The sequence below is a fragment of the Bufo bufo genome, chromosome 5 (assembly GCF_905171765.1).
Source record: "Bufo bufo chromosome 5, aBufBuf1.1, whole genome shotgun sequence".
Lineage (NCBI taxonomy): Eukaryota > Metazoa > Chordata > Amphibia > Anura > Bufonidae > Bufo > Bufo bufo.
Window position 1 is genome coordinate 90,685,840 of NC_053393.1, and position 144,179 is coordinate 90,830,018.

A 144,179-nucleotide genomic window follows, 5' to 3' on the forward strand; every position below is an offset into this window, starting at 1 on the left:
CTAAGGGTATATCTTTTTTTTGTTCTTGCGGCATAGACTGTGCTTTCATATCGTACCAAAACACAGTAAATTTCAATTTTTACAGAAAAAAGTTTTGTAGAATTTTCCCATTTCTAGTTTTAAGTAATACATTTGACAAAAATTAAAAGAACTCCCCTAGTCCGATTCTCCTGCAGTGACAGGGAAAGGGCAGACCCGTTCTCTGCATACAATATTTTCAACTTACAGTGGTCTTTTCTAGACCATATACAACGCCTCAAATCCAATCAGCATGGACATTTCTCTAGTAAGTCACCTGTACTGGTTGTCTATGTAGTATCTCCGCTGTACAGTACAGTGCGGTACTACATGTCCTGTACTGCCCTGTCTGGGCCTGGATGAGCTGCTCATTCAGAGTACAGCTCCATGTTATATTTCTGGTATAGTGCACTTTAGGCATGCACGATATATCGCCAAAGCAATCGTATTGCGATAATCGATTGCAATTTGGCCGACCTAAAAATGCTGCGATTACCTACAATGATACACGGCTGCCACACAGCGCGGTCAGCGGGTGTATCAACAGAGGGAGAAGGGGGTGGGGGCCGGCGTCTGGATTAGGAATGACAGCGGGGACTGGTGCAGTCCCTGTATTCTAATGCACCGGCCCTGCTCACTGTTGTATAATCTTATCTAACCTGTAGGCATTGTTAAAATATAATAATCATGTGTAATCCAGCTGTATTACTTAGAACGAGGTTCCGTAGCAGAGAGGAGGGAGGAGGCAGGCCGGGAGGGCGGGCAGCGCCCCGTCCACTTTATGAATGAAGCCGGCGGCACGGGCGTGTGACGCGTCGCCATCCCCAGTTATAAGAGGGTGTGCACACTTAGGCAACCACATTATTATTATTTTTTGTTTTCTTCCCTCCACCTAAAAAAGTGGTACAGTTTATAAGTTAGATTAAAGAGGACCTTTGACCTGAAAATGCAAGTTAAACTAAAGATATACCCTTACTTGCCGGCCCCTGGTGGTGCTTATTCAGTTCTTCATTTTGCACTCAGTGCCCCCGTTTGTCCGTGGTGCCCCCCGTAATATTTCCCGCCTTCTATGCTAATGAGCCATTCGGCTCAACTGGGCGGGCCTGCAAAAGTTCTCCCGGGCGTGTCTTTCTTCTCCCTGGCACGGAGCGCATCCAATCAGCGCGCTCGGCTCTTAGCCAGGGAGAAGAAGCTCCAGTTCTTGCGATTTCATCCATCCTGAGACGGCGCCTCCGACGCTGCTCCAATGCTCGCCGTGGGAATCCAAGATGGCGTCGGCTCAGGATGGATGAAATCGCTCCAGTTCTCGCAAATCTCGCAAGAACTGGAACTTCTTCTCCCTGGCTAAGAGCGGAGCGTGGTGATTGGATGCGCTCCGTGCCAGGAAGAAGAAAGACACGCCCGGGAGAACTTTGATAGGCCCGCCCAGTTCGCGGAAAAACGGGGGCACTGAGTGCAAAATGAAGAACTGAATAAGCACCACCGGGGGCCGGCAAGTAAGGGTATATCTTTAGTTTAACTTGCATTTTCAGGTCAAAGGTCCTCTTTAAAAGGTGGAAAAAGTTCTGAAATGATTTATCTTTGTCTCATTTTTTTACAGCACAGAAACCTGACATTTTAACAGGGGTGTGTAGACTTTTTACATCCACTGTATGTATATATGTGAAGAGGTTTAGAATTCCCCTGCAGGTACAGAGAAGTTAAGTTACTTTCACACTTGCGTTTTTTCCTGATCCGTCATGGATCAGCAAAAACGCTTCAGTTTCTGATAATACAACCATCTGCATCCGGTTGTATCATCTTTAAAATAGCAATGACGGATCAGTCATGAACAACACTGAAAATCAATGGGGGCGGATCTGTTTTCTATTGACTTGCATTGTGTGTCATGCCGGATCCGATTTGCTCTGCATGCTGCGGTTTGCTCTCCGCAATGGGGACACAACCAAACAGAATGGAATGCATTTTGGAGCATTCCGTTCTGTTCCATTTTTTTCCTCTGCCGGATCTCAATACCAGAAAAGTAAAACGCAAGTGTGAAAGTAGCCTTAATCAACTTCAACACAAATAGCGTGAACCAAAGGAACAAAAAAACAACGAAACACGTATTATTTTTTTTTGTTTGTTTTTTTTAAACATTTTATTTCTGAGTATGCTTATAAGTAGGGATGAGCGAATGGACTTCGGATGAAACATGCAAAGTCAATTTGCATAAAACGTTGTTTTAATACCATACGGAGCAGGAGCTCAGTACAGTATTAGAATGTATTGGCTCCAATGAGCCGAAGTTATTTAATCAGTTTCTATGAGGTAAGTTCTAGACTTGACAGCGGCGAATCAATGGATGTCGTATATCTGGACTTCTCCAAAGCATTTGACACTGTACCACATAAAAGGTTAGTATATAAAATGAGAATGCTCGGACTGGGAGAAAACGTCTGTATGTGGGTAAGTAACTGGCTCAGTGATAGAAAACAGAGGGTGGTTATTAACGGTACACACTCAGATTGGGTCACTGTCACTAGCGGAGTACCTCAGGGGTCAGTATTGGGCCCTATTCTCTTCAATATATTTATTAATGATCTTGTAGAAGGCTTGCATAGTAAAATATCAATTTTCGCAGATGACACTAAACTGTGTAAAGTAATTAACACTGAAGAGGACAGTATACTACTACAGAGGGATCTGGATAGATTGCAGGCTTGGGCAGATAAGTGGCAGATGAGGTTTAACACTGAGAAATGTAAAGTTATGCACATGGGAAGGAATAATGCAAGTCACCCGTACATACTAAATGGTAAAACACTCGGTAACACTGACATGGAAAATGATCTAGGAATTTTAATAAACAGCAAACTAAGCTGCAAAAACCAGTGTCAGGCAGCTGCTGCCAAGGCCAATAAGATTATAGGTTGCATCAAAAGGGGCATAGATGCCCGTGATAAGAACATAGTCCTACCACTTTACAAATCGCTAGTGAGACCACACATGGAGTACTGTGTACAGTTCTGGGCTCCTGTGAACAAGGCAGACATAGCAGAGCTGGAGAAGGTCCAGAGGAGGGCAACTAAAGTAATAACTGGAATGGGGCAACTACAGTACCCTGAAAGATTATCAACATAAGGGTCCATTCACACGTCCGCAAAATGGGTCCGCATGCGTTCCGCAATTTTGCGGAACGGGTGCAGACCCATTCATTTTCAATGGGGCCGGAATGTGCTGTCCGGATCCGCACTTCCGCATCCGTGCTTCCTTTTCCGCAAAAAAATAGAACATGTCCTATTCTTGTCCGCAATTGCGGACAAGATTAGGGATTTTCTATTATAGTGCTGGTGATGTGCGGTCCGCAAATTGCGGAATGCACATTGCCAGTGTCCGTGTTTTGCGGATCCGCAAAACACTTACGGACGTGTGAATGGACCCTTAGGGTTATTCACTTTAGAAAAAAGACGACTGAGGGGAGATCTAATTACTATGTATAAATATATCAGGGGTCAGTACAAAGATCTATCCCATACACACACCCAGGACTGTGACTGTGACGAGGGGACATCCTCTGCGTCTGGAGCAAAGAAGGTTTGTACACAAACATAGAAGAGGATTCTTTACGGTAAGAGCAGTGAGACTATGGAGCTCTCTGCCTGAGGAGGTGGTGATGGTGAGTACAATAAAGGAATTCAAGAGGGGCCTGGATGTATTTCTGGAGTGTAATAATATTACAGGCTATAGCTACTAGAGAGGGGTCGTTGATCCAGGGAGTTATTCTGATTGCCTGATTGGAGTCGGGAAGGAATTTATTTCCCCTAAAGTGGGGAAAATTGGCTTCTACCACAGTTTTTTTTTGCTTTCCTCTGGATCAACTTGCAGGATAACAGGCTGAACTGGATGGACAAATGTCTTTTTTCGGCCTTATATACTATGTTACTATTACTTTGCGAAGTCTCGCTAGACTTCGCATAATAACTTCAGAAATTGATTTATACTGTAAAAAAAAAACTATTTCCCGAACTCGGGTTCGGTTCCAAGTGGTACCTTAGAACCGAACCAGAGTTCGGGAAATGTTTTTTTTTTACAGTATAAATCAATTTCTGAAGTTATTATGCGAAGTCTAGCGAGACTTCGCAAAATAATACCTTCGGCTCATTGGAGCCAATACATTCTAATACTGTATGGAGCTCTCGCTCCGTACAGTATTGAAACTAAGTTTTATGCGAATTGACTTCAGATGTTTCATCCGAAGTCGATTCGCTCATTCCTACTTTTAAGCTATTAACATTGTAGTTCAATACACTTTCCACAAATTTAGGAATTCACATTTGCGATATTGTGAAGCAAGCAATTATGAGAGAGACATATGACAGTAGTGAGGGCTCATGCACACGAACTTGTGCCAAGTATTGGGGACCGCAAATTGCGGTTGCCAATGCACAGGCACCATCTGTGTGGCCTGCGCTGGTGGATGCAGACTCATTCAACTGGAATGGGTCCGTGATCCGTCCACTCCGCAAAAAATAAAACATGAATAAATTAGCAGTGGGGCGGTGCTGGGCTCCAACTGCCGGAGGGACGTCCCCTTGGGCTCCTTATTGAGGTACTTTACATATTAACAAAACCGATTTTATAGACACAGGGCAGTAATACTAGTATATTTTAATGTAAATCGTGGAGACTGATGTGGTGATGTTATGAGCTCAGTAAGTAAAATCCAGGGGACACTGGGTTATCCTGGAAAAGATAATAATGACTTATCTTCAGGACAGGTCATCATAATCACATCTGCGGGGATCCGAGTCCCAGCAACCTCACCGATCAGCTGTTTCAGGAAGCCGCTGCGCTGCGCTCAGTGGAGCTCCGGTGGGCGACTCAGGCTCCCAGCAAGCACAGCGCCATACATCGTATAGGGGGTGTGCTTGGTATTCCAGGGCAGCCTCATTGATTTGAATGGCACTGAGTTGCAGATAGGCCATGTGACTGATGTACAGCAACTTCACTAGACTAGGAAGAGGCCACGGGGCTCACGGAGCGTCCGGCCTCTTCTAACAGCTGATTGGTGGGGATTTTGAAGGACAGAGATATATTGTATCTCTGTTGGGTGAATGAAGCTCTGCCCAAAGTACAATGTCAGACTTACAGGCACGTCACTAATGCTGCATGAATAACAAGGGGCCGGGAGGGAGGGAGGGAGGGAGGAGGTACAAAGTATTTTTTGAGTTTGGGACATAGGGTGGAGCATGACTGTTTATGCCAAGAGAAGAGCGGTGAGATTAATCGTGACACAGGGCTTTATAGTTCCCTATTACTAGCACTACCTACCAATTAAAAAGTGTCAGGATTAGTGTGAATATGAACTTTTATTCTGCCACATGCTGATCTCTGCACCGAGCTGCTTCCTAACACCTCCCCTCTGCTCTGAGTGACAGCTGACAGCCTCCTGTCTCTCAGACCACAGGGGAGGGGCTGTGGGACAGTGAAGCTCCACCTCCTGGGCACTTACAGGAACAGAACTGGCAAAATATAGGTTCACATTCACACTGATCCTGATAATAAAAGCTCCTCTTTTCAGCCCCTACCCAGTGCTGTCAGCAGTTTAGCATGGTCAAAACTGCTGGCAGATTCCTTTTGAACGACACTGCTATACCTATGGAGGCTGACCAGTTCCAGACCAGTTTTGTGCTTGCTGCACTGTGCATGTGCCGGCACCATTCGGTGATATGCACAGTGCAAAGAAACTTGGCACTGGCATAAATATAGGGGTTGCAGCAGTTATGACAAGGCACTATAGTACAGGGAGCCGACAGGACCCCCTGCCCCTACCGCCCGAACACGTCGGGTTTGCTCATCCCTAGTCCTGACACTGGCTAGCATCTGAACCAGTGTGTAGGGCCCTGGAGAGAAGCTGAGAGTGAGAAGAGGGAAGTATAGAACTTATTTTGTCCTATGTGGCATATGAAATAGCAGTCTGGTGTGAAGTCTGACTTGGGTGTCCGAGTTAAAGGGGTTATCCAATCCGTATAATGACCCCCAGAATGCCTGGGCCCCTCGTCTAGAGCATACTTACCTGCTCGCTGAAACCCGCGTCCTTCCGGATCCCTGCACAGCCGCCACTGCATCTCCCTGTGGCGCGGATAAAAACACCCAGCAATCAGGGGAGCAGCCAATAGCAGCCCACGACAGTGACCAGCCTCCCTAGCATCGCGGGTGACGCAAGGGAGGCTGGTCACCATCGCAGCCTGCTATTGGCTGCTCCTCCCGTCGCCAGATGTTTTGATCCACTCGATGGGGAGATGCAGTGGCGGCTGTGCAGGGATCCGGAGGGGTGCAGGTGCTGGGGAGCAGGTAAGTATGCTCTAGAGGAGGGGCCTGGGCATTCGGGAGGTCATTATAGGGATTAGATTACCCCTTTAGTTTGTGGTTTGAACAAATTCTAGGGTCTGAATTAATTCAGGGTCTGGAGTCAATTTAGGTGTTTGAAGTCATTTTGCCGTCTAGTGTGGACTCGGAATTGATTTTGCTGTATGGGGTCATAAAAATGGTTAGGATACACCCTGGATTAGGGAATGGTACATAAAGCAATTCCCTAACTTTATATTTATTAATTCCCTGCTTTATATTCTGGCAAAATCAAACAAGTGTTTTTTCCTCTGTGCAAATGATAACCTACTCTAGTCATCATGCCTCATCTAAAAATACATGGAAAAATATTAACAAACTAAAGTTATAATTTAGAAACACAACAAGGACACTAGTTAAAGGAGAACTCTTCAATGAGTTAAATGTCACCTAAGTTACCAACACACCTATGAACAGATGTAAACGTAATTCAGTGCAACGCTTAATCAGAAGCTAAAGATCTTGTTGAATGTCACATAAAGCACTGGTGAGACGCTTGATCTTCTCTTCCATGGCCCTCTTACTGTTTGCAGTTTCTCGGAGTAGCTGGCGCATTTCTTCTTCTACTTGATAAACCTACAATGGTAAGGTAGGAAAAGCGTGAGTACGGCACAGACATGGAAATGAAGGCAGTATGTATAAAATCAGATGCAGCAGAGATAACAGTCATAGTCTTAACACGTTAACTCACCAAGTGTGACCGTTCACTCTGCTACATCTGTATCTTCTTTGTAAGGTAGCTACAGACACCAGATGGCAGTAGAGAGTCCTGTCGCCTTCTCTCTCTCTATGAAATACATATAGGAGCGGACAGATCCTAAAAATCTAAAATTACGCCAGCATGTACCTCCTGTTGGACTCCCTTCTGAATGGGACGGGACTATTTCAAGCATAATTTAAATTGGCAGTAAGAGATTTGGGGGCTCTGATCTCCCTATACTGGAGAGGTAAAACAGCATGGTCTAAGAGACCAGTGCACTGCTCAAGGTTTATTTCAAAGGGGGAAAAGCAGTGACAATCAAAATTTGTGGCCTATCCTAAGGACAGAATAGGCCATCAATAAATATTCCTGGGAAATCCCTTAAAGGGGCATCTGTCACCACATACCACTATGTCAAACGGTTGGTAGCTGTCTATCCGCCATTGTCTCTGGCATCTATATATGTTCCGTTGAACCTCTGAAAAAAAGACTGCCCATCTACCCGGCAGTCTCCATCCCTTTACTGCGCATGTGCAGAACGCGATCCTGCGAGACTTCAACGACTGCCTGACCTGTCCATCACAGAGGTAAGGACGTGGCACAGAAGCCTCTGGGTTCAACAGCGCCACCCTTGTTGCACTTAGGGGGTTATTTGCATGATAAAAACCCTATATTTTGTAGGATTGACGGAACATATGGAGATGCCGGAGACATCAAGTATAGCCACTGAGTTATTCACTTGATTTGTCCTGCTCACTGAGATGGAAGCACGTGCTCAGTTCCATCCTTCAACTGCCACCAGCTGCAGCAGAAAGGACCTCCCTCCCCCGAGAAAGGGTACGCCCCTGAGATGCCAGCCTGAAACACTGTAAATCTAGAAGAGAAATTCGAGCAACGAATGAGATCTGTGGACCCATGTGAGATACAGGGCCTGTTCTAGGTTTATTAGAAAGGGACGGTCATGTTCCGATTTTCATTTTTTACATTATTCATGGGATAACCCCTTTAAGGCTACGCAGAATGAAGCAAGACGGCTACAGCTACATCTTAGGGTCCATTCACACGTCTGCATTTTGCTGACCGCACATCGCCGACACTCTCAAAGAAAATGCCTTTTCTTGTCTGCAATTGCGGACAAAAATAGGACATGTTCTATTTTTTGGCGGAACGGAAGTGCGGATCCGCAAATGCGGATGCAGACAGCACATTCCAGCCCCATTGAAAATGAATGGGTCCGCACCTGTTCCGCAAAATTGCGGAACAGATGCGGACCCATTTTGCGTTCTGTGAATGGACCCTTATATTGGTGCAATCAATAGCGATAACCTGAAGGAAGTTCAGCTGACTGCATTTCCCCTCAAGATCAGTCTGCTTTGGTTGCTCAATCAGGGTAACATCGGCAGGATCTAAAGGTGGATTTAGGCAAACCAATAATCGTCCAGATTATCGTGAACGACCGCTCCTGCGAACACTCGTTCCCGATAATCTGAGCATCTAAATGTGGCGCAAATCTGAACAAGCAAAACGCTGGTTCATCAGGTGATTTTGTCGCTCGTCCAGGCAGTCCAATCATCTTTCCTTGGCAGCAGATCGTGCGGTCTCAGCAGTGATCTGCTGCCCAGAAACAATGCTTCTATAGCTAGAGCCATCCCTTGTCCTCATATTGTGAAGGAGATTGCGCCATGTAAATACAGCAGTCTCCTTCACCGAACGAGCAGCTGAATGACGGGAAGGAATGCTTCCTTCCCGACCATTGGCTGTAACATCGTGCTTTCAGTGCTGCAAAGAGAAAAATAGGCTGAGGCTCTCGGTGTGATCAGTAGGAAAGTAGTCACACCCAATCAACATGCAAGATAACACAACACTGTAGTTGTTAAAGTGCTTGTCCGATCCCTCAAAAAAGAGACCTAACAATTCAAAGCCCCTGCATTCCAGCACTGAGGGTCCAGTCCTCTCTGCTTATAAAACCCATAGGGCCAGTGCTAATCTCTCGCCCATGGTCCAACAATGAATTGGCCTCATCAGTGACGTGCTACAGAGCAGTACGTGACCATAGGAGCCAGGGGAGGGGGGTGGAAGTCAGATTTTTAAAAAAAAAATTTTTTCCCCATTTTCCAGTTAGCTATTTGATTTTTACATCATATCCCCATAAATATAAAAAGTTTAGAAACTTCAGAAGTAGACAAACATAACATCTTGCCTGTTTCACGCATATAAAATGTAATTGCTACGACTGCACTTACATTGCATTTTCCTGTCTGACTTCAAAGGCCTTCCTTTGAACCACCAGGAAGGTTTGCTCACAGCAGGAGGGCAGAGGTGCAAATTAAGAATGGCAGTGTAAAAAGAGGATACCTCCAGTCCAGACTGTGGCACTCCTTCTCATTTACTGATATGAGAACAATGAAAGAATAAAGTATAAGATGGCCCGAGAACCAACAATACATGCAGCTGTGGTAATAATAAAGTCAGCTCCATCAGTCAGAATACAACCATCATTAGGTAAATGTCAGCTGAACATGTACGGGGGTCTCCCAGCAGCTGAGGCTCTCATGCAGCAGCGTTCTTCCTGCTCCCCGTTTAGTAGACATGCAAGCTCAACTGAGCTAAGCAGGCATGTGTATGAAGGGGTGAGGAGCAATAGTCTCCTGCCCAACAGCTACCCTATGACTGTGTACGATTGCTACCACCTTACTTCTTCGGTCAGTTTTAATGTGCCGTCCGTATTACAAGCACAATAATCAGACAGCATGCTCCACCCGAAAGTGATCCAAGTTCAGTTGAGTAGAGACTAGTGTTGAGCGACCCTGTTTTTTTAAGTTCCGCGTCCAAAGTTCAGGTTCGGGTTATTGAAGAATCCCGTTATGGATTCCAAATTCCGTTATGGTCCGTGGTAGCAGAATCCATATCGGGATTCTTCGATAACCCGAACCTTGGACGCAGAACTTAAAAAAAAAAACAAGTTCGCTCAACACTAGTAGAGACGCAGGAGGTGTGAGTATTGTGGTCCTTGTCCAGATTCTAAAACGCACATGCAGTGCAGCTATCTGAGAAGGTGAACAGTTTCTGCAGAGTGTCTCCTATTGGCGGTCTTGCCTACTGATAAAGCGTAAAGCCGACAACATTAACTTTATACACAGCGGCAATTTTTACCAACACGATCACGTTGCTAAAACACCAGAGCGCAGCTGCTGAGAAACCGCTATATGCTAATAAGGGGGTCCCAGGTATGTGCAGCTTTATCCAAGACCAGTGCCCCTTATTGACAGAGTCAAGGACTGTGGAGACTCTCCATTTTCTATTGTTTAGAAACTGAAACGCTGATTGGTTTCTGGGCGCACTTAGGCCTCCTGCACGCGACCGTATTCGTTTGGCGGCCTGTAAACGGCATAGCTGCAAAATACGGATGCAGTCCGTGTGCATTCAGAACTTTTAGCGGGCCCCATTGAAGAAATGACTATTCTTGTCTGCAAAACGGACAAGAATAGGACACGTTCTATAATTTGCGCCACAACTGCACAGATGCAGACAGGACACGGATGACATCCGTGTGCTTGTATGCATTTTCTGCAGCCCCATAGAAATGAATGGGTGCGCATTTGATCCGCAAAAAATGCGGATCGGACGCGGACTGAAGATACGGTCGTGTGCATGAGGCCTTTACATTAGACAGTTCAGCTGCATTTTATAAAATAGGAGGAGTCGTCCACAGCAACCACTCGGATCAATTATGGGTTAATAACTTGCACTAATAAGTAATATCCGCAGTATTTGAGGCCAAATAAGAAAGTCATCTGATGATCGTGGACTTTTTTTTTTTACTGTAAAATTTCTAAAAAAGGAACATAAATCATCATGGAGCCCACAGCAAAAGTGGCTGCAGACTGGCTAGGTAACACAATACACAAATATTTCCTGCCTTTGTTGCCGCTGTGATTAGCAGAGCAAAGGCAGATGCCCAGCTTCAGAGCTGCCACTGTGCAGGCGCCGTTCCTGGCAGCACCTGCACAGTCAAGCAGAACCTCCGCCTTTACTCTGCTAATTGAAGCAGCGGCTAAGGCAGGAAATTGCCGGGGCCGTGCGAAATGTCCGGCCCTGTCAATCTAGCAGCAGGTGGGGCTTCTTCACCTGTGGGAACAGCCCCTCAGAGGTAAAGAAGTCCTGTTGATGAGACAAATCGATTTGCTTGTCTCTAATACAAACACTTACTTACTTTTTCATTGGCTACATCAATTTCCTTTTGCTTCTCATTTGCTACTTTGACAAGCTCCGCCTGATGAGCAGCCAGCATGGACTCCAACTGTCTCCGAAATGCGTCATCCACGGAATGAAGCTTCTCCATCACTACCCTGTGCACACAGAGATCAGTGGTCAAAAGGGAAACGGGGCGAATGGGAAATATTTGTGAGACTATTCAACAGGACGTTCTTCACTAGTGACAAGTGGCGAACGTATTACTATCTCTGCAGATTGTGAGCTCTTGGGATCCCCTTCATTTGAATGGGGCTTGGAGAAAATCATGCACCTGCTGCAGACACAACGCCATTCAGATGTACGGACTGGCGACTCTAAATTTTGTGGCATCTTTCGTCACCCTGTGTCACCATTTTGCTGTAGCCATCTTGACTTACAGTCATTTAACCACCACATAAGGTTACCTACCATTTAGATAAAAAGGTGGGTTTCACTGCCTCGCTACAGTTTCTTTAAACTGAAATAGCACTTTACTTACTTATGGTTTTGAAGGCTTTTGTCTCTATCTTCAATCAGTTTCTTTTCCTTGGCATCAAAATGGTCTTTCATCTGCCTGACTTGCGTTTCCAGCTGGCTTAGTAATTCTGCTTTATCCTGCCACTTCGTATTCATTGCACTGTGAACAGAAAGAGCAAATGCCTGAAATGAGCCCAGATTCCACATCAAACAGCACAAGCTGCATTTAGTAAAACCTCTGCTCTGGCGGCTGCCTAATCACCTGTAAGCTTTCTTCACATCCAGCAGCTCGGCCTCCTTTTCTTCTAGATGAAGCTTGATTTCCTCCTTTCTCTCCGTTTGCCTTTCCAGCTTCTCCTTCACCTCCTGTAAGTGTTTCTCTCTTTCATCGTTTTGTTCTCTTAAGGTCTTCTCCATCTCCAAATTTTCTGCACGTAATTTTCTTATGCGTTCATCTCTTTCCTGCAATCCCTGACAACAGAAAGCAGAGAATGTGTCAAACCATGTTAAAGGGAACCTGTCACATTGAACATGGTGTCTGAGCTGAAGGCAGCATGTTATAGAGCAGGAAGAGCTGAGCAGAAATATATGTCGTTTTATGGGAAAAGATTCAGTAAAACTTGTAATTTATCCATTTAAATTCCTGCTCATTCTGGGCTTCGAAGTCCAAGAGGCGGTCCTATCAGTGACTAAAGTCAAGGAGGCGGTCCTATCAATGACTAAAGTCAAGGAGGCGGCCCTATCAATGACTAAAGTCAAGGAGGCGGTCCTATCAGTGACTGACAGCCTTCCCTCTATGACTGTGTATACACAGATAGCTGTCAATCACTCATAGGACCGCCCCCTTGACTTCAATCACTCATAGGACCGCCCCATTGACTTCAATCACTCATAGGACCGCCCCATTGACTTCAATCACTCATAGGACCGCCCCATTGACTTCAATCACTCATAGGACCGCCCCCTTGACTTCAATCACTCATAGGACCACCCCCTTGACTTCAATCACTCATAGGACCACCCCCTTGACTTCAATCACTCATAGGACCGCCCCCATGACTTGAAAGCGCAGAATAAGCAGGAATATAAATCTATAAATTATAAGTTTTACTGGATCTTTTCCCATAAAACTATATATCAATTGGATCTGCTCAGCTCCTCCAGCTTTATAACACCATGTTTAACGTAACAGGTTCTCTTCAAACTTCGGGCTGGGTGATTGATCAAATTTATTTGATTGTTATTTCACTGACTATCGATTCTGATTTTATAACAATTGTGAAACTGATATTAGGTGAATCCCTGAAGGTTGGGCTAACATCTGACCTCATGAGCACCGCAGGAGCACAGCACTGATTAATAGCATGCTGCATGAATACCACTGCAATGGGCTGGATCACAGATAACACCAATCATGGATGTTTAAACCCCTAGCTGCCACATTCAATGGCAACCGTGGCACCTAGGCAGTTAGACAAAGGGGAACGCAATCTCAGGGCGCCAATGCACTGCCATGGCAGCTGTGGGTCTAACAAAGTCCCCCAGGCCTGTCATGACTGTATGCCACAGGTATAACCTAGTAGACAGCCTGTCAGTCTTAAAGCGATAGGCTAGCATGCATTACAGGGTATACCAATGCATTATAAAAGCAATTAAAAGCACTGTGAGGCCCCCTAGTGGGACTAAAAATATTATCCATAAAAGTTAATAAAGTTTGTAAAAAACAACACACACACCAATATATGGTATCGCTGCATTTGTCAAAAACTGCATAATATAACATTATTTAAATTAAACCTTTCCTATGAACAACATAAATGAAAAAATTGCAAAAAATATTAAAATAACACCCCCTTTTTACCCCCACCAAGCGTTAATCAATAAAACACACGTACCCCAAAATGATAGCAATGAAAACTACAGTGCATCTCATTCCACAAAAAACAGGCCACATACAGCTATATAAAAAGGAAAAATAAATAGCAAATAAAAATAGAATAAAGAAAAACAGAATAAAAGTAACATAGCTATGCTGCAAGATTAATTATGTAAATGTAAACTGCAGAAAAACAATGGCAGAATTGCATTTCTTTTCCATTACTGACCAAAAAAATTGTTAAATTCCTGATGATCTATCCTTTGGATAGATCCTCAGCGTCTGATCGGCGGGGTCCGACACCTGGGACCCCCACCGATCATCTGTTTGTAAAGGCTGCTTCGCTCGCAGCCTTCTCGCTGTTTCCCAAAGGGCCAGTGGCCTGGGCATGGCTCTGCCCTATTGAAGTGAACAGGACTCAGCCGCGGCCAGGCCAGTGATACTAGTCATGACGTCACTCGCGCTACTGTGAGTGCCGCTGCTTTCTCAAACAGCTGATCGACACCCGGGACCCCGCCAATCAGATGCACCCCAAAATACTGTCAATGAAAAAATACAATTCATCATCCCCAAAAAGTCCCCATACAGCTATGTCAATCAATGTGCCCTTCTATTTACGGGACTGCTAGAAAGAAAAGAAAAACAAGATTAAAATAACCAAATAATCCTCAAGTTGAAAAAAAAAAAAAAGTTTTAATGTCAGGTACCATCGCCCAGCCCTAGTTAAAAGGCAGGGAGATTTACTAAGCTAAATGTGCCAAAAGTTTGGCTTTATATGCAACAAAAAAAATTGACGTACATGCTTCACGGCACATTTATTATTAGACATTATTTGCGCCTCTCGTCGAGGGCCTGGCTTAATCTATTCCTGTGTGTTCAATACGATAAACTACATTACAGCCAGACATGTGTAAGGAGGAGACAGACTGGGAATGCCTGAATTAAGGGGTACTTCAAACCTGTACATTCGAGCAATACTGATAAGTAAAGGTATTTGACTTTTATTTTTCATATGCACCAGTGATACGCCATCATCCTATGTAGTCACGTCAAAACGTAAGAATCTTGATCCACCACTAATGACCCCATCCATGTACAGCCCCTGGCTCCTCGTCACTAGGAGTTGTGCACATTGTAACGGAACGCCGGGTACCTCCGTTGATAGTTGCTCCTAGTGCTTTCCGAGGACTCCAAGCACTCCACTTGACACCGTACGCACTGCAGACCCCACGAACCGCCGAATCTTGGTTGAGTTCTCACCGTCTCCTACCCACCCTGGACCTACGACAAGGCTCCAGGCTCCAGTGGGTGAACCTCTCCTAAATCCAGAGAGCAGGAACAGCTCTTAAAAGAGCTAGTAGTTATAGCCAGGGGAGTATAGCAAATCTCCCAGCGTATAGCAATCCCCCAGTGTTGATCAGTTACCCAAACACCAGCCTCAACATGATGAAGGATAAAACAGGCACACTTTATTGAGGGCTACCCGCCCGTATTTATGCAGGTCCCCATCTGGTGGACACGCCCCTAGGGGACCAGAAGGAAGACTGTGACACAGGACAGATACGTAGCAACTCAGGATACACAGACACAACACATCCCCACAATGCATCATGGTTTCCTCCTCTCTGCCCTGGAGACCCCCGAGGAGCAATTCAATTATCTCTCAGGACAAAGGGAAATCGCCAATACACATGTGGAGACAACAGGACAGAAATCACCACCCAAACACACAATGTCACACCCCCACAGCAAACACAGACATTTAACATATTCCCAGATAGCTCAAGTCTGAGTGCATATCATTAGGTGAATGGCACTCAGAATACACAAATACAATACAATTAGCTATCTGGGTACCCTCACATAACATAAAATACAATTCCAAAGACAGATTTAAGCTGTGCGGCCGGTCTGTCTGCTCCTTTAAAGTTAGTATGGGCCATAATCCTGAGGCAAGAGGCTGGTAAACAGGCCTCTCCAAAACCCAGTGGCGAGGTTGGTTTCGCCACACACATATATAAAATTACGTAAAGGGAATGTGTCATCAGTAAATGACAAACTGTTTAAATCAAGCTTTTATGTTAAAAATACGATTAAAGAATTTTTTGTGATATTTTTAATGTTCCATGTCACTTTCTCTATTTTTTTTATTTTTTTTTAAATCCTAAAATCCTGTGGTTTTCGCACTGGCCTCTAGACCTAACATTAGGTGTCACTTCTTGGTCAGTACAGATTGCTTTTCAGCAGGCATCTCATTATCATTACAGGCAGGATTACAATGACAGATATCACCTATATATAGATAACACAGGATCCACCATTCACAAAAGGTGATTTCACAGCTGCCTTACTCCCTCCTGACCTCTGCACTTGTCAGAGAGCATGCCTAGAAAAAAATTCTCATAGAAGTTAATGGAGTCCCCTCCAGTCACTATGCTATCGCCTGTGTCTGCTCTAAAGCATATAACAAAAAATAAATAAATCTATAATCAGAAAACAAAAACAGATTAGAAAAAGGGTATGTGGCACCATCTGGTTTTAACTGGCAGAAACAATTATAGGTGGCACATTCCCTTTAAATAGCAATCCGGCCAGCACTCGACCCTCAGTGCACCCTGCAGAGGGAAGGAGCGGACTCCACGTATGTAGTAAAAAGATCCCAGCAGCCGTGTCTTGTATTGAAGAATATCTGCTTTATTTCACAATTGATAAGTCACATCAAATAAACCAGGACGCGTTTCGGCAATCTGCCTTTCTCAAAAGTCTTGGCAAACCCCTTTAAAGGGAACCTGTCACCGGGATTTTGTGTATAGAGCTGAGGACATGGGCTGCTAGATGGCCGCTAGCACATCCGCAATACCCAGTCCCCATAGCTCTGTGTGCTTTTATTGTGGATAAAAAACGATTTGATACATATGCAAATTAACCTGAGATGAGTCCTGTCCCTGACTCATCTCATGTACAGGACTCATCTCAGGTAATTTGCATATGTATCGAATCGTTTTTTATCCACAATAAAAGCACACAGAGCTATGGGGACTGGGTATTGCGGATGTGCTAGCGGCCATCTAGCAACCCATGTCCTCAGCTCTATACACAAAATCCAGGTGACAGGTTCCCTTTAACTCTATGGGTCAGTATGAATACGTGTTAACAAATTCATATCGTTTTTTCCTGTTTTACAACTTTTGCACAATAAAAATGCTTTTTAAAAATGTTTTTGCGTCACCATATTGTGAGAGCCATAACTTTGACTTTTCCATTGACGAAGCTGTGTGAGGGCTTTTTCCTAGCGAGAGGAGTTGATGTTTCCCACTTTTTGATTGCGTCCGATTCCATTTTTAGGTGGCACTTTATTATTCTTGTGACATCATAAATACTTTTTACCGGGGAAAAGTATATTTTTTTTGTAAGTGTATGTAAACTAAGTTTTAACTAAACTGTATTAAATTCTATTCTAAATGTACTAAAATAATTTTTGTAATACACATTATTATTATTATTTTTCTAGGCATCCGAAGTTCAGGTGCCTGTCGCGCTTCAGAATCCATACTCCCATACAGCGCTGAGTATAAGAATACACATCCCCCTGGGGCTGAGCGTTGTACAGGGTAGATAGACATCGCTCCTCCTACCTGTACTGGTGCTGCTCCGCTAAATATTGGCAAACATGGGCAACTGTAAGTCAGACTTTAGCAGAGCGGATGTCTTATGTGAGCTCCTGTCTGCACCTATCTCCAGAATAGCTCAGCTATTTCCGGAACTCCAATAGAAGTGAATGGAGAGGTGGCCGTGCTTATGTGGTGCGCTCTCCATTCACTTCTATGGGAGTTCTGTGCATGCGCAAGGCTCTCTCCTTCACTTTGGGGGTCCTGTTCTAGAGATAGGCGCGTGTCCCAGAGGTATCTGACATTGGTGTGTGTGCGATCGGCCAACCCCTTTAAGCCATGTATTGTCCCATGTGTGGAAAAGGAATGGCATTTGTTCGGACCAGATAAAATGGGCTAATGGGGATCCTCAACAGAAGCCACATCCATGAAAAATAACCACTGATAATGGCAGAAAGTACAGGAAAAGTCCGCTGTGACCGATAAACACTAAAATACCAATGGACTCACTTCTTTCAGTTTCCGGATGGTTTCGGTTTGATCATCCACCATTTTACTTTTGATTCTCAGGGCATCGTTGTCTCGTTCGTTTTGCTTTTTCAACGTCTCTATCTCAGTGGAAAGGACTTCAACTTTTGCTTCAAGCCTTCCTCTGTCCTGGGCCAATGCAACACCTACAAAAATAGTTTATTCAATGTAAGGGATTGTTCCTTAATGGGTTCTACACCTTTTGAACACATTTTTGCCTCCACTCCAGGCTGGACCTATAGAGGGAAGCATACTTACCTAGTCCCAGCTCTTTCCGTTCATGGAGCTCCTTTACCAGCTTGGTATGTTTTGGCATGATTGAGGGCCACGTGTCCCGCTGCAGCCGTGACATGTCCCTTAAGCAGAACGTGACCCAGTGCCATGAATGGAACATACTTGTACCTAGTTGGGGGAGGCAGAGGAGTGTGCTTCCCTCCAAAGGTCCAGTGGGGAATGGGGGTTTCAGGAAAAGGGCCCATTCATATAGTAGAATTTCCCAGCATAACTGCAGCATGGACACCGCGCCAAGTCGCCTCTGATTCCCATGGGGAGCCAGCGCTACTGTTCACCGGCTGGCTGTTTAAAGCTGTAACCACGCCAAGAAGGGACATGTCCCTTCTTGGTGTAGTGTGAAGACAGCCGCCGATGGTGTCTGTTCGCGGTTTAGCAACTTTCAATGGAGCCAAGCTGTGAGCGGGTCCGCTGCATCCAAAGTGAACCAACCATGGTGGTTTCTGCCACGTGTGAACGGGCCCAAAAAGTGAATTTATTGTATAATGAGAACTTTCTAATACACTTTGAGAACCAATTTTTCACAGATTCATGCTACAATTTAATGGGAACCTTCAATAAAAGTAGGTTTATGGTCATGTGATGGACACACAAGACCCGGCACCGATAACTGCACAGCTGCAGGTTCATATCACATTTTTAACATAAGGCTCCATTCACACGTCCGCAAATGGGTCCACATTCGTTCCGCAATTTTTCGGAACGGGTACGGACCCATTCATTTTCTATGGGGACGGAATGGATGCGGACAGCACACAGTGTGCTGTCAGCATCCGCATTTGTGGAGCAGGGCCCCGATCTTCAGGTCCGCAGCTCCGCAAAAGATAGAACATGTCCTATTCTTGTCCGCAGCTTGCGGACAAGAATAGGAATTTCTATAGGGGTGCCGGGCGGGTGTGTTGCGGATCCGCAACACACCACGGACGTGTGAATGGAGCCTAAAGCTGAGGTTCTATTCATATCTCACTCCTTGCTTCTGGCAGAGGCATATGCTGGGCATATTTCCAAACCTATACCTCGAGTGGAGGGCTGTGACGCATGCCACTGTGTTTGGCATATGGCCTCCATGTGATGCTAAATGTCTCCTGCAGTAAACACAAAATGTATGGGCAGTTATGGCATTCCTCAGTGATGATAACTGATCATTGAAGGTTAAAGCTGAACCTGCGACGATTAGCTGATTCTTAGAAAAGCTTCTATTTAAAGGGCATCTGTCAGCAGTTTTGTATCTATGAAACTGGCTGGCCTGTTACATGTGTCCTTGATAGCTGAAGGCATCTGTGTTGGTTCCATGTTCATATGTGTCCACATTGCTAAGAAAAAATGATGTTTTAATATATGCAAATGAGCCTCTAGGAGCAACGGGGGCGTTACCGTTACACCTAGATGCTCAGCTCTCTCTGCAACTGCTGTGCCCTCTGTACTTTGATTGACAGGACCAGACAGTGTAAATGCCATCACACCTGGCCATGTCAATCAAAGTGGAGAGGGTGCAGAAGTTGCAGAGAGAGCAGAGCCTCTAGGTGTAACGGTTTCAGGTACAAATCTGCTGACAGATGCCCTTTAACATTAGAGGAGCCACTAAAGAGCTCCCGATTCCTCCTGCGTTGTGGCTTCAGTTTATAAAGAACATGTCAGGACCTCAGTGGAACCAAACGGGTCTCACTGGAAGTGAATGGGGTTTGTTGGGCGATGTCTGCTGGTGACAGATCTGGCGCTATTACCAACCAAGAGCCAGAGATGAACAGGGCTCTGCACCTTGATTGACAGAGCCAGGAAGTGAAAACGTCATCACGCTTGACCCTAGCAAAGTAGAGAAGGGTCGCAGATGCAGAGAAAGCGGAGCCTCTAGGTGTAATGGCAACGCCCCCATTGCTCCTAGAGACTCATTTGCATATATTATAGCTTCATTTTTCTCAGTAATGTGGACACATATGAACATGGGACCAACACAGATGTCTTTGGCTGTGAAGCGCACATGTAACAGGTCAGCCAGTGTCATAGGGACAAGTCTGCTGACAGATGCCTTTAAGAACAAAGTATTTTAAGTTCTGTCACACTAAGTAAAGGACTTAATGCGTTCACCTTGCTGAGATAGCTCTTGTCCCCAGATTTTCCTTTCGGCCTTTAATCCATCGATCAAGGACTCTTGAGCTGTGAGTTGTGAAATAAGTTTGGATTTCTCTTGCTTCAGTAGCTCAATCTGAACAGTTTTCCGTTTTTCTTCTTCCGCCACCATTTCCAGGTGGCGTATTTTGCTCTACAGAAATAGTAGGATTAGTGCTGACAACTGTTCACTGAATAATATGTAACGTTAACCAATTTTACAAGCATTGAATAAATAACATTATTGAAAAGATTATGGGCCACAAATATCTGTGATGAGGCAGCATGGTAACCTACATCTCCTGTACAGTTGTTGACATAGCATGGAAACCTACCCAGATCTGATCATGAAAAAAGTCCTGTAATGGATCCCAAGCACCTGTGTCATCAATAAGCCATCCATTTCATCGTATGTTCTTAATATGTAAGGTGGGAATTGCCCAGTATCCACTGCAGCACAGCGTCCGGTCCCAGAATACTGAGCGGAATGGGCTGCTGACAGTAATAAGTTAAGGTTGTATTACACGGCCCGATTCTGTCGGCGATTGCCGGGAAGGAAGCGTTCCTTCCCGGCAATCGGCGGCTCGTTATTACATGCAGCGATCTCCTCCACAGATCGTTATGCCATCACTCGTCTCCATGCTGCCTAGTTGTTTGCCGGCAGCAGATCGTGATTAGACGCCACCATCTGCCGCCGACAAATGAAGATTTTTTTTTAAAAACATGCTGAAAGATCCCAATTATCCGATGAAAGATAATTGGATCAGTGGGAGCTGGATCATAACTAACGAGCATTCCTATGAACGGCCCGACCATCGCCTGGTGTAATACTGGCTTTACTGCTTAGCCGACTATATTATGCAGTGCATCCTGGTAGTGACTTCACCTGATGTAGCATTTACCATTCGTGAGGTCTGGGTCACCAGGTGAAGCTTGAGGAGGAAAAAGAACCCATCCGCCTGATCAAGATTTGTAGTTTTTAGTTTTTTTTTAGAACTGCTGTGATGAATTTCCTGACCAATATCTGAAATACTGATGAGACCGGCTACTCCACAAGTTAAATGTGGATAATATTAAAAGAAAAGCTTACTTTTAGAGAACTTATGGTTTCTTGCTTTGCTTTAGTGATGTCCGCTATCCTGGTCTTCTGTTCTTTTACCATGGTAGTGAGCTCCTGAATTAAACTCGCTGATTGCTTCTCTTTCAGACGGCTATGGGAGAGCGCTTCTTTATGTTCTGCTAGCTCTGCCGTCACAGTGTCAAAGGCTTCTTTAACCTACAATATAGAGAACATTTATGTATGAAAACTGATCTAGAAATACTAGGATTGTTAGACAACTAAAGCTGCGTTCACATCGCGTTTTTGTTTCACTTTTAAAGTTGAGAAAAACAGGATGGTGAAGGGTAGTAAACTGCAATTTCCATTCCGTAAAGTCCAGTAACAAAAATAAATAAATATATATATACTTTAAATGGTTACATGGTAACGGATGTACCTGTATGGCAGTCTGAGGCATGCGTATAACGTAAAGGGATTTTCCGGGATTACTATGGTCTTTAACAGATAAGCTACTTACCTCATGTACATCTTCCCCATATATATATATATATATATATTTTTTTTTTCCAATTTGCACTCTCCTGACCCGTTTTCTCCACATATACCATTCACTTTGATTTGTTTCCATCCTGTATGTAGCACTTTCTGTTGCTGTATCCAACCAAACCCATGATGCACTTCTTCTCTCTGCCAAAGCTCCAGCACTGCCCCTAACACCCGGCTAATAGCTCCTCCCACCAGCTAGCTACTTAGACACTCCCCTATCACTGCCCCTAACACCCGGCTACTTTATAGCTCCTCCCACCAGCTAGCTACTTAGACACTCCCCTATCACTGCCCCTAACAACACCCAGCTAGTTACATAGACATTCTCCTATCAGTGCCCCTATTGCTGCTTTGACACACCCATGGATATAATATCACAGGAAATAGGAAAGAGTTGCATGTTACCATAGTACCCCCCAAAAAAGGAGATTTTTGTATAACTTACCAGTAAAATCTCTTTCTCGCTCTTCATTGGGGGACACAGGAACCGTGGGTATAGCTATGTCCTCTAGGAGGCGCTGACACTAGTAAAAGCTGTTAGCTCCTCCCCTGGCAGCTATACCCCCTCCAGCCTGGAGAGAGAGCTTCAGTTTGTGTACAAGCAGTAGGAGAAGCAAGCCAACCAAGAAAAACACGTGGAACACCAACCATGTCAAAAGACCCAACAGGGTTCTAACCAGCAACAGCCACAACTGTGGCCGGAAAACAATACTGGGTGGGTGCTATGTCCCCCAAAGAAGAGCGAGAAAGAGATTTTACTGGTAAGTTATACAAAAATCTCCTTTTCTCGCCTATATTCATTGGGGACACAGGAACCGTGGGACGTCCAAAAGCAGCCCAAAGGGAGGGAAAAAAACCACAGACCCATGGAAGCAAGCGTCCCTGCAGGCATCAAGAACTGTCGCCTGCAAGACCACACGGCCCAAGGCAGGGACCGCCGATGCAGTATGCACCTGGTAATTTAATGTGAACATGTGTAAGGAGGACCGGTAGCCGCCTTACACAACTGTGCAGCCGAAGCGCGATTCCTCCGAGCCCAAGAAAACGCCCACCACTGTGGTGGAGTGAGCCGTGACACCTAAGGGCGGAACCCTGCTCCGGCGAGGTATGCTTCAGCACTTGCAGACCGAATCCAATGTACAATCGCCACCTTGGAGGCCGCCAATCCCTAGCAAGGACCCTCCGGAAGACAAAAGGGGATCAGTACACCGGAAGGGACTGGAGGCTGCCAATAATAATTAGAGCTCTGACAACGTCCAAAATGCAACTCCCTTCCGTAGGGTGTGAAGGAGAGGGACAGAGAAGGAAGGACAATGTCGTCATTAATATGGAAGTCAGAGACCACTTTCGGGAGAAGAAGGAATGGGCCTGGGACCGCCTTATCCTTGTAAAAGAACCAGGGAGGGATTTGCAAGAGAGCACCCCCAACTTAGACACCAGTCTAATGGATGTGATAGCCACAAGAAAAAAAAACTACCTACTAGGACAGGAGCTGGAGTGAGAACTCTCGCAAGGGCTCAAGGGGAGAAGACTGGAACGCTGAGAGAACCATATACCAATCCCAAGGCGGTAAGGACGGTACGGAGGAACCGTATGTGCCACTCTCAGAAGGAAGGTTTCCATGGGCACCAGGGAAACCAGAGGACACTGGAAGCTGCCCCAGGACAGAAGCGCCAACACCTGACCCAGCAAGGAACTAAGGGCTAAACCAAGGTCCAACCCTGATTGTAGAAAGGATAGGACCGTGGGGAGAGAAAAAACGGAGTGAGGGGATGTCCCGGCTTTCACAGAAGTTCAGAAAGGACCTCCAGGTCCCATAATAGATCCTGGGCGATGCAGGCTTCCTGGCCTGAATCATAGTGCGGATGACATCCGCCAAAACCCCTCTTCACGTCAGAATGGCGGCGTCAATAGCCACGCCGTCATCTAAATGCTGATTTAAGACCGGACCCTGTGAAGAAGGTCGACTCTGAGTGGCACGAGGTCGACTCCTAGAAGGAGAACGAGGTTGGCGTACCACGTGCGACGGGGTCAATCCGGAGCGACTAGGATTTGTCGGAATGTCCTCCATCCTGATCCTCCGTAGAACCCTGGGAAGGAGGGGAAGAAACACGTAGGGAGGGAGAACTCCCGCCAAGGAGAAATTAGGGCGTCCACGTCGCACGCTTCCGGAACACTGGTTCTGGAGAGAAAGGCGGGAAGCTTTCGTGTAGATACCGTTAGCACACCCGGACCAATGGAAGACTGCCTGTAGAAGGAGGGATGTGGAGGGCACCACAGCCCACCAGTCGGGACCGGAGCGTGCCTGGAATGGAAGGCCACCAAACGAATACCCCGTGCAATGCAGATGAGGGAAGGTAGTAACGTAGGAACTACCAAGGCATGCGGGGTGGCTATGAACCATGAGCCAAAGAGGAAAAGACAGGAGAAGAATAGGCTAGGTCTAAGCTAATTCCCCGTCTGAGACCGGCGCTATACAGAAGTAGTCAAGGATTAAGTGGCTGTGCAAAAAACTTCGCCTGAGGAGGAAGCCAGGCAAGGGGAGTCACACTGTATTGCTAGCCCCATACCCCAGCAGAGGAGGGGGCCACCCGCAGAGGCCATCGAATTTAGTGGTAAAAAGAGTCCACCACCTGACGAAAGAGCTGTGCAGTAAGAACCAAAGTATGTAGTGGTAACGCGAAGGACCTTGGGCAGGAGTGGGATGGGAGGGAATATGTATGGACGCGCGAAGCCTCGCCAAGGAAGAACGAGGGCGTCGGCTCCGCAAGCTCCCGGATCCCTGGACAGATAGGCGGGGACCTTGTGATTGAATTTGGAGGCCATGAGGTCCACGTCCGGTATGCCCCAACGAAGGCAAATGGCCTCGAACACCTTCGGGTGAAGAGACCACTCGCCGGGGTCGACGGTGGTGCGACTGAGGAAGTCCGCCGCCCAATTGTCCACCCCTGGAATAAAAATTGCAGATAGAGCCGGGACGTGGGCTTCCGCCCAACGGAGAATGCTGGTGACCTCCCGCATTGCTGCAGCGCTGCGAGTGCCCCCCTGGTGGTTTATGTACGCCACGGCCGTGGCGTTGTCCGATTGCACACGAACTGGATGACCCTTCAGCAGATGAGTCCAGTGTCGCAGAGACAGAAGGGCCGCTCTCAGCTCCAGAACATTGATCGAGAGTTTGGACTCCGATGGAGACCAAATGCCCTGGACGGATCGGGGAGGAAACACGCCTCCCCAGCCCAAGAGACTGGCATCGGTTGTAACCACCAACCAGTTGAGCGGCAGAAAGGACCTGCCCAGAAGAGGGGACTGTAACCACCAGCGGAGAGATGACCGCACCGGAGGCGATAGATGGAAGGGATGATCCAGAGACTCCGGCGATTTGTCCCAGGAGGAGAGGATCGCCCGTTGGAGAGGACGGGAGTGAAACTGCGCAAATGGGATCGCCTCGAAGCAGGCAACCATCTGCCCCAAGACCCGCATGCAGAAGCGGAAGGACGGTCGACGGTGGAGAAGGAGACCCCGAATCGCCCGACGGAGGGTCAGTCGTTTTTCCGAGGGAAGACGTACCTCCGCCGCTCCCGTGTCTAAAAGCATTCCCAGGAAGACCAGTTGTCTGGAGGGGGGAAGGGAGGACTTGGGGAAGTTGATGACCCAACCGAACCTCGCCAGAGTCTCTAGAGTGAGATCCACACTGGCAACCGCTTGAGAAAGGGACGGAGCCTTGATGAGGATATCGGTAGCAGAAAAACACCCCTGGAACGGAGTAAGGCCAAAACCGGGGCCAGGACCTTGGTGAACACCCGGGGGGCTGTTGCCAGCCCAAAGGGAAGGGCGACAAATTGGAAGTGGAGGTCCCCCACGGCGAATCGGAGGAAGCGATGGTGACACCGGGCTACCGGAACATGGAGGTAGGCATCCTGTATATCGATGGAAGACATGAAATCTCCCCGCTCCAGGGAAGCCACCGCGGAACGGAGGGACTCCATCCGAAACCGTCGAAGGAGGAGAAAACGGTTGAGCTTTTTGAGGTCCAAAATGGGCCGCACCGAACCTCTCTTCTTGGGAACTACGAAGAGGCTTGAATAGAACCCTTGGAACCTTTCCTCTAGAGGAACGGGGGTAATCACCCCCCTGTCCAGTAAGGTTTGAACAGCCGCGGAGAACGCAGCCGCGCTTTTCGGGTCCCGCGGCGGGCGGGAGCGAAAGAACCGATCTGGAGGGAAGGACGCGAATTCGATTTTGTATCTGGAGGACACAATTTCGAGAGCCCAGGCGTCGGAGACGTGAGCCATCCAGACGTCCCTGAAAAGGAGGAGCCGGCCCCCCACCCGGGTGGGTGGGGGCGCGCCTTCAGGCAGAGGACTGCTTTGCTGCGGGTGTGTGGGCAGGCTGCGGCCTGCGCCCGAAAAAACGGCTTCCTACGCTTATCCTGGGGAGGGGCCGAAGCGGCAGCTGTGGGGGGAGCCCCAGAGGTCCTGCGGGAGGACCGAAAACGAGACGCACCAGGGCGTCCGCGGGGGGCGCCCCTGGCTTGGGGTTGAGGAAGATGGGTGCTTTTACCACCCGTGGCCTCCGAAATAAGCTCGTCTAGGCGGACCCCGAAAAGGCGGGAACCCGCAAACGGTAGCCCCGCCAAGGAACGTTTGGAGGCAGCGTCCGCTTTCCAAACCTTCAGCCAGAGTTCCCTCCTGACGGAAACTGCCAGGGCGGAGGAGCGTGCTATAAGGGCTCCCGCATCAAGGGAGGCCTCACAAACAAAATTCCCGGCCCGAATAATAAGCTGGGCCAAGGAACGTAGGTCCTGGATGGGGACGTCCGAGTCCAACTCCTGTTCCAGCTGCGCACCCCAAGCAGAGATTGCTTTACCTGCCCAAGCAGAGGCAAAAACCGGTCTGAGGGCAGAACCGGAGGCAGCAAAAATGCCCTTGGAAAGGGTCTCCATGCGACGGTCCTCCGCTGACTGAAGAGAGGACCCGTCAGGAACAGGGATGGCCGTGTTCTTTGACAGACGGGCCACAGGGGGGTCCACCTTGGGTGGGGACGACCAGGTGGCCACGACATCGGCTGGAAAAGGATAGCAAATGTCCAGCTTCTTGGGGTTGACAAAACGGGCGTCCGGGCGAGCCCAAGCCTTAGACACCACGGAGGAGAAATCAGAGTGGATTGGAAAGACTTTTGAGGCCAGCCTGGGTCTGATAAAGGAGACGCTAGCTGCGTCAGAGCTAGGGGGGGTCATCTTGCACCTTAAAGGTGTCACGAATATCAGAGATGAGTTGACCCATCGCTGAGGCTAGCTTGGACGGCAGGGCCGAGTCCATTTCCAAATCTGAAACCGCCAATTCACCTTCAGAGGGCGAATCCTTTGGAGAGGAGAGGCCCGTCTGAGTGCGCACGCGTGGCGGGGAGAGGGAGGCATCCGAGGAGGAGGCTCGCTCTACTCTAAAACGCTTCTGAGAGTGCCTAGCTCGGGAGGGGTCACTAAGAGAGGGAGAACCCGCTGCAGCGGCAGAAGCGGTGGACCCGGAGGGCGCGACAGTAAGAGTGGCGTCCTGCGGGGTAGGCGGCCTGTCTATTAGGCGGCCCACGACATGAGTGAGGCTTTCCACGGCCTGGGACAGGGATCTAGCCCAGTCAGGCGGGTCAGAAGAAGCAGGGAGCGACACAGCGGGCGACTGAGGCTGCGGTGGGGCTCGGCATGCAGGACAGTGCGGATCAGACTGCCCCCGGGGAAAGGGTTCCCTACAAGCGGTACAGGCATGGTACCAAGGCTTGGCAGCTGCAGAAGGGTCTGACATTGTGGAAAAAAGTTGCGCTTAAAGTGGGAGACCCCAGAGAAAAAACGGAACGGGGATTACACCCAAGCAACAGTACTGGTGGCACGGAGGGGGTTAACAGTCCTACCAGACCCGGATGATGCAAGCGGCAGCAGACTGAAGGAGGCTGTGGAGGAGAGGCAGCAGGCACGGAGATGAATAGCTTCAGGATCGGACGGCAGAGAGGATTCCACGCAGCACTAGAGATGTGGAGCCCGACGGAACAGGAAGTAGCGGAGCGCATGTAGGAAGCTCCGCCCCCCCTTGCCGCGCTGAAGGAGAAGCAGAGCCGCGCGCGCGCGGCAAAATGATTTAACCCCCGAGGTAGATGAAGTGCCGGCCAAGATGAAATGGCGCCGTTCGCGTCGAGTAAGCGGCCCCCGCCGCGCCTGTATGTGGCAGACGGCCTCCTGCCTACGGCCGTCCCTCCTGATGCCGCTAAAGAAGACGAAGTCCCCCCCAAATGATGCCCGGTAAAGTTGCCGGCCCCGATATGCCCATGTGGGGGAGGAGGGGGGGGGGGGGTTTGATGATGGAAAAAACGCTTTCAAGCGTAGATGTAGCAGCGGTGGGAGGGAGGGAAGGGGAGGCTGGAGCAGCCACTCTCACCATACGCTGTCTTCGCCCTCAATCCATCCAGCAGGGTCGCCCCTTCAGCTACTGGCACCACAGTGGCAGGAAGCCGGGGGAGGGACTTGGCGTGCGGGCGACCCTTCAGCTGGCGGGACGCAGGGGAGCGAGGCTGCCCTGGTCCACCTTGTCTTCTGTGGGGGAGGCGGCAGTGCGGATTACCGGTACTGGCGCAACTCAACCCCGGGAGAAACAGAGGGGTCTAGTGCGCCTCTGTTGTCCCTGTAAGTAGAAAAAAACCGAATTAAAAACAACAAATAACGCAAAAAAATAAAAAAATTATAGGAAAAACAACCCTGCCTAAGCAGGGAGTGTCTTGCCTCCTTGGACACTAAGCAAAAACTGGCAGTCTCTTCTCCAGGCTGAAGGGTATAGCTGATGGAGGAGGGGCTTACAGCTTTCACTTAGTGTCACGCCTCCTAGGGAGCAGAGCTATACCCATGGTTTCCTGTGTCCCCCAAGGAATATGGGCGAGAAAGAAGGATACAATGAGGAATAGCCAACGTATCCACTGGCGGCACCCATATACCACTAGAGAAAGAGTAGTGGGCACCCGCGGGTACTTACCGTTGCCACGCCCCCTTGTGAACTAAGCGAAGGCACCTAGAGCCTTGGCGCAGGTGAATTGCAGCATCTGAAGACGCTTAGTATTATTCCCCTGCTAGTGGATCACTTTGGAAGGGTAAATGCAACAGGAAGCACGGTGATGTGCAACACTCCGCCTATGGAAGGATAGCGCAACAGTCGGACCGTATCCAATGGTGGTGCAATTACCCTACCTATGGAAGGTGGAATGCATACGGCAAGTACCTAAGCCAGTGGTAGGGAAAATATTACACCTATGAAGTGGGTTAATGCCAACGGCGAGAACTAGTGCATGTGGCGAGTCCTGTACCCCGTGGGAGTGCAATTAATGCACCTAAGTAAGGGGGTTGTGTATACAGCATACATTGTAGCCAGTGATAATGTCATTGCGCCACCTAAGGAAGGGGCTAATGCATACGGCAGGTACTGAACCCAATGAAGATGCAATTCCGCCACCTACAGAAGGGGGAAATCCTACGTCCGGCACTGAAACCAGTGTTACCATACTTAGTCCACCTGTGGCAGGGAACAATGTATAAGACAAGTACTGCATCCTGAAGTAGTGCAAGTACTCCGCCTATAGAAGGGCGACAAGTACCGCTGGCCACCGTAGATGCAATCTTGGGAGATTGCTTCAGATTCATGTCAGGGTCTGAATCAGTAATTCTCTCCCCCCCCCCCCGACGGACCCTCTCCTGTGAGGGAGGGTGTGTCTGAGTGTGACCCAGGGAGGAAGGGTGGGGTTGAGAGGAGAAGATGTGCCGTGGTTCACACACGCGTAGGTCTACTAGGGATCGACCGATATAGATTTTTTAGGGCCAACACCGATACCGATAATCTGTGAACTTTCAGGCCGATAGCCGATAATTTATACCGATATTTAGTGAATTTTCATTTTTCATTTATAATTAATATTTTGGTGTGTTTTATTTTTTACTATTAGCCCCCTTAGATCTCGATCAGGGTGAATAGGACCTCACACTGTCCCTGCTGCTCTGTGCTTTGTGCACACAGCAGCAAGGGAGCTGACCATGGCAGCCAGGGCTTCAATAGCGTCCTGGCTGCCATGGTAACAGATCGGAGCCCCAGGCTTACACTGCTGGGGCTCCGATCAGAACTGCCATTGAGGAGGAGAGGAGAGGGGACCCTGTGGCCACTGCCATCAATGATTAATACTGGGGGGCTTGGGTGGCGGGGCGCACTGCGCCACCAATGATTTATACTGGGTTGGGGGGGGTGCACTGCGCCACCAATGAAGATAACTCATTAATTCATATACAGGAGGCGGGAGCTGGCTGCAGAATCACATAGCCGGCTCCCGACCTCTATTAGCTGTAGCTGCGATCCGCGGCAGTTAACACCTCAGGTGTGGCACCTGAGGGGTTAATTATCGCAGATCGCAGCTACTTGTCATAGAGGTGCCGGATATGTGATTCTGCAGCCAGCTCCCGCCTCCTGTATATGAATTAATGAGTTATCTTTATTGGTGGCGCAGTGGCCACAGCCCCTCCCCTCCTATTGTCTTCTCTCCTCTCATTGGCGGCAGCAGCAGCACAGGGGGAGGGAGACACTGCTTCCTTCTCCCCTGTGCTGCTGAGGGAACACAGAGAGCACTGTCAGCAGCGCGATCCGTGTTCCCAATACGTTATAAGAATATAGGCAAAATAGATGCCGATACCGATAACGTTCAAAATCCTGAATATCAGCCGATAATATCGGTAAAACCGATAATCGGTCGATCCCTAAGGTCTACCCCTCAGAATCTCGCCCCTGGCAGTTGCGGACTGCGCAGGTGGGGACTTATCAACCAAACGACCCAAGGGGTGGAATGGGAATTCTAGAGGTCTGTCCACTGGATCGCGCAGGCGGTGCATTATCAATCCAACGACTCCGGAGGGTGGATTGCACAGGTGGAGAATTATCAACCAAACAACCCGGGAGGGTGGATTGGGAGGACAGAGGTCCTTAATTGAACGGCGGAGAATTATCAACCAAACGACCCCAGAGGGTGGACTGGGAAGTTCCAGCGGGCCCCCACTAGATTGCGTAGGTGGGGAATTATCAAACAAACGACCCAGGGGGGTGGATTGGGAATGTCAGAGGTCCCTTATTGAATGCGCTGGTGGAGAAGTATCAACCAAACGACCCAGGAGGGTGGATTGGGAATTCCAGGGGCTCTCCACTGTATTGCAGAGGTGGGGAATTATCAAACGGCCCCAGAGGACGGATTGGAATCCTTCAGAGGTCCTTCACTGAATTGCGCAGGTGGATATTATCAACCAAACGACTCAGAGGGTGGATTAGGAATACTTCAGCTGTCCTTCACGGCATCTGCGAAGGTGGAGAATTATTAACCAAACTGCCCCGGAGGGCGGATTGGAAACTATGAGAGGTCCTCCTTGTCCGATATGACACAGGCCCAGCGCGATACCACCAGACAGGGTGGTCCTGCGGTAGTGAGGGCAGAGGAGGGGGATCCGTATAGCGCACATCTTTTTATTTTATTTTTTTTAAACTAAGATGCCGGCCTCAAGCGCACAAGAGGGGTTAAGTTTTTTCCCCATTACAAAACCTGCACTAGAGTAGATCCCCAGATGTGCCGGCCTAAGAGGTGCCGGGAGCGGAGCTCAGCATGTTTCTGGGGAGGGGGAAATAGGGTGAGAATAATTTGGCGCCAGATCCCCCCCCCTTCCAGGGGACAAGTTTGCGGCCTAGCAGGCCGCAAAATGGCAAACCAAGCCCCTGCACACAGACGGCCGGCCACATGAACAGAGCAGCGGGCAAATGCTGTATGTAAGGCTGGCGGGCGCATGCGCTGTAGCGAGACTGAAGCCGGCAGAGTGTACGAGCCGGAGCCGGGATCGCGCTACAGCAGCCCTTTACTGTGCATGCGGGCTGAGAGCGCGGTCCCGGCACTGAGATGCGGCGTGTCAATCAAGGCGGCGGAGGCGGGGAGAACAGGATTGGAGAAGCCTAGGCCGCTGCCCCCCTTGACTCCAAGCCTGACTCGGAGACAGCGCCAACCGACATTAAAAAATCGTTTTTAACAAGTATGAAGAAACACAAAGAGGCAAGAAAAGCATGATTAGCAACACACTGGGGGATACTGTAAGGTACTGTGGTCGGTTTAATATGCGTTTTTCAAATGACAGGTTCCCTTTAAGTCCTTTTCCTTTTGAATGTTCATGAACTATCAGGAAAAATCGCTAAAAATGTCGCTAGGATATGCCACATGTCAGATAGGTGCAATTGCCTATTCTCCAGAATGGGGACCTCAAATTGAAGGAGGACAACGGACGTGCGCAATATCCTTTCCATTCACAGCATGCTCAGCTTTTTTCGGCAATCCCATAGCAGTGAGTGGAAAGCAAGCCAGGCAAGCATGGTCACCTCTCCATTCATTGCAAAGGGACTGCTGGAAATAGCCGAGCCAGCGTTCACCTATTTTGAGAACTCCCATAGTGGTGAAGTGTGCGGCCTCACATGTGTGTCTTCTCCTCCTTCACTTGGGGGGCCCTGTTCTTGAGAAAGGAGCGGGTCCCACAGGGTACCCACACCTATCTGATATTTCTGGCAATCTGCACCGTATTCATCAAAATGGCCCATACGACATGATAAATCTGGTGCATTTTCTGACTTCTTGCCAAGTCCCTTTTATAGACTTTTCAAAGCGGTCTAGCGATATGTAATATACAGTTGCAAGAAAAAGTATGTGAACCCTTTCGAATTATATGGATTTCTGCACAAATTGGTCACAAAATGTGATCTGATCTTCATCTAAGTCACAACAATAGACAATCACAGTTTGCTTAAACTAATAACACACAAATAATTAAATGTTACCATGTTTTTTTTTTAACACACCATGTAAGCATTCACAGTGCAGGTGGAAAAAGTATGTGAACCCATAGACCAGTCATGCTCAACCTGCGGCCCTCCAGCTGTTGCAAAACTACAACTCCCAGCATGCCCGAACAGCCTACAGCTATCAGCCTACAGCAGAGCATTGTGGGAGTTGTAGTTTTACAACAGCTGGAGGGCCGCAGGTTGAGCATGCCTGCCATAGACTAATGACATCTCCAAGAGCTAATTGGAGTGAGGTGTCTCGCACAAAAGAGCTCTCAGAAGACCTATGATTAAGAATTGTTGACTTGCATAAAGCTGGAAAGGGTTATAAAAGTATCTCCAAAAGCCTTGCTGTTCATCAGTCCAAGTAAGACAAATTGTCTATAAATGGAGAAAGTTCAGCACTGCTGCTACTCTTCCTAGGAGTGGCCGTCCTGTAAAGAAGAATCCTAAAGTGTCAGCTAAAGACTTACAAAAGTCTCTGGCATATGCTAACATCCCTGTTCGCGAATCTACGATACGTAAAACACTAAACAAGAATGGATTTCATGGGAGGATACCACAGAAGAAGCCACTGCTGTCCAAAAAAAACATTGCTGCACGTTTACAGTTTGCACAAGAGCACCTGGATGTTCCACAGCAGTACTGGCAAAATATTCTGTGTACAGATGAAACCAAAGTAGAGTTGTTTGGAAGAAGATGGCTGTTGCAACAGGACAACGACCCAAAGCATAGAAGTAAAATCAACAGAATGGCTTAGGCTACTTTCACACCTGCGTTTAGGTGCGGGTCCGTCTGGTATCTGCACAGACGGATCCGCACCTGTAATGTAAACGATTGTATCCGTTCAGAACGGATCCGTTTGCATTACCATGAACAAAAAAAATAAAAAAAAAATAAAAAAAATATAATATATATATATATATATATATATATATATATATTTTATTTATTTATTTTTTATATTTTTTTTGTTCATGATAATGCAAACGGATCCGTTTTGACTTACATTAAAAGTCAATGGGAGGCGGATCAGTTTTCAATTGCACCATATTGTGTAAGTCAGGACGGAGCCGTTTGGCTAAGTTTCGTCAGATGGACATCAAAACGCTGCAAGCATCGTTTTGGTGTCCGCCTCCAGAGCGGAATGGAGGCTGAACGGAGCCAAACTGATGCATTCTGAACGGATCCTTATCCATTCAGAATGCATTGGGGCTAAACTGATCCGTTTTGGGCCGCTTTTGAGAGCCTTGAAACGGATCTCACAGGCAGACCCAGAAACGGCAGTGTGAAAGTAGCCTTAAACAGAAGAAAATACGCCTTCTGGAGTGGCCCAGTCAGAGTCCTGACCTCAACCCGATTGAGATGTTGTGGCATGACCTCAAGAAAGCGATTCACACCAGACATCCCAAGAATATTGCTGAACTGAAACAGTTCTGTAAAGAGGAATGGTCAAGAATTACTCCTGACCGTTGTGCACGTCTGATCTGCAACTACAGGAAACGTTTGGTTGAAGTTATTGCTGCCAAAGGAGGTTCAACCAGTTATTAAATCCAAGGGTTCACATACTTTTTCCACCTGCACTGTGAATGTTTACATGGTGTGTTCAATAAAAACATGGTAACATTTAATTCTTTGTGTGTTATTAGTTTAAGCAGACTGTGATTGTCTATTGTTGTGACTTAGATGAAGATCAGATCACATTTTATGACCAATTTGTGCAGAAATCCATATCATTCCAAAGGGTTCACATACTTTTTCTTGCAACTGTATGTCGAAAACACATACATTTGGCACATGCAATCAATGTACTCCAGTTTGCAGCACAACCCGTGACTGAATTCTGCTGCATTTTGCGCAGTAAATCTCTCTCCATATACCTTTTCTTTACAGTGAAGTGATGACCTACGTATATTTGCCTTTATGTGAGTGGCAGAGTTATTTTCCAGGCTGATAAGCAGGCCATTACCACAGAGGGTGCAGTCAATTACACTTGCTGCGTGGCACCATTCACAAATCCTTTACAAGTTCTACTTTAGTATTTTAGAAAATCACAGTATTCATGTCAAGACCTGCTTAATTTAAGCCAAGTATTCTGAAAAACAGCAGCAACTTCCAACGCTGAAGTGAAAGGCATGATGGCATCAATAGGAAAAAGTATGAAAGGGATAATGGCCGGAAAAACATTTCACCAGATTTTTTTGACTGTTGTGAAATATGTCCATTGTAAAGATCGACAGAATGGCATTACAAGAGGTTGTCTGGGTTCTACATAATTAAAGGGCATCTGCAACAACAGCGGTCCGCAAGGGGTCCCTTTAAGATGAGATAAGTGTTTTGTGATGCCAGTTGCAATGAAGCAACAAAGGGACGGAATCCCTTTAAGAAATGGTGTTGGTACCCAGGTGTAGGAATGGCCGAGTGATATAGGGTGGCCTATAATGTCCCTTAATGTTTTGTGCACGTGTCACGCTGCTCCTACCTGGATATGCTGGAACCCCGGGAGTTGGCTCTGAAGCAAATAGGGTGAACAATTGAGGAATTTGAAGAAATATTTGAGTCCAGACCTTGTGATGAAGTTTAATGGCAGCTTTACTTTGCATAAACGTTTCTCCAAACGGTTTACAGACTTTATCTTGGTTTCAGCAGGCTTTAGCATTAACTCTGGCAGGCAAACAATCTCAACTCTGCTACATCAATTGCTCTCTGGCTCTGCTGTGCTTACAGGCTGATTGAATAAATTTGCTTTAACAGTCTGCTGCAACTTCTCTCTTTGTAGTCTGACTCTGGATTATGCCAGGGAATAGGTTAGAATCCTGGCGGCTCCTACATGGAGTCTCAACTAGAACACACCAGAACTCCCTACCTCCTTCTGATAGCAAACAGGACTGGCCCACTTCTGACCAAGAAAGGAGCGGAGAATGGAATGGTGAGTTCCATTCTCTCTAAGTGTAGCTCTGCCATAGTTGCTGCCACCTGCTGGTGAACCAGGCACATTACACGAACAATTACATAAAATTATTATAAATGCACAGTGTCTAGGGACCTGGAAGTAAATGCATTAGATAACATTATATTAGCATTCACAGATAGAAGCAGGGCGTAGGAGTGGTAATGCCACTCGGGGGTGTTACACATCTGTCAGCAGTTTTGTACCTATGACACTGGCTGATCTGTTACATGTGCGCTTGGCAGCTGAAGGCATCTGTGTTGGTCCCATGTTCATATGTTTCTACTTTGCTGAGAAATATCATGTTTTAATATATGCAAATGAGCCTGTAGGAGCAACGGGGGTGTTGCCGTTACACCTAGAGGCTCTGTTTTCTCTGCAACTGCCGCGCCCTCTCCACTTTGATTGACAGGGCCATGTAGGGGAGATGACATTTACACTGCCTGCCCCTGTCAAAGTGCAGAAGGCATGGGAGTTGCAGAGACCGCAGAGCTTCTAGGTGTAAGAGCAACGCCCCCATTGCTACTAGAGGCTCATTTGCATAGATCATGGGTATCCACCAGCAGGCGTCGCTATACAGAGGTATCCGAAACCTCCCCGCTTCCTCTCAGCGGTCTTCTGAGTCTCTGTTTCTAGGGACAGATCTTGCCTGACAACAGGCAGTGGACTGCAATTTAGGTGGAAGTGAGACCTCTAGTGGCCATGACTTTACAGGGTTTTTTTTCAGGTGGATGCAGACAGATTTTTTTTTAAATGAAGCGATTTAGAAATGTTCTAGTTACACCATTCTCTATTAAATGAAATTGTGTGAAAGTACAGTGACTCTTTAACAAGATTTCCACTGTTCTGCTGCTCCTTGGTTCCTCACCTAAGATAATATCAACTTCCTATTAGGATATATCCACATTCATCGCACAGCCTTACCTCTTTAAATCTTCCTGATTCAATGACGAGAGCAGCACGAAATTCATCTTCCAGATCGGTGTATTGCTGTGACAGCGCATTCATTTTCTCCTGAAACTCCTTTATCTGCTGATTATGGAGGCGTTCTGCTCTGGACACCTCCTTAGCCACAGCTTCTTGGAACTCGGGTCCATTGTAGGACACTCTTGTATCCAGCTCCTTTCTACAAGTCAAGAACACACATTGCGATGCAACATTTTGCCCCCAGAAACTGGTCAGGTATGCAAGGATTCTTGATCTCAAAAAACACAGATCTGATTGACTTAAAGGGGTTGTCCCACAAAAATATTCAAAACCAGCACCTGGATCTGAATACGTTTGTAATTGCATGTAATTAAAATTTTTAAGGACTTTTCCAGGATTTTAATATAGATGACCTGTCCTATAGGATTGATATATCAGATCGGCGGGGGTCTGACACCCAGCACCACCGCCAATCAGCTGTATTAAGAGAGCTCGCTGCTGCAATGTCTATGGCAAGCAGGAAGAGAGACAGGAGACGGCACGCACGCACGCACGCCGTGTGCCTTGTGTCGGACCCCCGCCAATCTGATATTGATAACCTATCCTGAGGATAGGTCATCTACAGTATATTAAAAGCCTGGAAAACCCCATTAATATAGCCACTGAGTTATTCAACTAAATTATCTGTACAGCGCCATCTGCTGTTTGCTCTCTTTCTAATTTCTCTGTCCTGATCACTTAGGTGGACGCACATGCTCAGTTCCATCCTTCAACTGCCACCAGCTGCAGTAGAAAGGACTTATATATCTTATTAGGGGAAGTGGCATCTTCTCCACTTTTGATCAGCATTTTCTTTTCCCTGAATGATCGTGAATTAACACAGTCCTTGAAAACAGTCTAGTGTACAACAGTAAAGAAAAGATTGGGAGGAGGAGGGGGATGAAGCTGCAGATTCTTTCCCTCCTGAGACTGCATGCTGTAAGAGGGGATAGGTGTAGGGATGTCAACTCAACAGGGAGTGAAGGCTGGAAAAAAGGAGGCCAAAACACGCTGGCCCAGATCTACTAATGTGTCTGCATATAGAATCTCTCTAAAAAAGTGATGCTGATTGGTGGACTTTTCGCAGACTTGCTCAAGAGAGGGTGGGGCTTTGCGTGAAGGGGAAGTGGTTTAAGAGGCTTTATTTTTTTTTTCAACAGTAATTTTTATTGGTTTTTGATACATTTCAAAGTTATAGTTATTTTCATTCATATTAAAAATATATATTAATACACAAAACTTTTACAAGTTTCATTGGTTTGTTAGATGCTACATTTAGCATCAAAATTGCTATACAATTCTGGCTTTAAAATTCTTTCTCAAAGTAAGCTAATCAATAATTGGTATAGACCAGGGATGGCCAACCAGCTATCAGCCATCAGCAGGGCATGGTGGGAGTTGTAGTTTTACAACAGCTGGAAAGCAGGTTGGCCATGCCTGGTATAGAGTTAGACAAAAGTGTCCCTCCCTGCACCAGATCAATCATCCAGCCTGAGCCCCTGTGATAAGTCTGGGGCAGGTCTAAACCTACGCCATCTACAGGACGAGGAAATGTAGACACTGAATTTCTAGCCACATAGAAATATATAATAAATATCTAGAGTTGACTAAGATGGGAATGTGTGTGGTAATAGAAATACATGGAAAGTCACTTTTAGGCCTCCTGCACACGACCGTAGGTGTCCCGTTGCCGTATTGCGGACCGCATTTGCGGATCCGCAATACACGGGCACCGTTTCGTGGGCATTCCGAATCATGGATGTAGACCCATTCACTTCAATGGGTCCGCAAATCCGAAGAGGCGGAACGGAAGCACGGAACGGAATCCCTACGGAGTGTTTCCGTGGGGTTTCGTCCCGTACTTCCGTTCCGCAAAAAGATAGAACATGTCCTATTTTTTTTCGCGGAACGGGCAGATCGCAGACCCATTAAAGTGAATGGGTCCGCGATCCGCTGCCCCGCGGTCGGTGTTCGTGCATTGCGACCCGCAGCACGGCCACGGGGTTCACACGTTCGTGCAGCTCCTGTTACTTTTCAACAAGTTTCTCACAGCAAGAGCTAAAACTGACAAAATCAAATGTGGTGTAAGCACAGTAATTAGTAATTACCCGCTTTCAGGTATTTATAGTCACCGGTACCTGTGCGCTTGCTCTCTTGAAGTAAGCAGTTCGTGGAGCTGCTGGACTTTATCTTTGTGCTGGCGTACGGATGCCCGAAGCAACTCGTTTTCCCTGTGGGCGGCGGACACTTTACGTTCAGCTTCCTGCATGTGTTTCATCTGTGATCAGAAGAAATGTATATGTAGAATGAAAAAAAATAAAGAAATAAAACCAGTATAATAGTGCATCACATTTTATGGAAATCAAAGGAGTCCTTCCCAGAGGAAAATGGCATTACTAATGTAAAATGTGATAACTGTTTTTAGATATATTTTACGCTGGACTTCAATCTCTTAAAGTTACAGATCTAAAGCCGGAGGCTGCACTACTGAAAGATTATGATCAAAACATCCACCTTCTGTTTTCCATCAGGTGCAGCGTTTTCATGGAGACCTTGTGTGGAACCGAATTGCCAAATACAACATTTACTACCTACCTACCGGGATCAATAGAGGCAGTTACATGTTCGGCACTGTAACCGACATTAGAATAGGAGGCATCAGCAGTGCAGCCTCATGTTTTCAGCCTGTAATTTTAAGGGATTATACTCTATTTTAATATAGAAGCAAGAGAAAAAAAAAAAACTGCTTGCACATGTTAATGCACATTACAGGCTCTTTGGTTCAGGGTTTTGAAGCAAAGGTCCTTTGCACTGCAATCTGCGACTTCTCCCCGCTCACGCCAGGTCTAAAAAAGTGTGCGCGGCGTGGAAGGGGCGCCAGGCCAGTGTCATTTACCATTTTCTACGCCTGTTTCAGGCATAGAAAAAGGCCTAAATGTAAGATAGCACGGACGCTGTCTTACATTTAGAAGTGGCAGAGGATCTGCCGTGGTTATGGAGAGGCCGGCGCCTCTTCATATCTTCGGCGGATCCACCACCAGGTATAGGGGTTATTAAGACTCGTCTAAAACTCCAGTCTTAATAAATGTGCCCCTTTGTTTTCTTTATATGTGTATCTATCACCTATACATTCAGCAGCTAACAAAAACTGCCAGCATCGGCAAATGAAGCAGTGAGTATTCGGGTCCTAATATTTTAGAAACGTTTTTAAAGGGGTTGTCTCAATTGTCTCAATTCAGCAAATTGCATTTATCATGTAGAGAAAGTTACTACAAGGCACTTACTAATGTATTGGGATTGTCCATATTGTCTCCTTTGCTGGCTGGATTCATTTTACCATCACATTATACACAGCTCGCTTCCATGGTCATGACCACCCTGTAATCCAGCAGCGGTGGTCGTGCTTGCACACTATAGGAAAAGGCGCAGGGCTCTCTGATGTCCAGGACTGTGGGAGCGCACATAGGCACGCATGCGCAGCAGCTCCCCTCCTGGTGACCTCATATCTGCGCTGCAGCGGTGGTCGTAACCCCTGGAAGCGAGCAGTGTATAATGCAATGGAAAAATAAATCCAGCCAGCAAAGGAGACAATACGGACAATCACAATACATTAGTAAATGCCTTGTATTAACTCTCTCTACATGATAAATGCCATTTTCTGAAGCGACACAACCCCTCTTGGACAACATATGAGAGAGTATATTGGGCAGACTAGATGGGCCAAATGGTTCTTATCCGTCGACACATTCTATGTTTCTAAGACGTCTTCTTTAAAACTTTTGTAATCCAATTATACAATTAAGGCTCCATTCACACGTCCGCAAATGGGTCCGCAAAACACCCGCCCGGCACCCCTATAGAAATGCCTATTCTTGTCCGCAAGCTGTGGACAAGAATAGGACATGTTCTGTCTTTTGCGGAGCTGCGGACCCAAAGATCGGGACCGCGCTCCGCAAATGCGGACAGCACACTGTGTGCTGTCCGCATCCATTCCGTCCCCATAGAAAATGAATGGGTCCGCACCCGTTCCGTAAAATTGCGGAACGGATGCGGACGTGTGAATGGAGCCTAAATGTAAAAAGGATGAAATACTTTCTATAGGCCGTCTAAGTACTACATATTGTAGAAAACAATGGTCATAGAAGGATGCTGCTAACACCATGCAGCAAGTGTCATACCTTCTAAGTTCAGAATGACACCTAAATAATAGGGGAAATTGATCAACCCCTGTGAGCCAGAATAGTGGCGCCAAAAACTTGTCACCTGCAAAAAAAAATTGTGCCACACTTGCCCATTTTCCGAAAAGAGGGCATAGAATGTGTGGGGCCTGGCAAATTTACTAGAATTTACTCCAATAACTGGTGTAAATTACAGCTCCAGTCTACACTGAATTTCACTTTCTGCCACACGAAGGGCCAGAAATTTGCCCGATTTATTTAGAGGTCTGCGACTCCAGAGCAAACTTGATCAAGACTGGCAGGTGAAATACCAGCCTTGATAAATACCTCCCTACCCACTAGAGTGGCCAGCAATGTAAGGTTGCAGTGTAGAAGACCTTTTACAGGTCCTTCACTTTCAGTAGTGGATGGTTCTGCCATTACAGGACGTTCCCCACCTCCAGAGCTTCTTGCTGTATTCTCTGAGTCTCCAGTCTGGACACTGCATCTTCCAGCTTTCTGAGGGTTCTTTGATGGTCGTCTTCTCCACTAGCAAATTGCTTTATTTCATTCGCCAGCCTTCCGTTTTCCTCTCTTAACTGGTGCACTAGCGCTTGCAGTGCAGTTTTAGCGTTTTTCTCCTTTAAAAGCAATTCTTTAATCCTGAAAAATAAAGCATGACCAGAACAGAAGAAAAAAAAGAAGGTTTAATTATCTTCTCTGCTTGCAGCTTTGGAAAGCCATCGTAATCCAACGATTCAGCTTCGATCTCTCTAACGGTTCTATAAAGAGAGCTCCACGGAGAAGGGCATTCAGAAAAGACTAGGAAACGCTGACATTATTCTTTGAGGATTTTATTCCCTTTGTTTATCCAAATGAAAAATCCCTTTCATGTCCACAAGAAAATGTGGGTAGATTTAGGCAGAAAAGTGCAGAGTGTGGGAGAAGAACCGTCAAGAGAGAAAGGAACCAGCCCAGGTGATGTCTGACACCACAACGTGAAAGCAAAGTTTATTGTTTAATTGTTGTCTGGTCGACATAAAGAACAAAAATGTTACAATATAAAACTGAAAAATAGGTTTCATGCCGGCAGGTGGCACAACAGAGGGTACATGTCACTTCACTGAAAAGTTATGTTCAGTCTCGCCCTTCTGGAGAAACTTTGCAGAAATAATATAAAGACTCATTTCTGAAAAGAAGCGCAGTGAAGATGCGGAGGTGGCTCCGGCAGTTTAGCTCGTCATTTTTTTGCAGGTTTGAAAGTAAAAGCAGTGATCTGGTGGCTGTAAGCATCTGCCCCAAAAGTGGCCCTATATGACCAGTAACCAGATAAGTCTAGCATCTCAGGCACGGAGATTGTCTGCGGCAATATAAATGGAGACAAAAAATAAACTAGCCTTTCATTGGCGATTGTACTTAGAACTGGTGTTAGTTCATTTGCAAAGCACAACAGACTCACTGAAAAGGTTATCTAGAGGTGCAAAACTGGTGGCCTATGACTAAGCATTTTGCAGGACGGAATTGCGGACCCATACATTTCTATGGGGCCGCACGATGTGCGGCCCGATCGGAATTACGGACCCGCACTTCCGGGTCCACAATTCCGACCCTGAAAAAAATAGAACATGTCATATTCTCTTAGTGCCGGCGATGTGCAGTCCGCAAAATGTGGAACGCACATTGCTGCTGTCCGTGTTTTGCGGATCTGTGGATCCGCAAAACACACACAGATGTGTGAATGGACCCTAAGGGGCATTTACAAGCGCCGACTGAGTCGAATGTGGTCCCTTCCCGATAACAGCTTGTGCAGTGGCCGGGTTTGGGGTGGCCCTAATGTTACGCTGGGTCCCCCAAACACAGTCGAGGTGTCACCATGTGGTGCTGCTCTCCGGAAGGGATGGTAAGGCATGGTGCACCCCAATGGGAAATAAGTCCAGAGAGTCAGGGTCTGCACTAAACCAGTGTGATTCTTTACTGGAGAAATTCAGGTACAAAACAGTACAGGCAAGGCATAGGGCTGGCTTCCCCAGTCTCCTCCCTGGCAGAAGAAGGGTTTGATGCTGAGAAAAGGCCTGAGCTAGCCGTCCCTCTCTCAGAAGGCTGGTACCGTGGCCAAAAGCTGGAGGCCCATGGTCTGTTGATCTGTAGTGCAGGTGGCTCCTTGGTCATAGGGCTAGTGACCCATGGTCTATGGCTCAGCGTCCCCATCTCAGTGTCTTCTTCTGGTCACTCATGCAGACTTACATTAGTCTCCCCTCCAAGCACTGGTCCATAAGGCTCCATTCATTTTTTATGGGGCCGCACGATGTGCAGCCCGGATCCGGAATTGCGGATCTGCACTTTCGGGCCCGCAATTCCGATCCCGAAAAAAATAGAACATGTCCTGTTCTTGTCCGCAATTGCGGACAAGATTAGTCATTTTCTATTAAGTGTCGGCGATGTGCGGTCCGCAAAATGCGGAATGCACATTGCCGGTGTCAGTTTTTTCCGGATCCGCAAAACACACACGGACATGTGAATGGACCCTAACTGCAGAACACTAGGGGCTCTGACTGCCCTCCTTATATACCGTTTCTAGCTGAACTAGACCCTTCTAGTGGGAGGGGTGGAGTGGAGAAACTCAGCACAAACAATTACAAAGTTACCACTCCAGTCTGTCATAGACTTCCATTAGAGCTTCAATAATACTCAATGGCAATGACAGCAGTTTTTCCAGACACAAACAAGTTTTCAGTTATAACAACAGAGCCAAACCAGACATTAAAAAGGCCAGTCTGTCTGGTTTTGGTAGAAAACATGTCTGGCTTTTTCCCTCCAAAACATGCTCTTCTTTAAAACTCTATAGCAGCTGTGGAAAATTACCAGCTTCTTATTCAAAGTCCTAGCAGTCTCTCAATGTCCATTAACCCTTTCCACACAGCCTCACAAATACAGTGAAGGTGAACAGGCTTTATATAACAGAATATAAAATGCAGATACACAATATTAAACAGTGCAAGTTAACCCTTTAAAGTGAAATAAAGTAAGAAGTTTATAACTTTGCATTGGAGTAATAGGCAAATGTCCACAAATGCCCAGACTTCAAAGTACACCTGCTCCAGGGCACTAGACCTGCTCTTCAGTGGAGGAAAGAGCTGCATTTCCAAGCATCAGTCATCAACTCTGTTGTATGGCGGGAACCATCGATAGTCTTTATACAGATTCACCGTTTCTGGGCAGCAGATCGCCGTTCACACAGCAGGATATGAAGCCGGAAGGATGTTTTAATGTGCTGCAGATCATTCACCTAATGAACCAGCGTTGTGCTAGGTGATCAGCAACCTCCGGCACTCCAGGTGTTGTGAAACTACATCTCCCATCATGCACACTTGCTTGGCTGTTCTCTGAACTCCCACAGAAGTGAAAGGAGCATGCTGGGAGTTGTAGTTTCACAACAGCTGGAGTGCCAAAGGTTGCTGATCCCTGTGCTAGGTGGTTAGCAGCGGATTTACACAGGCCTATTATGGAGAATGAGCATTCGTAGTAACATTCATATCCGATAATGGGCTTGACAATTGTGCGGTGTAAACCCACCTTTACAATAGGCCATCAATATCAGAACAGTGGGGTCTGACACCAGACACCCCTGCTGATTAGCTGATTGAAGGGGCACTGGCAGTTTAGAGATTGCAGCCTCCCCTTCACTGGGTACCAGGCACAATTCCCCTGTGTCTGCGAGGCCCTTTCAATCAACTGATTGGTGGAGATGCCAAGTGCCTGACCCTCACCAATCTAATACTGATAGGTCTTGAATTTTAAAGTCATTGATAACCTTTCAAAAGCTATTTATGAATTTGATCAAAAAAAATTTGCACTACATCAATTATAGCATACAATACATTTTCCAAATTTTTATTTAATTAAAAAGTAAAGTATGTGGCTTCTTTTACTAATCCTGCTTGTATTCCAATACATAGCAAGCTGAAAATGCTCATAACTGATGTGATTTTAAGGAGGGACAGAAGTGCAGCCTCACTTGGCATATTTAGCCCAGTTCTGGGGTGGAAGTAATAAAAAGGATCTCAACAAAATGGATAAGCTGAAAAACTAAAAAGTTTTAGTGATTTATTGAGGGACTGACCTGCTTCTTCTACTGCCAAGAGTTTACCCACCTGTCAGTTGTGTACATGGCCATGCTGTTGATGTCTTTCTCTTCCTTTGCCTGGCTTTGTAACCCTTTGATATTCTCCGTTAATTTCACCACAAGTTGTTCAGCTTTCCACCTTCGCTCTCGCTCTTGATCCAATTCCTGAACCAGTGCCTGCAGAAATATATGTAAGCCATTAGAAGGCCTCAGGGACATGACTGTTTTGCATTCCACAAATCCCGGATTTGCAAAATATGGATACTGGTCGTGTGCATCCCGCATTTTCCTGTTTTGCACGTGTCATCCTTTGTTAAAAATACTCATTCTTGTCCATTTTGCGAACATGTTCTGTCTTTTTTTGCGGAATGACAGAATGGACATATGGATTCTTTTTTTTGGCCCTATTGAAATGAATGGGTCCACATCTGATGTGCAAAAAAAATGCAGACTAAAAATACAGTGGTGTGCATGAGGCCTAATACTGCTTTTCTTTCTTGGCAGATAAAATATACAGGACAGCCACTTACCCTGTATGTGGATTCTTCGACTGCTTGGGGACGGGATGCTGCCAGGTCCGTGACCCTTACTGGAGATCTCAGAGTTCCTGAAAGTTTGTTCTTGCTGCGTTCTGTGCCATCTACTCTGTCTGAAGACAAGCTGCTTGGACTCTCTTTTCTCCTAAGGGAACTGGGACTTTTCTCTTTCCTTTCTGTGCTTTGCTTTGGTACACTGCAAAACCGTAAACTACCATTATTCAGCCTGCCTACCAGGGCAACCTTCAGTGTACTTTGGCTGCATGCAAAACCTAAAACCTATCCATAGGTACCCATTCACCTAAAGGTGACCAAAAGAGTGTCCTTTTCGCCTGCAATTTATTTATTTTTTTACACAAGAGTCCATGGCTGGCGGATGCCAATGTATGCCTATCCATCAGACATTTATGTCAGGAAATCCTCTCAATGTATACCTTTGACAGACTGCAAAAAATGGTGTGAAGGAAGCCTAGAGTCTCTTCTGATCACTAATTGGTTCAGAAGTGTAGCGGGGACAACAAATGATCATAGGCATATACCGTGGACCATATTATAGGGCTGTGAAGCTCTGAAGTAGACTATACGGAAAAAGTATGGGACGCACCTCTTAGGCTGGGTTCACACGAGCGGATGCCGTGCGTGGCATCCGCTCCGTGAAAGAGTGCCAAGACCCGATGCAGACTGCAGAGGCACGGAGCATTAACATGACTGATAATGCTCTTTGCCTCTCTGTGACCTCTTTACTACGAAATCACAGTGACAACTTTATCTCACTGTGATTTCGTAGTAAAGAGGTCACAGAGAGGCATGGAGCATTATCAGTCATGTTAATGCTCCGTGCCTCTGCAGTCTGCATCGGGTCTTGGCACTCTTTCACGGAGCGGATGCCACGCACGGCATCCGCTCGTGTGAACCCAGCCTTAATCATTTAATTCTGGCGTTTCATTCAGTCACATTGCCACAGGTGTATAAAATCCAGCATCTAGCCATGCAGTCTGCCTCTACCAACATTTGTGAAAGAATTGCTCGTTCTAAAGAGGTCAGTGAATGCCAGCAGGGTCCTGTAATAGGAAACCTCTGCTGCACCAGGTCAGTTTGTGAAATTTCTTCCCTCCTAGATATTCCAAAATCAACTTTGAGTGGTTTTACTGCAAAGTGAAAGCATTTAGGGGCCACAGCAACTAAGCCATAAAGTGCAGACAGACAGGCTCAGTAACAGCACTTAGTAATTATTACAGTGAGTACTGGTGTCCTGAGCTTACAGGCTTTCTACACCTTCGGAGGCAATTTTTTTTATGATTGCATTTTACTTTTTTTTGGCTAAAAATAATTTTTTCAATTGACCTTTATTAAAAATATTGAGCCGTTCTGTCACAAAGAGTTTACTGTTTTTTCTAGCCGTGTGACTGGCATTTTCACTCTGTGCCAGTCTTCTAATAAACCTCATCTCTAAACTACTGAGAGGTCATAAACACTTATTTAAGCCACATTCTTATCAGTAAGATAAGAGCTGAGCTACAATGAGTTTTTAGAAGGTCAGAGAGGAGAGATAAGGAGTCAGCACCTGGTCTGATGGAAAAGACAGAAAATTCAAAGCATGCTACTAGAGCATCTCAGCTCTGTACAGAAAAAAGGACGCCATATTTTAAATAAAGACCACTTAAAAAAATATTTTTAGCTCAAAATGAGTACAATGCAATAATTTAAAAAAATGCTCCCAAAAGGTATACATAGCCTTTAGAAACAACCAGTGCCTGAAGTTTGTATGCCTCCCATGAGGTTTCCACTAGGTACTTTGGGATCTTTATACACCCAAAACATTGGCCATATTGTGTCAGGTAGTGAGCCCTGGGGACAAGAGCTGAATATTCTCTGTCCAGTGCAACAGAAAATACTTGTCCTGCAAGACTGGAAAAATCCCACACAATTCCAGAACCATCAGAAAAACTATACAAAACTATAGGGATACCTGCTTAGAGATTTTGTCCTGTTTTTTTGAAGACTGTGGCATTTTGGACTCTGGCTGTTCTTTCGAGAGTTAGGGATTTTGCTCCTCTTTGTTACAGAGGTCTTCACATTTTCTTTGCTGCTTTCACAGTCACTTTCTGTTGTCAGGTCAGTGTCTCTCTTGGGTTTCAAAATGTTTTCTTCCCGATCTGTTTGGGAATTGTAAGCCTGCAATACATATATATTTTCAACCTTGAAATATGAAGAAATGAAAGGACTAGGTGTCGTGCGGCATAATAAATTCTACTTTCAAACCTTCTTCAGAAGTTCCGATATCTGATCTTCTAACTTCTTAATCCTCATTTCTCGCAGCATGTTGTTGGCATCTTGAATTTTCATGAAGTCTTGCTCAGAGGAAGAAGTAACATCTGTACAGCTTTTGTATTCCGAGCCAGAAGTAACAGGTCGTTTTCGGTATTGAGATAAAACCTTGTCTATTTGGGGTGTTACAACTGGAACACTTGTAGAATCCTAATGACAGGAATGAAATGTATTAAAGGAAATGTCTCACCAAATGTTTTTATCTGGCAGTTAAAACCAGATAGCGACATCTTTTTTCTAATCTGTTTTTATTTTCTGATTGCAGATTTATTTATTCTATTTTCTGAACATGATTATGGGGGCGGCCATCTTGCCTGAGCTGTTATTAACGGCATTTAGAAAGCATTAAGAAAACTGCATTACGGCAGCCCCATGGTCCTTAGACACAATGGTCAGGAGGAGACCTTATTGACTTCTATGGCAGAGTTTTCTGGGCATGCTTTGTGACCTGTGCAGAGGTCATTGTACAAGGAAAGAATAGAGAAGCTTTGACAATCACTTGTTGTGAATGATGGATCCTGTCTTATCTATTCATAGAGGTGATATTATTACTGGCAGGATTAGAATGCCAGATAAGCAGATAACTGCAGTAAAGTGCTCTCTACAGACGTGGCAGCTATGATTAGGCTTAGTGGTCGGTGTGAAATCTGCAGGATTTTATGGTTTTTGTTTAAATATAAATCGACATTGAGAATTAAAAAGATCATAAAAAATTCTTAAAAAATATGTTAAACATAAAAACATGATTTAAACCAGGGGTGCACAACCTTTTTTGGTCTGAGAGCTGCATTGTTACATCGCTCTATTTCAAGGGGCCACAAATGAATAAAAAAAATGTTGAATGGCGCTCATTTGCATCGGCCTATTACGCAGGCCAATGTAAAGTGACTGGGGAGGAATTATCGCAGTCATTCCTCCTTCATTTAGTTCAGAGGTCAGCAACCTTTGGCACTCCAGCTGTTGTGAAACTACAATTCCCAGCATGCTCCACCCATTTCTATGGGAGTTCTGAGAACAGTAGTGCAAGTATGCATGCTGGGAGTTGAAGTTTTACTGATTTTTGGTAGCACATCCCTGATTACACAGTGAGATGTGCTGCTGATTATCGTACATCTGTCATCCTGATAAAATATGCAAATCAGCCGACAAACAAGGGATTCCTTGTTTACCGTGGCACGATTATACAGGCCAGTTATCATGAATGAGCGCTCCTATGAGCACTGGTTCCCAGTAATTGACCTGAATATCTCACAGTGTATTAGGGGCTTAAAGGGTTTTCCCAGTAAAAACGAATTTTTTAACATGTTCCTGCAGCATGGCCCCTGGAAACCGAAGAGTTAAACTTACCTGCTCCCCGGCACTTCGGTCCTCCCCACTGCCTCCATCTTCCGGTCCCTGCGCTGTTTTCACCTGGCAGTGCATGGCCATGGTCCCATGCATCTCTCAAGCCAATGACTGGCTTCAGCGGTAATGTGGCCACAAGGGGCACGTCACCACTGAAGCGGTGTATGTGACCATGTCCGTGCACTGCCAGGTGTAAACAGCGCGGGAAGTGGAAGATGCAGGCAGTACCAAGGACCAGGGCGGCATGGAGCAGGTGAGTACAGTGGGGCAAAAAAGGATTTAGTCAGCCACCAATTGTGCAAGTTCTCTCACTTAAAAAGATGAGAGGTCTGTAATTTTCATCATAGGTACACTTCAACTATGAGAGACAGAATGGAAAGAATACAGGAAATCACATTGTAGGATTTCTAATTAATTAATTGGTAAATTCCTCAGTAAAATAAGTATTTGGTCACCTACAAACAAGCAAGATTTCTGGCTCTCACAGACTTCTTCTTTAAGAGGCTCCTCTGTCCTCCACTCGTTACCCGTATTAATGGCACCTGTTTGAACTTGTCATCAGTATAAGAGACTCCTGTCCACAACCTCAAACTGTCACACTCCAAACTCCACTATGGCCAAGACCAAAGAGCTGTCGAAGGACACCAGAAACAAAATTGTAGACCTGCACCAGGCTGGGAAGACTAAATCTGCAATAGGCAAGCAGCTTGGTGTGAAGAAATCAACTGTGGGAGCAATTATTAGAAAATGGAAGACCACTAAAAATCTCCCTCGATCTGGGGCTCCACGCAAGTTCTCACCCCGTGGGGTCAAAATGATCACAAGATCTGTGAGCCAAAATCCCAGAACCACACGGGGGACCTAATGAATGACCTGCAGAGAGCTGGGACCAAAGTAACAAAGGCTACCATCAGTAACACACTACGCCGCCAGGGACTCAAATCCTGCAGTGCCAGACGTGTCCCCCTGCTTGAGCCAGTACATGTCCGGGCGCGTCTGAAGTTTGCTAGAGAGCATTTGGATGTTCCAGAAGAGGATTGGGAGAATGTCATATGGTCAGATGAAAACAAAGTAGAACTTTTTGGTAAAAACTCAACTCGTCGTGTTTGGAGGAGAAAGAATGCCGAGTTGCATCCAAAGAGCACCATACCTACTGTGAAGCATCGGGGTGAAAACATTATGCTTTGGGGCTGTTTTTCTGCAAAGGGACCAGGACGACTGATCCGTGTAAAAGGAAAGAATGAATGGGGCCATGTATCGTGAGATTTTGAGTGAAAACCTCCTTCCATCAGCAAGGACATTGAAGATGAAATGTGGCTGGGTCTTTCAGCATGACAATGATCCCAAACACACCGCCTGGGCAGCGAAGGAGTGGCTTTGTAAGAAGCATTTCAAGGTCCTGGAGTGGCCTAACCAGTCTCCAGATCTCAACCCCATAGAAAACCTTTGGAGGGAGTTGAAAGTCTATGCTGCCCAGCGACAACCTCAAAACATCACTGCTCTAGAGGAGATCTGCATGGAGGAATGAGCCAAAATACCAGCAACATAAATTCTTTAAGAATCAGACCATGTGATTTTCTGGATTTTTTTTTTCATTCCGTCTCTCATAGTTGAGGTGTACCTATGATAAAAATTACAGGCCTCTCATCTTTTAAAGTGGGAGAACTTGCACAACTGGTGGCTGACTAAAAACTTTTTTGCCCCATTGTATAAATCTTCAGTTTCAGGGGCCATGCTGCAGGAACTTGTTAAAAAAATCATTTTTACAGAAAAACCTAGAAAAGTGGCGACATTTCCTTTCATCCTGCCTCCTATTCATAAATCAGCGCTTTCCTTCACTGCAGAGGATGGCGCTCATTGGTTATTACCACCCACTGCCCCCCGTTTTATTAATACTTTATTGTATTATTTTTTTATAATTGGTTTATTACTTATTTTTTACATAATATGTCCCCCAAGAGGTCGAAAAAAGACTGTTCGGGGACAATGAACACTCTTATATTTTGCAGTTTTTATTTTTTTTTATTTCTTTTTATAATTTTCTATTTTTTTTATATATTTTTGCCACATAATATGTCCCTCAAGGGGTCAGTGAACACTCTTATATTTTGCAATTTTTCCTTTTTATTTTTTCCTTTTATTTGTATTTAATTTTTTAATAATTTAAAATTTTAAATCATATTTATTTTTTTTACTTTCATTTGTGTTTATTTTATTTTTTATTAAATAATTTTTTTAATTTTTTTTCCACATAATTTGTCTCCAAGAGGTCACTGAAAGACCTCGGAAAGATAATGGGAGACTTTTTTTTGCACTATTTCCACTGTAACTGGGGCATCCAAAGGAGCCCCAGTTACAGGGTAAACCAGGCTGCTGTGGGGGCATTGTACAAGGTCTCCTGACCCTGCAGCTCTGCCCCCATATCTGAGGAGAAGGCAGAAGCGCCGATACACTTCTGCCTTCCCCTCCGGTCTCGTTCTGTCACTGACAGCCGGGAGTAGGAGATGTAATGCTCTGTTGGGCGGCTAATCACTCGATCATCTGTGTTTCTGTCCAGGAGGACAAGGGCGGCAAACCTTATGTATTTCCCTGCTGGCAGGGGATGCTCAGCATGTGGAGGGAGGTGTTTCTCACAGTCCTCTCCATGTGCTGAAGAATCTTCCTCTCCTGCCTGCACTGAACACACAGATCGGTGTCAGGCAGAGAAAGAGAGAGAGAGAGAGAGAGAGAGAGAGAGAGAAGTGTGCAGGAGCACAGCTCTCTCGTTGGTCCAGCAAAGTGCTGTATGAGTGATGTGTCGGAACATTAACCACTTCATTTTTGCATTTTTTATTTTTCCTCCCCACGTTCTAATCACCATAACTTTTTTATTTTTCCGTTCACATAGCCATATAAGGGCGTATTTTTTGAGGCACAAGATGCATTTTTTAATGCCACCATTTAATTTATTATGTCTTGTTTGTGGGGCTAAATAAAAAAATAAAAACTATTCTGCCAAGACTGGGGCATTCATACCTACCTTATTCTGCAGCCCAATACGATTATGGCGTAACCAAATTATATAGCTTTTATTGTTTTTTATTAAAAATCTAAATTTTCTTCGCATGGCAGCCATAACTTTTTTTATATTTCGGTCTACAGATTTGTATGAGGGCTTGTTTTTATTGGTACAATTTTTGTAGTATGTACGACTTTTTGATTACAGTTATTCAATTTTTGGGGGGACAAGGTGACAAAAAAATGGCAAATCACACGTTTTTCATTTTTTCTCTGTTACGGTGTTCACCGCACAGGAAATCTTTACAAATATTTTAATAGTTCAGACATTTTCGGACCCGCTGATACCAAATATGTTTTTTTTTTTTATTGTTCATATATTTTTATATGTAAATTGGGAAAGGGGGTGATTTAAACTTTTAATATATTGGAGTTTATTTTTAATTTTTTTTAAAACTTTTGTTTAATAAGTATTAGCCCCCTTGTCCTAGTCACCCTAATAGACATCTATTAGAGTGAATAGGACTCTGACACTCTCCCTGCTAAGCTGTGCCTCATGCACAGTTCAGCAGGAAGGTTACCATGGCAGGCCTGGAAGGCTTCAGAAGAGTCCATGCTGCCATGGTAACCGATTGGAGCCAATCTCAACCAATTTCACTGCGGGGGCTCCGATCAGAAGGCAAAGGGAGCCGCATCCCTCTGCCTCACCTCACAGATGAAGCGATCGGTGTTGAATTTGGCGTTTGAGGGGTTAAATTAAGGAGTTCGGAGGGCGGCCACGCATGCGCGGAGCTCCCTCCGGGACTAGTTTTCGGGCTCCTTTCTAAGCATAGGTGTGGGACCCACACCTATCAGACATTGGGGGGATATCCTACCGATATGTTCCCAATCTCCGATATGGGAATAACCCTTTAAATGGTGCCACTAAAAATACAACCTGTCCAGCTAAGAAACAAGTTCTCATATGCCTAGGCTGACAGAAGAATAGAAAGAAAAGTTATGGCTCTTGGAAGGCGGGGAAAAAAAAAAAATGAAAAATGTTGTGGCTAAACTTGGCCTGAACCTGAAGGGGGGCCCTAACATTCTTTTTTGTTTGGATTCCAAAATAATTTTTGATGATTTTTTTGTGAATGATAAGGATGTTTTTTCACACTTTTTTCTTTACCGACCTACTATTTTTCTTCCAGTTTTATAAGGGGTTTAGCTCTTTATTTTTAAATTTGCTAATTTGCACGAACAAACTATTAGAATAGTTACCCTGTTTCCTTTTGGAGATTTTTAAATAGAACACGTCCAGATGATGTGCGCAGCTACGGCTTTGGGTTGGCACAGATGATGTGCGCAGTTATGGGAACAGTCCCCTCAGGCGAAATATCTCTCGCAGAGCTAATTTGGGTCTGCCAAGGTCTACTAATACATTTTTTATATAAAATATACACAACTGAGAGCACAAAATGGTAAAGCCAAATCTGTAGTGGAGATCCATGATTAGATGTCTATCACGCTAGCAAGGCTGCTTTAGGGCACTCTCCATGAGAACCTCTGGGCACAATCACCCAATGATACTATATTTCTTATATGACACATTATTAAGGCATACAGGGAGAAAGAGGCATTTTTCTTCATGACTTCAGCGGATCCCCTGCCAGGGTAAGGGGTTATGAAGACCGGCGTCTAAACCACCAGTCTTAATAAATGACCCCCCATATACTTTATGTGTAGAATGCTGGAACTGAGAATAATTACCTTTAGATCTTTCTCCGCTGTGTCATTGTCACATGTAATCAGATACTCCAGGAACTCCAGATTAGGCAGATCTGCTGAATCTATATCAAATCCAATAACAGATTCACCCGATCTACTTATCCCATCAAGAGCTTTTAACTGTGGCAAATTTCCAAGAATCAAATCTCTGTATCCTAAGTAGGAGATAAGATGCTGTTTAAAGGAGGCAAGGACGTTCCTTATAGGCTACCTATTTTCTACTGGCCCTGATTTACAGTCTGTACTACAGTCCAGAGCTCCGTTCACAATTCTTTAGCCTTCAGAGAGCACATTTCTTGCTAGCTCCATGTTTGCATGGAGCTTGGTCATGGATGTATAACTGATACATCAGGCAGAGTACAAGAATTTGAAGTAGTAAAATCTAGAATTGTTAAAGGGAATCTGTCACCTGGTTTGACCATTGCCATGTTTAATAAAATACCTTTTCTTCTTTTCATGCTTTCATTTTGCTAAAAAAGCGATTTTTGTATTATGCAAATGAACCCTGAAGGTGCCCAGAGGGGCGTTATTCATCACCCTCTGAGCCCAGTAACGCCCCCCTGCAGTGCCTAGACCGCCTTTATTTTGAGCCCACGCACGCCTCCTCGTTGTGCAGTCTGGTCCCACACCCTAGTTTAACGGCGCCGCCCCCTCCGCTACGTCAACTAATTCATTCAAGCCACGCACCTGGAATCTTCAATTCGCCCGTCTGAAATCTTGCGCAGGCGCAGTACCGCCTACTTCCTGCGCGATCCAATAGCTCCTGAGGGCAACAGCGATAAGAAGACGTCACTGGGCTCGGCGCATGCCCAGTGACACTTTTGAGGCTGTTGCCCTCAGGAGCGGTTGGATCGCACAGGCGCAGGCAGTAGGCGGTACTGCGCCTGTGTGAGATTTCAGACGGGCGAATTGAAGATTCCAGGTGCGTGGCTTGAATGAATTAGTTGACGTAGCGGAGGGGGCGGCGCCGTTAAACTAGGGTGTGGGACCAGACTGCACAACGAGGAGGCGTGCGTGGGCTCAAAATAAAGGCGGTCTAGGCACTGCAGGGGGGCGTTACTGGGCTCAGAGGGTGATGAATAACGCCCCTCTGGGCACCTTCAGGGTTCATTTGCATAATACAAAAATCGCTTTTTTTAGCAAAATGAAAGCATAAAAAGAAGAAAGGAGACCACTGCAGGAAATAATGTATTTTATTACACATGGCAATGGTCAAACCAGGTGACAGATTCCCTTTAAGTTCAGCTCAGCTGTAAGGTGTCTGTCTGACTTTTTGCAGAGGAGTTCAGCTCTGGGATATAACACAAGCTGTAAAGGAAGCCATTCAACTTAGAAAGCTGTTGGACGAATGCTTGTTTTTATGCTTTAACCATCGTATGATGAAAATCTGTGCAAAAATGTATTATAATTGTATTAGAAAAGTGAAAACCTTGACTGGACAACTCATACAAACACTTATACCCTATACACAGGCTAGGGCATAATTGTCTGACCACTGGGGTCCCTGTTGATCATAAGAACGGGGACCCTGTGTACAAGCACAAGATGAATGGAGCAGTGGAGCGCATGCATCCCCACTGTGCCATTCAAATGGGGGAACACAGGGCCCCTGTTCTTGTGATAAGTGGGGGGCCCCAGCGGTTAGACCCTCACAAATCAGACTCTTACCCTACTTTCACATTTGTGGCACAGCTCCCCTGCAGGCTGTTCTGGCAGAGAACCGCCTGCCGGAGTTCTCTGGATGTTACCTGAATACCCGTCGGCCCCGTTAACTATAATAGGGAACGTCAGAGATCTGGCCACTACCCGGAAAATAAGCCGGGATTTGGCTGGACAAAAAACGCTGCACGCAATGGTTTCTGTCCGCCTGATTCCTGGCGTTCTATGCAGGAACAGCCTGTATTGAATTTAAGTGTTTGTAATGAAACAACCCCTTACATGATACGTGCGGATTCACATGACAAATGTTAATTAAAGAGCTTCTGTCACCAGGATCAACCCTATTAGACATACTGCCTGGTAGGGCTCATCATGCTGATTAAATCGATACCTTTCTTTTATTCATATGCAAATGAGCAATTCAAGCACTAAGTGACTGAATATTCTGAGCACTGCTATCTAACACCCCTGTGCTCTGCTTTCGTACAGACAAAGGAAATGTACTGTTTTAATCAGCATGATGAGCCCTAGCAGCCAGTATGTCTAATAGGGTTGATTCTGGTGACAGAGCCGCTTTAAAGGGATTCTGTCACCTCTTTTTACCCTATAGAGATGCGGACATGCACGGCTAGATCGCCGCTAGCATGTCCGCAATATACCTGTCCCATATCTCTGAGTGGTTTTATTGAGTGTAAAACATGATTTTATATATATGTAAATCAGCCTGGTAAGGAGCCCAAGGGGCTGCACTAACCGTTCTGGAGCCCAGCCATGCCCCCCTGTGAAGGAGCCCAGCACCGCCTGTATCCACGAATCTCCTCCTTTCTCACAAAGTCAGATCGCCGTAATCTCGCGGTGCGTGAGCTCGCGCATGCGCAGTTCCTTCCCTGAGGCTGATGCCAGCACAGGGAAGGAACACTATGCCAGCACTACACATGCGCGAGCTCACGCACCACGAGATTACGGCGATCTGACTTTGTGAGCAAGGAGGAGATTTGTGGATACAGGTGGTGCTGGGCACCTTTATAGGGGGGGGGGGGAAGGCTGGGGCTCCAGAACGGTTAGTGCAGCCCCTTGGGCTCCTTACCAGGCTGATTTACATATATATAAAATCATTTTTTACACTCAATAAAACCACTCAGAGATATGGGACAGGTATATTGCGGACATGCTAGCGGCGATCGCGCCGTGCATGTCCGCATCTCTATAGGGTAAAAAGAGGCGACAGAATCCCTTTAAGTCACTCAACAGGATTGCATTAAAGGGGTTGTCTGATAAGGACAACCCCTTTTAGAAAAGATCTTGTCCTGATTTCCGGGGATTCAGAATCCAGACAGACAATCAGCTAGAACCGTTCATTACTACCATAGCCGATCACAAAAACATAAATCTATACAAAATATACAAACCTTCTGTACAGCATACGGGGTTGCCTTTGCCATCCTGCTCTAGTGTCAGGTGGACTAAACAGTGCAATCCCATCATGCCGTGTAACACTTGGGTTAGGCCGCTAATGCAGTTGCTATGTAGATACAGGTGGCTGAGCTTGTGATTCCGCCCATGAAGAGGAATTAATCCTGGAAAACAAGAAAATAACAATCAACGGCTATGATCAACTAATGTAATATGTCAGCCATAGCTGGCTCCGCTGTTTCTGGAACTCCCATAACGGGGAACGGAGGGTGGCTGCTCTCCCTTCACTCTGGGGACAGGAGCGGTTCCCAGAGGTGGGACCTGCATTATCGGACATCTGTGCCATATCCTTGTGATATGCCATAAAGGCCGAGATGGGAAAACCCCTTTAAAGGGACACTGACAGGCCCAAAAAGCATATTTAGGTATATATATGACAGTACAGGTCTTATAAAGTGTATAAGAATCATCTAAGTATCCCCCCTGTCCACCTTATAAATACAGTAAAATGAAGTTCTATAACCTGCTTGAATCGTGTTCAATCTGCCCAAGGGGCGGCGTTTCATCTCAATTTGCGCCCAGCCAACCTGCCGTTTGAAGCGCCGCCCAGCTCATCAATATTCACATCGCTGGGCGGCTACTAGTGTCCCCGACGCAAGATCCGGCGCATGCCCAATACAATACTATGGGCATCGGCCTCCGGCTCATCTTCAGCGCATGCGCCCGGCACTGGCCGGGATTGCATCGCGCCTGCGCACAGTCTGATTCTCAGAGGCCGATGCAGCCTCTGCTTTATGAGCATGCGCCGGGCACAGTTCATAGCAGCGCTTCAGAGCGCTGCTCTGTTACATCTGAAAAGGGGTTAATTAGTGCGGATTAGTGCGCCGCCCAGCGAAGTGAATATTGATGAGCTGGGCGGCGCTTCAAACGGCAGTTGGGGCGACGCTGGCTGGGCGCAAGTTGAGATGAAACGCCGCCCCTTGGGCAGATTGAACACAATTCAAGCAGGTTATAAAACTTCATTTTACTGTAGTTATAGGGTGGACAGGGGGGATACTTACATGATTCTTATACACTTTATAAGACCTGTACTGTCATATATATACCTCAATATGCTTTTTGGGCCTGTCAGTGTCCCTTTAAGTTCCCACAGGACGGGAGCAACCTACTCCGTGCACCCTTGTTCCTCCTGCTTCCTCTGCCAGGTTCTTGCGTTGTCATCTCGCCTAGCACTGTCAATCAAGGAGAGGGAGGAGCAAGGGTGCACCGAGTGGCTTGCATCCCCGCCCTCGATGCACCGAACTGCTCATCTGTGATAGATTATTGATGCTATCACACGTGGCAGGTTTTCAGTTCCGTTCCCTTCATTTGAATGGTGCTTGCAGAAATCCGTGTGCTTCCAGCCAAAACAACCCTATCCAGATGAACTGAACTGATTTTCAGTCGCAGAAATTTTCTGCGGTGGGTGAGGCACCCTAAGGTGCAGATTTTTATGCACAGATTTCTTTGTGAAGCACTTTTTCTCCAGAATGAAGCAAAGGATCACTAAGTAAAGGATATCATAGCCCTACTAGACACTGAGGACATTTACCAAATTGTCTACCCCACTATTGTGGAATTATGGGGCATGTGCGCCATATCTGCAACTTTTTGAGCTTCTCACCTCTTTTCTAGTGGCAAAAAAGGGGTCAACGCTTAGCCTCGCACGGCCCACCTGATTTACTATAACTTACGAACGAAACTGGCTTAAAGGGGTTGTCTCATCTCGTCATTACTAAGGCGAGATGAGAAACAGTCCCGACCTCCTCCTGTTCGGGAAACAGCAGGGCGCTGCGGCACTTGCCGTTTCAGTAGTCCCCATTGCGGTGTATGAAAACTACGAAAACAAAACAGCACAGCAAGCTATGGCCGTTTCCGAGTTAGGGATATAATATAGCTTGCTCTGCTACGCTCTTTCCGTAGCTCTCATGCACCGCAATGGGGGGTACTGAAACAGCGAGCGCTGGAGGGTCTGCTGTTTCCCGGCTGGGAGGCGGTTGGCACTCGGTTTCATCTCGCTTTAGTAACAGCTGCAATCTGCGCCAGCCCCTGGCCTAGCTGGTGCACACTTCAGTTTCTGGCACATGGCTTGTTAGAGATTCAACTCATTTATTAAGAAGCATCTGCCTCTTAATAAATAAGAGACGTCTCACTCTGGCGCACAGGGATCAAGACGGGTGTATGGGAACGCCACTCTTGATAAATGACCCCCATTGGGTCTGTTTTAACAGTGAATTTCCTGGTGACATAGTCCCATTCCACTTTAGTATTTTAGGGAGGTGACGTAACTGTAGACTCTGGACGCATCCATAGTGATATCTGGATCTGACTCCCACTATAAAGCTCATTAACCAGCAGCTAATAAGTAACTAGTAATAGACACCGAGCAGCACAAGCAGAAGGGGTTACATTAGGGCTGGGGTTACATGCCGGGCCGCATCAAAATGAAATTGAGTGACATTTCTAAGGTTGCACCAACATCTCCATCAAGGCCCTCGACCAAAGGAAAGGATTTCTTCTGTTTTTCACAAGAAATACTCTACATGATCCCCACACAAAGCACTAACACAGAGGAGTGAATTGAGCCTTAAAGGGGTTTTCACAGTTTTAGGCGACTTTCACACTAGCGTATTTACTGGATCTGGGTTCAGCAAAAACGCTTCCGTTACTGATAATACCACCATCTGCATCCGTTATGAACGGATCCGGTTGTATTATCTTTAACATGGCCAAGAAGGATCCGTCATGAGCTCCTTTAAAAAACAATGGGGGACGGATCTGTTTTCTATTGTGTCAAATTGTGTCAGGGGAAAACGGTTCTGTCCCCATTGACTTACATTGTGGGTCATGATCGATCCGTCTTGCTCCGCATCCCAGGACAGAATCGTTTTTTTGACACAATAAAAGCACACAGAGCTATGGGGACTGGGTATTGCGGATGTGCTAGTGGCCATCTAGCAACCCATGTCCTCAGCTCTATACACAAAATCCCGGTGGACAGGTTCCCTTTAAGTGGTCGATTTCTGACGGCCCCATTCATTTCTATGGGGAATGGCGTCACATGCAGAACTTGGGGCCACTTGTTTTCATGCTCATGGCTTCTGTAGATATGCCGGTTCATCTGGGCCTGCGATAATATACTCAGTATGGCTACGATTTGCGATACACCTATGGTAGCAGTAACCTACGGGGCTAAGGTTCTGCACTGCATTGGCCAGAGAATCATTTGCATGCTGGGAGAATACACTTGCCTATAATGGGAGATTGCCCAGGACAGATTCTCTTTAATGGAAATGTTAATGCAGTTATCAGTTGGGCTGTCTGTGCCAAGAGCGGGATCATGTCGGGAACTGACGCACGAGAATGCGAATTTATGCCTCCGTTTTCCTACTCAGACGGCCTCGGATTTCATAGGCCAATAAACTGAAATGTTAATATCTTAAACAATTTGAAAAACAATCTGCAGATCTTCGCTGTGTACAAAGTGATATTGTCATAAAGATGTTACTGCCACAACCCATTAGACAAACCGAGAGGATGAAGCCGTCGGCTGCGTTATCGCGTCTCGCTAGAAAAGTCTGGTCATTAATAAAACCTCTTCACCGGCAAATCAACATCTAACCAGGGAAATCAGGAAACGGGGGTCATGTATCCACTTACCACTCAGGTCATCTATGCGATTATAGGATAGGTTCACTTTCTTCAGATTTATTAAGTTCTGCAGCCCTGAGGAAAATACAGTGTAAGACGTAGGTTTATAAGATCACAAGCAAATAACTAAAACCATAAAATCACATAAGCAGCAGGACAGGGTCCCCAGTTCTGGCAATCCGTGGGGGTCCCAGCATTCGGACTCCACCATTTATCACCAGCCAGTATACTCCTTAAAGGGCATCTGTCAGCAGATTTGTCCCTATGACACTGGCTGACCTGTTACATGTCCACTTGGCAGCTGAAGGCATCTGTGTTGGTCCCATGTTCACATGTGCCTGCATTGCTGAGAAAAATTTTATTTTAATATATGCAAATGAGCCTCTAGGAGCAACGGGGGCGTTGCCATTACTCCTAGAGGCTCAGCTCTCTCTGCAACTGCTCTGCCCTCTAACTTTGATTGACAGGACCAGACAGTGTAAATGCCATCACACCTGGCCCTGTCAATCAAAGTGGAGAGGGTGCAGCAGTTGCAGAGAGAGCAGAGCCTCTAGGTGTAACGGCAACAACTAGATTTTTGTACTTACCGTAAAATCTGTTTTTCTTCCGTTCATTGGGGGACACAGTCTTGACCTTGGGTATAGCTATTGCCACTAGGAGGAGACACTAAGCTAAAAAAGTGTTAGCTCCTCCTCTCAGCTATATCCCTCCTGCAGACACTGAGCTAATCAGTTTGTACAAAAGCAGTAGGAGCCGCCAGGAGAAGCCAACAGAATACAATAAAACGGAAGAAAACCGGAGATGGGTCACCCTGAAGAACCAGAATGACCCATCTAGGAGAACCAGTAATGTTCATACAGGGTGGGAGCTGTGTCCCCCAATGAACGGAGGAGAAACAGATTTTACGGCAAGTACAAAAATCGATTTTTTTCATCCGTATCATTGGGGGACACAGTCTTGACCTTGGGACGTTCCAGAGCAGTCCCAAGGGTGGGTCATAAACGAAGAAGCCATCCTGCCAATCCGAGGACCGCTTTCTGCAAAACTCTACGCCCCAGAGAAGTGTCAGAAGATGCAAAGGTGTGCACTCTGTAAAACTTGGAAAAGTGTGCCCAGACGAACAAGCAGCTGAAAGGCCGAAGCCCCATGATGTACTGCCCAACCATTGCCCGAGCAAAATGAGCAGTAACCCGGAAGGGTGGTGTCCGGCCTCTGATGCGGTACGCTTCCACCATGGCCAAATAAATCCAATCGGAAATGGAAACTTTGGAGACAGCCAGCCCTCGTCTCGGTCCCTCCGGAACGATGAATAATGAATCCGTCCGTCGGAAAGAGGACGTCTGAAACAGATAGATGCAAATCCCCCAAGGATTCCACGGAAGCCGGTAAGGGGCGCAGTGTGCGCCACCCCCTGCAGAAAGGTCCGAACCACAGAAAGGGAAGCCAAATTCCGCTGAAAAAGAATGGTGTCTGGATATCAAGGGCCAAAGGACTGCAGATGTGACAAAACTTGCCCCCCATGGGGGAGAAAGTAGGGATAAAGGCAGAGGCCCCACACACCGTATCGGACTGCCAGAAGAGAAGAACACTCCAGCGGGACCATGATGAACAAGTCAGGGCTAGAGAACCTGGACCAACACCACCCGTGCAGGCAACCCACAGCAGAAAGGGGGCATATGATGCCCCCAATGGCTTTGAACACTAGCCGAGCAGGTAGTAAGGGCTCGTTCACATGACCCTGTGAAGCCAGTGCCCGTGCTGTGGACCGCAAATTGCCGTCCACAATGCACGGGCCCCGTCCATGGGGATCGCAGACCCAATCACTTGAATGGGTGCGCGATCCTTCCATTCTGCAAAAAGATAGAGCATGTTCTATGTTTTTGCGGTGCGGAAGCAAGGAACAGAACCCAGAAAGCACTCTGTGGTACTTCAGTAGTGCATCTCCGGATTTGCGGACCCATTGAAATGAATGGGTTCGCATCCGTGATGTGGAATGGCCACGGAACGGTGCCCGTGTATTGCGGATCCGCAAATGTGGTCCGCAATATGGCAACGGGCTTCACACGGTCGTGTGAATGAGCCTAAACAGTATGTGGAGAAAGTGCAACTACTCGCCCTGCGAAAAGGGAAAAGTAGAGAAGGCTGATGCGGCTCAGCAGGGAACCAGCATCTAGGGGTGACAAGGGGGGGGGAAACCATAGCCAAACTATGGTTTCCAGGACCAGAGGAGAGGCTCCCCCTGAGAACGAGGCCAAACAGCAGGAAACACCCAGAATATGGTGCTAGCGCCATCCTCCACTTGGGGAGCAAGGACACTGACAAGCAGCGCATCTGTTCCACCTACTGACAGAGAATGGATGTCAATCGTGTTGAGTCCACAGCCTGTCAGCTACCGTCCCACCTAAGAAAGACGCAAAATGCGATAGAGCATCACTCCGCCGTCTGAAGAAGGAAACCTGATACATTGTGTAAGCACTGCTGGTACCACGGGTAGTGTAAGCACTACTGGTACTACGGGTAGTGTAAGCACTGCTGGTACTACGGGTAGTGTAAGCACTGCTGGTACTACAGGTAGTGTAAGCACTGCTGGTACTACAGGTAGTGTAACCACTGCTGGTACTACAGGTAGTGTAACCACTGCTGGTACTACAGGTAGTGTAACCACTGCTGGTACTACAGGTAGTGTAACCACTGCTGGTACTACAGGTAGTGTAACCACTGCTGGTACTACAGGTAGTGTAACCACTGCTGGTACTACGGGTAGTGTAACCACTGCTGGTACTACGGGTAGTGTAACCACTGCTGGTACTACAGGTAGTGTAACCACTGCTGATACTACGGGTAGTGTAACCACTGCTGGTACTACGGGTAGTGTAACCACTGCTGGTACTACAGGTAGTGTAACCACTGCTGGTACTACGGGTAGTGTAACCACTGCTGGTACTACGGGTAGTGTAACCACTGCTGGTACTACGGGTAGTGTAAGCACTACTGGTTGTAAGCACTACTGGTACTACGGGTAGTGTAAGCACTGCTGGTACTACAGGTAGTGTAAGCACTGCTGGTACTACAGGTAGTGTAAGCACTGCTGGTACTACAGGTAGTGTAAGCACTGCTGGTACTACAGGTAGTGTAAGCACTACTGGTACTACGGGTAGTGTAAGCACTACTGGTACTACGGGTAGTGTAAGCACTACTGGTACTACGGGTAGTGTAAGCACTACTGGTACTACGGGTAGTGTAAGCACTACTGGTACTACGGGTAGTGTAAGCACTACTGGTACTACGGGTAGTGTAAGCACTACAGGTACCACGGGTAGTGTAAGCACTACAGGTACCACGGGTAGTGTAACCACTACTGGTACCACGGGTAGTGTAACCACTACTGGTACCACGGGTAGTGTAACCACTACTGGTACTACGGGTAGTGTAACCACTACTGGTACTACGGGTAGTGTAACCACTACTGGTACTACGGGTAGTGTAACCACTACTGGTACTACGGGTAGTGTAACCACTACTGGTACTACGGGTAGTGTAACCACTACTGGTACTACGGGTAGTGTAACCACTACTGGTACTACGGGTAGTGTAACCACTACTGGTACTACGGGTAGTGTAACCACTACTGGTACTACGGGTAGTGTAACCACTACTGGTACTACGGGTAGTGTAACCACTACTGGTACTACGGGTAGTGTAACCACTACTGGTACTACGGGTAGTGTAACCACTACTGGTACTACGGGTAGTGTAACCACTACTGGTAACCACTACTCCACCAATAGAAGGAGGGTAATGCTGCCGGATCTACAGTATGCAACTATGGTGCAACTAATCCAGCTATAGAAGGGGGAAAACCGAAAGGACAGATGACAACCAGTATTAGTGCAATTACTCCGCCTGTGGAGGGGGTAATGCAACAGGACGTATGGTACCCAGCGGAAGTGCAGTTACCCGCCCAATGAAGGAGGGTAATGCAATAGCCTGTAAAGGGAGCAGTGGTAGAGCAACCACTCTATACAAAGAGGATAATACCACAAAATGTACAGTATAAGGAGTAAGTGCAAATACTCCTATTACGGAAGGAGAGGAATGCTAGAGGAAGCATAAGATCCAGTGATAGTGCAACTACTCCGCCATGGAAGGAGGGCAGTGCTACCGGACTTTTGGTATCCCGTGGTGGTGTAAATAGTCCGCCTATGGTAGGAGAACAATGCTAAAAAGCTAAACAAGTGGAATTAGTATATCAAAAAATGTCATTTATTATAAAATATAAAAAATTTGGAGAACAGGATGGTATACAGAATACGGAGAAGCACAGGGCCAGTCACACCAAGAACACCACCAATAAGACTGTGCAATGTAAGGCACAGATAGGTACGACCAACAAATCGATACGTAAGGCTCAGGGGTAACCAGATGGTATAGCATGTAAAGGTCATCCCAATAGGGTAATGTACACAAGGTACCTCAGACCAATTCTGGTAAACCGTGAGCCATAGCTAACATACACAAAAATGCATAGGCACCAGGACCAACCAATGATAATGACTCAAAAAATGAGAGTCACTGGCTAGAAATCAAAAGACAACATGCGCCTAGATGCAGAGGACCCACTATGGATGCATGCAAGGGTACCCTGTACAATGTATGGAGCTGTGCTAGTGACAGGACGTACCTGAAGACATGGTGGCGGGATGGATGACAGACCCTGAGCGCGAGACCTCGACGCGCGTTTCACCTCACGGCTTCGTCAGGAGGTACTATGTAATGAGTGAGCAGGGTATATATAGGATGAAGTGGGGGTGGGATGATGGGAGAGAATTACCTGGATGCGGCACATCTGCGGACCACACACTCTGGCGCGGGAAGCTCCATGGTATGCGGCGCCATCTCTCAGCGCGTCCACATCCGCACACCGCGCATGCGCTTACAGACGTCACGGAGCGCGTCGAGATGGCGTCGCACAGCGCATGCGCATCAGGAGAACAATGCTACCTGATGTACAGGAGCCCACGGAAGGTGCCAATACTCTGCCTAAGAAATGTGCAAACACTCCGTCCTTTAAAAAAGGAGGGTAATGCTACCGGCCGAATGGCACCCACTGGAATTGCAATTACACCGCCCATAGGAGGAGGGTAAAGCTACCGGCTGTACTGTGTCCAGAGTTAGTGGCACTACTCCGCCTATGGAAAGAGAATAATGGAACGGACTGTACGGTACCCCATGGAAGTGCTATTACCCTGTCTATGGAAGAAGGGTAATGGTACCGGCTATACAGTACCCAATGAAAGTGCAAGTACTCCGCCTAAGAAGGAAGTGTAACACTACCGACTGTACGGCATCCAATGCAAATTACTCCGCTTATGAAAGGAGTGTAATGCAACAGGCTGTACGGTATCCACTGTAAGTGCAATTACTCCACCTATGAAAGGAGGGTAATGCTATAAGCTGCACGGTATCCAGTGCAAAAGCAATTACTCCGCCTTATGGAAGGAGGGTAATGCTACGGAATGTATAGTATTTATTGGAAGTGCAATTACTCCGCCTTTTGTGGAAGGAGGGTATGCTACGGGCTGTACGGTATCCAGTGCAAGTGCAATTCTCTGCCTATGGAAGAAGGGTAATGGTACCGGCTATACAGTACCCAATGCAAGTACTCCGCCTAAGAAGGAAGTGTAACACTACCGACTGTACGGTATCCAATGCAAATGCAAATTACTCCGCCTTTGGTGGAAGGAGGGTATGCTACGGGCTGTACGGTATCCAGTGCAAGTGCAATTCTCCGCCTATGGAAGGAGGGTTAAGCAGAAGGCAGGGGCTGGTGGGGCTAGAGCAATCACTACACCAGGTTGGACTCTCATCATCCACACATCCTGCTTAGCTTCCATATGCACATGCAGGTTAATCACCAGATTCCTAGGGCATCTTTCTTAGGAAACAACCTAATAACAACCTAATAATTCCCATTAGAGAAAGGCTGGGAATAAGCAGAAGTCTCCCCCTTCCTCAGAGAAGGGACAGGTGGAGGTAAGTAGGCCTCCATGGGGGATATTCACATGAAAGAAAACCTGAGGAGGGGATGGAGGAATGGGGGCCTTGGGGACTGAGAGAATACTCACCGTCTGGCGTTTTCTGCCCCCCCTGGCTCCAGCCCGATCACCACCTTCGGTGTGCGGCCCCCTGGTGAGGGACGCTACACCGGAAACAGAGGTGACTGCGGGGGACAGTCGTGGTGATGCGAATGCTGGCGGGAGACAGAGGTTTTTACAGGAACCTCTGGTGGTCCTCCTTTTCTTCTGGAGCACGGGGTTTGGGTGACCCCCTGGTCTCCCGTCTCTTGGGTGGGAACGCAGGCAGCTTGGAGACTGCCATCAGCCCAGCTAAAGGAAAGAAAAAGAGAAAGATGTTAAAGAATGAAAATCTGCAGACTTGCAAAGCAGGGAGGTCTGCCTCCTACAGACACTAAGCTAAAACTGATTAGCTCAGTGTCTGCAGGAGGGGTATAGATGAGAGGAGGAGCTAACACTTTTTTTTGCTCAGTGTCGCTTCCTAGTGGCAGCAGCAGCTATACCCAAAGTCTTCTGTGTCCCCCAATGATACGGATGAGAAACTCTTGTTGCTCTAGAGGCGCAATTGGATATAGTAAAACATCATATTTCTCAGCAATGCGGGCACAGATGATAATGGGACCAACACAGACGCCTTCAGCTGCCAAGTGCACATGTAACAGGTCAACCAGTGTCATAGGGACAAGTCTGCTGACAGATGCCCTTTAACATTAGAGCAGCCACTAAAGAGCTCCTGATTCCTCCTGCGTTGTGGCTTCAGTTTATAAAGAACATGTCAGGACCTCAGTGGAACCAAACGGATCTCACTGGAAGTGAATGGGGTTTGTTGGGCGATGTCTGCTGGTGACAGATCCGGCGCTATTACCAACCAAGAGCCAGAGATGAACAGGGCTTAGCAGTATTTCAGCCAAGATGGGCTCTGGATTTATGGCAGTGGAGAGACAATTTTAGAAGCTCACAGTAAGGGTCCATTCACACGTCCGCAACGTGTTTTGCGGATCCACAAAACACAGACAGCAGCAATGTGCGTTCCGCATTTTGCGGACCACACATCGCCGGCACTAATAGAATATGCCTATTCTTGTCCGCAATTGCGGACAAGAATAGGACATGTTTTATTTTTTTCGGGACTGGAATTGCGGACCCATAGAAATGAATGGGTCCGCAATTCCGTTCCGCAAAATGCGGAACGAAATTGCGGACGTGTGAATGGACCCTAAGGGCTCGTTCACACAAACGTTTTTTGCGTTCCGTATACGGTACCATTCATTTCAATGGTTCCGCAAAAAAACGGAATGTACTCCGTATGCATTCCGTTTCCGTATTTCTGTTCTGTTGAAAGATAGAACATGTCCTATTATTGCCCGCAAATCACGTTCCGTAGCTCCATTCAAGTCAATGGGTCCGCAAAAAAAACGGAACACATACGGAATGTACTCCGTATCTGTTCCGTTTTTGCGGAACCATCTATTTAAATTGTTTTTTTGCCCAGCCCAATTTTTTCTATGTAATTACTGTATATCTTATATGCCATACGGAAAAACGGAACGGAACCGGAAACACCACTGAAAAAAAAATAAAGAAATGGAAAAACGGATCTGGGAAAAAAGGCCCGCAAAATACTGAAAAAGACATACGGTCATGTGATCGAGCCCTAACAGTTACTAAAACCATAAAAATACTAAAAAATTGATCACCCGGCAGCCTTCTGGACTCCATGCGGCAGATTTACTAATAAAATCCTGCCAGTTCTATGGCGCCAAAAAACTGGCGTGCATGCTTTGCATCACATTTACCAACCGTTTTACACGCTCTTCTAAGCTTTTTCCGCCCTGTCCAACAAGTGGGCGACTTTGCTAGAAATGGGCGTGGCTTTGCTAGAAAGGGGGCATACCCTAAATACGGCCTGTGGGCCAAAATTTTGGTGCATTTTTGGAGTGAAACTATGCCAACTTATAGGTAGCCTAAACGTAGACTAGACCGTTTTTATGGCGCACAAACACATTTTTTGGGACACGGACAAAATTTCTGGTGCATGAATGGAATTCTAACGTCAATCTGGCACAGGAGTTACGATTCTCCAAAGTTACAAAGATCCATGCGTCAGAATAGTACATTTGTCTATGGCCCCATTCACAGGACTGTACTTTTGGTCCGCAAAAAATGTGGATTGGAAGCGGAGCCACTCATTTCAATGGGGCTGGTGTGCTGACCGCATCCGTATGTCCATTGCGCAGTCCTGAAAACAGATAGAACATGTCCATTTTGCAGAGAGGAATAGGCATTGTTACAATGGGTCTGCAAAACAAGCAAAAAAATAAATAAAAAATTATCTGATGCAACACGGACGCCTTCCGTATTTTTTGGCGGACAGCAAAATACATACGATCCTGTGAATACCCCTAATATTAGGGGCTTATGCACACAAACGTATTTTGTTTCTGTGTCTATTCCGTTTTTTTGCAGCCCGTATGCGGAACCATTCACTTCAATAGGGCCGCAAAAAAACGGAAATTACTCCATGTGCATTCCGTTTCCGTATGACCACGTGTCCGTTCCGCCAAAAAACTAGAACATATTCTATTATTGTCTGCATTATGGACACGGATAGTATTGTTCAATTAGGGGGCCAGCTGTTCTGTTCCGCAAAATACGGAATGCACATGGATGTCATCCGTATTTTTTGCGGATCCGTGTTTTGTGGCCCGCAAAATACATACGGTTGCGTGCATTCGTATTCTTAGACAGTGCAATGTACGACGCCATTAGTAAATCTGCCCCCATATGTCAGACATTTGAGCAGTAAATGATCAATGGGCTAGGACTCCCAGCGATCATCCCCAATGATCAGCAGTGCATCCTTGTCATTTCTAGGGGGCTGATATAGACAGGTCTGTGAATACAGTGATGCTCAGACAAGATCATTACCGCTCCATTCAGAGAGGGGACTGGGTGATCAAGACCCTCCATTTTCAGGATCACTAGGGGTCCGACTGCTGGGACAACAGTTGTCATCTATGCTGTCAATCAAGGAATAAGGCCTCATGCACACGACCGTATTTTTTCACGGTCCGCAAAACGGGGTTCCGTTGGTCCGTGATCCGTGACCGTTTTTTCGTCCGTGGGTCTTCCTTGATTTTTGGAGGATCCACGGACATGAAAAAACAGTCGTTTTGGTGTCCGCCTGGCCGTGCGGAGCCAAACGGATCCGTCCTGAATTACAATGCAAGTCAATGGGGACGGATCCGTTTGACGTTGACACAATATGGTGCAATTTCAAACGGATCCGTCCCCCATTGACTTTCAATGTAAAGTCAGGAGTTAATATACCATCGGATCGAAGTTTTCTCCAATCCCATGGTATATTTTAACTTGAAGCGTCCCCATCACCATGGGAACGCCTCTATGTTAGAATATACCATCGGATTTGAGTTAGATCGTGGCCACCAATGATAATACAATAGAGGGAGGGAGGGGGGGCCGCACACTGTGCCACCAATGAAAATAATACAATAGAGGGAGGGGCGCACACTGTGCCACCAATGAAAATAATACAAGGGGGGGGGGGGGGGGGGGCCGCACTGGCCACCAATGAAATTAAAACTGGGGGGGGGGGGGGGTCTGCCCCCTGCTGCCTGGCAGCCCCTGATCTCTTATAGGGGGCTATGATATGCACAATTAACCCCTTCAGGTGCAGCACCTGAGGGGTTAATTGTGCGGATCACAGCCCCTTGTAAGAGATCGGGGCAGTCAGCAGGGGGCAGTCATGTACACAGTTCTCAGTATATTCTAACTAGAAGCGTCCCTATCACTATGGGAACGCCTCTGTGTTAGAATATACTGTCGGATTTCAGTTTTCACGAATGAAAAAAACTCAGCTCTGAAAAAGCTTTCATACAGACAGATCTTCGGATCGTCTGTATGAAAGTAACCTACGGCCACGGATGAAGGCCTCGGATGCCAATCTTGTGTGCATCCGTGTTCTTTCACGGACCCATAGGACAGGTCATATTTTTTTGACGGACAGGAAACAAGGATCACGGATGCGGCTGCAAAACGGTGCATTTTCCGATTTTTCCACGGACCCATTGAAAGTCAATGGGTCCGCAAAAAAAAACGGAAAACGGCACAACGGCCACGGATGCACACAACGGCATGAGGCCTTACCCCGTTAAATTATCAGAGCAGAATTCTACGCAGAAGATCTGCAACAGAGTGCAATACAAGTGAATGGGGTCTTTAAAAATTCTGCACAGATTTTAGGACATACGACAACCTGCGGCGCGCTCTATATGTGCTGGGTGCCATACACGTGCAGCACGTAACGCTTCCGCCACGTGTACAGATGTTGTGTATGGGCCTAATGTGTATATTCTGTAAAATGGCTATAGAGAAGCTGGCTTGTAGAATAGAAGGCGGGTGACATAATATCAAAAGAACATGTCTAGGACGGATTACATGGTTGCCCCACCAACATTATAGCTTTTATGGAAGTTCTCTCTAAAAGGAGTAAGAAGATAATAATTTTTATATCGCCAGATTCTTAACATATAATTCAACGTCAGCGAAACAGGCCACAATTTCTGAGGTAAGTGACACTAAAAGTATTACTTTCCAGAAATGGCTGAATATATTGTACTGCTCTACATTCCTACGCTGTTTCTCGGTCAGTAAGACAGGCCATGCTGTCTTACAGATCTGACGTCTGATGAATAATGGGAATCTGATTGGGGATCTGATGAAAAACTGATGAAAGTGCCATAAAAACACCTGCATTTTTGTACTGTGTTTAATAATTCCCACAGAGGTACAGCCAACATCTGGCGGTGGCCTCTTTCGCCTAAAAAAGTGGCAGAAAAAAATGCACCAACTAACACAAAAATTGGATTTTTTGTACTCACCGTAAAATCCTTTTCTCGTAGTAGGCATTGGGGGACACAGCACCATGGGTATATGTCCAACTACCACTAGGAGGCACTAGACACAAAAAGTGTTGGCTCCTCCCCGTTGGGCTATACCCTCTCCACAGGCACAAGGCTATTCAGTTTGTACAAAAAGCAGTAGGAGAGAGAAAAAAAGCAAGGAACCAACAACTCCCGTACCGGGAAAGATCAAGAGACCAGCCCGGAAAATCGGAAGTAAAAACATAGGGTGGGATCTGTGTCCCCCAATGCCTACTACGAGAAAAGGATTTTACGGTGAGTACAAAAAATCCAATTTTCTCGTGCATGGCATTGGGGGACACAGCACCATGGGACGTCCCAAAGCAGTCCCCGAGGGTGGGAAAAGAACAGCCATGCCACCGGTTGGGTATACAGGTGCAGGAGAACCATGTGACCCAACAGTAGAAAACACGGAATGGGCAAGAGGTTCCATAACAAGGAAGAAGCCTCAAGGAAGAATCAGAGAAGACTGTCAGCAGCCCAGGAAAAATGCCTGGAAGAAAATCCCAAATGCAAGAAGGTGGCAAAAGGGAACACCGAGCTCAGCCAAGGGCTGGAGAAAAAATTAGGACAGCACCGCGTGTTGGGACTACCTAACGCTCTAAATTGTCTCAGACCCAAAGAGCGAAAAAACCTGTGGTCAACCCCTGACAGGCCAGGGGAGAAAGGAAACAAGGAAGTACTGGAAGCCAAACGAGTGAGGGAAGCCATAGCAAGGCTCACATGTGAAGGGAGCAGGTCTCCCCTCACCACAAGGCAGATGATGAAGTTATGCGCCCTATTTAAAAGGCGAAAACCCAAGGCTGCTAGAGGAAACCGCCAACCCTTGGAGAAGGAGGGGGTTGTAGGTAAAAGCCAGGAAAAAAGAGTAAGACCTGCGTCCCAAAAACAGGAGATGAGGCCCGAGCCTCGGAAAACAAGATATCACTGTGAAGCGTAAGACCAGAGGAAACTCTGGGCATGTGAAGCATCAGGGGAAAAAAGGAACCAGATACAGGCCCAGGAAATCTCAGCAGGACACACTGGACTGAAAGACATGGAAGTAGAAGGAGAGTACTCCAACCGCCGAAGGAGGAAAGGTTCTACAACAGGAGGAGGTCCCTCCCGAAGGAGACCATACGGCGGAATTGCAAACCGTTGTGCTAAACCACTCAATACCAGGTACTTGACGTGGGAGGATGGGAAAAGAGACACGAATCCCAAGAAGACCACAAGGCTTTTGGAACCCATAAAGGGAACAATCAACCCAGGCCCCGATCCCCCCAAAAAAAACGATTGCCATGCAGAACCTGAGTGGTCAAATAAACGGGGACCAGGGACTCCAGAAGGAGTACCCCGGATGGGCTCACAAGGAACCAGGAGCTGAACCACCAGAAGACAACGCAAGCCAGAATATCCAGGAAAGGAGAGATGAAACTACCATAGGGGAAGGGACATTGGCCATGGACAACTACCCGTTCCAAGAACAGTGACTAGCAAACTGTATACATTGTCCCAGAGAGGACAAGTACAGCAGCTCGGGATGTACCACTAAATTGACAGACATCCATATGCATAAGGAATGCAGAAGTCGCCATGAAAAAGCCGGGTGAGACTACACAGAAATGTAGAAACCAGCCGCGACCGGCGTACTGAAAACTCCCAGGGGGGAGAAAGTACCTGACAGGTGCAAACGACGGCAAGGTCCAAGGGGACTGCCCCTCTGTCATGAAGTACAACTAAGCAGAGAATATAAGGGAATACAGAGAACACCTGGACCCAGAAGGAACTACGGGACCCTGTCCGATGCCAGAGCAACCAGCTGAAAAATTACCTGCCAGGCAGGTGTGTGGCGCTCAGTGGTCCTGTCCCTGACCCGTCAGGGAGGACGTCCAGCGATGAAAAATGCTGATGACCCCAGAATGATTCCGTGTGGCGGAGGACATCCAGCGATGACCGAAAACTGCTGCAGCGGCCGATGCACACCAGCTACGTGCCCCAACAAGGTAGAAGATCCAGTGGAGATCCCTGTACTCCACCAGGAATGGGCCACTCTGTAATAGGAAACAACGCGAGTACTCCTCTATAACATGGGGTAACGCGAAGCGCAGCAAACCGTAGTACCTTATAGAGATGGCAAGAGCAACCCTAGCACAAAGGCCAACAACCACCTGGCCATGGTGTAGGGAGCATGGTTGAATGTGGACCACCCGCCAGATCAGAACAGATCAGCCATATACTGGAGCTACAATAAGTAGCACTAGACCGACAAGGTGGGGGTTGGGCTGGCCCACCCCTGCCAGATATGGAAACCATGCACATGCAGAACCAGGATGGCCTGTTGTAGACAGTGCCCTGAGAAGTACAAGGAGACCATTGAGTACGACAGAAACGGAGTGGAGATGTATGGAAGAACCAAAAGGGTGAAACCAACATCCGCAGCACAGATTAGAACCTGGGGGCAGAAAGCACCCTGTAATACAGAAACTGTATGGGCCACAGATTGCACCATAGCGCCCAGCACCTTGAGTAATACAACCACACGCTTAAAATATAGGGAAAGTGGCTGCATGTCTAAGGAGAGTGGAAACATAGCCACAGAATCTGGGAATGCTACTGCATTTGGAGGGTACAGGTACTCAACCTGTAAAGTAGAAATATGGCTGCGTAGTGCAGAAAACGACCAGAAAGGTGTAATGGGTACAGCATCTGGAGATGGTAGAGGTACTACCTTTAAGATCGGAGCAATGTGGCCACATGGTGCACCCTAGAACCAGAGAGGTGCAACGGCTACCGCGTTAGCAATGGTACCTATATTCCGCCCGGGAAGGGGAAAATAGGGCCGCACGGTACCACAAAGAACAAGACAGGTGCACACTACAATCAGGTAGGTGAAATGGCAACTGAAGGAGGCCCTCTATTTCGCCTGAAAAAAAGGGAAACAGGGCCGCATAGTACACCATAGAGCCAGACAGGTGTAACGGCTGCAGCATCAGAGACGGTGCAGGAACTCTACCTATGAAGGGAGTAAGATGGCCGTTTGGTGCACACTATGATGAGGTAGGTGCAATGACCACGGCAATTGGAGGAGGCCTCAATATCTCGTCCGGTAAGGGAGAGAAAATGCCACATGGTACACCATAAAGCCACACAGGAGCAACAGCTACAGCATCAGGAGATGGTGTAGGTACTCTACCTATGAAGGGACCAAGGTGGCAGCTTGGTGCCGACTAGAACCAGACAGAGGCAATTCTACGGCAATTGAAAGTGGCCTCTATATCTCGCCCGTAGGGAGAAATGTTGCCGCATAGAACACAATAGAGCCCGCCAGGGGTATTGGCTACAGCATCGGAGATGGTGTAGGTACTCTACCTAAGAAAGGGAGCAAAAAAGTCTGGGGACAGACAGGAGCAATTGCAATGGCAATTGAAGGAGGCCTGTATATCCCGCCCAGAAGGGAGAAATAGTGCCGCATGGAACACCATAGCGCCAGCCAGATGTATCGGCTACAGCATCAGGAGATGGTGTAGGTACTCTACCTAAGAAAGGAGCACAGTGGCTGGGAACAGACAGGTGCAATTGCCAAGGCAATTGAAGGCGGCCTGTGTATCTCGCCCGGAAGGGAGAAATAGTGCCGCATGGAACACCATAGAGCCAGCCAGGAGTAATGGCTTCAGCATCTGGAGTAGGTGTAGGTACTCTACCTATGAAAAGGAGCAAGGCGGATGGAAACAGACATATATAATTGCTTTTCCTTACCAACCAACAGGAGGCGCTTGCCAAGAACAGGGACCCCCGTTATGAGGTAGAGTGACGAACACCAGCACCAGGATGGGGACCCGGTGGAAACACTCTCAAATGTGTAGAGCATAGCCCCTGGTATAGGGGAACCAGGAAGGCTTGTCAGGTACAGCCTATGGCAGTGGTGCAGGTACCCCCCTGTTAAGGAGAAGGCGTACGTACCAGAGACACCAAGTAGGTGACTCATTATGCTAAACACGGGGACGGCTGCCTTACCTGTGCGGTTGAATACCTGTGCAGTCAGGGGAGCGCCATCCGAAAATCCACTAGAGGGGATACCAACCCTGGGTAGGAGAGGTTCCTCCGTGCACGTTAGTCTTGACCTCCCAGAGGCTTCTGTATGGAGGAAGACCGCCTGATGCTCTGTTCCGAGGGAATCGGTGCAGAGGTGTCCCCCGAGGCAACGGATGGGGTGACGGGAAAGGATTCGTCACCAGCCTCAGGCCTGTCCTGGGGAGGACCCGAGGATGCCGAGGAGGGGTGGAATCCTGTTGAGACCACCCGAGGTTGTACTGTGAGCTACCCCTTGCCGGACCCGGTATCTGAGCATGCCTCATCTGCAGGGAGGACCCTGGGAGGGCATAGGTGGCCGCAATTGGATAGATAGCGGTCCAGCGACTCCGCCAGGGATTGGGAGAGTCGGACAAGGTTCCCATGGCTTTGACAAAGAGGGAGACCATTCAGAAGGGACCTACCCAAAAGGATTTGGTCAGGGGACACAATGGGGTCTGGAAAGAGGTACTTCACACAAGCAGGGACAGGCCGACCGCATGGCAGCCTTCGTAGACAGCGGACGCACGTGAAAAGACGAGGCGATCCGAGGAGAGGCTGGGAGAGGAGACCCTCATAGAGCAGCCAGCAGAGGCTGTCATATCTGGACCCGGATGCCATGTTCCCCAAAGAGGTGCTGCAGCAGCTATAGAGGCTGCAGGAGAAATGAAGCAATTGAGGAGGGGTGGGGGGGGGGGGAACGACTTGAGTGATCCCTATGTACAGCATTAGCTGCCTTCACACAGTACATAGGACAATGACCTAAAGGGGGTCTGTAGTTCTTTTAAACTGAGGATCTATCCACTGGATAGATAACCCACGTTAGATCCAGTAAAGGGAGGAGAGAGATAGCCCCTCCCGAGGGCCGGGCGGGGTCTGAAAAGCCCGGGAAGCAAGGAGGAGGGGCCGGGAAGATCGCGGCCTAGCAGGCCCAAAAGCCGGGGCCTCGATTTATGAGGCGGCCGGGAATGGAGCGAGGGGGGCGGGACGAATCGCGGCCGACCGAGGGGCCTCCGGACCCACAAAACTAGGTGAGGAGGGTGAGGAGGGTGGGGGGGGGGGGGGGGGAGCGACGCCTCGGGGTGGGCGGAACAGGGCAAACAGAGCACCTGGGAGCCGGGAACGGGCCATGGAAGATGAGGCCTAGTCCCTGCAAAAACCGGGGACTAAAGTAGCGGGGAAGGCCCAGAAGAAGCGACGCCTGGACTGTGTGGCCAGGGAGGAGAGAAAAACCAACCAAGGGGGAAGAGAAAGGTGGAGGAAGATGGAAGCTTCTCAGGACCCCCAGCTAAGGTGGATCCCACCCCCCTGGCCACAGGAGGGAACCTAACCCTGGGGCAGGGACAGGGGAGTATACTCACTATACTCACCATCTGATGTCTTCGGGCGCCGCAGGGTCACCCCTTTGGCAGACTCAACACGGGAACCGTGGGAATGCCGGCAAGCCACTGCGGATGCAGTCTGTGGGGACTGGGTGACCGGCGATGGTACAGAAGTACGCGCCCGCAGGGGGGGCAACTAAAGTGGAACACGATGGAGCCCCAGCCTGAAGCAGGTATAACGGTGGAGATCACCGAGACCTGCAGAAGAGAGAAAAAAAGAATAAAAAATAAAATAAAAAATAAACAGCAGGACCTGCAAAAAAGCAGGACAGGTCTGCCTCCTACGGACACTAGACAAAAACTGAATAGCCTTGTGCCTGTGGAGAGGGTATAGCCCAACGGGGAGGAGCCAACACTTTTTGTGTCTAGTGCCTCCTAGTGGTAGTTGGACATATACCCATGGTGCTGTGTCCCCCAATGCCATGCACGAGAAAGTCCTAAAAATGTTTAGTGGGGCCTCACACTTCAGAGCTTTCTTGTACCTGTGCCGCCTGTGACATGGAGACTTTCTTTGCTTCCATTTCATAGACCAGTCTAAGGCTACTTTCACACTGGCGTTTTGGCTTTCCGTTTGTGAGATCCGTTCAGGGCTCTTACAAGCGGTCCAAAACGGATCAGTTTTGCCCTAATGCATTCTGAATGGAAAAGGATCCGCTCAGAATGCATCAGTTTGCCTCCATTCTGTCTCCATTCTGCTCTGGAGGCGGACACCAAAACGCTGCCTGCAGCGTTTTGCTGTCCGTCTGACGAAACTGAGCCAAACGGATCCGTTTTACAATGTAAGTCAATGGGGACGGATCCGTTTTCACTGGCACAATAGAAAATGGATCCGTCTCCCGTTGACTTTCCATGGTGTTCATGACGGATCCGTCATGGCTATGTTACAGATCAGGGGTCTCCAAACCCCGGCCCGCGGGCCAGAACCGGCCCGCTTGTGCGTTCGATCCGGCCCGCCCGCAGTTGGCAGGTTGCAGGAACCAAATCCGCACAACCGCCCATGCTGTCACGCTTGTGTTGTGTGTTCGATTCCGTGCCCGCCCGCAGCTGACAGGTTGCAGGAACGAAAGCCGCACAACCGCCCATGCTGTCACACTGTGCTTTTTGATTGGCTGCTGGGACCGCCGATGTCCCGGCAACCAGTGACGTCACAGGTGCGGCACCTCCCCTCTTCCCGCCCGCTGTTTGAAATAACAAATCCACGTGTGTAGCAGCGGGCGGGAGTCGGGACTCAGGAGTCCAAGAAGAAAAAAAAAAGAAGAGGAGCAGAAGCCGGCTACAGCGGAGGCAAGTGTTGCACAACGCTGATGGGGACACAATGGGGAACGCTGACATTGCTGTGCTGCGCTGATGGGGACACAAGCTGCTGAGGACACATACTGATGGGGATATTGCTGTGCTGCTGGGGACACTGCTGATGGGGACTTTGCTGTGCTGATGGGGACATTGCTGTTCTGATGGGGACACCGTTGATGAGGACACGGGTGTCCCCATCAATGGTGTCCCCATCAGCACAGCAATGTCCCCATCAGAGGTGTCCCCATCAGCGATGATGGGCACACTGCTGATGGGGACATTGCTGGGGACACCGCTGTTTGGCACACTGCTGATGGGGACATGGGTGTCCACATCAATGGTGTCCCCATCAGGATAGCAATGTCCCCATCAGCGGTAACCCCATAATCGATGTCCCCATCAGCACAGCAATGTCCCCATCAGAGGTGTCCCCATCAGTGGTGATGGGGACACATGCTGCTGGGGACACCGCTGACAGGGACATTGCTGTGCTGATGGGGATGTTGCGGTGGACACTGCTGATGGGGACATTGCTGTTCTGATGGGACATTGCTGGGGACACCGCTGATGGGGACATGGGTATCCCCATCAGCGGTGACCCATCATCGGTTTCCACATCAGCACAGCGGCGTCCCCATCAGCAATGATGGGGACGCTGCTAATGTGGAAACTGCTGATGTGAACATTGCTGTGCTGATGGGGACATTGCTGAGGACACCGCTGATTGGCACACTGCTGATGGGGACAAAGGTGTCCCCATCAATGGTGTCCCCATCAGTACAGCAATGTCCCCATCAGCGTCCCCATTCTGATGGGGACATTGCTGTTCTGATGGGGACACCACTGATAGGGACACGGGTGTCCCCATCAACCGCGTCCCCAAAGGCAGTGTCCCCATCAGTGGTGTCCCCATCAGCTGCTAATGGGGACTCCGCTGATGGGGACATTGCTGTTCTGATGGGGACATCATTAATGGGGACATTGCTGTGCTGATGCTGACATTGCTGTTCTGATGGGGACATTGCTGTGCTGATGGGGACACCGCTGATGGGGACATTGCTGTGCTGATGGGGACACCGCTGATGGGGACATTGCTGTGCTGATGGGGACAACGCTGATAGGGACACGGGTGTCCCCATCAATGGTGTCCCCATCAGTGGTGTCCCCATCAGCACAGCAATGTCCCCAACAGCAGCGTCCCCATCAGTGGTGTCCCCATCAGCACAGCAATGTCCCCAACAGCAGCGTCCCCATCAGTGGGTGTCCCCATGATGGGAATATTGTTTTTCTGATGGGAATATTGTTTTTTTGATGGGAATATTTTTTTTTTGATGGGAATATTTTTTTTTTGATGGGAATATTGCTTTTCTGATGGGGACATTGCTGTTCTGATTTGGCCATTGCTGTTCTGATGGGGACACCGCTGATAGGGACACGGGTGTCCCCATCAATGGTGTCCCCATCAGCCGCGTCCCCAACAGCAGTGTCCCCATCAGTGGTGGCCCCTATCAGCTGCTAATGGGGACTCCGCTGATGGGGACATTGCTGTTCTGATGGGGACATCGTTGATGGGGACATTGCTGTGCTTAAGGGTGACACGGCTGATGGGGACATTGCTGTGCTGATGCTGACATTGCTGTGCTGATGCTGACATTGCTGTGCTGATGCTGACATTGCTGTGCTGATGGGGACATTGCTGTGCTGATGGGGACATTGTTGTGCTGATGCTGACATTGCTGTGCTGATGCTGACATTGCTGTGCTGATGCTGACATTGCTGTGCTGATGGGGACATTGCTGTGCTGATGGGGACATTGCTGTGCTGATGGGGACATTGCTGTGCTGATGGGGACATTGCTGTGCTGATGCTGACATTGCTGTGCTGATGCTGACATTGCTGTGCTGATGGGGACATTGTTGTGCTGATGCTGACATTGCTGTGCTGATGCTGACATTGCTGTGCTGATGGGGACATTGCTGTGCTGATGGGGACATTGCTGTGCTGATGGGGACATTGCTGTGCTGATGGGGACATTGCTGTGCTGATGGGGACATTGCTGTGCTGATGGGGACATTGCTGTGCTGATGGGGAAATTGCTGTGCTGATGGGGACATTGCTGTGCTGATGGGGACATTGCTGTGCTGATGGGGACATTGCTGTGCTGATGGGGACATTGCTGTGCTGATGGGGACATTGCTGTGCTGATGGGGACATTGCTGTGCTGATGGGGACATTGCTGTGCTGATGCTGACATTGCTGTGCTGATGCTGACATTGCTGTGCTGATGGGGACATTGCTGTGCTGATGGGGACATTGCTGTGCTGATGGGGACATTGTTGTGCTGATGCTGACATTGCTGTGCTGATGGGGACATTGCTGTGCTGATGGGGACATTGCTGTGCTGATGGGGACATTGCTGTGCTGATGGGGACATTGCTGTGCTGATGGGGACATTGCTGTGCTGATGCTGACATTGCTGTGCTGATGCTGACATTGCTGTGCTGATGCTGACATTGCTGTGCTGATGGGGACATTGCTGTGCTGATGGGGACATTGCTGTGCTGATGGGGACATTTTTGTGCTGATGGGGACACCGCTGATAGGGACACGGGTGTCTTTGCGTTGTTTTGCTAAAGTTTTTTCTCTTTTGTTCTCAGTCATATCATGCTGATTACAAAAACGATCCATGTAAAATATATACATTTAATTTAATACATAACTGATTTTTTTTTCCGGCCCCCGAATACTTGTAAAATCTTCAATGTGGCCCTCCTGTTGAAAAGTTTGGAGACCCCTGTTACAGATAATACAAACAGATCCGTTCATGACAGATGCATGCGGTTGTATTATTGTAACGGATCCATTTTTGCAGATCTATGACGGATCCGCCCAAAAAAAGCGAGTGTGAAAGTAGCCTCAGTACAAAGTCTGCTGACGTAAGATGCGCCAAATTCGTTAAGGAGCGCACGCCTCTCAATAACATTGCCACATCTTGACAGGTCTGTGTGCCAGAAACTGGTATCGACACGTGAGAAGCTTACCTTCTATCGCTGTGAGCCGGTTACATGACAGATTCAGACTCTGCAGACTGATGAGAGCATCCAGGCCTTCAATTCTGGAAAGAAGATTGGATGACAAGTCCAGATGCTGCAGACGATGGAGGGATGAGAGGCCTTCAATCCTGGAGATCTGATTGCAGTGCAGGTTCAGGGACAGGAGGCGAGCATGCAAGTTAATGTCCAGCAGACTGAAAGGATAAAGAAGTAATAGCAGTAAACACATGGGCGGGGGGGACAGGTATTATAGGACACTTTTTGCCGCTTACGACACTTTTCCAGATTCCCTAAAAAAAAGGGGGCATGACGTGGGCGGCCCGGCAGGCTGGTCTCATTTACCATTTTCCATGCCAGTTTTTGGCGTGGAAAATGACTTAAATCTACGCCAGCAAGGGAGCTGGCATAGATTTTAGTATGTCGCATGGCCTGCTGGAGAAAGACCTATAGAAGTAAGAGGTACTATTCATGTCTGTGTAATACCGCCATAGGCCACAACATGATTTTTAATATGGACGTCTGAGTAAGGCCTAACACTGGGCAACAGACAGCAAAGCTGAGAGTTAAAGGGGTTGTCTCACTTCATCAAATTGCATTTATAATGTAGATAAAGTTCTAACAAACCACTTACTAATGTATTGCGATTGTCCATATTGCCTCCTTCGCGCCCTGGATTCATTTTTCCATCACATTATACACTGCTCGTTTCCATGGTTACGACCACCCTGTAATCCAGCAGAACCGTGCTTGCACACAATAGAAAAAGTGCAGGTCTCTCTGGTGGCTGGGACCGTGGGACTGCACATAGTCCGACACTTTTTTCTATAGTGTGCAAGCACGACCACCGCTGCTGGATTGCAGGGTGGTCGTAACCATGGAAACAAGCAGTGTATAATGTGATGGAAAAAAAGAATCCAGGGCGCAAAGGAAGCAATATAGACAATACATTAGTAAGTGGCTTGTTATAACTTTTCCGACATGATAAATGCCATTCGCCAACACAGTACAAAATCTGGCAAATGGTAAGAGTAGATCTGTCATTTCATAGCGACATGTCAAAAGTTTTGATCGTTGGTGGTCCATGTGCCAAGACTAGCGAATGGTGGGGGTCTAAAAGGGGTTGTCTCATCTGAGAGAATGGGGACATATCGCTAGGACCCGCATTGAGAACGGATTGGGCCAAAGTGGTAGCGGGAGGACTCCGGTCTGGCCACCACCAAGCGCTCTCCCCATAGAACTGAATGGGAACGCACTGCGCATGACCGGCCACTGCTTCCATGCACTTCTATGGGCCCGACAGAAACAGCCGAGCCAGTGCTCAGCTAATTTCGGCGGCGCCATAGAAATGAATGGGGGGTGCTATCCACCTCTTTTGGGGCTCCAGTTAGGAGATAGGTGCGGGCCCCAACCCCTTTAATGCCCGGACCTCGGCGTACAGACTTGCCTCTCGGAATATGGAGACAGGTCTGCTCTACTTGTAGCCCAAACAGCACAAAAACCTTTTCATGGTTGTGTATCTGCTGATAGATCGGTTGGGGGTCTATCACCAGAACGGGGATCTCAAACACTGCAGGGCCCCCCCGAAATGAATGTAGCGGCAGGCTGAGCATGTGAACTGCCGCTCTGTTCATTTCTATGGGACAGCTGGAAATAGCCAAGGGCTCATACTCGGTTATCCCTGGCAGTCCCATAGAGAAGAATGGCGCGCAGTGCACGTACTTGACCTGCCGCTCCATTCACTTTTTATGGCTGTTACAACTGTAATACCCCTTTAATGAGGGGATCACTCCCCCTGCCCCTCTCAGCATAGGCTCATGGGCCGCCCTTGATGTCAGTCACTGCTGAGAGGGCCGGAGCCTGCTCACTATTTGCTGCGCCATTTGGGCTAACAGAAGAACAGACCAAAGAGACTTGCTGTTGCTCAGAGCGGCTGGTGGAGCATCTCCGCCGCTCCTCCGTATCTATGGGACTGCCAGAGATGGCGGCGTTCCGTACTGGGCTGTCTATGGCAGTCTCAGAGAATGAATGAAGTGACACGGCCTATGCTTGACCAGCTGCTCCATTATTCTGGGGGGGGGTCTCAGGATCAGTGGGGGTCCCTGCGGTCAGACCCCACCGAAGTAGATAACCTGTAGTAACTGGAATACCGCTTTAATAAACAGCTGTAAGGGGTATACAGGCCTGAGGGTCCTGCACGGCTATACAGCTATTCGCCCTACAAATAGGGGTCTGCACCTATGTGATCAGGGGGGCACCTCCAGTAAAATCAGGACATTGCAGCTATTAATTCTTAACTGGAGCTCTTACCTAGTGATCTGCTTATCCATCAGGCTCAGGTCCTTGCTGTCATGGTCCTCGTCTGCCATCTTTATTCACAGCAGCGGCCAGATCCTAAACACAAAGGTTTTAATGAATCAACATTTAGGAATATAGGACTGTGTGCCACGTGGCAGTATCGGGGCACGCACCTCTATGGGCAAATGCTGGGTGATTCACTTTACAGCAGTTGAACTACAACCTCTGAATGTACTCAGCACTCAGTTATAGGATTTAGAGGGATCGTCCACCATAGCAACTTATCACCATCAGTCCCATAGACAGTGAATGGAGCAGAGATGTGAATGTGTGACCACTGATCCACTGAAGGGGGACCCAGGCCCTCTGTTCTCGTTGGGGGTCCAGGGATCAGGCACATTACCTAGATTGCTAGAACAGAACATGGGATAAGTTGCTATGACGTCTCCTTGGCTGCCAATCCTCTACAGACGACGTACTACTAGGCCGCCGACTACATCCGGCTGGAGGCGATGAGCCAGGAAATCCCCGGAGTCCCTGCAGCATTAGGGCAGTCAGATGACATGTCCTGCCAGGTGACGTCACCACAATCACTGACAAACTGTCAGTATGGACCACACATCATCATGACCGGGGTACACCGGCAGGGGCTCATTCACACAAGCGTTGTAAAACGTGGCCATCTTGAATTGGTATCATCTAGGGCTGCAACAATCGTCAGCGTGCGCTGCCTGACACTGTGTGACATCAGGTCCCAGTGCATGTTGGGAAGAAGACGATGCCGTCCTTCTCCTGCACACTCCATATCCGCCAGCCGCGCACCCTGCCAGGAAAGGTAAGTACTACAGGGGAGGGGGGGCACGGAGGGGCTGATGGCACGGAGGGGTTGATGGCACTGGGGGACATGGCACAGAGGGGTTGATGGCACTGGGGGACATGGCACAGAGGGGTTGATGGCACTGGGGGACATGGCACAGAGGGGTTGATGGCACTGGGGGACATGGCACAGAGGGGTTGATTGCACTGGGGGACATGGCACAGAGGGGTTGATGGCACTGGGGGACATGGCACAGAGGGGTTGATGGCACTGGGGGACATGGCACAGAGGGGTTGATGGCACTGGGGGACATGGCACAGAGGGGTTGATGGCACTGGGGGACATGGCACAGAGGGGTTGATGGCACTGGGGGACATGGCACAGAGGGGTTGATGGCACTGGGGGACATGGCACAGAGGGGTTGATGGCACTGGGGGACATGGCACAGAGGGGTTGATGGCACTGGGGGACATGGCACAGAGGGGTTGATGGCACTGGGGGACATGGCACAGAGGGGTTGATGGCACTGGGGGACATGGCACAGAGGGGTTGATGGCACTGGGGGACATGGCACAGAGGGGTTGATGGCACTGGGGGACATGGCACAGAGGGGTTGATGGCACTGGGGGACATGGCACAGAGGGGTTGATGGCACTGGGGGACATGGCACAGAGGGGTTGATGGCACTGGGGGACATGGCACGGAGGGGTTGATGGCACTGGGGGACATGGCACGGAGGGGTTGATGGCACTGGGGGACATGGCACGGAGGGGTTGATGGCACTGGGGGACATGGCACGGAGGGGTTGATGGCACTGGGGGACATGGCACGGAGGGGTTGATGGCACTGGGGGACATGGCACGGAGGGGTTGATGGCACTGGGGGACATGGCACGGAGGGGTTGATGGCACTGGAGGACATGGCACGGAGGGGTTGATGGCACTGGGGGACATGATGGCACGGAGGGGCTGATGCTGATGAGTTTTTATATAGGAAAATGTTCTTTTAATTTTTTTTTTTTTTCTTAGAGTACTCGATTAATCGATAGAATACTTGATTACTAAAATAATCGATAGCTGCAGCCCTAGTATGATCTCCGATTGTGTTCCATTTGTGGATTTTTTTTTCATCTATATAGCAGCAGTATTTAATCTGTTTTTTCATGTCCATCAAAAAAAACCAAAAAAAAAAAAAAAACCTGAGGAACGCTTGCCCAGAGTTTCCTAGAAACCACGAAAAACAGACTGTGCACGGATGGTGTCTGTGCAGTGCCATTTTGTTTAGTTCACTGACCCAGTGACTTGAATGGGTGGCTCTTGCTTCAAAATCGGACCATAATAGTGCATGCCGCAATTATATCTCTGCGTGGACTGATGATCCGTGAAAAGTCGGACACGTGAATTGGTCCACTGACTGAGAGTGTTCTTCCAGCACAAGGACGTGAAAATCCCTCGTCAGAATGAGCCCTAAGTGAAATCATGGGAATCAATGTAGTATGTTTAAAGGTGTTTTCCAAGATTTTTTTTATTGATGACCTGTCCTCTGGATAAGCCATCAGTATTTGATCTGTGGGGGTCCGACGACCGGGAGCCCCGCTGATCGGCTGTTTGAGAAGACACCAGTGCTCATGTGAGTCCCGCAGCCTTCTCACAACTTTTCCTAGGCCAGTGACGTCACGTTCATTGTTCATGTGGCCAAGGAGCAGCTCAGCCCCATCCGTTTTTTTAGACAGAAAAGAAAAGTCCTGCAGGATCTCAGATGGAAATGGCTCAAACAGATGCCAAATGTGAATAACTGATGCACAGGAACAATGTTTTTACAGGATCCTGTTTATTTTTTCATGTTCTTCTGCCGGATCAGAAGAATGGACAATGAAACGGAGATGTGAACGCTCCCTAACAAATGTAAGCGTATGTTCACACATGGCATAAACACTGCAGATCTGCTGGTGCCAATCCACAACACTTCTAGACATGTGGATGAGATTATAGGGCCCCTGAACATAAAAAAGCAGACTCACCTGTACACACCTGGCCCTGTCAATCAAAGTGCAGGGTGTGCAGCAGAGCCTCTAGGTGTAAGGGCCAGTTCACACAACTGATTTTGAGATACATACCTAAAAATTTGCGTGGTCAATAAAAATGCGTCAATAAACACGTGTCTTTTTTTCCATGCGGTTTATTGACGCATTTGAGGAGTCTTTTATTTTTAACCAATGGGTTTTCACTTCAATACAAAGCTGAATTTTCAGCTTGAGTTTTTTTTTAAGCAGATCTGCGCCAGAAATTGTGCGGTAAACACACAAAAAATGCACGGACTTTCATGGAGGTGTTTTTTCCTGCATCCTATTCATTTAGATGGGAGATTCAGCGCTGATTCTGCACCAAGACAGGGCACGCTGCTTCTTTATTACATGTGTAAGGAGTGGGTCTTTTTTCTGCCCCCCCCCCCCCCCCCCAATAAAAAAAAAAAAGTTTTTACCCCCTCATAGTAGTATTGCCTTCATTGTACAACCTTCACAGTAGTTTTGTACAGATGTGTGCCCACTCATGGTAGTTATGCCCTCTATGTGCCCCTTTTTACAGGTGTAAGGCCCTCTTTATGCCCCCTCCATAGTAATAAAGTCCTCTGTGCCCCCTCCATAGTAATAAAGTCCTCTGTGCCCCCTCCATAGTAATAAAGTCCTCTGTGCCCCCTCCATAGTAATAAAGTCCTCTGTGCCCCCTCCATAGTAATAAAGTCCTCTGTGCCCCCTCCATAGTAATAAAGTCCTCTTTATGCCCCCTCCATAGTAATAAAGTCCTCTGTGCCCCCTCCATAGTAATAAAGTCCTCTGTGCCCCCTCCATAGTAATAAAGTCCTCTGCGCCCCCTCCATAGTAATAAAGTCCTCTGCGCCCCCTCCATAGTAATAAAGTCCTCTGCGCCCCCTCCATAGTAATAAAGTCCTCTGTGCCCCCTCCATAGTAATAAAGTCCTCTGTGCCCCCTCCATAGTAATAAAGTCCTCTGTGCCCCCTCCATAGTAATAAAGTCCTCTGCGCCCCCTCCATAGTAATAAAGTCCTCTGCGCCCCCTCCATAGTAATAAAGTCCTCTGTGCCCCCTCCATAGTAATAAAGTCCTCTGTGCCCCCTCCATAGTAATAAAGTCCTCTGTGCCCCCTCCATAGTAATAAAGTCCTCTGCGCCCCCTCCATAGTAATAAAGTCCTCTGTGCCCCCTCCATAGTAATAAAGTCCTCTGTGCCCCCTCCATAGTAATAAAGTCCTCTGTGCCCCCTCCATAGTAATAAAGTCCTCTGCGCCCCCTCCATAGTAATAAAGTCCTCTGCGCCCCCTCCATAGTAATAAAGTCCTCTGTGCCCCCTCCATAGTAATAAAGTCCTCTGTGCCCCCTCCATAGTAATAAAGTCCTCTGTGCCCCCTCCATAGTAATAAAGTCCTCTGCGCCCCCTCCATAGTAATAAAGTCCTCTGCGCCCCCTCCATAGTAATAAAGTCCTCTGTGCCCCCTCCATAGTAATAAAGTCCTCTGTGCCCCCTCCATAGTAATAAAGTCCTCTGTGCCCCCTCCATAGTAATAAAGTCCTCTGCGCCCCCTCCATAGTAATAAAGTCCTCTGCGCCCCCTCCATAGTAATAAAGTCCTCTGTGCCCCCTCCATAGTAATAAAGTCCTCTGTGCCCCGCTCATTTGCATATATTAAAAACATTTTCTCAGCAATGCAGGAACATGTGAACATGGACCAACACGGATGTCTTCAGGTGCCAGGTGCACATGTAACAGGTCTGCTGACAACTGGGCTGGGACCTCAGGGTTGTCAGCTCCACGGCTGGAGAGCCCCTTTAATCTCAAGTTATGTTGCCATTTCCACAGTGTTAGAGAACGCATAAGGTGAAATCAGTGGTAAAAATTCCGCTATGGAAAATCTGCTATGTGTGACTGTACTCTGACAAGTATGAAAAAAAAAAAAAAAACGCTTTGAAAAAACACTTGAAAGTTTTGACTTTTTTTTATAAAAATAAAAATAAAAAATGCCAAAAACTGATATATCTGCTCCAGCTCCAGCCATACTGAGGTACTACAAGTCCGAGAGAAACCTGTCAGACTACACACCTTGAAGAATACCGCTGCGTCTTATCCCCACACACAAAGCACATAGTGTGAATTGTGGCTGTCAGGTAACGCACATAACACTCACCCCACACACGGCTCACTGGTCCCGCTGTATGAAGGCGGCACATTACACAGACCGGAAGCTGTTAGCGGCATGGCAACCGTACGCTTCCACCACAGAACCCCGCCCACTCAGCGGTACAGCCAATCACTGAAGAGCCGGAAGGACGTACTTGTTTGTTTATAAAATGGGATTTGCATAAACAGGCGTCGGTCTGTGTCCGCGGTGTGTGGAGGGGCGGAGCTGGGGGCGGAGCTGACAGCGACAACGTTTACATGTCGGCATCTCCCGGCTTATAAACAGAGCGGGAAGTGCTGGCGTCGCAACAAGCTGCAACAGCTGAGGCACACGTGGACACGCCCCCCCCCCCCCCCACACTCAGCAGAACCCCCCTTCGCTGTAGTACTGTTCAATGCTCATCCTATGATACTGCATGCCTCCCAACTATAGAAAAGAAGGACACTATGTGCAGTGTGCGTTTTTTTTCCTGAATCCCGCCCAGTCCCCTAAATGCTACCAGAGAGTAATTATTCCCCCTTTATGCCACCACGCTAGTAGTTATGCCCAGATATGTGCCAGTAATGTGCCCAGTTTTGCCCCTCACTGTAATATACCCACTTATGTGCCCCCTGACAGTAATATGCCCAGTTGTGCCCCTGACAGTAATATGCCCAGTTGTGCCCCTTACTGTAATATGCCCAGTTGTGCCCCTGACAGTAATATGCCCAGCTGTGCCCCCTCACTGTCATATGCCCAGCTGTGCCCCCTCACTGTAATATGCCCAGCTGTGCCCCCTGACAGTAATATGCCCAGTTGTGCCCCTCACTGTAATATACCCAGTTGTGCCTCTCACTGTCATATGCCCAGTTGTGCCCCTCACAATAATATGCCCAGCTGTGCCCCCTGTCTGTAATATGCCCAGCTGTGCCCCCTGACTGTCATATGCTCAGCTGTGCCCTCACTGTAATATGCCCTGCCGTGCCCCTCACTGTAATATGCCCAGCTGTGCCCCTCACTGTAATATGCCCAGCTGTGCCCCTCACTGTAATATGCCCAGTTGTGCCCCTCACTGTAATATGCCCAGCTGTGCTTCCTGACAGTAATATTCCCAGCTGTGCCCCCTCACTGTCATATGCCCAGCTGTGCCCCCTGACTGTCATATGCCCAGCTGTGCCCCCTGACTGTCATATGCCCAGCTGTGCCCCCTGACTGTCATATGCCCAGCTGTGCCCCCTGACTGTCATATGCCCAGCTGTGCCCCTCACTGTAATATGCCCAGCTGTGCCCCCTGACTGTCATATGCCCAGCTGTGCCCCCTGACAGTCATATGCCCAGCTGTGCCCCTCACTGTAATATGCCCAGCTGTGCCCCTCACTGTATTATGCCCAGCTGTGCCCCCTCACTGTCATATGCCCAGCTGTGCCCCCTCACTGTCATATGCCCAGCTGTGCCCCCTGACTGTCATATGCCCAGCTGTGCCCCCTCACTGTCATATGCCCAGCTGTGCCCCCTGACTGTCATATGCCCAGCTGTGCCCCCTGACTGTCATATGCCCAGCTGTGCCCCCTGACAGTAATATGCCCAGCTTTGCTCCCTGACAGTAATATGCCCAGCTGTGCTCCCTGACAGTAATATGCCCAGCTGTGCCCCCTCACTGTCATATGCCCAGCTGTGCCCCCTCACTGTCATATGCCCAGCTGTGCCCCCTGACAGTAATATGCCCAGTTGTGCCCCTCACTGTAATATACCCAGTTGTGCCTCTCACTGTCATATGCCCAGTTGTGCCCCTCACAATAATATGCCCAGTTGTGCCCATCACTGTAATATGCCCAGCTGTGCCCCCTGACTGTCATATGCCCAGCTGTGCCCCCTGACTGTCATATGCCCAGCTGTGCCCCCTCACTGTCATATGCCCAGCTGTGCCCCATCACTGTCATGTGCCCCCTCACTGTCATATGCCCAGCTGTGCCCCCTGACTGTCATATGCCCAGCTGTGTCCCTCACTGTAATATGCCCAGCTGTGCCCCCTGACTGTCATATGCCCAGCTGTGCCCTCACTGTAATATGCCCAGTTGTGCCCCTCACTGTAATATGCCCAGCTGTGCCCCTCACTGTAATATGCCCAGCTGTGCCCCTCACTGTAATATGCCCAGCTGTGCTCCCTAACTGTCATATGCCCAGCTGTGCCCCCTGACTGTCATATGTCCAGCTGTGCCCCCTCACTGTAATATGCCCAGTTGTGCCCCTCACTGTAATATGCCCAGCTGTGCCCCTCACTGTATAATGCCCAGCTGTGCCCCCTGACTGTCATATGCCCAGCTGTGCCCCCTGACTGTCATATGCCCAGCTGTGCCCCTCACTGTAATATTCCCAGCTGTGCCCCTCACTGTAATATGCCCAGCTGTGCCACTCACTGTAATATGCCCAGCTGTGCCCCTCACTGTAATATGCCCAGCTGTGCTCCCTGACAGTAATATGCCCAGCTGTGCCCCCTCACTGTCATATGCCCAGCTGTGCCCCCTCACTGTCATGTGCCCCCTCACTGTCATATGCCCAGCTGTGCCCCCTCGCTGTAATATGCCCAGTTGTGCCCCTCACTGTAATATGCCCAGCTGTGCCCCTCACTGTAATATGCCCAGCTGTGCTCCCTGACAGTAATATGCCCAGCTGTGCCCCTCACTGTAATATTCCCAGCTGTGCCCCCCCACTGTAATATGCCCAGCTGTGCCCCCTCACTGTCATATGCCCAGCTGTGCCCCCTCACTGTCATATGCCCAGCTGTGCCTCCTCACTGTCATATGCCCAGCTGTGCCCTCTGACTGTCATATGCCCAGCTGTGCCCCCTGACTGTCATATGCCCAGCTGTGCCCCTCACTGTAATATGCCCAGCTGTGCCCCCTGACTGTCATATGCCCAGCTGTGCCCCTCACTGTAATATGCCCAGCTGTGCCCCTCACTGTATTATGCCCAGCTGTGCCCCCTCACTGTAATATGCCCAGCTGTGCCCCCTCACTGTCATATGCCCAGCTGTGCCCCCTGACTGTCATATGCCCAGCTGTGCCCCCTCACTGTCATATGCCCAGCTGTGCCCCCTGACTGTCATATGCCCAGCTGTGCCCCCTGACTGTCATATGCCCAGCTGTGCTCCCTGACAGTAATATGCCCAGCTGTGCCCCCTCACTGTCATATGCCCAGCTGTGCCCCCTCACTGTCATATGCCCAGCTGTGCCCCCTGACAGTAATATGCCCAGTTGTGCCCCTCACTGTAATATACCCAGTTGTGCCTCTCACTGTCATATGCCCAGTTGTGCCCCTCACAATAATATGCCCAGTTGTGCCCATCACTGTAATATGCCCAGCTGTGCCCCCTGACTGTCATATGCCCAGCTGGGCCCCCTGACTGTCATATGCCCAGCTGTGCCCCCTCACTGTCATATGCCCAGCTGTGCCCCCTCACTGTCATGTGCCCCCTCACTGTCATATGCCCAGCTGTGCCCCCTGACTGTCATATGCCCAGCTGTGTCCCTCACTGTAATATGCCCAGCTGTGCCCCCTGACTGTCATATGCCCAGCTGTGCCCTCACTGTAATATGCCCAGTTGTGCCCCTCACTGTAATATGCCCAGCTGTGCCCCTCACTGTAATATGCCCAGCTGTGCCCCTCACTGTAATATGCCCAGCTGTGCTCCCTAACTGTCATATGCCCAGCTGTGCCCCCTGACTGTCATATGTCCAGCTGTGCCCCCTGACTGTCATATGCCCAGCTGTACCCCCTCACTGTAATATGCCCAGCTGTGCCCCTCACTGTAATATGCCCAGCTGTGCCCCCTGACTGTCATATGCCCAGCTGTGCCACTCACTGTAATATGCCCAGCTGTGCCCCCTCACTGTAATATGCCCAGCTGTGCCCCCTCACTGTCATATGCCCAGCTGTGCCCTCACTGTAATATGCCCAGTTGTGCCCCTCACTGTAATATGCCCAGCTGTGCCCCTCACTGTAATATGCCCAGCTGTGCCCCTCACTGTAATATGCCCAGCTGTGCTCCCTAACTGTCATATGCCCAGCTGTGCCCCCTGACTGTCATATGTCCAGCTGTGCCCCCTGACTGTCATATGCCCAGCTGTACCCCCTCACTGTAATATGCCCAGTTGTGCCCCTCACTGTAATATGCCCAGCTGTGCCCCTCACTGTAATATGCCCAGCTGTGCCCCCTGACTGTCATATGCCCAGCTGTGCCCCCTGACTGTCATATGCCCAGCTGTGCCCCTCACTGTAATATTCCCAGCTGTGCCCCTCACTGTAATATGCCCAGCTGTGCCCCCTCACTGTCATGTGCCCCCTCACTGTCATATGCCCAGCTGTGCCCCCTCGCTGTAATATGCCCAGTTGTGCCCCTCACTGTAATATGCCCAGCTGTGCCCCTCACTGTAATATGCCCAGCTGTGCTCCCTGACAGTAATAGGCCCAGCTGTGCCCCTCACTGTAATATTCCCAGCTGTGCCCCCCCACTGTAATATGCCCAGCTGTGCCCCCTCACTGTCATATGCCCAGCTGTGCCCCCTCACTGTCATATGCCCAGCTGTGCCCCCTCACTGTCATATGCCCAGCTGTGCCCTCTGACTGTCATATGCCCAGCTGTGCCCCCTGACTGTCATATGCCCAGCTGTGCCCCTCACTGTAATATGCCCAGCTGTGCCCCCTGACTGTCATATGCCCAGCTGTGCCCCTCACTGTAATATGCCCAGCTGTGCCCCTCACTGTATTATGCCCAGCTGTGCCCCCTCACTGTAATATGCCCAGCTGTGCCCCCTCACTGTCATATGCCCAGCTGTGCCCCCTGACTGTCATATGCCCAGCTGTGCCCCCTCACTGTCATATGCCCAGCTGTGCCCCCTGACTGTCATATGCCCAGCTGTGCCCCCTAACTGTCATATGCCCAGCTGTGCTCCCTGACAGTAATATGCCCAGCTGTGCCCCCTCACTGTCATATGCCCAGCTGTGCCCCCTGACAGTAATATGCCCAGTTGTGCCCCTCACTGTAATATACCCAGTTGTGCCTCTCACTGTCATATGCCCAGTTGTGCCCCTCACAATAATATGCCCAGTTGTGCCCATCACTGTAATATGCCCAGCTGTGCCCCCTGACTGTCATATGCCCAGCTGGGCCCCCTGACTGTCATATGCCCAGCTGTGCCCCCTCACTGTCATATGCCCAGCTGTGCCCCCTCACTGTCATGTGCCCCCTCACTGTCATATGCCCAGCTGTGCCCCCTGACTGTCATATGCCCAGCTGTGTCCCTCACTGTAATATGCCCAGCTGTGCCCCCTGACTGTCATATGCCCAGCTGTGCCCTCACTGTAATATGCCCAGTTGTGCCCCTCACTGTAATATGCCCAGCTGTGCCCCTCACTGTAATATGCCCAGCTGTGCCCCTCACTGTAATATGCCCAGCTGTGCTCCCTAACTGTCATATGCCCAGCTGTGCCCCCTGACTGTCATATGTCCAGCTGTGCCCCCTGACTGTCATATGCCCAGCTGTACCCCCTCACTGTAATATGCCCAGCTGTGCCCCTCACTGTAATATGCCCAGCTGTGCCCCCTGACTGTCATATGCCCAGCTGTGCCACTCACTGTAATATGCCCAGCTGTGCCCCCTCACTGTAATATGCCCAGCTGTGCCCCCTCACTGTCATATGCCCAGCTGTGCCCCCTGACTGTCATATGCCCAGCTGTGCCCCCTGACTGTCATATGCCCAGCTGTGCCCCCTGACTGTCATATGCCCAGCTGTGCCCCCTGACTGTCATATGCCCAGCTGTGCCCCTCACTGTAGTATACCCAACTGTGCCCCCTGACTGTCATATGCCCAGCTGTGCCCTTACTGTAATATGCCCAGCTGTGCCCCTCACTGTAATATGCCCAGCTGTGCTCCCTGACAGTAATATGCCCAGCTGTGCCCCCTCACTGTCATATGCCCAGCTGTGCCCTCTCACTGTCATGTGCCCCCTCACTGTCATATGCCCAGCTGTGCCCCCTCGCTGTAATATGCCCAGTTGTGCCGCTCACTGTAATATGCCCAGCTGTGCCCCTGACAGTAATATGCCCAGCTGTGCTCCCTGACAGTAATATGCCCAGCTGTGCCCCTCACTGTAATATGCCCAGCTGTGCCCCCTCACTGTAATATGCCCAGCTGTGCCCCCTCACTGTCATATGCCCAGCTGTGCCCCCTCACTGTCATATGCCCAGCTGTGCCCCCTCACTGTCATATGCCCAGCTGTGCCCTCTGACTGTCATATGCCCAGCTGTGCCCCCTGACTGTCATATGCCCAGCTGTGCCCCTCACTGTAATATGCCCAGATGTGCCCCCTGACTGTCATATGCCCAGCTGTGCACCTCACTGTAATATGCCCAGCTGTGCCCCTCACTGTATTATGCCCAGCTGTGCCCCCTCACTGTAATATGCCCAGCTGTGCCCCCTCACTGTCATATGCCCAGCTGTGCCCCCTGACTGTCATATGCCCAGCTGTGCCCCCTCAATGTCATATGCCCAGCTGTGCCCCCTGACTGTCATATGCCCAGCTGTGCCCCCTGACTGTCATATGCCCAGCTGTGCCCCCTGACTGTCATATGCCCAGCTGTGCTCCCTGACAGTAATATGCCCAGCTGTGCCCCCTCACTGTCATATGCCCAGCTGTACCCCCTCACTGTCATATGCCCAGCTGTGCTGCCTGACAGTAATATGCCCAGCTGTGCCCCCTCACTGTCATATGCCCAGCTGTGCCCCCTCACTGTCATATGCCTAGCTGTGCCCCCTGACAGTAATATGCCCAGTTGTGCCCCTCACTGTAATATACCCAGTTGTGCCTCTCACTGTCATATGCCTAGTTGTGCCCCTCACAATAATATGCCCAGTTGTGCCCATCACTGTAATATGCCCAGCTGTGCCCCCTGACTGTCATATGCCCAGCTGGGCCCTCTGACTGTCATATGCCCAGCTGTGCCCCCTCACTGTCATATGCCCAGCTGTGCCCCCTGACTGTCATATACCCAGCTGTGTCCCTCACTGTAATATGCCCAGCTGTGCCCCCTAACTGTCATATGCCCAGCTGTGCCCCTCACTGTAATATTCCCAGCTGTGCCCCTCACTGTAATATGCCCAGCTGTGCCCCTCACTGTAATATGCCCAGCTGTGCCCCTCTCTGTAATATGCCCAGCTGTGCTCCCTGACAGTAATATGCCCAGCTGTGCCCCCTCACTGTCATATGCCCAGCTGTGCCCCCTCACTGTCATGTGCCCCCTCACTGTCATATGCCCAGCTGTGCCCCCTCGCTGTAATATGCCCAGTTGTGCCCCTCACTGTAATATGCCCAGCTGTGCCCCTCACTGTAATATGCCCAGCTGTGCTCCCTGACAGTAATATGCCCAGCTGTGCCCCTCACTGTAATATTCCCAGCTGTGCCCCCTCACTGTCATATGCCCAGCTGTGCCCCCTCACTGTCATATGCCCAGCTGTGCCCCCTCACTGTCATATGCCCAGCTGTGCCCCCTCACTGTCATATGCCCAGCTGTGCCCTCTGACTGTCATATGCCCAGCTGCGCCCCCTGACTGTCATATGCCCAGCTGTGCCCCTCACTGTAATATGCCCAGCTGTGCCCCTCACTGTATTATGCCCAGCTGTGCCCCCTCACTGTAATATGCCCAGCTGTGCCCCCTCACTGTCATATGCCCAGCTGTTCCCCCTGACTGTCATATGCCCAGCTGTGCCCCCTCACTGTCATATGCCCAGCTGTGCCCCTGACTGTCATATGCCCAGCTGTGCCCCCTGACTGTCATATGCCCAGCTGTGCTCCCTGACAGTAATATGCCCAGCTGTGCCCCCTCACTGTCATATGCCCAGCTGTGCCCCCTCACTGTCATATGCCCAGCTGTGCCCCCTGACAGTAATATGCCCAGTTGTGCCCCTCACTGTAATATACCCAGTTGTGCCTCTCACTGTCATATGCACAGTTGTGCCCCTCACAATAATATGCCCAGTTGTGCCCATCACTATAATATGCCCAGCTGTGCCCCCTGACTGTCATATGCCCAGCTGGGCCCCCTGACTGTCATATGCCCAGCTGTGCCCCCTCACTGTCATATGCCCAGCTGTGCCCCTTCACTGTCATGTGCCCCCTCACTGTCATATGCCCAGCTGTGCCCCCTGACTGTCATATGCCCAGCTGTGTCCCTCACTGTAATATGCCCAGCTGTGCCCCCTGACTGTCATATGCCCAGCTGTGCCCTCACTGTAATATGACCAGTTGTGCCCCTCACTGTAATATGCCCAGCTGTGCCCCTCACTGTAATATGCCCAGCTGTTCCCCTTACTGTAATATGCCCAGCTGTGCTCCCTAACTGTCATATGCCCAGCTGTGCCCCCTGACTGTCATATGTCCAGCTGTGCCCCCTGACTGTCATATGCCCAGCTGTACCCCCTCACTGTAATATGCCCAGCTGTGCCCCCTCACTGTAATATGCCCAGCTGTTCCCCCTGACTGTCATATGCCCAGCTGTGCCACTCACTGTAATATGCCCAGCTGTGCACCCTCACTGTAATATGCCCAGCTGTGCCCCCTCACTGTCATATGCCCAGCTGTGCCCCCTGACAGTCATATGCCCAGCTGTGCCCCCTCACTGTCATATGCCCAGCTGTGCCCCCTGACTGTCATATGCCCAGCTGTGCCCCCTGACTGTCATATGCCCAGCTGTGCCCCTCACTGTAATATGCCCAACTGTGCCCCCTGACTGTCATATGCCCAGCTGTGCCCTCACTGTAATATGCCCAGCTGTGCCCCTCACTGTAATATGCCCAGCTGTGCCCCTCACTGTAATATGCCCAGCTGTGCTCCCTGACAGTAATATGCCCAGCTGTGCCCCCTCACTGTCATATGCCCAGCTGTGCCCCCTCACTGTCATGTGCCCCCTCACTGTCATATGCCCAGCTGTGCCCCCTCGCTGTAATATGCCCAGCTGTGCCCCTCACTGTAATATGCCCAGCTGTGTTCCCTCACTGTCATATGCCCAGCTGTGCCCCCTCACTGTCATATGCCCAGCTGTGCCCCCTCACTGTCATATGCCCAGCTGTGTCCCTCACTGTAATATGCCCAGCTGTGCCCCCTCACTGTCATATGCCCAGCTGTGTCCCTCACTGTAATATGCCCAGCTGTGCCCCCTGACTGTCATATGCCCAGCTGTGCCCTCACTGTAATATGACCAGTTGTGCCCCTCACTGTAATATGCCCAGCTGTGCCCCTCACTGTAATATGCCCAGCTGTTCCCCTTACTGTAATATGCCCAGCTGTGCTCCCTAACTGTCATATGCCCAGCTGTGCCCCCTGACTGTCATATGTCCAGCTGTGCCCCCTGACTATCATATGCCCAGCTGTACCCCCTCACTGTAATATGCCCAGCTGTGCCCCCTCACTGTAATATGCCCAGCTGTTCCCCCTGACTGTCATATGCCCAGCTGTGCCACTCACTGTAATATGCCCAGCTGTGCACCCTCACTGTAATATGCCCAGCTGTGCCCCCTCACTGTCATATGCCCAGCTGTGCCCCCTGACTGTCATATGCCCAGCTGTGCCCCCTCACTGTCATATGCCCAGCTGTGCCCCCTGACTGTCATATGCCCAGCTGTGCCCCCTGACTGTCATATGCCCAGCTGTGCCCCTCACTGTAATATGCCCAACTGTGCCCCCTGACTGTCATATGCCCAGCTGTGCCCTCACTGTAATATGCCCAGCTGTGCCCCTCACTGTAATATGCCCAGCTGTGCCCCTCACTGTAATATGCCCAGCTGTGCTCCCTGACAGTAATATGCCCAGCTGTGCTCCCTGACAGTAATATGCCCAGCTGTGCCCCCTCACTGTCATATGCCCAGCTGTGCCCCCTCACTGTCATGTGCCCCCTCACTGTCATATGCCCAGCTGTGCCCCCTCGCTGTAATATGCCCAGCTGTGCCCCTCACTGTAATATGCCCAGCTGTGTTCCCTGACAGTAATATGCCCAGCTGTGCTCCCTGACAGTAATATGCCCAGCTGTGCCCCCTCACTGTCATATGCCCAGCTGTGCCCCCTCACTGTCATGTGCCCCCTCACTGTCATATGCCCAGCTGTGCCCCCTCGCTGTAATATGCCCAGCTGTGCCCCTCACTGTAATATGCCCAGCTGTGTTCCCTCACTGTCATATGCCCAGCTGTGCACCCTCACTGTCATATGCCCAGCTGTGCCCCCTCACTGTCATATGCCCAGCTGTGTCCCTCACTGTAATATGCCCAGCTGTGCCCCCTGACTGTCATATGCCCAGCTGTGCCCTCACTGTAATATGCCCAGTTGTGCCCCTCACTGTAATATGCCCAGCTGTGCCCCTCACTGTAATATGCCCAGCTGTGCCCCTCACTGTAATATGCCCAGCTGTGCTCCCTAACTGTCATATGCCCAGCTGTGCCCCCTGACTGTCATATGCCCAGCTGTGCCCTCACTGTAATATGCCCAGCTGTGCCCCTCACTGTAATATGCCCAGCTGTGCCCCTCACTGTAATATGCCCAGCTGTGCTCCCTGACAGTAATATGCCCAGCTGTGCTCCCTGACAGTAATATGCCCAGCTGTGCCCCCTCACTGTCATATGCCCAGCTGTGCCCCCTCACTGTCATGTGCCCCCTCACTGTCATATGCCCAGCTGTGCCCCCTCGCTGTAATATGCCCAGCTGTGCCCCTCACTGTAATATGCCCAGCTGTGTTCCCTCACTGTCATATGCCCAGCTGTGCACCCTCACTGTCATATGCCCAGCTGTGCCCCCTCACTGTCATATGCCCAGCTGTGTCCCTCACTGTAATATGCCCAGCTGTGCCCCCTGACTGTCATATGCCCAGCTGTGCCCTCACTGTAATATGCCCAGTTGTGCCCCTCACTGTAATATGCCCAGCTGTGCCCCTCACTGTAATATGCCCAGCTGTGCCCCTCACTGTAATATGCCCAGCTGTGCTCCCTAACTGTCATATGCCCAGCTGTGCCCCCTGACTGTCATGTGTCCAGCTGTGCCCCCTGACTGTCACATGCCCAGCTGTGCCCCCTGACTGTCATATGCCCAGCTGTACCCCCTCACTGTAATATGCCCAGCTGTGCCCCCTCACTGTAATATGCCCAGCTGTGCCCCCTGACTGTCATATGCCCAGCTGTGCCACTCACTGTAATATGCCCAGCTGTGCCCCCTCACTGTCATATGCCCAGCTGTGCCCCCTGACTGTCATATGCCCAGCTGTGCCCCCTCACTGTCATATGCCCAGCTGTGCCCCCTGACTGTCATATGCCCAGCTGTGCCCCTCACTGTAATATGCCCAGCTGTGCCCCTCACTGTAATATGCCCAACTGTGCCCCCTGACTGTCATATGCCCAGCTGTGCCCTCACTGTAATATGCCCAGCTGTGCCCCTCACTGTAATATGCCCAGCTGTGCCCCTCACTGTAATATGCCCAGCTGTGCCCCTCACTGTAATATGCCCAGCTGTGCTCCCTCACTGTCATATGCCCAGCTGTGCCCCCTCACTGTCATGTGCCCCCTCACTGTCATATGCCCAGCTGTGCCCCCTTGCTGTAATATGCCCAGTTGTGCCCCTCACTGTAATATGCCCAGCTGTGCCCCTGACAGTAATATGCCCACCTGTGCTCCCTGACAGTAATATGCCCAGCTGTGCCCCTCACTGTAATATGCCCCCTGACTGTCATATGCCCAGCTGTGCCCTCACTGTAATATGCCCAGCTGTGCCCCCTGACTGTCATATGCCCAGCTGTTCCCCTCACTGTAATATGCCCAGCTGTGCCCCTCACTGTATTATGCCCAGCTGTGCCCCCTCACTGTAATATGCCCAGCTGTGCCCCCTCACTGTCAAATGCTAGCTGTGCCCCCTGACTGTCATATGCCCAGCTGTGCCCCCTCACTGTCATATGCCCAGCTGTGCCCCCTCACTGTCATATGCCCAGCTGTGCCCCCTGACTGTCATATGCCCAGCTGTGCTCCCTGACAGTAATATGCCCAGCTGTGCCCCCTCACTGTCATATGCCCAGCTGTGCCCCCTCACTGTCATATGCCCAGCTGTGCTCCCTGACAGTAATATGCCCAGATGTGCCCCCTCACTGTCATATGCCCAGCTGTGCCCCCTCACTATCATATGCCCAGCTGTGCCCCCTGACAGTAATATGCCCAGTTGTGCCCCTCACTGTAATATACCCAGTTGTGCCTCTCACTGTCATATGCCCAGTTGTGCCCCTCACAATAATATGCCCAGCTGTGCCCCCTGTCTGTAATATGCCCAGCTGTGCCCCCTGACTGTCATATGCCCAGCTGTGCCCTCACTGTAATATGCCCTGCCGTGCCCCTCACTGTAATATGCCCAGCTGTGCCCCTCACTGTAATATGCCCAGCTGTGCCCCTCACTGTAATATGCCCAGTTGTGCCCCTCACTGTAATATGCCCAGCTGTGCTCCCTGACAGTAATATTCCCAGCTGTGCCCCCTCACTGTCATATGCCCAGCTGTGCCCCCTCACTGTCATATGCCCAGCTGTGCCCCCTGACTGTCATATGCCCAGCTGTGCCCCCTGACTGTCATATGCCCAGCTGTGCCCCCTGACTGTCATATGCCCAGCTGTGCCCCCTGACTGTCATATGCCCAGCTGTGCCCCCTGACTGTCATATGCAGAGCTCTGCCCCCTCACTGTAATATGCCCAGCTGTGCCCCCTCACTGTCATATGCCCAGCTGTGCCCCCTGACTGTCATATGCCCAGCTGTGCCCCCTCAATGTCATATGCCCAGCTGTGCCCCCTGACTGTCATATGCCCAGCTGTGCCCCCTGACTGTCATATGCCCAGCTGTGCCCCCTGACTGTCATATGCCCAGCTGTGCTCCCTGACAGTAATATGCCCAGCTGTGCCCCCTCACTGTCATATGCCCAGCTGTACCCCCTCACTGTCATATGCCCAGCTGTGCTGCCTGACAGTAATATGCCCAGCTGTGCCCCCTCACTGTCATATGCCCAGCTGTGCCCCCTCACTGTCATATGCCTAGCTGTGCCCCCTGACAGTAATATGCCCAGTTGTGCCCCTCACTGTAATATACCCAGTTGTGCCTCTCACTGTCATATGCCTAGTTGTGCCCCTCACAATAATATGCCCAGTTGTGCCCATCACTGTAATATGCCCAGCTGTGCCCCCTGACTGTCATATGCCCAGCTGGGCCCTCTGACTGTCATATGCCCAGCTGTGCCCCCTCACTGTCATATGCCCAGCTGTGCCCCCTGACTGTCATATACCCAGCTGTGTCCCTCACTGTAATATGCCCAGCTGTGCCCCCTGACTGTCATATGCCCAGCTGTGCCCCTCACTGTAATATGCCCAACTGTGCCCCCTGACTGTCATATGCCCAGCTGTGCCCTCACTGTAATATGCCCAGCTGTGCCCCTCACTGTAATATGCCCAGCTGTGCCCCTCACTGTAATATGCCCAGCTGTGCTCCCTGACAGTAATATGCCCAGCTGTGCTCCCTGACAGTAATATGCCCAGCTGTGCCCCCTCACTGTCATATGCCCAGCTGTGCCCCCTCACTGTCATGTGCCCCCTCACTGTCATATGCCCAGCTGTGCCCCCTCGCTGTAATATGCCCAGCTGTGCCCCTCACTGTAATATGCCCAGCTGTGTTCCCTCACTGTCATATGCCCAGCTGTGCCCCCTCACTGTCATATGCCCAGCTGTGCCCCCTCACTGTCATATGCCCAGCTGTGTCCCTCACTGTAATATGCCCAGCTGTGCCCCCTGACTGTCATATGCCCAGCTGTGCCCTCACTGTAATATGCCCAGTTGTGCCCCTCACTGTAATATGCCCAGCTGTGCCCCTCACTGTAATATGCCCAGCTGTGCCCCTCACTGTAATATGCCCAGCTGTGCTCCCTAACTGTCATATGCCCAGCTGTGCCCCCTGACTGTCATATGTCCAGCTGTGCCCCCTGACTGTCACATGCCCAGCTGTGCCCCCTGACTGTCATATGCCCAGCTGTACCCCCTCACTGTAATATGCCCAGCTGTGCCCCCTCACTGTAATATGCCCAGCTGTGCCCCCTGACTGTCATATGCCCAGCTGTGCCACTCACTGTAATATGCCCAGCTGTGCCCCCTCACTGTCATATGCCCAGCTGTGCCCCCTGACTGTCATATGCCCAGCTGTGCCCCCTCACTGTCATATGCCCAGCTGTGCCCCCTGACTGTCATATGCCCAGCTGTGCCCCTCACTGTAATATGCCCAGCTGTGCCCCTCACTGTAATATGCCCAACTGTGCCCCCTGACTGTCATATGCCCAGCTGTGCCCTCACTGTAATATGCCCAGCTGTGCCCCTCACTGTAATATGCCCAGCTGTGCCCCTCACTGTTATATGCCCAGCTGTGCCCCTCACTGTAATATGCCCAGCTGTGCTCCCTCACTGTCATATGCCCAGCTGTGCCCCCTCACTGTCATGTGCCCCCTCACTGTCATATGCCCAGCTGTGCCCCCTCGCTGTAATATGCCCAGTTGTGCCCCTCACTGTAATATGCCCAGCTGTGCCCCTGACAGTAATATGCCCACCTGTGCTCCCTGACAGTAATATGCCCAGCTGTGCCCCTCACTGTAATATGCCCCCTGACTGTCATATGCCCAGCTGTGCCCTCACTGTAATATGCCCAGCTGTGCCCCCTGACTGTCATATGCCCAGCTGTTCCCCTCACTGTAATATGCCCAGCTGTGCCCCTCACTGTATTATGCCCAGCTGTGCCCCCTCACTGTAATATGCCCAGCTGTGCCCCCTCACTGTCAAATGCTAGCTGTGCCCCCTGACTGTCATATGCCCAGCTGTGCCCCCTCACTGTCATATGCCCAGCTGTGCCCCCTCACTGTCATATGCCCAGCTGTGCCCCCTGACTGTCATATGCCCAGCTGTGCTCCCTGACAGTAATATGCCCAGCTGTGCCCCCTCACTGTCATATGCCCAGCTGTGCCCCCTCACTGTCATATGCCCAGCTGTGCTCCCTGACAGTAATATGCCCAGATGTGCCCCCTCACTGTCATATGCCCAGCTGTGCCCCCTCACTATCATATGCCCAGCTGTGCCCCCTGACAGTAATATGCCCAGTTGTGCCCCTCACTGTAATATACCCAGTTGTGCCTCTCACTGTCATATGCCCAGTTGTGCCCCTCACAATAATATGCCCAGCTGTGCCCCCTGTCTGTAATATGCCCAGCTGTGCCCCCTGACTGTCATATGCCCAGCTGTGCCCTCACTGTAATATGCCCTGCCGTGCCCCTCACTGTAATATGCCCAGCTGTGCCCCTCACTGTAATATGCCCAGCTGTGCCCCTCACTGTAATATGCCCAGTTGTGCCCCTCACTGTAATATGCCCAGCTGTGCTCCCTGACAGTAATATTCCCAGCTGTGCCCCCTCACTGTCATATGCCCAGCTGTGCCCCCTGACTGTCATATGCCCAGCTGTGCCCCCTGACTGTCATATGCCCAGCTGTGCCCCCTGACTGTCATATGCCCAGCTGTGCCCCCTGACTGTCATATGCCCAGCTGTGCCCCCTGACTGTCATATGCCCAGCTGTGCCCCCTGACTGTCATATGCAGAGCTCTGCCCCCTCACTGTAATATGCCCAGCTGTGCCCCCTGACTGTCATATGCCCAGCTGTGCCCCCTGACTGTCATATGCCCAGCTGTGCCCCATGACTGTCATATGCCCAGCTGTGCCCCCTCACTGTAATATGCCCAGCTGTGCCCCCTGACTGTCATATGCCCAGCTGTGCCCCCTGACTGTCATATGCCCAGCTGTGCCCCCTGACTGTCATATGCCCAGCTGTGCCCCCTGACTGTCATATGCCCAGCTGTGCCCCTCACTGTAATATTCCCAGCTGTGCCCCTCACTGTAATATGCCCAGCTGTGCCCCTCAATGTAATATGCCCAGCTTTGCTCCCTAACTGTCATATGCCCAGCTGTGCCCCCTGACTGTCATATGTCCAGCTGTGCCCCCTGACTGTCATATGCCCAGCTGTACCCCCTCACTGTAATATGCCCAGCTGTGCCCCCTCACTGTAATATGCCCAACTGTGCCCCCTGACTGTCATATGCCCACCTGTGCCCCTCACTGTAATATTCCCAGCTGTGCCCCTCACTGTAATATGCCCAGCTGTGCCCCTCACTGTAATATGCCCAGCTGTGCTCCCTAACTGTCATATGCCCAGCTGTGCTCCCTAACTGTCATATGCCCAGCTGTGCCCCCTGACTGTCATATGTCCAGCTTTGCCCCCTGACTGTCATATGCCCAGTTGTACCCCCTCACTGTAATATGCCCAGCTGTGCCCCCTCACTGTAATATGCCCAGCTGTGCCCCCTGACTGTCATATGCCCAGCTGTGCCCCTCACTGTAATATGCCCAGCTGTGCCCCCTCACTGTAATATGCCCAGCTGTGCCTCCTCACTGTCATATGCCCAGCTGTGCCCCCCTGACTGTCATATGCCCAGCTGTGCCCCCTCACTGTCATATGCCCAGCTGTGCCCCCTGACTGTCATATGCCCAGCTGTGCCCCCTGACTGTCATATGCCCAGCTGTGCTCCCTGACAGTAATATGCCCAGCTGTGCCCCCTCATTGTAATATGCCCAGCTGTGCCCCCTCACTGTCATATGCCCAGCTGTGCCCCCCTGACTGTCATATGCCTAGCTGTGCCCCCTCACTGTCATATGCCCAGCTGTTCCCCCTTACTTTCATATGCCCAGCTGTGCCCCCTGACTGTCATATGCCCAGCTGTGCCCTCACTGTAATATGCCCTGCTGTGCCCCTCACTGTAATATGCCCAGCTGTGCCCCTCACTGTAATATGCCCAGCTGTGCCCCTCACTGTAATATGCCCAGTTGTGCCCCTCACTGTAATATGCCCAGCTGTGCTCCCTGACAGTAATATGCCCAGCTGTGCCCCCTCACTGTCATATGCCCAGCTGTGCCCCCTGACTGTCATATGCCCAGCTGTGCCCCCTGACTGTCATATGCCCAGCTGTGCCCCCTGACTGTCATATGCCCAGCTGTGCCCCCTGACTGTCATATGCCCAGCTGTGCCCCCTGACTGTCATATGCCCAGCTGTGCCCCCTGACTGTCATATGCCCAGCTGTGCCCCCTCACTGTCATATGCCCAGCTGTGCCTCCTGACAGTAATATGCCCAGTTGTGCCCCTCACTGTAATATACCCAGTTGTGCCTCTCACTGTCATATGCCCAGTTGTGCCCCTCACAATAATATGCCCAGTTGTGCCCATCACTGTAATATTTTATTTACATTTGGTCACTGGGACCATAGATGTCCCTGATTTACACGTGTTATTGATTCTAAAATTTAACATTTATTTCTTGTCCTTAAAATGTAATGAACACTACTATTAAAATAATCAGCTGTGCATACTGGATACATATGTGAATTGTGCCAGTGATACTGTTTCCTGAGTTCTCAGTGTTGCCAATAGAGGGCGCTTATGACATAGGCTGTTTGAGGCTCTCTTGCCTGTGATTATGATGCTCCGATACTAGGTTGCTGCGCTCTGTTATTAGCACAGTGCGCCACCCTCAACAAACAATCGCCCTCATGAGGCACACTCTCTCACTCTGTATCCTCTACAGATCATTTCCTAGTTATGCATAAGCTGGCTAAAACACGCTATCTGCCCCCCGACATGTTTCGCCAAGACACTTGGCGTCTTCAGGGGTTTGGGCAGTGAAGTGTGTTTTAGCCAGCTTATGCATAACTAGGAAGTGATCTGTAGAGGATACAGAGTGAGAGAGTGTGCCTCATGAGGGCGATTGTTTGTTGAGGGTGGCGCACTGTGCTAATAACAGAGCGCAGCAACCTAGTATCGGAGCATCATAATCACAGGCAAGAGAGCCTCAAACAGCCTATGTCATAAGCGCCCTCTATTGGCAACACTGAGAACTCAGGAAACAGTATCACTGGCACAATTCACATATGTATCCAGTATGCACAGCTGATTATTTTAATAGTAGTGTTCATTACATTTTAAGGACAAGAAATAAATGTTACATTTTAGAATCAATAACACGTGTAAATCAGGGACATCTATGGTCCCAGTGACCAAATGTAAATAAAATGTTGTACAGTCCCAACACTTGTTAGGGAGAGATATGTAAAGGAAGTTACATCACTGTAATATGCCCAGCTGTGCCCCCTGACTGTCATATGCCCAGCTGTGCCCCCTCACTGTCATATGCCCAGCTGTGCCCCCTCACTGTCATATGCCCAGCTGTGCCCCCTGACTGTCATATGCCCAGCTGTGCCCCCTGACTGTCATATGCCCAGCTGTGTCCCTCACTGTAATATGCTCAGCTGTGCCCCCTGACTGTCATATGCCCAGCTGTGCCCTCACTGTAATATGCCCTGCTGTGCCCCTCACTGTAATATGCCCAGCTGTGCCCCTCACTGTAATATGCCCAGCTGTGCCCCTCACTGTAATTTGCCCAGCTGTGCTCCCTGACAGTAATATGCCCAGCTGTGCCCCCTCACTGTCATATGCCCAGCTGTGCCCCCTGACTGTCATATGCCCAGCTGTGCCCCCTGACTGTCATATGCCCAGCTGTGCCCCCTCACTGTAATATGCCCAGCTGTGCCCCCTGACTGTCATATGCCCAGCTGTGCACCCTGACTGTCATATGCCCAGCTGTGCCCCTCACTGTAATATGCTCAGCTGTGCTCCCTAACTGTCATATGCCCAGCTGTGCACCTGACTGTCATATGTCCAGCTGTGCCTCCTGACTGTCATATGCCCAGCTGTACCCCCTCACTGTAATATGCCCAGATGTGCCCCCTCACTGTAATATGCCCAGCTGTGCCCCCTGACTGTCATATGCCCAGCTGTGCCCCTCACTGTAATATGCCCAGCTGTGCCCCCTCACTGTAATATGCCCAGCTGTGCCCCCTCACTGTCATATGCCCAGCTGTGCCCCCCTGACTGTCATATGCCCAGCTGTGCCTTCTCACTGTCATATGCCCAGCTGTGCCCCCTCACTGTCATATGCCCAGCTGTGCCCCCTGACTGTCATATGCCCAGCTGTGCCCCCTGATTGTCATATGCCCAGATGTGCCCCCTGACTGTCATATGCCCAGCTGTGCCCCTCACTGTAATATGCCCAACTGTGCCCCCTGACTGTCATATGCCCAGCTGTGCCCTCACTGTAATATGCCCAGCTGTGCCCCTCACTGTAATATGCCAAGCTGTGCCCCTCACTGTAATATGCCCAGCTGTGCTACCTGACAGTAATATGCCCAGCTGTGCCCCCTCACTGTCATATGCCCAGCTGTGCCCCCTCACTGTCATATGCCCAGCTGTGCCCCCTCACTGTCATATGCCCAGCTGTGCCCCCTCACTGTAATATGCCCAGCTGTGCCCCCTGACTGTCCTATGCCCAGCTGTGCCCCCTGACTGTCCTATGCCCAGCTGTGCCCTCTGACTGTCATATGCCCAGATGTGCCCCCTGACTGTCATATGCCCAGCTGTGCCCCTCACTGTAATATGCCCAGCTGTGCCCCTCACTGTAATATGCCCAGCTGTGCTCCCTGACAGTAATATGCCCAGCTGTGCCCCCTGACTGTCATATGCCCAGCTGTGCCCCCTCACTGTCTTATGCCCAGCTGTGCCCCCTGACTGTCATATGCCTAGCTGTGCCCCCTCACTGTAATATGCCCAGCTGTGCTCCCTGACAGTAATATGCCCAGCAGTGCTCCCTCACTGTCATATGCCCAGCTGTGCCCCCTCACTATCATATGCCCAGCTGTGCCCCCTGACTGTCATATGCCCAGCTGTACCCCCTGACTGTAATATGCCCAGTTGTGCCCCTCACAGTAATTTGCCCAGTTGTGCCCTCACAGTAATTTGCCCAGTTGTGCCCTCACAGTAATATGCCCAGTTGTGCCCATCACTGTAATATGCCCAGCTGTGCCCCCTGACATTATTATGCCCAGTTCTGCCCCTCACTTTAAAATGCCCAGTTGTGCCCCCACTGTAATATGCCCAGCTGTTCCCCTCACTGTAATCTGCCCAGCTGTGCCCCTCACTGTAATATGCCCAGCTGTGCCCCTTCACTGTAATATGCCCAGTAAAGTGCCCCCTTCATAGGTAGTTAAAAAAACTTCACATACTCACCTTGTTCCCCAGCAGCAGCAGGATACACAGAGCTGCTGACCGGGGAGGAATGATGGTGCAGGATGCCGATGGACGGCTCTCTGCTTCTTCAGTACAGGCAGTTGTCTCTGCGTCCTATCGAAGCAGGGACAGCTGCCAGAAAGCGGGACACACCTCCCCCGTATCAGGACCGCGGGATAGCCTCTGAAATCCAGGACTGTCCGGGATGGTTGGGAGGTATGATAGTGTATCCCCCATCATTAGTGCCCACCTTATGATAGTGTAGCCCCCTTTGTTAGCATACCTCCCAACTATCACAGATCCAGCAGGATAGTCCTGGATTTCAGAGGCTGTCCCGCGGTCCCTGTACGGGGAGGTATGTCCCGCTTTCTGGCAGCTGTCCCTGCTTCCATAGGATGCAGAGACAGTTCCTTCAGTATACCAAGACATTAAAGGGAACCTGTCATCACCTTTATTCTGCCCATACTAACGGCAGTATAAAGTAGAGACAGGTGAGTTGATTTCAGGGGTCTGTCATTTATAAGTTAAAAGTAAGTGGTTGCCGAGAACCAACATCACAATCATTACAGACTAGGCCTGGAAAAGAGTCACGGCCACCTGAGAAGAGTCCTGGTTATTCATGAATTCCTGCTCTCCCGCCCACCTGCTGATGACTGACCGTCTTCTACCTAGTTTTCTCCCTTTCTCTCTAGGAGAGAACTGCCAATCATCAGCAGATGGACGAGAGAGCAGGAGATTATGTATAGCCAGGACTCTTCTCAGGTAGATGTGACTCTTTTCAAGACCTGGGCTGCAATGATTATGATGCTGGTTCTCAGCAACCACTTACTATTAGCTCATGAGTGACACACCGCTGACATCAGCATTTCTGTCACTAATTTATGCTGCCCATCATTTAGGTCAGCATAACGTTGATGACAGATTCCCTTTAAAGGTATACTGAAGGGTTAAATGGTATAAGCTATATGATCTATATGAAGGACAGGATGCTGGGTGACATCATACTAGAGGGAGAATATGTTTACATTAGCCTTATGTCCATATAGGGAATAGATTCTGCCCAGCAACAAGTGAATATGTGAATCACATCTGTTTCTAATATGTGTGGATGTATGTCTATAAGAGGCCCGTGTGGTCAAGATTAAATCAGAACGGTTTCAGAAACATGTCTGTGTGTATCATTGAGACCAGTTCTCCGGGTGCCTGTCTGTGACAAAGGATGAACCAGGGTGCATTAAGAAGCAGATTTCTTTCAGCTGGGGGCTCTGTCCGGGATAGAACAATACAGTATCTCGGGTAAGTACGGAACTTTCCTGTCTTTAACGACTGGGGACATTCCGATGCTTTCCGAACAAAAACATGCTGTTGCTTCTATTTTGAATCCTCTTCAGACACACTGAAAGGAATAGTACCTATCTTTAGGAAAGATAGACTGTAAATAGACTACTGGCCAAGTCTAACAGATAAATTCTTTAGGGAAGAATTTAAAAGAGGAATTATTTTGGGAAGAATTCAAATAGTGTCTGCACCCTGTTTTTTTTTTTTTCTCTTGTCAGCCAATTTCTATTGCTTCTTATCTGTCGCTTTCTTTATGCTCTCTTGTATTTTATGATGTTATGAAGCATTAAGTAATTTTTATGCTGAAGGTAAGCAGCAAATGATACTGTGACAACTGTACTAACTTTATTGTGTGTGTCCTGGATAACCGTAAGACGCCCCACTTTTCTGGCGAGGTTAAACCCGCTAACCCAGAAACTAGTGAACGCAAGTGACGGTTTGAAGGGATAATACTAACAGTCCGTTGAGAAGGAAGTTGAGCATAGACATAAGTCCTCTCTAACCAGTTGACAGGAATTGTCGGAGCCTTTACGGTTCAGTACAGCCAGTCCTGGGGAGAGTTCAGCTCTGCCTCCGTCTAAATTAAGTTATAAGAAATGGGTGCAAAGCAAGGAAAGGTCTATCCACCCCCTCCGAATGTAGGAGAAACATGTAAGGATTATGTAGCCGGGGTCTGTGGGACTGATTATTATTTAGTTACTCCCTGGGTGGATAATATGGCAGGATGGACAGAGGGGATGAAGAGTATAAATTCGTTCCCTCAGGAAGAGGCTAATGACACCTTCCATATGGACATGGTAAAAGGGTTATGTTTGGGTGACACTGAAGCTTACCCATATTATGGTCCAGACCCCCAGTGGGTCCTGCAGTATATGAAGTTGGGAGGGGAAAATTGGCTTACTTATGCACCATATTGGTATGACAGACCAAATAAAAAGGTTAAGAAACAGAAGGTAGAGAACCAGGAGGGATATAAAAAGAAACATGAGTTAGAAAAATAATTGACAAGGGGTTCACCTCAGAAGCCCCCTGCTCCCTATTTAGGAAATATCCTACAGATATATCCATTCCTTCCAAAATATGACTTATATTAAAAGGGCAGTACTTTGAGGCCCAGGCATTATTTCATTGGCTCAAAAGGAAGAAGAGATAAGAGAAGAAGAGATAACACTCTAGCATCCTTTCACAGTGCACACATCTTCAAAGCATCTGTGGGGAGATAGAAGACAAACACTGCCCACAGCACAGTTCTCTGCCCCCCTTTCTCTCCTCATAGCGTTGCATAGACAGAGCTCGAGTAACCGGGAGGGGGGAGGCTCCTGAGATAAGAAGTTTGTAACAACTTAAGATTAACCAGTTACAGTCCTAGAGATAAAAAAAAATATAGAATAAAATTCACACGTCTGTAACACTGGGGATGTCATAGCTCCCATGCGCCTTAGATCACAAAAGTATTTTCCCAAACCTGAACATATACCTCATCATGATGAGGACAGTGACCTTGAGGAACAGTTCCCTTTTATGACTGTAGGGGACACCTTGTTAGAGAAACCTATTTAAGTAGATGATATTAATAAGATTGTTATTATACCCATAGTCCCTGTGGTTCCATTACTGCTATCAGCTATTCCTGCCCATGCAGAGTTTTTCTCTGTTATTGATTAAAAAAATGAATTTTTTTCTGTCCCAGTTGACAAGGAGACACGGCCACTTTTTGCTTCTACATTTAAATTTCGCCAGTATACTTGGTGTAGAATGCCTCAGGGCAGTGGCGCACCTACAGGGGGGGTTCAGCGGGTCTGGATGTAATTGCGGCAGCGGTGGGGGGGCCGGGGGGGCAGTAGGAGATGAGCGCTTCCATTGTGGAAGCGCTCATCTCCATATCCATCTGTCCTCAGGACAGCGATACAGATGCCTGTGCTGCGGCAGGGGAGGGAGGGAGAGGCGTGTCCCTCCCCTGTTCTTCTGATAGGCCGCAGGCACTAATGCCTGCAGCCTATCAGAGGCCGACTCAGGCGGCGCGATGACGTCATCATCGCGCCGCCTGAGCCCGGCAACACACAGCAGGGACAATGGCCGGAAGAGGCCTTCTTCACATCGCTGCTGATGGAGGTAAGTATCAGTGTTTTTTTTTTTTTCTGTTTTTTTTTGGAGGGGGGGAGCTGGCACTATGGGGGCATCTGACAATTCTTGCAGCCCAATTTCTTTTGGGGTGGCACTTCTTACTGGCACATTATGGGGGGGCACCATGGGGGAGAGGAGCACTATGGGGGCATCTGGGGGCTCTAAAGGGGCTTTTTTCTTTACACATTATGGGGGGCACTATAGGGGAGAACGGCACTATGGGGCATCTGGTGGCACTATAGGGGCATTATTTGGGGGCACTATGGGGAAGTGGGGGTTCTAAAGGAGCCTTTTTTTCTTATTGGCACATTATGGGGGGCATTATGGCATCTGGTGGCACTAAGGGGGCATTTTTTACTGGCACATTATGGGAGGCACTATTAGGGAGAGCATCACTATGGGGGAGTGGAGCACTATTGGGGCATATGGTGGCACTTCGAAGGGGCATTTTTTACTGGCACATTTATGGGGGGGCACCATAGGGGAGAATGGCACTATGGGGCATCTGGTGGCACTATAGGGGCATTATTTGGGGGCACTATGGGGAAGTGGGGGCTCTAAAGGGGCCTTTATTCTTATTGGCACATTATGGGGTGCATTATGGCATCTGGTGGCACTAAGGGGGCATTTTTTACTGGCACATTATGGGAGGCACTATAGGGGAGAGAGGCACTATGGGGCATTATTTGGGGGCACTATGGGGGAGTGGAGCACTATTGGGGCATATGGTGGCACTTAGAAGGGGCATTTTTTACTGGCATATTATGGGGGACACTATGGGGAAGGGGGAGAGGAGCACTATGAGGGCATTTACTGGGGCACTATATAGGGGTATTCGTATTTTATACTGGCATACATTATGGGGTAAGCAAAAAATTGATCAGAGCCCTGATACAATTCAGGCTTTGAATACACTCCAAGTTAATGAGCAGGCAATGGGCCCCTAAGCAAAGGGAGGGGGGAGTGTACTTATTTAAAATATAGCTTTTAATAAGTTATACGATAAGCAGAGTAAAAAGGACTCACTAAACGAAAAACATACAAACATAGATAGGACCAATTAGTACCAGGCTGGTACAAATGAAAAATTCTGCTCCGTCTGTGAGGACGCGAGCAGTCTTACCAGACCCTTTGTAGTAAGTGGGTACGGTTCCTTGGTAACCGGAGGCAGGAAAACCTGGGAGTATGCCGGGCGGAGGACGGATGCTTCAGCTGTGCAGTCAGGTAGATCAGACAGTGTAGTCAGGTAGATCAGACAATAGGAGGAGTCCTATATATCCCTATCAAGGTGAGAGGGGCTATTATGCTGCTACCTGTCTATACAGAGCACTCGCCTTGAAAAAGGCGACCCCGTCCGGTAGCCTGTCCCTATGGTGGACCTGTACCCTAGAACTACAGAAGGTTTTGTTCAGTGATGAATGGATGATGATACTTCCAGTGGTCACCCGACGTGGCACGTTTCTGTCCGTGACTTCTTCAGGGGGAACGACTGCAGGAGGTAACAATATAGCCGTAGGTATTTAACCTTAGGCTAGTTTAGCACTGAGGAAAAAGGACAGGCTGTAATGGCCTGTGGATTGCTGAAGCCTGGTTGGGCTGCAGTTGCTGCTTAATCCAGGGTGGAAAGCAGAGTGGCACAGGAGGGGTAGTCTTGTGCAGGACGGTCTGGGGAATCTAATAATCCCTTTCAAACATGTGCAACCCCTATGGTTGGGGGTGACAGTATAGACCAGCCGCGATTGTATGTCACAGAAGTGAGTTTAAATATCCGCGCCTCAGTTCCGTCGCCCCGCCCCCCAGTGACGTCATCGACGCAGGACGCCACCCGGGAGCGCCGCCGTACGTCCAGTCACGTGACCCAGGCATCAGGGAAGCCCGAGGAGAGTCACAGTGAACAGGGCAGAGGGCGGACGCAGCCAGTGACGTCACACGCCGGCAACACCACTCAGGTGAGGCGGGATTGCGGCAGGGGGTGGGCGGAGACAAATCGTCACACAGCCAGTATCTAAATGGTCTGGTGACGACGTCCGACGCAAAGTGTATGCGTCACCTAGGTTACCAAGTAAATAGTAGTATAGCCTGGATGCGGCTAGTGGCATTTAGTGCAGGGTGGACGGGCACAGGGCAGGACGCAGATGATGCTAGAGGTATAACTAGCTGGGCCACATGAAATTGATATATGTGTATGGGCGCACTATTGTAGTGGACAGGGGTACCGTGAGCTGATGTATCAGGGATCCCTGTAACAGTACACAATATAGTGCGACCACCGTATTATGCAGATGACAGTCAAAACGTAGTAGCTGCATCAATTCAGGAGGGGGATGGGCCAATCCGGCGCATGTACCCCAAAGGAATTGAGTCAGGGGTAGCACATGTGTGTAGTCGGGCGCAGATCACATACATGTGATGATGCAGAAGAGGCGAGGGGAGGCTCTGCACTGTATGCCCATGCACCGCAATGCGCGTCAGAGATTGCGCAGCAGTCAGTGCCTGCCCAGGTGCAGCTCACCTCCCCAAAGAGCCATGAGGGAAGAACATGATAGTATTAGTCTCTATATAAGCCAGGCTTAATGACAGATATAGAGTGTCATTGTCACAGAAAGCAGGCATAGTTTAGCCTCTCGTTCATGCCGCCTGGTGCAGCTGTTTTCAAATTGAAAATCCAGCGTGCTTCACGTTGGAGTAGGCTTTTGTCCCAGTCCCCTCCTCTTGGCGGGGGTTTCACAAGGTCTATTCCCATGAACTTCAACCGGGCCTTGCCATTATGATTGGTGTGCACGTGTTTGGACAAAGGGGTGTCCCTCTTGTGTGTGACATCCCCCATGTGCTCACCAATCCGCCTCCGAAATTCCCTAATGGTTTTGCCGACGTATTCCAGACCACACTCACATAAGATGCGATATATCACACCTCTGGATTTGCAGTTGATGAAGTGTGGAATGGAATACGTCTTGCCCGTTACCGAACCTGTGAAGGTTTTGGTGGTCAGGATATGCTTACAGGCAACGCACCTGCCGCATCTATGACTGCCCACCACAGTGGACCGCAGCCATGTTGATTGCATGATAGGTGAATAGTGGCTGCGGACCAGTTTATCACGCAGGTTGGTGCCACGTCTGTATGTAATTTGTGGACTGTCACCTAGTATGTCCTGGAGGTCAGGGTCCATCTTGAGGATCCCCCAGTGGCATTGTAAGATTTTTCTGACCTGGTTTGAACCTCTGTCGAACGTAGTGATTATACGGGACAGTTTAGTGGTGGGAGCATTCGGCTGTTTAGTCATTAGTAGGGTGGGTCTCTGTCGTATAAGAGCCGCTTTGTAAGCGGACCTTAAGATGTAGTCAGGGTACCCCCTTTGTAGAAATCTTGTCCTAAGGTCAGCCGCCTGGGCCACAAAATCCTTCTTGTCTGAGCAGTTTCTGCGCAGACGAAGATACTGCCCTTTTGGTATACCCCTCCTGAGTGGGAGAGGATGACTGCTCTCCCACCTCAGGAGGGAATTAGTCGCATTTGGTTTCCTATGAATGGAGGTGTCTAGTTCTCCCCTGGCGTTCTTGGTGATTTTGATGTCCAAGAATGGTAGACTAGTGGGATGTGTCTCATGTGTGAATCTCATCCCAATCTCATTTTGATTCAGTCGGGACACAAACGAATCAAACTGAGAGGGGCTACCGTTCCAGGTGATGAAAATATCATCAATATACCGCGCCCACAGTCCAATTCTGGGCAAATCATCCGGATTCCTTTCCCCAAATACCAGGGTCTCCTCCCACCAGCCCAGGAATAAATTAGCATACGACGGGGCACAAGGGCTCCCCATCGCGGTACCCCTGAGCTGGTGGTAGATTTTATTGTCAAAGGAAAAGAAATTCCTGTTGAGGGTAAATTCCAGGATCCGGATGATGAATTGGCTGTGGGCGCGGTATTGACAACCTCGTGATTTAAGGAAAAACTCAACCGCCGCCAATCCCAACTGGTGTGGTATTGAGGAATATAGCGCCTCTACGTCAATACTGGATAACAAACATTCATTCTCTAGGCATAGACCCTCCAATTGTTTTAGGAGGTCCGTAGTATCCCTGAGATGAGAGGGTAACGTAGTGACAAAAGGTGCTAGGACACGGTCAATATAGATCCCCAGGTATTGATTCAAGTTGTCAACCCCTGACACTATTGGCCTTCCTCTCAGGGGGGTTGTCCCCTTATGGACCTTGGGGAGACAATAGAATGTAGACCTGCGGGGGAATTGAGGTAGTAGAAACGTGTACTCTTCCACCGAGATGATCTTTGAACTTTTAGCATCATCAAGGATGGATTTGAGCTCACGCTTGTACATATCTGTGGGGTCCCTTTCTAAGATCTCATAGGTCTCTGTATCGGATAACAGGTTCCTACACATATCCCTATATTGACCAGAGTCCATGACCACGATGTTGCCCCCTTTGTCGGCTGGTTTAATGACGATATGGGGGTCATTGGCGAGGGAGGAGATCGCGGTGGCCGTGGACTCTGTGCAATTGGAGTAGTGTGAGGAAATCTTTAGGTTTTCCAGGTCATTGCTGACCATATTTAGAAAGACGTCTATGCAAGAGACTTCGCTAGAGCTGGGTGGCATCTTGGTACTCTTACATTTAAGATCTGTGAAGGGGCCAAGGCCTGAGACTGAGTTGTCTAGCGTTGATAGTGAATTCAGGAGTTGGACGTCTGTTAACATCTCCACCGGAATACCCAGCTCAAGGCATTGTCGTTTGTCAACATATTTAAAATGCTTGTGCCACCTTAACTTTCGAATGAATAGGTTCAGATCTTTAATGGCAGTGAACCTATCAAACCTAGGGGTGGGCACAAAGGAGAGTCCCAGTTCAAGAGCCATAGTCTCGTCTTTAGAAAGGGAGCGTGAGGACAGATTTATGACCTCTGGTCCTGTGATTGATTTGGCGGGAGTGCTGTGCGGCTGCGAAGTGGGTAGTCCAGAGTCTGGTTGGGTTGTCCTAAAAAACGATTTCCTCGTCCTCTATATGAGCCCTTGGGTCGACCTTTTTTGGAGGACCCCTTGTTGGGTTGTTTGTTTGTTTTGGGGCCTGTTTCCCTATCTGAGTCGGAGTAATCTGTTTCGGTTGATGACCTTTCTGAGTTACTGGGTCTATTGTCCCTTGTCCCGTTACTCAGGGAGGAATAAATGCGGTTTTCCTTAAAATCAGAAAGGTCACGTATATACTGGCGGTGCTTTCTTTCTTTGAGGTGGTACTGGTACTTCTCAAGGGTCAGTTGTAGTTGTTTTTCCCTATTGGAGAATTCTGTCTCCTGTGAGAAGGTCCGCACCACCTCAACTTGTTCCGCCAGCTTCAGGTTAAGGGTGGTCAATGTATTTCTCTCCTCCTCCACCAAAAGTTTCATCAGTCTGAGGGAGCTGTTGGTTGCCTCCTGTTCCCACTTGGTCAGGAACCCTGGGTTACGTGATCGAGCTGATGGGAGAAGAGATATACGGAGACCTCGTGGGACTATACTGTTTTTTATGTAGTTATCCAGACTCTGGACTTCCCACCACGACGTGATTTGCTCTTTATAGACCTGTGTCAGGTCCGTAAAGGCAGTATGGAAAGATGGAAGATACTTTTTTTGATGAAATAACTTCTCAGAGAATATATCTTTGGCTTCATGTAGCCAATGGTCTGCATCAAAGCCTGTTGCCAGGAACCCTGCCATGCCACAGTAGGAGAGGATAAGCAAAAAATTGATCAGAGCCCTGATACAATTCAGGCTTTGAATACACTCCAAGTTAATGAGCAGGCAATGGGCCCCTAAGCAAAGGGAGGGGGGAGTGTACTTATTTAAAATATAGCTTTTAATAAGTTATACGATAAGCAGAGTAAAAAGGACTCACTAACGAAAAACATACAAACATAGATAGGACCAATTAGTACCAGGCTGGTACAAATGAAAAATTCTGCTCCGTCTGTGAGGACGCGAGCAGTCTTACCAGACCCTTTGTAGTAAGTGGGTACGGTTCCTTGGTAACCGGAGGCAGGAAAACCTGGGAGTATGCCGGGCGGAGGACGGATGCTTCAGCTGTGCAGTCAGGTAGATCAGACAGTGTAGTCAGGTAGATCAGACAATAGGAGGAGTCCTATATATCCCTATCAAGGTGAGAGGGGCTATTATGCTGCTACCTGTCTATACAGAGCACTCGCCTTGAAAAAGGCGACCCCGTCCGGTAGCCTGTCCCTATGGTGGACCTGTACCCTAGAACTACAGAAGGTTTTGTTCAGTGATGAATGGATGATGATACTTCCAGTGGTCACCCGACGTGGCACGTTTCTGTCCGTGACTTCTTCAGGGGGAACGACTGCAGGAGGTAACAATATAGCCGTAGGTATTTAACCTTAGGCTAGTTTAGCACTGAGGAAAAAGGACAGGCTGTAATGGCCTGTGGATTGCTGAAGCCTGGTTGGGCTGCAGTTGCTGCTTAATCCAGGGTGGAAAGCAGAGTGGCACAGGAGGGGTAGTCTTGTGCAGGACGGTCTGGGGAATCTAATAATCCCTTTCAAACATGTGCAACCCCTATGGTTGGGGGTGACAGTATAGACCAGCCGCGATTGTATGTCACAGAAGTGAGTTTAAATATCCGCGCCTCAGTTCCGTCGCCCCGCCCCCCAGTGACGTCATCGACGCAGGACGCCACCCGGGAGCGCCGCCGTACGTCCAGTCACGTGACCCAGGCATCAGGGAAGCCCGAGGAGAGTCACAGTGAACAGGGCAGAGGGCGGACGCAGCCAGTGACGTCACACGCCGGCAACACCACTCAGGTGAGGCGGGATTGCGGCAGGGGGTGGGCGGAGACAAATCGTCACACAGCCAGTATCTAAATGGTCTGGTGACGACGTCATAACTTATTAAAAGCTATATTTTAAATAAGTACACTCCCCCCTCCCTTTGCTTAGGGGCCCATTGCCTGCTCATTAACTTGGAGTGTATTCAAAGCCTGAATTGTATCAGGGCTCTGATCAATTTTTTGCTTATCCTCTCCTACTGTGGCATGGCAGGGTTCCTGGCAACAGGCTTTGATGCAGACCATTGGCTACATGAAGCCAAAGATATATTCTCTGAGAAGTTATTTCATCAAAAAAAGTATCTTCCATCTTTCCATACTGCCTTTACGGACCTGACACAGGTCTATAAAGAGCAAATCACGTCGTGGTGGGAAGTCCAGAGTCTGGATAACTACATAAAAAACAGTATAGTCCCACGAGGTCTCCGTATATCTCTTCTCCCATCAGCTCGATCACGTAACCCAGGGTTCCTGACCAAGTGGGAACAGGAGGCAACCAACAGCTCCCTCAGACTGATGAAACTTTTGGTGGAGGAGGAGAGAAATACATTGACCACCCTTAACCTGAAGCTGGCGGAACAAGTTGAGGTGGTGCGGACCTTCTCACAGGAGACAGAATTCTCCAATAGGGAAAAACAACTACAACTGACCCTTGAGAAGTACCAGTACCACCTCAAAGAAAGAAAGCACCGCCAGTATATACGTGACCTTTCTGATTTTAAGGAAAACCGCATTTATTCCTCCCTGAGTAACGGGACAAGGGACAATAGACCCAGTAACTCAGAAAGGTCATCAACCGAAACAGATTACTCCGACTCAGATAGGGAAACAGGCCCCAAAACAAACAAACAACCCAACAAGGGGTCCTCCAAAAAAGGTCGACCCAAGGGCTCATATAGAGGACGAGGAAATCGTTTTTTAGGACAACCCAACCAGACTCTGGACTACCCACTTCGCAGCCGCACAGCACTCCCGCCAAATCAATCACAGGACCAGAGGTCATAAATCTGTCCTCACGCTCCCTTTCTAAAGACGAGACTATGGCTCTTGAACTGGGACTCTCCTTTGTGCCCACCCCTAGGTTTGATAGGTTCACTGCCATTAAAGATCTGAACCTATTCATTCGAAAGTTAAGGTGGCACAAGCATTTTAAATATGTTGACAAACGACAATGCCTTGAGCTGGGTATTCCGGTGGAGATGTTAACAGACGTCCAACTCCTGAATTCACTATCAACGCTAGACAACTCAGTCTCAGGCCTTGGCCCCTTCACAGATCTTAAATGTAAGAGTACCAAGATGCCACCCAGCTCTAGCGAAGTCTCTTGCATAGACGTCTTTCTAAATATGGTCAGCAATGACCTGGAAAACCTAAAGATTTCCTCACACTACTCCAATTGCACAGAGTCCACGGCCACCGCGATCTCCTCCCTCGCCAATGACCCCCATATCGTCATTAAACCAGCCGACAAAGGGGGCAACATCGTGGTCATGGACTCTGGTCAATATAGGGATATGTGTAGGAACCTGTTATCCGATACAGAGACCTATGAGATCTTAGAAAGGGACCCCACAGATATGTACAAGCGTGAGCTCAAATCCATCCTTGATGATGCTAAAAGTTCAAAGATCATCTCGGTGGAAGAGTACACGTTTCTACTACCTCAATTCCCCCGCAGGTCTACATTCTATTGTCTCCCCAAGGTCCATAAGGGGACAACCCCCCTGAGAGGAAGGCCAATAGTGTCAGGGGTTGACAACTTGAATCAAAACCTGGGGATCTATATTGACCGTGTCCTAGCACCTTTTGTCACTACGTTACCCTCTCATCTCAGGGATACTACGGACCTCCTAAAACAATTGGAGGGTCTATGCCTAGAGAATGAATGTTTGTTATCCAGTATTGACGTAGAGGCGCTATATTCCTCAATACCACACCAGTTGGGATTGGCGGCGGTTGAGTTTTTCCTTAAATCACGAGGTTGTCAATACCGCGCCCACAGCCAATTCATCATCCGGATCCTGGAATTTACCCTCAACAGGAATTTCTTTTCCTTTGACAATAAAATCTACCACCAGCTCAGGGGTACCGCGATGGGGAGCCCTTGTGCCCCGTCGTATGCTAATTTATTCCTGGGCTGGTGGGAGGAGACCCTGGTATTTGGGGAAAGGAATCCGGATGATTTGCCCAGAATTGGACTGTGGGCGCGGTATATTGATGATATTTTCATCACCTGGAACGGTAGCCCCTCTCAGTTTGATTCGTTTGTGTCCCGACTGAATCAAAATGAGATTGGGATGAGATTCACACATGAGACACATCCCACTAGTCTACCATTCTTGGACATCAAAATCACCAAGAACGCCAGGGGAGAACTAGACACCTCCATTCATAGGAAACCAAATGCGACTAATTCCCTCCTGAGGTGGGAGAGCAGTCATCCTCTCCCACTCAGGAGGGGTATACCAAAAGGGCAGTATCTTCGTCTGCGCAGAAACTGCTCAGACAAGAAGGATTTTGTGGCCCAGGCGGCTGACCTTAGGACAAGATTTCTACAAAGGGGGTACCCTGACTACATCTTAAGGTCCGCTTACAAAGCGGCTCTTATACGACAGAGACCCACCCTACTAATGACTAAACAGCCGAATGCTCCCACCACTAAACTGTCCCGTATAATCACTACGTTCGACAGAGGTTCAAACCAGGTCAGAAAAATCTTACAATGCCACTGGGGGATCCTCAAGATGGACCCTGACCTCCAGGACATACTAGGTGACAGTCCACAAATTACATACAGACGTGGCACCAACCTGCGTGATAAACTGGTCCGCAGCCACTATTCACCTATCATGCAATCAACATGGCTGCGGTCCACTGTGGTGGGCAGTCATAGATGCGGCAGGTGCGTTGCCTGTAAGCATATCCTGACCACCAAAACCTTCACAGGTTCGGTGACGGGCAAGACGTATTCCATTCCACACTTCATCAACTGCAAATCCAGAGGTGTGATATATCGCATCTTATGTGAGTGTGGTCTGGAATACGTCGGCAAAACCATTAGGGAATTTCGGAGGCGGATTGGTGAGCACATGGGGGATGTCACACACAAGAGGGACACCCCTTTGTCCAAACACGTGCACACCAATCATAATGGCAAGGCCCGGTTGAAGTTCATGGGAATAGACCTTGTGAAACCCCCGCCAAGAGGAGGGGACTGGGACAAAAGCCTACTCCAACGTGAAGCACGCTGGATTTTCAATTTGAAAACAGCTGCACCAGGCGGCATGAACGAGAGGCTAAACTATGCCTGCTTTCTGTCATTAAGCCTGGCTTATATAGAGACTAATACTATCATGTTCTTCCCTCATGGCTCTTTGGGGAGGTGAGCTGCACCTGGGCAGGCACTGACTGCTGCGCAATCTCTGACGCGCATTGCGGTGCATGGGCATACAGTGCAGAGCCTCCCCTCGCCTCTTCTGCATCATCACATGTATGTGATCTGCGCCCGACTACACACATGTGCTACCCCTGACTCAATTCCTTTGGGGTACATGCGCCGGATTGGCCCATCCCCCTCCTGAATTGATGCAGCTACTACGTTTTGACTGTCATCTGCATAATACGGTGGTCGCACTATATTGTGTACTGTTACAGGGATCCCTGATACATCAGCTCACGGTACCCCTGTCCACTACAATAGTGCGCCCATACACATATATCAATTTCATGTGGCCCAGCTAGTTATACCTCTAGCATCATCTGCGTCCTGCCCTGTGCCCGTCCACCCTGCACTAAATGCCACTAGCCGCATCCAGGCTATACTACTATTTACTTGGTAACCTAGGTGACGCATACACTTTGCGTCGGACGTCGTCACCAGACCATTTAGATACTGGCTGTGTGACGATTTGTCTCCGCCCACCCCCTGCCGCAATCCCGCCTCACCTGAGTGGTGTTGCCGGCGTGTGACGTCACTGGCTGCGTCCGCCCTCTGCCCTGTTCACTGTGACTCTCCTCGGGCTTCCCTGATGCCTGGGTCACGTGACTGGACGTACGGCGGCGCTCCCGGGTGGCGTCCTGCGTCGATGACGTCACTGGGGGGCGGGGCGACGGAACTGAGGCGCGGATATTTAAACTCACTTCTGTGACATACAATCGCGGCTGGTCTATACTGTCACCCCCAACCATAGGGGTTGCACATGTTTGAAAGGGATTATTAGATTCCCCAGACCGTCCTGCACAAGACTACCCCTCCTGTGCCACTCTGCTTTCCACCCTGGATTAAGCAGCAACTGCAGCCCAACCAGGCTTCAGCAATCCACAGGCCATTACAGCCTGTCCTTTTTCCTCAGTGCTAAACTAGCCTAAGGTTAAATACCTACGGCTATATTGTTACCTCCTGCAGTCGTTCCCCCTGAAGAAGTCACGGACAGAAACGTGCCACGTCGGGTGACCACTGGAAGTATCATCATCCATTCATCACTGAACAAAACCTTCTGTAGTTCTAGGGTACAGGTCCACCATAGGGACAGGCTACCGGACGGGGTCGCCTTTTTCAAGGCGAGTGCTCTGTATAGACAGGTAGCAGCATAATAGCCCCTCTCACCTTGATAGGGATATATAGGACTCCTCCTATTGTCTGATCTACCTGACTACACTGTCTGATCTACCTGACTGCACAGCTGAAGCATCCGTCCTCCGCCCGGCATACTCCCAGGTTTTCCTGCCTCCGGTTACCAAGGAACCGTACCCACTTACTACAAAGGGTCTGGTAAGACTGCTCGCGTCCTCACAGACGGAGCAGAATTTTTCATTTGTACCAGCCTGGTACTAATTGGTCCTATCTATGTTTGTATGTTTTTCGTTTAGTGAGTCCTTTTTACTCTGCTTATCGTATAACTTATTAAAAGCTATATTTTAAATAAGTACACTCCCCCCTCCCTTTGCTTAGGGGCCCATTCCATACATTATGGGGACATTAGCTCAACAGCGGGCAGTAAGCGGGGGTATTTCATGTACTGTCATATTGTAGGGAGAATTATTAGAACGTCTACAACAAAGGTGACATCACTAGATGTAAGAGGTATGGGGCGCTATGTAGGAGAGGAGATGCTCCGGCTCCTCCTCCTGCCATTTGCAGAAGGAGGATTCAGAGCTGGGTGAGGACGGCCAAAGGGGGCAGCAGGCTTGGAAGATGGATCATCTTGGACAGGATATGCTGTTCCTTCTTAATCTGATGTTTTCGAGAAAGAACCACTTCCTCCAGCAATGTTAGTGCAGGAGACAGAGCTGAAGATCCATTGTAAGGCACATACTGGTCTACAAACGCACATAGCTGAAGGGAATGCCCTGGCTGATCAGGCAGCAAAAGAGGCTGCTATTAGAACGGCAGAAACAGTTCAAATGCCCTCCCTAGTTCCAGACATTACCCTTACTGACAATCTATTGCTCAGCCTCCAGGATTTGGCTACCAGTAGTGACAAAATAGAATGGCAGTCGGTAGGTGCAGTACAAGACCCTGATACGGGTCCTATCTGCAAAGAGGGGAAACCATGTATCCCAGTTGCAAGTACCCCAATTTTAATTGCACAATATCATGGTCTTGGCCATAGGGGAGCACAGGCAACCACTGACCTTGTGCGGAGAGATTTTTTTTTATATACCAGGTCTTAGATCAAAATGAACAAGATGTTGCTCGTGCCTCTCCTTTTGTTCTGGTTCTGGCCAAGCTGCCAGTTCGGTTGATGTACTGCTCCAAATTAATTAATGTACGTGCACGGAGAGATCAGACTGAGACAACCCACAGCAAGGAGTTAAACAGGATCTCTGCTTTATTTTCTGAAAACAACACACAATACATAGGTTTTACGACAGGGAGGGGGGGTGAAAGATAAAGTATATCTTTTCTATTGGCTACGAACACTCTATGCTTTTCTGTAACCTTGACGGCCAGAAGAAGAAATTCCTCCACCCTCCCCCCTTGCTCGTGGGAGATACCGTTACTTCTTATTCTTTGTAACTGCTTGCTTGAGCTGAACGGAAACCTCTTTGTAACTGCTTGCTTTAGCTGAACGGAAACCACAAAGAAACACATGATAAAACACAAAGTAAGATTCTAGTTTATAGGTGTTGGCTGAATGCCTGGCCGCCATCTTAGCTAAACATAGTCCTCAACAAGCAAGTATCCATTTTGTATCAATAGTCCATAACAGTCCCCCCTTGGAAACTTGATTGTAGACTTTCCCTTCGCCTAGCGAATCCCCTGGGCATACCATTCGTATCCTCTTCACCCGCAGTGGCGACAACCTACCCCTTATAGGTAGGCTCCCGGTTGCTCGGACTTGTGGTAATACCCTGGGATTCATCTCACCCTATCTCAGCCAGGCATCATTGTGAGGAGGGGGAGCTGTGTTGAACGATGTTTCCTTCTGTCCTTCCTCATCGTAGAGGAGCATAATAGGTCGTTCATCAGTTTTCTTCATTCTTTTTGAAAAGCGGGTCACACAAATAAGAACGAGCTTAATCACTACATATATCACCAATATTATTAGGGCTACCTGCAATATTACTTGGACAATTCCCATGAACCAACCCCCAATACCTTTGAACCAGTTATTGGGGTTAAGGGAAGAGAAGGTATCAGACCACCATGTATCTTTATCAGCTTTATGTGCATCCAGCCATTTATCTCTTAAATCCGCCATCTTCTCTATATCCACCTTAACTTGCAAATTACCCTGCGGGTCTATGTAATGGCAACAAGAGGGTCCCACAATCTGGCACATACCTCCATCTTTAGCTGTAACATAATCTAGAACTAATGTGTGTTGGTTGGTGACGATGATTAACTGGTTTTGCACAATGTTTGAGGTATTCATAAGTCTCATCACCTCCCATATTTGGTCATCCAGGTAGTCTGTTGCTACTACCAGATGATCCCACATCTGCATTATCATGGGATATATGAAGATGGAACTAACAATTTTGTTGGTAATGCTCATCTCTACTACATGTGGCTTGCCATTTGGTCTGGGTGTGTTATCTTTGGCCCTACGATACAAGGTGTGTTTAGGTACTGCATTTATGTCAATTTCAGAGTGTGGTACTATAAAGGTAGCAGGAGTAAGCCTGGCGATGGTGCACAGTCCTGTGACATTCTCGGATAACCATTTGTATGCTTTGTGTCCACAAACTAAGTATATGTCGTCTGGAACTGCTACTGCTGTGCCATTGAATAATCGGGTAATTAGTTTGGCTAATTGTGTCCCTTTCGCCAACTCATATCCTTTTGACTGACTTTCGGTGTCGTTAGCTAATATACCTGTCCGGAGATCCTGTACAGTACGGTTGTTACAGGGCAGGTCCTTTCCGTTCACAGCATCTACACCAATACACTGCACGTGGCTGTCTGTTTTTGAATCATTGCAACCTGAGTGTATGTGTGGACTAAATGTCATACCTTTGGTTTGTACTTGGAGACAATAACAGTGTGTCCAGCTAGGAAAACATGTGACATTAGCCCAGTGTCCCTCTTGTCAAGGAGTAGAGCTATAATCTACCGAGGGTCCTGATCTGTTTATCATGAGCCATGGGGCATCTGCCCACCCTGCAACAGTTAAGGCTACTTCCCTGTCCTTGTTTGTACTGGATTTAACTTGGTGTATACTAGTGAGAAAGATGGTAGAATTAGACAGGTCAATCAGTTCAGAAAGGTCCAGGGGTATTGCAAAATAAGGCATACTGGTTGAACTCACGGGACTGTGGGTACAGATCCAACAATCTCTCAGAGTTTCAGTCTCCTTCAACCCCTGGACTAAAATTTGATGGTGCCGTATCAGTGAATTGTCCCATTCATCACCCAGTGGCGTGAATATTGCAGATATGCCCACTGTCAAAGTCATGATCAGTATGTGAATCCTCATGGCTTATGGTTCCTGGGACGGTGGGACAGCCTTCACTCTTTTACAATGTGAAGCGTGGATCCAGGTGGGTCTCCCTTCGAGTTTCACAGAGGTTGGGGTGGTCAGCAACACCTGGTAATGTCCCTCGTATCGTGGTTCGAGGGTGCTTCTGACGTGTTTCTTGACCACCACCCACTCTCCAGGTTTGAGAGTGTGGCTTCCCTCCAGGGAGTTAGGATCTGGAATGGAAGAGAAAACTTGTGCATGTATATTAGACAATTGCTTGCTCAAGGCTATCACATATTTTGCAACAGATTCATAATGCATTTGTAACTGTTGTGGGAAATACTGTCCCATTCTTGGCCCTGTTCCAAATAAGATCTCATATGGGGTTAGTTTGTGTGGGGGCCTTGGTGTATGCCTAACTGAAAAGAGGGTTATAGGCAAACACTGAACCCAATTAAGCCCTGTCTCCCTGGTCATCTTCGGCATTTTAGATTTTAACACCCCGTTCAATCTTTCGACTTTGCCGCTGCTTTGGGGCCTGTATGGGGTATGATACGCCAGGTGTGACCCTACCATCTTCCAGACCTCTTGGGTTAGACTAGCAGTGAATGCTGGGCCCTGATCACTCTCAATGACCTCAGGTACTCCGAACCTACAGACAAGCTCCTGCATCAGTTTTTTTTTGCAGTAGTGGTTGCTGTCTGGTTTCGGACGGGGTAGGCTTCTGGCCACCCAGAGAACAAGTCTATCACTACTAGCACATATTGAAACCCTTGGCACATTGGCATCTGGATATGATCGATTTGTATCCTCTGAAAGGGATATAAGGCTTTCGGGAGACATTTTCTGGGAGTGGGCTCAGTTCTGCCGGGGTTACACTCTGCACAGATGAGACACGCTTGAGTATGTCTCACCAGGACAGGGGTTATCCCTGGGGCCACCCATATTTTGTCAATTAGTTCTTTCATGATGGTTTTGGATTGGTGGGTGGGCCCATGGGCCACTGAGGCTATTAGGGGATAAAGAGCTCTGGGTAGGCAGACTCTCTTTCCTTGTGTCCAGAGTCCAGATTCTTCTTCGAGGGCTGATTCTTTCAGCCAGATTTCATTTTCCCTGGGAGTGGCCTGTTTCTGCATTTGTTTCAGTAGGTCCCATGTGATTTCTTCTTGTTCCAGGTCCTCCTGTGTTATCATAATCTGGTCTGACTGGACTCTTTCCTCTTTCACTGCTGCTTCCTTGGCCGCTTGGTCAGCTAGGGCGTTTCCTCTGGCCTCAGGGGTGTCAGCTCGAGTATGGGCCTTTACTTTGATCACTGCCACTTGGTTGGGCAGGAGTACTGCTGCCATTAGGGCTGCTACTGCTGCAGCATTCTTAATCGGGGTTCCTGCAGCTGTGATGTAATCCCGGGCCTTCCATATTAGTCCAAAGTCATGAACCACTCCAAAGGCATATCTAGAATCTGTGTAGATATTGGCGGTAGAGTCTTTTGCCATGAGGCAGGCTTCAGTGAGGGCAATGAGTTCAGCTTCTTGTGCTGACTGGTCTGGGCGCAATTGTCTTGCACACAGCACTTCATGCTCACTTGTGACTGCCATGCCATCCCCTTGTCATCGGCGTACCTTGAGCCGTCCACAAAGAGAATCCAATGAGGGTTTGTCAGAGGAGTGTCTTGGACTGATGGTGGTGTCCCTACTTCAGCTTCCATCATTGTGATGCAATCATGTTCTTGTTCCTTGTAAAGAGAGTCGGTTGAGGCCCATAGTTCTTCTTCCTGAAGATCCTCTTCAGCATGTACAGTCGTGGCCAAAAGTTTTGAGAATTACATAAATATTGGAAATTGGAAAAGTTGCTGCTTAGGTTTTTATAATAGCAATTTGCATATACTCCAGAATGTTATGAAGAGTGATCAGATCAATTGCATAGTCCTTCTTTGCCATGAAAATTAACTTAATCCCAAAAAAACCTTTCCACTGCATTTCATTGCTGTCATTAAAGGACCTGCTGAGATCATTTCAGTAATCGTCTTGTTAACTCAGGTGAGAATGTTGACGAGCACAAGGCTGGATATCATTATGTCAGGCTGATTGGGTTAAAATGGCAGACTTGACATGTTAAAAGGAGGGTGATGCTTGAAATCATTGTTCTTCCATTGTTAACCATGGTGACCTGCAAAGAAACGCGTGCAGCCATCATTGTGGTGCATAAAAATGGCTTCACAGGCAAGGATATTGTGGCTACTAAGATTGCACCTCAATCAACAATTTATAGGATCATCAAGAACTTCAAGGAAAGAGGTTCAATTCTTGTTAAGAAGGCTTCAGGGCGTCCAAGAAAGTCCAGCAAGCGCCAGGATCGTCTCCTAAAGAGGATTCACCTGCGGGATCGGAGTGCCACCAGTGCAGAGCTTGCTCAGGAATGGCAGCAGGCAGGTGTGAGCGCATCTGCACGCACAGTGAGGCGAAGACTTTTGGAAGATGGCCTGGTGTCAAGAAGGGCAGCAAAGAAGCCAATTATCTCCCAAAAAAACATCAGGGACAGATTGATCTTCTGCAGAAAGTATGATAAATCGACTGCTGAGGACTGGGGCAAAGTCATATTCTCCGATGAAGCCTCTTTCCGATTGTTTGGGGCATCTGGAAAAAGGCTTGTCCGGAGAAGAAAAGGTGAGCGCTACCATCAGTCCTGTGTCATGCCAACAGTAAAGCATCCTGAGACCATTCATGTGTGGGGTTGCTTCTCATCCAAGGGAGTGGGCTCACTCACAATTTTGCCCAAAAACACAGCCATGAATAAAGAATGGTACCAAAACACCCTCCAACAGCAACTTCTTCCAACAATCCAACAACAGTTTGGTGAAGAATAATGCATTTTCCAGCACGATGGAGCACCGTGCCATAAGGCAAAAGTGATAACTAAGTGGCTCGGGGACCAAAACGTTGACATTTTGGGTCCATGGCCTGGAAACTCCCCAGATCTTAATCCCATTGAGAACTTGTGGTCAATCCTCAAGAGGCGGGTGGACAAACAAAAACCCACTAATTCTGACAAACTCCAAGAAGTGATTATGAAAGAATGGGTTGCCATCAGTCAGGAATTGGCACAGAAGTTGATTGAGAGCATGCCCAGTCGAATTGCAGAGGTCCTGAAAAAGAAGGGCCAACACTGCAAATACTGACTCTTTGCATAAATGTCATGTAATTGTCGATAAAAGCCTTTGATACGCATGAAGTGCGTGTAATTATATTTCACTACATCACAGAAACAACTGAAACAAAGATCTAAAAGCAGTTTAGCAGCAAACTTTGTGAAAACTAATATTTGTGTCATTCTCAAAACTTTTGGCCACGACTGTAGATTAATAAAATCTTCAGAATCTCCATTATACTCCCCCCTTGGAAGAGGAAGGAGTGCAGCAGGATTGAGGATGTGGCACCTCTGAATGGTGACATTATCTGGCAGAAGCAAACTACACTGAAGCCGGAGGTGGCGCTGTGCAGTGAGGTGTTTAGGTTGAGTCTGCTGGAGGATGGCAGAAATGTCATGGGGAGCCAGAATAGTGAGGGGATGACACAGCACAACGTCAGATGTGATGTTTAGAAGAGAGCTGGCAGCATGGATAGCTCTGACACAGGAAGGGGCAGCTCTGGCTACCGGGTCAAGACGCTTAGAATAGTAACCCAAGGGTCGATTGCGGCCACCATGAGTTTGAGTGAGGACTCCAGTGGCGTGACCTTGGCGTTCCATGACATACAGCCGGAAAGGAAGGTTGTAGTTGGGGATGCCAAGAGCAGGGGCAGATGCAATGGCGGCCTTCAATGACTGAAAAGCTTCTCCGGCCTCCATTGTCATCTGGAAAGGAGTAGCAGCATTACGAGGTATACAGTCATATAAGGGCTGCATGAGGACAGAAGCATCAGATATCCAAGGCCTGCAGTAGGAGACGAGTCCCAGAAAGGTTTGCAGCTGATGAGGAGTGTCCGGGAGTTGGATGTCAGAGATAGCCTTCTTCCTCGCCTCAGTTAGGTGCTTGTGACCTTGAGAGATGCAATGACCTAGGAAGACAACTTTGGGGAGACACAGTTGTAGTTTGGCTTGTGAGACTCGACATCCAGCAGAGGCTAAAAACTGGAGAAGTGAGACAGATTTTGTCATGCAGATTTGGGGAGAGACCGCACAGAGGAGAAGGTCATCCACATACTGGAGGAGTTCCACATCCGGGTGATCTGCTTGCCAGGGTTGCAGAACAGAGGACATAGCCTTGCTGAAGCAGGAAGGGCTGTTTTGAGCCCCTTGAGGCATAACAGTCCAGGTGTACTGTTTGCCTGCATGTGTGAAAGCAAAAAGAAACTGACATTTCTCATGTAAGGGAACAGAAAAGAATGCATTGGCCAGATCAATGACAGTGAAAGTAGTGGCAGTGGGTGGAATGCCAGCAAGGAGTGTGTGCGGATTGGGGACAATAGGTGTCTCAAGAACAGTAGCCTCATTGACAGCTCGGAGGTCCTGCACCATGCGGTACGTTGGAGGCTGTCCTTTCTCCCTTTTCTTCCGTACTGGGTAAAGGGGTGAGTTACAGGGAGAAGTAGTGATCTTGATTGCCCCATTCTGCAGGAGGGCCTGCACCTGGAGGGTAATAGCATCCTGTTGTGAGATAGAAAGCGGATATTGCGCTTTGTATGGCAGAACCTTGGGATCCTTCAGGGTCACAGTGACCGGTGGGACATTAAGGCGTCCGATATCCTGGGGTCCTTTGGTCCAGAGAGTATCGGGGATGAGGTGCAAAATGGTTTGCAGCGAATCCCCTTGCTCATATGAATCAGTGCAGAATTTTATTGTCAGACATCCGGCAGCTGTGGGTGTCACATAATTTGAGCGAAAACCACAAAGTCCAAGAAGCAAGTCAGTTTCTTATCAGAAAGAGGATCTTAAACTAACACAGAAGAAACTAACATTTCTGTGAAAAGAAAAAAGGTGGGGGTCAACTGATCCCCCGTAGCTGTCCTGCAATGTGGTGGAATGATCTGCTAATCTTGCTTTCGCCCATTTCTGCAGTTGTTCTATAAAGAATTCTCCAGACTCATGATCCCGGGGGTCAAAGTTAGCACCTTTAAGTTCAGGGATGTGGATTTGATCCATTATCAGTGTGGAGTATTCACCTGTCTTGTTTTCCACTATACTTTGCAGGTCCGACCATGTGCACCCATAGGTTTGATGCACTTGGGACAGTTTCCTGAAAAAAGGGCATGGGATGGGTCTCAGGGTCAGGCAGTAAATTCACTATGGTGAATAACTGTTGTGGGGTGAAAGACACATATTTTGGTGGTCCCTGTGGCCGGTTAAGTGCTAGGGCTTCTTTCAGTGTCTCAAGGTTTCCCTGCTCAATTTTCTGTAAGTTCTTTTGTAACTCTGTAATCTGACCCTGCAGTATTTGATCTTGTGAGCGTCGTGATGGGCGCACGACCATGGGCACAGTCCACTGTGGTGCCAGGGATAAAGTTGGCGGATCACGGTAGTCTGTCGGGGTACCCCGCGAAGGAGTCTGCATATTACCCGGTGCATTTTGTATGCCCATTGTGGATTCTGCAGCACCGTCTGCATCCCCCTGTTCTGCTTCATCAGGTTGCCCTCCTACCATTATAGGAGTAAGGGTGGCAGGTGAGTGTGGTAGCATGAATGTACCGTCCGGGTTAACCATGGGGTACAAGGTAGTAGGAAGGGGCAAGGGTGACATAGGAGTGACGGGGGGGTCCGGACCGAATGATATTAAAGGTCCGTTCATGGGCGTTGCCTGGGGACAAGATGGCGCTGTAGCTAACACGGGAAGTGATGGGACGTGCCGGGGAGTAGTTACCAAGTGTGGTTTTGTGGGTGGGGAGCCCCACAGGCAAGGCACGTATTTCGGGAGGAGGGATTCTGTTGACCACATGTTTTGCAGGTCCACCCACCTGCTTTCTTCCCGGCGCCATTATAGGGTGTTGGCAAGTCATGTATCAATGCAACACCAGGCTTACAGAAATATCTCTGTCTTTTCTCATCAAAATTTTGTTCTCCCCCCGTCTGTTCAAATTCTTTACTACAGTCCAACCACACACGGACCATGTCTGTCAATTTATCATCCTCTAACTTCTCTCTTTTCTCATTCAACAACGTCTGCCACATAACAGGGCAGTGTGCCACCTTTTGGTATGTTATATAGATGTAGCAGGGTTAGCACTTAAACTCTTAACTCAAATTTCTTAAATCATCATGTTATCTTGAAACAAAAGCCATTGAAAAGCAATTGAAGGTGTTTGCTTCTCCGGTCCGCCACGTACTGTTCAGGTGAACAGTAGCCCTTCGGGACACTTTCCTCATTTCCCATCTTCTGGATCCTTCACCTTGTTCTGGACAACACAGAAACCCGATATAACACGTTGAGCCTAATGTCCCACACACTCTGGGTAGACACTGGCCGGTCTCCTCCCTTCTGTCGCCTCTCGGTCACAACACCAGGGTGACCGATTGACACAGGCACTTTAGGAGACCTTTGGGCTTCTATCAGTCTGTGTTTCCGTTACAAAGGGTCGCACATTAAAAACAATAAACCACAATACATCAAGGAAGAACCCTTGCGTAGTGTCTCATCGTCTCTCGCACCTACTGGAGCCGCCTAAAGACCTCTGTATAGAGTAATCACTGGACGTGAAGATCTTTGAGTCCCGGCAGCACACTCTGGGCTACCCCGAACCGCTCTCCACCCATCTGTGATCGTCCCCTTTATGGAGATTCGAGTCAGACACCGAGCTGAACTCCGATACAGGCACACAGGAGAACTCTGTGTCTCAGTCAGTGATACTTGTCAACAGGGTCTTCACAACTTATAGGCACAACACAGTACATCAAGACTTTAAAAAAACATATGGGGTTCTTACTTTCATGCCCTCGAGGACGTCCCAGACTGCTTCCGCACCCCTCCCTCAGACGAACTCCAAGAGGCTACACCAGGGGACACTTTATAGGCAAGATGACTCAATTTTCTCACCTCATATCACGGGTTGCGATCCCGGTGTCCGTTAGTGCGCCTCTCCTCGTCTGGTCTCCGGGGATACGGGAACAGAGGGTCCAATCCTCGAGCCCCACGTTGGGCGCCAAAATTGTTCTGGTTCTGGCCAAGCTGCCAGTTCGGTTGATGTACTGCTCCAAATTAATTAATGTACGTGCACGGAGAGATCAGACTGAGACAACCCACAGCAAGGAGTTAAACAGGATCTCTGCTTTATTTTCTGAAAACAACACACAATACATAGGTTTTACGACAGGGAGGGGGGGTGAAAGATAAAGTATATCTTTTCTATTGGCTACGAACACTCTATGCTTTTCTGTAACCTTGACGGCCAGAAGAAGAAATTCCTCCACCCTCCCCCCTTGCTCGTGGGAGATACCGTTACTTCTTATTCTTTGTAACTGCTTGCTTGAGCTGAACGGAAACCTCTTTGTAACTGCTTGCTTGAGCTGAACGGAAACCACAAAGAAACACATGATAAAACACAAAGTAAGATTCTAGTTTATAGGTGTTGGCTGAATGCCTGGCCGCCATCTTAGCTAAACATAGTCCTCAACAAGCAAGTATCCATTTTGTATCAATAGTCCATAACACTTTCTCTCCACAGACACCTACACATCCTTTCGAACTAGGAGACGCGGTGATAGTCCAGTGCCTGGCAAAAGAATGAAAACAGACTGAGTTCCCGTTTGGATCACCCACCCGAGTGGTAGCAGTCACCAGAACAGCGATTCTCACAGAAGAGGCTCCAATCTGGATTCACGCTAGCAGAGTGCAAAGGGTCCCTGAGGCTTCTTCTCCGGTGATGGACAAGGACAAAGAGGGTGAAGCAGGTGTGAAATCCCTGAACAAAGAGGGGAGCTCAGAAGAAGTTTCCCTGAAAAGTGCCTTGCCACAGGCTGAAGATGATGACCCCACAATATTCTGGGAGATTTGTGTTTTCTTGCCTGTCTGGCTAATTACTACATGTATTTATCACCCAGAGGAGATGAGTTTCTTCTGCGGTGCACCAAATAATCAGTCAGTATATAAAAAAGCTCAGGAGCAAGATCCCTTTGCTCCCGTCCCCTTTTATTCTGAACAGAATAGTATAGTCAGGATGGCAAATGCCCTAAATGTTAGTTCATTGTGCCTTAAAGACTTACAGAGCCCATGGGATCTTATACAAACATGTGTTATTGCTGTGCCTACACCCGATGAATCCCTCCTTGAAGTCTGGTCGAGGGCTAACAATACACAATCTTTTATTCCCTTGTATGACTTCTGTGGGGAGTGTCAGAAATTAGGAAATAGCAGGGATAATATTAGAAAGACTACTATTAACGTGACTGCAGCAGAGACTTGTTTTATCTTTTCCCAGGATATGACTTTATATTGTGATAATAGAGACATAAAAAGTGGATTACCTAAGAAAAGTGTATATGATTATATTGATGACACCTGTAAAAAGAATAATAGGCTTGCTAGCTCCCTGAATAATTCCATGAGTTGTAATAAGACCATTGTGACCAGGGGCGGGCTGGGCAGGGAGGCAATTGCCCCCCAGGCCGCCCTAAATAAACGGCCGCTGGGCCACCTGTCTTTAAAAAAAAAAAATTTTATTTTTTATTTTTCAGGGCCGCACCGCCGATCACCACAGGCGGCGCGGCCCTGGATGTTTTTGCGGCCGTGCTGTGTGCTGTGGGGCAGGGGAGGGAGAGGCGTGTCCCTCCCCTGTTCTTCTGATAGGCCGCAGGCACTAATGCCTGCAGCCTATCAGAGGCCGGCTCAGGTAGCGCGATGACATCATTATCATCGCGACGCCTGAGCCGGGCAGCACACAGCAGGGACACAGGCCGGAAGAGGCTTGCATCCCTGCTGATGGAGGTAAGTATTAGTGTGTTTTTTTTTCTTCTTTGCGGAGGGCTGGCACTATGGGGGGGGGGGGATCTGTCACTATGGGGGGGGGGATCTGTCACTATTGGGGGGCTTGCACTATAGGGGGAGCTGGCACTATAGGGGGGGCTGGCACTATGGGGGGGATCTGGCCTTATGGGGGGGGATCTGGCACTATAGGGGGGGGCTTGCACTATAGGGGGGGCTGGCAGCTGGCAGTGCACTATGGGGGGGATCTGGCACTATGGGGGGATCTGGCACTATGGGGGAGCTAGCACTATAGGGGGGGCTGGCACTATGGGGGAGCTGGCACTATGGGGGGGGGGGCTGACACTATGGGGGGGGCTGACACTATGGGGGGGAGCTGGCACTATGAGGGAAGCTGGCACTATGGGGGAATTTCTTACTGGCACATTATGGGGGGGGCACCATGGGGGAGAGGAGCACTATTGGGGTATCTGGGGGCTCTAAAGGGGCTTTTTTTTAATTATTGGCACATTCTGGGGAGCACTATAGGGGAGAGCAGCACTATGGGGCATCTGGTGTTACTATAGGGGCATTATTTGGGGGCACTATGGGGAAGTGGGGGCTCTAAAGGGGCCTTTTGTATTGGAACATTATGGGGGGCACTATGGCATTTGGTGGCACTTAGGGGGCATTTTTTACTGGCACATTATGGGAGGCACTATAGGGGAGAGCGGCACTATGGGGCATTATTTGGGGGCACTATGGGGGAGTGGAGCACTTTTGGGGCATATGGTGGCACTAAGAAGGGGCATTTTTTTACTGGCACATTGTGGGGGAGAGGAGCACTATAGGGGCATCTGCTGGGGGCACTAAGGGGCATTTTTTTACTGGCATATAATGGGGGACACTATGGGGAAGGGGGAGAGGAGCAGTATGAGGGCATTTACTGGGGCACTATATAGGGGTATTTTATACTGGCATACATTATGGGGACATTAGCTCAACTGCGGGCACTAAGCGGGGGTATTTCATGTACTGTCATATTATAGTGAAAATTAGTACTACTAGGGGGTATTATGGGGAGCTTTACTACTACTGGGGGGCTATGAGGAACATGATTACTAGGGCACTATAGGGGCATTATTACTACTAAGTGTGCTCTGGCAGAGAATTATTTCTATTGGTGGGATTTTGGGGAGCACTGTTACTTTGGGGGCACCCTGGCATAGTATCAGCTTAGCACAATTATTTTTGGGGGACATTATCTTTATACTATTAGTGTCTGGGCGCAGTTATTTTTTAGAGCACTGTGTGCCAATAATTGTTTAAGGGGGCACTATCTGTGTGGTAGTAGTATTCCCAGGGGTACTGTTTCTGCAGTATAGTATTGGGGGCATAGCGGGTACAGTATGGGGGGCACTATCTGTGTGGTAGTAGTATTTCCAGGGGGACTGTTTCTGCAGTATAGTATTGGGGGTGGCAGGAAACTAATGTCTGTTTCTCAATCTTTGCAGAGACGGGAGATGGCAGAAAAATCATCATGGCGGTCTGGTCTGAATGGAGAAGATGAGGAAAGAGAACGTCTACATCAAAGGTGACATCACTGGATGTAAGAGGTATGTGGTGCTATGTAGGAGAGGAGATGCTCTGGCTCCTGCCATTTGCAGAAGGAGGATTCAGAGCTAGGTGAGGACGACGAAAAGGGGCAGCAGGCCACGGGCGGGTGGCTGATGGTGGGGGGGAACCACAGGCGTTGAGCAGGATCTGGGGAGGGAGGAGAGCGGAGGAGCTTCCTGGCTGTAGCTTGTTATATAAGCAGGCAGTGCAGCCGGGACAGGCCTCTCCTCTCCGTATGATGTATAGAGACAGGCCTCAACTATAGAATGTCAGCTGTACAGTGTGTGTTGGGAGTGGCCTATTATATGTAGGAGGGGCTTTTCATAATGGGCGGGGCTAAAAATGGGCCACCTGACTGGATTTGCCCCCCAGGACTAAGGCTGCCAGCCCTCCCCTGATTGTGACTCCCAGTTTTATCTATAATATAATGCTCCCTAAGGGATGGTTTTTGTCTTGTGGTAACAACACTTACAATTACATTCCTGCTAATGTTATTGGAGGTCCCTGTGCGTTATCCAGGCTGACTTTGGCCCTTCTCAGTCAACCCCCTATCAGGAGAGCTTACAGATTAGTTACCAAGACTTTATCAGAAGACTGTGACTCTACTTTACCCCTTCTCAGCCGTACAGAATATACGGGCGCCTCTATATTAGGAGTGCCTTGACTGGCTATATATAATACTCGTACTATAAATTCTATTGCATGTGACTTGGCTAAATCTCTGAATCATACCTCTATCGCCTTATCAGATATGCTTTTAGATATACAAGGCATAAGAGGAGCAGTGCTAGAAACTAGATTTGCTGTGGATTATTTGTTACTTAAACATAATATAGGATGTCAAGATTTTTAAGGAATGTGCTGCTTTAATTTATCTGATCATTCCAGATCAATCCAGTCCCATATTCAAGGGTTAAACTAAATTGCTAATATCCAGAAAGATGTTGATTCATCCTCTTGGTGGGACTGGTTATTGAGCTGGCTGCCGGATTTGAGTTGGTTGAGAACATTATTTATCAGTATTATAATTATAATTGCTTCCTTGATTGTTATATGTTGTTGTATCCAATGTATCCCTTCCCTCATACAGATGTTTTGTGCAATGTGTCCAAAACCCACAGACCCTGGACAATCATATGCTACTTACCTCTCTATGAGAGAAAGAAGATAAGTCATATTCATGACTTAAGAGGGGATTGAAGGGTTAAATGGAATAAGCTATATGATCTGTATGAAGGACAGGATGCTGAGTGACATCATACTAGAGGGAGAATATGTTTACATTAGCCTTATGTCCATATAGGGAATGGATTCTGCCCAGCAACAAGTGAATATGTGAATCACATCTGTTTCCAATATGTGTGGATGTATGTCTATAAGAGGCCCGTGTGGTCAAGATGAAATCAGAACGGTTTCAGAAACATGTCTGTGTGTATCATTGAGACCAGTTCTCCGGGTGACTGTCTGTGACAAACAGTGCTTGAAGTGGGCCGGAACGCGGCGGTACTCAGTACCGCCACTTCCAAAAATTGCCCTGGAGAGTACCAGCACCTCTCCGTGCGCCCAGTACGTGGGTTTCCGGTACCGGAGCGCAGGGCCGGCCTTTGGGGTGTGCGGGCTGTGCGGCCGCACAGGGCGCCATAGTAACAGGGGCGCTGGGCGGCCGACAGCTCGCAATGTAATATGCGGCAGGCGAGGCTGAACTTGTGTTCTCCCTCGGGGCGCCCCCTCCATCTAGCCCTCCCCTGTCTGACCTGATTCGTTCCTCCTCCCCTGTCTGACCTGCCTGCTGCCCCCGCCGCTGCCAATAAGAAGAGAGACGGGAGGAGGAGGGGAGGGGCTGTGGCCACTGCGCCACCAATGAAGATAACTGACCTGAATACAAAAACAGGAGGCGGGTGCTGGAATCAAATAGCCGACAGCCAACCTCTGTGACAGGGAGCTGCGATCAGCTGCAGTTGAGTTAACCCTTCAGGTGCGGTACTGGAGGGGTTAATTGTAGCTGATCGCAGCTCCCTGTCACAGAGGTCGGGTGCCGGCTATTTGATTCCAGCACCCGCCTCCTGTTTTTGTATAAGAAACGTTTGTGGCACAGTGCGCCCCCCCCCCCCCCCAACACCCCAGTATAAGAAACGTTGGTAGGCAGTGCGCCCCCACCCCCCCCTCAGTATAAGAAACGTTTGTGGCACAGTGCGCCCCCCCCCCCAACACCCCAGTATAAGAAACGTTGGTAGGCAGTGCGCTTTCCCCCCCAAACACCCCAGTATAAGAAACATTGGTGGCTCAGTGGGAAGTGCCAGTGAGGGTTAAAAAATAATAAAAATTTTTTAACTCACCTCCTCCAGATGATCGCGTAGCTGCCGTTCTCCTGTTTTCTTCAAGACCTGTGGTGACGTCACTGAGCTCATCACATGACCCATTACCATGGTGATGGATCATGTGATGCTAACAGTGATGTCACCACAGGTCCTTTGACAGGTCATGAAGAAAGAACAGAAGACGATCAATTGGAGGAGGTGAGTTAATTATTATTTTTATTTTTTAACCCTCATTGGCACTGCCCACTGCGCCACCAATGATTATTATATTGAGGGGGGGCCCACTGCGCCACCAATGATTATTATATTGAGGGGGGGCGCACTGCGCCACCAATGTTTATTATATTGAGGGGGGGCCCACTGCGCCACCAATGTTTATTATATTGAGGGGGGGCGCACTGCGCCACCAATGTTTATTATACTGGGGTGATGGGGGGGCGCACTGCGCCACCAATGTTTATTATACTGGGGTGTTGGGGGGGCGCACTGCGCCACCAATGTTTATTATACTGGGGTGATGGGGGGGCGCACTGCGCCACCAATGTTTATTATACTGGGGTGTTCGGGGGGCGCACTGCGCCACCAATGTTTATTATATTGGGGGGGGCGCACTGCGCCAATGTTTATTATATTGGGGGGGGGCGCACTGCGCCACCAATGTTTATTATACTGGGGTGATGGGGGGGCGCACTGCGCCACCAATGTTTATTATACTGGGGTGTTGGGGGGGCGCACTGCGCCACCAATGTTTATTATACTGGGGTGTTCGGGGGGCGCACTGCGCCACCAATGTTTATTATATTGGGGGGGCGCACTGCGCCAATGTTTATTATATTGGGGGGGGCGCACTGCGCCACCAATGTTTATTATACTGGGGTGTTGGGGGGGCGCACTGCGCCACCAATGTTTATTATACTGGGGTGTTGGGGGGGCGCACTGCGCCACCAATGTTTATTATACTGGAGTGTTGGGAGGGGCGCACTGCGCCACCAATGTTTATTATATTGGGGGGGCGCACTGCGCACAATGACGGGTTAGGGAAATTTCACAGCAGAGTGCGCATGCGCTGGGAGCCTCGCCGGCGGTTAGGGTAGGGAAAAATTATGGGCCAGTGCACAGGTGCGGTGATCGGATGGATGTTCTCAGCAGGACACCGGCCGACACTGCGCATGCGCTGGGAGCCTCACCAGCGGTTAGGGTAGGGAAAAAGCACTGACCCGTACATAATTTTTCCCTTCCCTAACCGCTGGTGAGGCTCCCGGTGCATGCGCAGTGTCGGCCGGTGTCCAGCTGAGAACATCCATCCGATCACTGCGCCTGCGCACTGGCCCATAGTTTTTCCCTACCCTAACCGCCGGCGAGACTCCTGGCGCATGCGCACTCTGCTGTGAAACTTCCCTAACCTGTCATTGTGCGCCTGCGCGGCGCTGCACACCTCCTCACGTCATGTCCGGTGCGACCGGAAGTGACGAAGGTAGGGAAATCTCACGAAGTAGGGAAGTATAACATTACACCGGCCTTTGGGGTGTGCGGGCTGGTAACTACTTGGTTGGATAGTCAGCCAGCCTATGCCATGATGCCAGCAACAAGCAGTGTTTTTTTGTTTTTTTTGGGGGGGGGGGGGCGCCACAAGGTTAGCTCGCACAGGGCGCCTGGACACCTAAGGAGCGCAGCGGAGAGCTGGCAGTATCTCCTCCCTAATGTCGTTGGCTGGGCAGCTAGTGGAGGGGGGCGGGTCGTTGCAGAGTACGGCTCAGGCTGGCGCAGGCAGGGAGTTGACCTCACGTTAGGTGACGTCAACTCCTTCCCGCGCGCCTGTGACTGAGGAGCGATCAGTGCGGCGACCAGTGACTGGTCCTCCTTGGAGTCAGGAGTCGGACGGTGCAGCAAAGAACATCGACTTTGCTTTGGAATCCAACTTCTGAAGAGTACTGGTGAGTGACAGGCACCCCCCCTCCCCCCACACACATTAGTTCCTCTCTGTACCAGTACCCCCCCCCCCCCCCTGGCAGGGGGGTACTGGTACAGAGAGGAATTAATGTGTGTGATGAGGGGGGGGGGGGTCTGATGTGCAGGGGGGTACTGGTACAGAGAGGAACGAATGTGCGGTGGTGGGGGGGGGGGGGTACTGGTACATAGAGGAACTAATATATATGTGTCTGATGGGTGGGTCTGATGTGTAGGGGGCCCCTGCACATCAGACCCCCCCATCACACACATATATATTAGTTCCTCTATGTACCAGGACCCCCCCCCCACCACCGCACATTCGTTCCTCTCTGTACCAGTACCCCCCTGCACATCGGCCCCCCCCCCCCCTCATCACACACATTAGTTCCTCTCTTTACCAGTACCCCCCCCCCACCACCACCACACATTAGTGCCTCTCTGTACCAGTACCCCTCTGCACATCAGACCCCCCATCACACACATATATATTAGTTCCTCTATGTACCAGTACCCCCCCCCCCCACCACCGCACATTCGTTCCTCTCTGAACCAGTACCCCCCTGCACATCAGACCCCCCCCTCATCACACACACACACACATTAATTCCTCTCTGTACCAGTACCCCCCTGGCAGGGGGGTACTGGTACAGAGAGGAATTAATGTGTGTGTGTGTGATGAGTGGGGGGGGGGGTCTGATGTGCAGGGGGGTACTGGTACAGAGAGGAACGAATGTGCGGTGGTGGGGGGGGTACTGTACTGGTACATAGAGGAACTAATATATATGTGTGTGATGGGGGGGTCTGATGTGCAGGGGGGGGGAGCACCGGCGCCTAATAGAGTACCGGCACCTCTTTTGGCCCACTTAAAGCACTGGTGACAAACAAAGGAAGAACCAGGATGCATTAAGAAGCAGATTTTTTTCATATACCAAGGTCCACGTATGGCCTATAAATCTTCTCATGCCGATTAAAGGGATTCTGTCACCAGATTTAACCCTATTAAGCTAGCTGACATTAGTAATGTGCTAATGTCAGCTAACCCTAACTAGCCTTTTCCTACTTTTATCTGTGCCCCCGTTACGCCAGAAATCTAACTTTTATAATATAATATACTAATTAGCCTCTAGGAGCAGATGGGGCATTCCTGTTCCTAGAGGCTCAGTTCTTCCACCTTTGTCGCCTCCCTCCAAGTCCTGATTGACAGGGCCAGGCAGCGCTCGCATCTGTCTGCCAGCCCTGTTCAGCATTCGGCGCAGGCGCGGAGAGGGAAAGACTGTGCACATTTCAGAGTGGGCTTTTATTGTGGGAAGTCTAAGGCACTCTGTACTCGTGCGTGATCCCATCTCTTGCTGCTGCTGTTGGCTGGGTTTCAGTGGTGCACCGTGCATGCGCGAGACTTTGGCAATCGCGGCCGAACTGCAGGCTGTCACTCTCATGGTTACCTTGACTTTAAGCTGACCGGCAATATAGCGCTGATGGAGAATAAAACAGCATTTTATGAGCTTACGCAGCATCGGACTGCAGGATGAAACATAGGATTATTATCAGACTGCGGCTACTATGAGGTACTGCTGGCGGGTGTAGATGCATTTTTGAGGTGACAACTTCCCTTTAGGAGCTCATTTGCATCCCAAGGTCCAGAAAGACGTGATTTGGATGACTTTGGTGTGGAAGAGCTTGACTGGCCGCAGAGACCTGACCTCAACCCCATCAAACACCTTTACAATAAACTAGAATGGAGATCACAAGACAGACCCTCTCATCCCACTTCACTATCTGACCTCACAAATGCTCTTCTGGATGAATGGGTAAATATTCCCACAGACACAATCCAAAATCTTGTAGAAAGCCTTCCCAGAAGAGCGGAAGCTGTTCTGGCTGCATAGTAACTATTAATGTCTATGGAATTGTAATAGGATATCAGAAAAGTTCCTGTAGGTGTCCCAATACTTTAGTCCACATACTGTAGCTATATCTCACTCTAGACAGTGTGGGGTCCCTACATACCATATGTATTTCTGGGGCTATATATGAAGGACTATTTTCTATTCAGGGGAGGAAGAGGTTAACAGGAGCTAGCTGAAACGCTTCCTGGGAGATGCAGATGCTTGACTGTCTTTGTCTTCTGCCCACCCACAGAAAGAGAAAAAAAATCTTCCCGTAAGTCCAGTTAAAGAGAATGAGTCAGGCACCTAGATCTTCTTTTCAGAATCAAATAGTGAAACCTATTCTTTTTTA

The 144,179-nt window shown here is 48.9% G+C and overlaps 1 protein-coding gene across 3 annotated transcripts; it reads right to left on the bottom strand.

Moving 5' to 3' along the window:
• Window positions 1-6,371: 6,371 nt before the first annotated feature.
• On the bottom strand, window positions 6,372-88,843 carry LRRCC1 (leucine rich repeat and coiled-coil centrosomal protein 1). Of its 3 annotated transcripts, XM_040433074.1 has the most exons (20): window positions 88,739-88,843; window positions 83,737-83,820; window positions 81,418-81,623; window positions 60,644-60,709; window positions 56,941-57,108; window positions 53,855-54,027; window positions 47,702-47,917; window positions 47,409-47,614; window positions 45,434-45,635; window positions 44,932-45,080; window positions 41,239-41,443; window positions 38,762-38,901; window positions 36,582-36,783; window positions 21,318-21,503; window positions 20,207-20,381; window positions 17,813-17,976; window positions 12,081-12,289; window positions 11,841-11,978; window positions 11,322-11,457; window positions 6,372-6,984 (listed from the first exon to the last, which is right to left on the bottom strand). In XM_040433074.1, the coding sequence occupies exons 2-20, from the start codon at window positions 83,793-83,795 to the stop codon at window positions 6,862-6,864; spliced, it is 3,123 nt and encodes a 1,040-aa protein (XP_040289008.1). In that variant the 5' UTR covers window positions 83,796-83,820; window positions 88,739-88,843; the 3' UTR covers window positions 6,372-6,861. The 3 variants fall into 3 exon arrangements, with proteins under 3 accessions (XP_040289008.1, XP_040289009.1, XP_040289010.1); XM_040433075.1 differs by lacking the exon at window positions 60,644-60,709; XM_040433076.1 differs by lacking the exons at window positions 60,644-60,709; window positions 81,418-81,623; window positions 83,737-83,820; window positions 88,739-88,843 and adding an exon at window positions 58,114-58,140.
• Between the last annotated feature and the right edge of the window lie 55,336 nt (window positions 88,844-144,179).

Bases quoted from the DNA above. Each gene is read 5' to 3' on its own strand.
- LRRCC1 (XM_040433074.1), bottom strand. From the start codon at position 83,795: ATGGCAGACGAGGACCATGACAGCAAGGACCTGAGCCTGATGGATAAG. The intron at 45,081-45,433 runs GTAAGTGGCTGT...ATATTTCTGCAG, and splicing joins TCGAAGAATCCACATACAGG to GCACTGGTTCAGGAATTGGA. The intron at 36,784-38,761 runs GTACCGGTGACT...CTTGACTTGTAG, and splicing joins TCAAGAGAGCAAGCGCACAG to AAAGGAGCTGGATACAAGAG.